We start from the raw sequence: 144,179 nt of genomic DNA, 5'->3' as shown, positions 1-144,179 counted from the left end.
TTGTTTTAAGACAAACGCGAGTCTCTACTGAAGGAGCCGGTTTGAATTCGATAAACTATGTAATTTTTAGATATCAGACTTCTTGCCACGTTCGCAAATATAACAAGAGTAAAACGCCAGACAGACATGTTGTTTGAAAATAAAAAATAAAAATGCCTGCAAACCTACACCACAGCAATGATTTATGACCGATAAACGTTTCCCCAACTACTTGGGGTTGGGAGAGAAATTAAAGTGTGTAACCGTCTTCCCCTGCCAATTCTCTAAAAATTGTTTTTATACTCATTTAAGGATAACGTGCAGTCGTCGGAGGAGAGGGGCCGGATGTGACGCACAGCCTGGCTGCAGATCGGGGAATATCTATGACCTCGACCAAGGTGGAGCCACGAAGCAAAGAGTTGCGGGACGAGGCACCATTCTCAACGTGAAAAGTGAAGGAAACAAGGGCTGTCCAGAAGCCCCGGCATGTTGATGAGCTTGTGCCGAAAGTCCCAGCCCATTGTACCCGATTGATGGGCCCACTTGCTTGAAATTTCTGCCCTCCTTGGTCCGTTTCAGATCTGATCCCACTTCACCCTCTCTTCCCTCGGCCTCCCAAAGCACGCCCCCATAACCCACCCCTTTTTTCATATGGAATTTTTGAACTTGACTCTGAGGACAAACACAGGACTGTGGTCCAAGAGCAAAGAATGGCCACACCCTGCAACGCGAGATCTGAAGTAGAGCCGGACGCGTAGCTCCACCGCCGGTGCTCAACAGCGCCAACGAAATAGGCGCTGTTGAGAGCTTACCAGTGATGGCTCGCTGTAAAAAGACACTGGACAGACGAACCCTTTTTGAACATTGCCACACCTTTACTGTCCCTTGTCAAGTTGAATTTCTCTCCCAACCACTTCGTATTGATTACCACCCAATTGAGTTTTCATAACCTTACATCGGTCACTTTTCAATTGTACAAGGATAACTAAGAAGGCGTTAACTCTATACCTTGATGATTGTAGAACACCAGTTGTGCACATGAACATGCTGTTTAGTTTTGATCCCCATGGAGTCCAGACCTCAAGTGATAATAGCCCTTATTCTGCCGTAACATTTTCTGTATGACATCATGCTTGTATTCGAACGAATTTCCTACATCGTCTAAATAATGTCCCCGTCTCCAAGGTCTAACGTATGACACAGCTAATGTAATTTTATATGCACTGCCTCCTCGCCTATCGCATTGACTATATGTGGTTATGTACGATTCTGTCAGAATTTATAGTAGGATTATTTCCATCTGCCCGTAATGCATATGGGCTACCAAAGACCTCAATAGACAGCCCAGCCACATACTTCCCTTATTAGTATAACTAAATGTCAGCTTGTACATCCTTACCTCAGACATGAACAGAAATGAACTAACTCATGATAAAAACTGGGGACTGTGGAAAATGACTAAAATCGGTATACATAAGCGGCGTTCATTTATGTTCACCATAGCCACTGTTGAGCGTAAAGTGAGAATCATGAAACATTGGCCACACCATCTTGTCCCTTTTAGGCCCCATCGCGAAAGTAGGTGGCAGCCATTTTTGTGTCACGACCTCTCTGCCCACTGCCAATAGCCTGCGTGCCTCTCCCCCTCACACCCCAGCCTCGCAAGCATTCCCCCGTGCCCCAACAGCCCCCGGTTTCTCCTGCTTGGACCATAAGCGCACCTCTAGCGCGACCCTGTCTCCGAGCCACATCCCGTTCTGAACCCCCTCGCTCTTTCATCTCATTCAAACAACAGGCCCCTTTTTGATAACCTCTTCCTCCCTGCCCGATTGTCCAGCTCGATCCCAGGCCATCACCTAGCCCGACAGATGCAGTTTATTGCCCCCTACAGTAGGACCTCGCCTCACATCAAAGGAGCGGTGGTTAATCAATACCCTCACACCTCCTGATCCGACTGATCTCCCACTTTCCCGTTCCCAGCAGAATGTCCAGCTGCGCGACAACCACCACATGCTGAGGTTGAGGTGGGAACTCTACTGTAAATATGTGTGGGAACGGGGGTGAAGCGGGGATTCCGAGGATGTCTTTCCGTACATCAAAGTATTGACAAGAATGTGTTTCATGTAATAAAGCAATAAACCTGTGTATAAGAGGCCAGGCCTCAAGGATGCGTTTAGAGCACCTCGAGAAGATACCCTGTTGTCTGATTTGACGTGTTCTGCTCCGTCGGAATAAACTCCTGTTTCCTGCCTTCTGTCTCCAGTGCCTGCCTCTTTGTTTGGTAATCTCGAATGGTATGAGAGGCGGCTAACGCCGGGCAAATACTGAAGGGTTCTTGGTCGAATTCGGCCCTACCTTTCGACAACAGGACTCTTCAGGTGTAGCCCACATGTCATTTCTCCCTATTTTGCAAAGTTTATTCCGAATAAAAGACAACCAGGGAATCTTCCCCGCCCCCCCCGGATAGACAAAACTGATTTAAGCTTCTCTCTATAATGTTCCAGCTCAGGAGTACGCCATAGCCTACGCCAATATAAAAGCAGGTGAGAAGCTATCAAGTCAGCAATGGGAGCAATGCCCATGTCCATCCTGAGAGGAATTAGCAGGGTACTTTGCGGGGTACCCAGGAGTTGCCTCAAAAAAAACATTTTCAGTTACTGTCAGAGCGTCACTAAGGTGGTGGCCCCAGAGTTCGGCACCATACAACGTCACTCCCCTTGCCTGAACCTTATATATTTCTGCAGGGGGCCAATATCTTTAACAACACAGTTCCTATGCACTTTTAAAATCCCCCAACTTGCCAGGATGAGTTTTAGGTTTACCTTGGTTATCTGTGGGACCCGTTCCATTTTCTCATTGAGAGTAATGCCCAGGTAATCAAAAACCGGGACCCTCTCTAGGGACTTGGAGTCCAATTTTGGGTTCGGGCAGTTGGTTGAATCAGCATGAAACACCATGTACTTAGTTATACAAATATTTTCATTGAGCCCTCAAAGTCCACAAATTTCTTTTTCAAATAAAGTAGTTGCGTTTTTAATCTTGGTATGTTCCAATTTCCATCTTCATTGAAAACATTCTTCAATACTTTCTTCAACATAAGTGCAGCCAACACGTGTTTCGTCCGGTCTATTCTGACCCAAGACTTCCTCAGGGCTGCAACCCAAACAAAGTATATCAACACCATTACATCCTTATTAAGCCTTAAATATGACAAAAAGAGTTCAAATTATTACCTAGTATCAAAGGGACACATCCCTGAAACACCCCTGTGCTCAAAAGTAGAAATAGAGCTCAAAGATTTCTGCTCACCACCAAGTTTATGGCTTGAAACACCCAGTAGAATACTATTATTTTTTAGGTGGGATAAGTAGCCTCCACCTAGTGTAGTAGTTCATTATCCAAAGAGTGTAGTTGCATAATAAGGATTAGTTCTAAGTAAAAAGATGTGGCCAAGCTGCAAGACTTCCTACCTATATTCCTCCACGTTGTTCAATTCAACTTCACATATATCCAATATCTGTATTGCACATAACGTCTGTAATAATATTTTTGATCATTAGTATCCTGCTATGATGAGTATTCTCGATTCGCACTCTATATTCAGTGTAGCTTTGTTAATGTATGCTAACAGTAAGAAGGTTGGCTCTCTTACCTCTGCCTTAAACCGATCTCCCAAAAGTATCGGACTGCAACTTCAGGTTGCCGCTGTCTGTCACCTGGAAAGCCGGGGACTCGTGTTAAAATTCTATTCCTAAATAAATCATAATAGATGCATGGATACTCTCTTGTTATTGTCCTTGTTGTTTACACTATAAATATATTATATTGCTCCATCCAGGTCTGCAACCTCCTCAATAGGATACGAGCAAAAAGCTTTTGTGTTACGTCGATTAGGCTGATAGGCCTGTAATTTGCCAGTTCTAGTGGGGAGCCCTTTTTGAAGATAGGGATGATCTCAGCACCCGCCCAGGTTGGGGGGTGGGGGGGGGTTCAAGCCATGGAGTAATGCATTAAAAAAAACTGTAAGTATGGAGCCCAAACTGCCTTTTCAAATCTAAACAGATCCACTGGGACCCGATCCAATCCGGGAGCCTTATTTGGTAAGACTTTGGACAGGGCCACTGACACCTCAGCTAGCGAACAGGGGGTATATTGGTAAGAGAAACATAAATATGTTCTATACAGTCAATGCCGGGCAGGCGCAACTCAGTGGCCCCTAGTTCGGACCTTGAATATAAAGATTTAAAATGGCTTCGCCACACCTCCTCCCCAAGGTTTAGCTCTATTGCTGACCTGCCCTCTGGTTTTCCTGTTTTCACAAGATTCTAGAATCCTCTTCGGTATTTTTCCTCTAGAGCTTTTTTAATGGCCTGCCATCTATCAATTTCCCATTCAGTTTTAGCGAGTAAAATGATTCTTTTAAAATGTGCCCTTGCTTCCTTGATGCTTGCATTTTCACCCTCCCTTAGTTTAATCAGCAGACCGCCCTTTGCATCTATTACACCAAGGGTTTTTACCTCTTTATTTGTTTCTTTTGGGGGTTGAGGGATTGGAGAAAAAGTCTGCCAGGGTTTCAACCAAATCCAGATGGTTTTTCCCCAACACCTCTATTTAATCAGTATCATCGCTAGTATCCATAATGGATCCTGCCCTTTCCAAAAAAGGGATGATAGATTTATATAGGGAGGCCACTGCCTCTGGTGATTGTGAAAACAACCCCCAGCTAATTCTTTTACCACCATTAATTGCTACTAAATCAAGAGGGGGCAGATTAGTTGAGGCCTGACCAGCTGTCGCTTGGGACCAGTCCAAGGTTGCAACCAACGGGTTATGGTCGCTTTCAGCTCGGGACCGAAAAGTTCACCCTCCTGTGCCATAGATCCACACTTACTAAAATGTAAACTATTGTGGATACCTGACCATTCCTTTCAAAGGTATTCTTCCCTGGATTGTCATCTATATATATCCTGCTTAAGACCTCACATATTACATCACTTATGACATGGTCAGTGACATCAATGATGAAATCACTGATGACATCTCAAATGACATCACTGATGAAACCATGCCGAGAATGTAAGTTTTGCAAGAGTTTATGATTCTTAAACATATATACTAAGGTACTACAAAACTTAAAGTAGTATACTAGGTCACTACTAATAAGTGATTCTACTTTTAATATATATCATGTCAGTGGCTGTGCAACTGTATGCAGTAGCGGCCTGTGGTGGGAGTGTTGCCAGGCACTGACGTGGAAAGGGGGAGAGGCAGGGTGGGAGGTAGTAAACTACGGATTACTGTTAAAATATAATCGACAGACGTAAACATCGCCTGCGCCATCTTGCTTAACAAGAGCCACTGCGTGCGCGTAAGCAGCAACCATTTTAGATATCGCAGCCATTTCACTAACTACTAGTCACCTTTGATTCACCCTGACCTCCCAATAATCCCCAGGACTTGTAGCACTAACAAAGAAGTCTGATTTAATCAATAACACAAACCCTCAGATCTGACCGATCCCACACACTTTTAGATCCTGTCGGAATGTCCGACTGCAAGATAGCAATCATCTGTTAGATTTGGGAGGGGGGACGACAGCTCGTGGGTCTGTGTGGGAACCGGCTGGAGGCAGGAATTCCAAGGATGTTTGACCACCAATAAAATGTCTGTAATACTGTATAAAAGAGAGAGCAGCGGAGAAGTTGTCAGAGCACCTCCCAAAGACATTCTGCGTGTTCGAGTTGACGTGTTCTCCTCTGGAGTAATAAACCTGTTCTTGCCTTCCAGTTTTCCAGCGCCTTTATTTTGGAAACTATTATTGAAGTGAATTAGAGGCATCTTGCACCGGGCAGCTTTGGTATTTACAAGAGAAACGCTGTTTTTCTCCAATTGGCGTCCCAACGTGGCGCCCATCAGTGACACGTGGGTCCGGTGAGAGAGGTCCTAACGACGGAGTGAACATCTGCAACGATCGGGAAAGTGCATCTGCCTGAAAGAGACCCTCGTCTGGGCAGCCGATCATCCGAACTTCACCGGTTCCAAATGGACCTCTCTCAAGTGAACTGCGGTCCTGACTGGGATCCCACAGGAGTGCCGCGGTAAAATTGGAGTAAGAGGACGATCGGGCGCTGGAAGGGGAAGGCAAAGAACTGTCCATACGGTCCGGGTAAGGTCGTGAAAAACGACTGATATTTGATTGTTTGATTGATTGTCTTGGAATTGTTTGGATTGAATACTAGTATTGCGCTCTTTGGTTCTTTGGTTCTTTGGTTATTTGGTTATTTGGTTCTTTGAGACATTCCCTGCTTGCAAACAACGAAGAATAAGAATATTCTCTCTCTTTGCAGACAGCAAAGGGCAGGTAGTGCGGACCTTTGTCCACGACCTATTGAGATATTTATTTTGACAGCTTGTACGTCATGCCTGTCTTCTCAAAATTGTTTGATTGTTTTGGACCGGACCGTTTATTAGAGGTCGGTCATCCGGCTCCACCGGAGGGCACCCCTAATAAAAAGGACATGTATGTGAAATACAGATTAATTGCTGTAGCTTTTAGCAAACTATGGCATAAAACTCAGTAGGAAAAATCGAGAAAATCAGTAGGCCACTGATGGGATCTTTTGACCCCGCTAAAATGGAAGCACTAGGAATAGCCCTTCACAAGAAACATGGAATTAGCATCGTAAATATTGATTGATTGGTAGTTTTGAACATTGGTTACTAATTGCAAATAGTAAAGGACAGGTAATGCAGACTTCTTGTCTGAATTTAGGATTAATTGAGAGCTTTGTTTTGACCGATATCCATCATGCCTGTCTTTTCTGAAGTTATTGGAAAATGGTTGTTTAAGCCTGAATCGTTTGTCGAATAAAAAGTATGGTATTTGTCCCATAATGTATGACTCATTGTGGAATAAATACGCAAAGAAGAAACTCGAATTTAAATGGCCAATTAAATGAAGTAATTAGATTCTAAAAAGTTAAAAAGATACAGTACGCAGAAACAACGTCAAAAGAATAGTCAAGATCTGTCTATTTTGCACTCCTACAACGTAAGCAATTGGTAAAGATCCTGACATTTAGATATATCAATGAAGAGGACAGTAGATCGAAACTCTTTTACTTTGCAGCTCCCCCGGAGGAGCAAAAGCGCGCCATTTTCAAACTAGGAATTTTTGTTTATATTATAGTTGTAAGGTTCCCAAAGAAGTACATTAGCCCGAAATTGGTTAGCTATGAACCCCAAGTGCATTCAGTTTTTAATGCTCCTGAGCCTCACCAAAGGAATGCCATCCAGTCTAACATTAGGCAGAAGTGAGTTATAAACGTATTAGGTAAAAAGGAGAGAAAAATCTTCTCTAAACATATTTACCTGCATGGGCAAAGCCAGGGCTCGAAAAACATCGCAAGAAAGCTCGTTTTTAATATTAGCGTTTGATGTCCTTGCACAAGTTATATGATTAGAATGAACATTTTTAGGAAAGTCCTGCTCTGTTTTAACCTCTTGTAACTTCCTAACGCAGCGGTCATCTGTTTAGATTATATATGAAAAAAAATTCTAGGCACTGTATTTTAGCAGTCGGGCACAAATGCATATTACCGGTTTTTAGAAAGGCACAGTTTATTTTGTGTGCTACAGATTGGTACACAAACATTTCAGGCATGGCCTAGTCCGTGTTTGTGGACCCCATGAACAGGTCTGCCAGCCTTAGCAATTACCAATCTGTGATTTTCTGGCACAACTGTGCTCCCGCGTTATCGAACTAGAACTGCGCTGTGTCCTCCACCCGCCGGCAAAACTGATCTCCATGCAGACATTAGACAAGTCTGTTAGTGGTCTTACCGTGTAGCAAAAATGCATACCATTGAAAGCACAAATGCACCCAGTGAAACTCGCTACCTCCTATAGTTTCCTTGCTCCATGAATAGGAACGGCCCCAGGCCACTGTAGATCGTTTTTCTTCAATGAAAACATTGATCCATCAACCCCCCTCACCTTATACTGAGTACCTCTGGCCTCTGACCCTTTCCTACACACGGTCCGTAATACCTCACTCGAACGATCTATGTAGTGAGCGTCCTACCATTGGTTATCTTTGCCACACTAACAGTTCTTCTGGGCTTCAATGCCGAGATGCCTCCCAAGAGATAAGTCAGATACATGGTAAGTAAAAATATTTTCGTTATAACGCGCGTTGATGTGCTTTGAATGCTGCCCCCTCCCCCTCCCCCTCTTTTCTTTTTCTTTAGGTTACATCGGAGTTTCAGCCGAAAAATGAAGAAGGCCGAAATGCACTGTATTCCACGCGAAAAATAGGCTAGTACTGTAAGATGGTACGTTGTATGCAGAGGCTATCTCTGGGGGTGTGAAAAATTTGTATGGTATGAATGCATGTGTGTCATGATTTGTATAGTATGAATGCGTATGTGTCATGTGCGCCTGGGTCGATAAGAGAATGCTTTTTTTTGTATGACTGAGGTGTTGATCGAGCGGTCAATGGGATGAGAAAAATAGGCCTGAACATGGTGCCAACATGCAAAAGACAAATGGCATTTTTGAAATATAGCACATTCCTTACTTAGAAACGAGTCTCTCTCTGAAGCCAGTGAATGGGAGGGTAGCCTACATCAGGAGCTTGAAGGACTATTGTTGTACAACGTGCTAACTCCAACCGATATCCCAAGTGTGCGACCCTTTTCCAGGAACACTTCTCATCCTGTTTAGACCAAAGTAATGCGCACCAGTGAGTTGATTTATGTACTGACCAAATAGAGAAATGAAGAGTCCCCTGGGATAAAATTCATCCAAATCCTCCTCCACCCAGAAGTTAGAGATATTGTCATGTTTTACATTTACCCCTTCTTCTTCCATCTACATAGAAAGATAAGAACAGTACCGTTGCACGTCTGACTGACATCCCCCCTTTACCTCAGCTTGGACCATCATTGCTAGATGTTGGGGGACCCCACCGTGAGTATCAGTATGACTGGGCTAGTGTCCGACCAATTAAAGGGAATAAGTATTTTCAAAATAGGTCACCTGCTAAAATTATCGACTATTAGGAAGGAGGGAAAGAAATAGCCTGACCCCCGAGTAAATTAAGTAAAATTTTGAGATGCGCGACGTGCATGCAAGAGTCCTTTTTGTCCAAAATAACTTTGTCTTCGGTTTTTGTACTTGATGCATGTACTGTCGCGTCCTATTCGATATTTGTATGTATGTAAACTATGCATTTAGGTTTTTTCTTGGCTTGTGTGTTTAATATGAAAATCGTCCTGTACTGTTCTATGTTGTATGTGTACTGAATGGCCTATTATTGTACATGCGCACACTCTCTCTCTCTATGTTGTACGTGTACTGAATAGCCTATTGTTGTGCACACACTGTCTCTCTCTCTGTGAACTCACTTTTGAATAAATAACGACACTGTACCTCACCGGTACACGTCTAATTGGCTTTACACACGACAGCGTTTGAACAAATTGACAGAGACAAAATACCATATTTTGCCATATTACTACCCCTCCTTTCTGTAAAATGATGGAATTTAATTGGCTGAAAATGAGAGGACGGGTAAGACGACTGATGTCCCCATATCTGGCCCTTAAAAGGGAGCTATATGCCAGTGGCTTTTGTTTCAGTGCCTTAGTGACACAACCTTCATCGTTTATGTTACCACGCACATTGCACATAAATAGAGTGACCAAAATGTCCCCGTTTTACCAGGATGGTCACAGTTTTGTACCAGCTGTCCCAGAAAATTTCAAGAAATGTAGCTCATGTCCCGGGTTTTTAAAGATAAATCAACTAAAATTGGTAGGAGTTAGCAGTTGTTTCAAGAAAAGATTTAATTAACAAACAAGCTACCAGGTTTAAAATTTGCAAATTATGAAGGTACTTACTGACCGTTCTGTAACTCTCTGCTAAGGAACGTACTCGTAGCTTGAAGTAAGATGGCAGTCTTTCTTCCAATTTTATGTAAATGTCCCTGGTTGTTCTTACTTTAAGATTTCGGTCACCCTACATATGAGTTGTATGGACATCACAAGTCCCTCATTAACTAATGAAGTAGCTAGGTTGTAAAGGATAATGCAGAAATAAGAATAATGTTTATAAAAAATTATTCGAACCACAGTGAAAAGAATGTTGTAGTAAGCCCTGCTGAATAAGTACTGAAATCAAAATGTTTAGCTAAAAGTAAGGAACATTGACAGGATGGAACAATGCTTAGCCTGTGTACTTTATGGTAAACAATAGCTAGGAAGGGTACCTGTATGCCCATGATAATAGCACATCACACTTTTTGTAGTTAGCAGACCTTGAAGAAAAATATAGCTCAACAGGATTTAGTTTATAACGACAAGTCTCTGCCGGAGGAGCTGGTTCGAATTTGACAGACTATATGACTGATAGATACTAGATTTCTTGCCGCAATCAAGAACATAAAAGGAATGAACACCGAACATAAAAAATTATGGTGGAAATTCGTAGAAATGCTTGCAGACCTGCACAACAGTAATGGTTCATGAGTAAATAATATGCACAGATGTAAGGATTAAGAGTATCCATGCTATCGTCATTTTTGAGTAACCGATAAATGTTTCCCCGGCTACTTGGGAGAAATTGAACTGTGTAAACGTCTTCCCCTGCCAGTTCTCTAAAATTATTTTATACGTATTTAAAGATATCATGCAGTCGTCGGAGGAGAGGGGCCAGACGTGACGCACAGACTGGCTGCAGATCATGGAATACCTATGACCACGACCAAGGTGGAGCCGCAGAGCAAAGAGATGCCGGACGAGGCACCATTTCCAACATGGAAAATGAAAGAAAGAAGGGCTGTCCAGAAGCCCCCAACCTTTTGATCCACCTGTGCCGGAAGTGCTAGCCTATTGAGCCTAATTGATGGGCCCACTTGCGTGGAATTTCTGCCCCCCTTGGTCCATTTCAGATCTGACCCCACTCCGCCCTCTCTTCCCTCGACCTGCCAAACACCCCCCCCCCCTTTTTTTCATATGGAGTTTTTCGTAATTTACTTGATGAAGAAACACAGCACGAAGATAGAATAGGGTTAGTAGGGATGGACTTCACGGATCAAGAATAGGGTGTGGATACCCTGTCTAAGGTATCTACGATAGATTAGTTAGGGAACAGGGCAAAAAGGACTGTGGTCTGAGAGCAAAGAACGACCTCGCCCTGCAACATGGAATCTGGATCAGAGCCGGAAGCATGGCTCCACCACTGGTGCTCAACAGCGCCAACAAAAGAAGAGAACAATGGGAGCCTACCAGTGATGGCTCGCTGTAAAAGACACTGGAAAGAAGAGCCTTTGAACATTATCACTCCCTGACCATCACTTATATTAGGTTGAATTTCTCTCCCAATCACTTCGTATTGATTATGCCCCAATTGGACAAGAAAAAGATTTTCCTTTGAAACCTTACATCGGTCGCTTTTACTGTGTATAATGATAATTGTAGAACACCAGTTGTCCTCATGAATATCCTTTCTAGCTTGGATCCCCATGGAGTCTAGACCTCAGATAATGCACTTAATGGTCCTTATCCTACCAAAACAATTTGTATGATGACATTTTTGTATTTGAATGAACTTACTGCATCATCTAAGAATTATGCTCATCTCCAGGTCTAAACGTATGGTACGACAAATGTCATTTTGTATGCACTGTCTCTTCGCCTGTTACACTGACTGCATCTCTATGTCTGAACTCTTTGGTGCCCTAAGACTGTAGCAATGTATGACACAGAGATACAAAACATTATGGGGATTGAAATAGACTAGCAAGATGTCTTGGGAATGTTCAAAGGGGCGACTGTTAAAATATAATTGACAGACGTGAACATCGCCGGCGCCATCTTGCTTAACAAGAGCCACTGCGTGCGCGTAAGCAGCAACCATTTTAGATATCGCGGCCATTTCACTCACTACTAGTCACCTTTGATTCACCCTGACCTCGCAATCATCCCCAACACTCTGACCAAGCCTGAACACACGTACTATAGCCTTATAGCCCGCCGTATAGGGCTATACCGGCTATTAAAGGCCCTCTCCAGCGTTAAAGGCCCCGAGCTGAAGGCGAGGGCCTTTAACAAGGGGGAGGGACTTTAATAGCGGTATAGCCCATCTACCAAGGGCTATAAGGCTATTAGAACATTCTGTCTCTAGAGGACAGAATGTTCTAACAAAAAAACCAAAGCCTTTTGGGAGCGTGAGGGGATTGGAATCCCCTCAGGTTCCCTGCAGCCTTTGTTCACAGCCAGAGCTGTGAACAAAGAAGCATTGGAATGTTGGAGCTCCAGGCTTATACCAGCCATTATAAGCCCAGAGCACTCCATTGTTTTCAATGGAGCTCCCAACATTCCAATGTTCTAATATAGCTTTATAGCCCGCCGTAGAGGGCTATACCGGCTATTAAAGGCCCTCTCCAGCGTTAAAGGCCCCGAGCCGAAGGCGAGGGCCTTTAACAAGGGAGAGGGACTTTAATAGCGGTATAGCCCATCTACGAAGGGCTATAAGGCTATTAGAACATTTTGTCACTAGAGGGCAGAATGTTCTAACAAAAAAAACAAAGCCTTTTGGGAGCGTGAGGGGATTGCAATCCCCTCAGGCTCCCTGAAGCCTTTGTTCACAGCCAGAGCTGTGAACAAAGAAGCATTGGAATGTTGGTGCTCCAGGCTAGTACCAGCCATTATAAGCCCAGAGCACTCCATTGTTTTCAATGGAGCTCCCAACATTCCAATGTTCTAATAGGGTCGTAAAACCTTGTCAGCCTGAAAAAACCATGGAGCCACTTCCCACCCTAAAACACATTTGTCCTTTCATCCCCTGCACATGAGCAAGGCCTCCTGATAACCCCGTGATCGCACCTGGCCACCCGATCCGGTCTCAGGCAATAACTGACCCCTGCAGACGTAGTTTATTTCCCCCACACGGCAGGACTTGTAGCACTAACAAAGAAGTTTGATTTAATCAATAACACAAACCCTTAGATCTGACTGATCCCACACACTTTTAGATCCTGTCGGAATGTCCGGCAGCAAGATAGCAATCATCTGTTGGATTTGGGAGGGGGGATGACAGCTGGTAGGTCTGTGTGGGAACCGGCTGGAGGCAGGAATTCCAAGGATGTTTTACCACCAATAAAATGTCTGTAATACTGTATAAAAGAGAGAGCAGCGGAGAAGTTGTCAGAGCACCTCCCAAAGACATTTTGCGTGTCCGAGTTGACGTGTTCTCCTCTGGAGTAATAAACCTGTTCTTGCCTTCCAGTTTTCCCAGCGCCTTTATTTTGGAAACTATTGTTGAAGTGAATTAGAGGCATCTTACACCGGGCAGCTTTGGTATTTACAAGAGAAACGCTGTTTTTCTCCAATTGGCGTCCCAACGTGGCGCCCATCAGTGACACGTGGGTCCGGTGAGAGAGGTCCTAACGACGGAGTGAACATCTGCAACGATCGGGAAAGTGCATCTGCCTGAAAGAGACCCTCGTCTGGGCAGCCGATCATCCGAACTTCACCGGTTCCAAATGGACCTCTCTCAAGTGAACTGCGGTCCTGACTGGGATCCCACAGGAGTGCCGCGGTAAAATTGGAGTAAGAGGACGATCGGGCGCTGGAAGGGGAAGGCAAAGAACTGTCCATACGGTCCGGGTAAGGTCGTGAAAAACGACTGATATTTGATTGTTTGATTGATTGTCTTGGAATTGTTTGGATTGAATACTAGTATTGCGCTCTTTGGTTCTTTGGTTCTTTGGTTATTTGGTTATTTGGTTCTTTGAGACATTCCCTGCTTGCAAACAACGAAGAATAAGAATATTCTCTCTCTGTAATACTGTATAAAAGAGAGAGCAGCGGAGAAGTTGTCAGAGCACCTCCCAAAGACATTTTGCGTGTCCGAGTTGACGTGTTCTCCTCTGGAGTAATAAACCTGTTCTTGCCTTCCAGTTACCAGCGCCTGCCTCTTTATTTTGGTAACTATTATTGAAGTGAATTAGAGGCGTCTTGCGCCGGGCAGCTTTGGTATTTACAAGAGAAACGCTGTTTTTCTACATTACGTCCAATTAGAGGTAAGTAAACATATAAATAAAAAAAACAAATATTGTTGTGCGCGCTGCATCGCCAAATGCGATGCTGCGTGCGCAACCAAATTCGCTTTATTTATTTATTTGTTTACTTACCTCTAATCAGTCCTAATACGTTGTTTACTACAACCCACCCTGCCCCTCCCCCTCCCCACATCAGCGCCCAGCAGTAGTCCCACCACAGGCTGCTACTGACTTTTGTATTCTTGTGCGTATGAGTGATTGAGTGGCTGTATGGGTGTGTGATGTATTCCTATAGGTTCTGTATCGATCCCCCTATTCCTGACCCTATTCTGGTTAACAAGTTAACTAGCAGCCATCCCATGAGGCAGAAAACCCCCATGATGCAGGAACCGTTATCTGATAAAGCCACACTACGGCACAGGAACGTGTTATCTGATTAGGTCATAACGCTTGCCATCTAATTAGACAAGCGATATTTCTCCAGCCCCTGATAAGGCATACGGAGTTCTCAAAACAAATCAAACCTATGACAGACCTGGGAAAAACCCTGCGGCCATTGTTTTGATTTCACCGAGAACTTCAGCAAAAGAATGTGCTAACGACCAGGTCGTATGACATCCTTATTGACGTAACTATGTCCATCCTTACGTCAATCTCGGCACCTTAAAGGTATAAATATTACCGATATTGCCCTATGCAAACACACGCAGTGGTGACGAGATCGGAGCAGCCAGACTTGCCGAAGCCCAGAGCAGAGCAGACCCCGCTGGCGCAGCCCCGCCTTTCCTGACGCGCTGAGAACGAGACGCTGCCTTTCTCCTGCCGAGAAATCCAGCTCCGGCGCTTCCGGGTAGCCCTCGCAGGCAGCCTGGAATATCGAGACCAGAGACAAGAGATACCATCCCTCATTCATCCTAGATTCCAGGTACAGAACTGAATAACCCCTTGCAGAGAATTCTTTAGTCAGTCACTTGGCAAAACAAACTTAACTTAAACTGTAACTTTCTATTCCCGCCCACGTATTAGGCTTAGGTCAGGTACACGGGGTAGGCGTAGTTAGAAACACCAGTTGAGTACGATTAGTCAAATGTATATGTGTATGTATTCATTCTATTCATTTTAAACCTTCATATGGCTTAGAAACCATATCAATGTTTTTACAGTATTATTTTATACTTCTGCTTTTATTGTATGCACTTTACTTAACCATAAGTATTGCAATAATATCGATCCATTTCTCTTGTATGAGAAAAGAGACTGATCAATAAATAACATCTTTTATTGAACACGCCCGTCTCTTCCTTTTCTCTACAATCTGGTGAGACTAAGAATGCACGTACTGACTGAGTAAAATAAGTCGTCTTTTGTTTTCACACGACTCTAGAGATACACTCTTGATTAGGGGAGAGCAAAGTTGTCATGTTCTATGGTTGTCAGAAACTAAATCCCTTCTTGTCTATCCAGGGAGGTTCAACTCCTCCTTGCCTATTCGAGAAAGTGTCTAGTGAACTCTGAGCTAGCTGGCAAAACCCAAAACTTTAAGTCTAATATCGACAGTAGTAGACCTAGTTAACGTCTGGTCTAGGCCTATACTATTGAAGGTATTATTCCAATGCGCAGAGCCTATTGGGATAATAGGAACTACACTACATGGCGCCCAACGAGTTTGGAAGGGCGATAAAACTAACGTAAGACATTTAAAGTAACTCAGTCGTGCTTTTTCACTCAGACCCCTTTTCTCCCATAATACTCCAAAGACGTCTGGAGTGGGTAAAAGGTAATATCCGCCAGACCTCGCAGGAGGAAACTCCTATGTATGGTTCTTGGTTTAGTCAACGTTGAAGGATACACTGTTCCAAAATATTGTGCATCTAATCTTTGTTTCCATAAGAAACCTGATCTGCAAACAAACTAAATAACCTTCCTGTCGGTAAAATGGGAGACAGTGATGAAGAAAGAGAGACAGTTAGGATAGCAACTGAACTCGCAGCAGCTGATAATGCACTGCAAGACACAGACCCGGATATAATACTCATCCCGGTCATCAAGAGGAAATCTATAACTTTAAAACTTATAGAAAATGGACTGACACCTAGAGGTGGCACAGTCATATTCGTGATTGAGGCACACGAATATCGGCAGACAGAGGTATATTATTCATGGATACATTTTCCAGCAGCAAATGCTGTAACAAAGTACTTCCACTATTACAAAACAGAGGACCCTCCTAATGAGTACACTCCTTTCGAGGAGGTGGAAGTACCACTTAAATTTCAAGAGCATCTGCTCTTATTTAATGGCGCCCTAAAACATAATAATCACATCACCAGGCTCGGTCCATTAGGTAGACCAGGAGCGACGTGGCCGGTCCTAGCCGGATACACACCACATCCAGACATCAATGGGATGTCTCAAGCAGAGCTTTTAACACAGCTAAAACAATTAATAAAATTACATAGACAATTAGTCCAATATGTGATGCGGACTTCAACAATTCAACCAGCAATTAAAATTCCACAGCTGACCCCTCACCAGGGGAACACAAATAAAATTACACCACAGAACATACAATCCTGCCTAGGTAAAGTACCAGCTAAACGGGAACAAATACCATTCTGGTTAGCACAAAAAATCACCCAAATAGAGGCGGTGTTTCCAGACACCACCCTGTTAGAAAAACACAGGATTCTGACTATCTGTCTTCCAATGGGAATCGCACCACACGTGGAGGACTGTGACACTTGGGGTACAGTCTTTGCTTCCATCTACACAAAAACGCACGGTGTTCCATCCATTTCGGTAATACCAGATGTGCTAAAACAAATTCAAGATGAATACGGTCCAGAACCCGCTTTAACTCTTGGTATGAAATTACTATAAGACTTCAAGCAGGTCTCGGCTATATTATTAGCCAACATAAAGGGAGAAGCAGCAAACGTGGCGATCCGCCAGAGGTTAAAGGAGCCAGATATAGCAGACCAACCAGCTGAAATTGCCAGAATTATAGAAAAATCCTATGAGGAACTAGGTAGAGATAGTTTAGGTGGAATACCAGTAAAACCGCAACTGATTGAAAGTCCTGAAAAAATATTTTTTAATAATAATTCAACATCACAAAAAAAGAGCTGGGATGGAAACAAACAATCCAATCCTAAAGAAAAGAAATTCCAGTCCAGAGGAAGGTCTCCTCGGCGGAGAGAAAAATCTCCGAACCAGAGACACAGGTCACCCCAAAGTGACCCCTCTGGGAAAAGATATAACCTTAGAAATAGAGATAATATAAAGAAGCCTGATAGATATCAAGACATTGATACACGTCCCTCTCAATCTTTTCAGACTTCCTCGCAGAAATCGGAAAGAAGAGGACGATCAGAACAAAGAGAAGAGCACGCCAAGTCCAAAGACAAGGAACCTGCTCATCTAAAAAAGAAACTACAATTTCCCAAAAAGAAGGTAGCCAGTATCAAGGTAGTTAACAATGCCGAGAATACTGAGGACACAACTGAAAAACGGAGAATTGGCTCAGACAATGCTAGACAGCGCAGCAGAAGTGAGCATAGCTCGCAAAGTCCTTATGAATCATCTGGAGACAGTGGACACGAATGAATATCTTCAAGTGGAAACTGCAGACACCAGAGTTAGCAAACCTCACAAAATATATGAAATAACTTTACGTATAGAAGGGGATAAGACTAGAAAAATAAGGGGACTATTTTGGGATAATCTCTCCAAGGGCTATGACATCCTTCTAGCTGAAAAAGACTGGCCACCAGAGTTTGTCAGGGAGTGCCCTCATGGCGAAGAAATAATTATGCCTGCCTTCTCAAATCATATCCCAATTCATAAAAAATACACACTTGCCAGAAAGTGGGCAGTAGCTCAAGCTCCTGCTTTATATAAAAATCATGTAGGATGGGATGAGGACTCTCCTCCTCACAAAATCCAGTTAAAATCACAACCTACTGCACAAAGGCAGTACCCAATGAAGCAAGAAGCTAAAAAACAGGTAAAAGAAATCCTAGATCAATTAGAATACCAGGGGGTGATTGAAACTTGCACCTCACAAATGAACAACCCTTTGTTTCCGGTCTCCAAACCAGACAATTCATATCGTCTAGTTTTGGATTACCGACACCTTAACTCATGTTGCAAAACTTTTGCAGTACAAAACTCGCACAGTGCTGCACTAATGAATAACATAGTGCGCAAAAAATACAAAACAACATTAGATATCTCTAATGGATTCTTTTGTCAAAACATAGCACCAGAGAGCAGATATTTGTCTGCATTCTCAATAAATGGCACTCAAAAACAATTCTGTCGGTTAGCCCAGGGGTACAAGAATAGCCCAGGGGTATTCTCAGCGAGAGTAACAGAATTACTACAAACATATGATGACGAAGCATTATCTTATGTCGATGACATATACTTAACAGATGATGACTTGGATACTCACTTGAAGAGAGTGAACACCATAATACTTGGGTTCGCAGCAGAGGGTTACAAATTCAACTTTAAAAAATCCAGAATTGCCCATCTAACAGTCCTGTTCTTAGGATACGAATTATCAAGTGAAGGCAAAAGCCTGGCTGACAATTTCCTAGAGAAATGTGCCGTACTCCAAGCACCTAGTACACTAAAAAATCTACAGTCAATTCTAGGCTTCCTAAATTTCGGAAGAACATACATTGCAAATTACGCAGAAAGGGTCAAACCCCTTTATGATCTAATAAAACCAGATTTTAAAAGAACCAATTGGACTCAAATACACACTGAAATGTTGAGATCCTTACAAACAGACATGTTAATTAAAACAAAATTAGAAACACGTGATAACACACGCAATCTTGTGATTCGAGTCATCCCAGGAAGATGCGGATTCACATACCTGACCTCTAATGAGGGAGAAAAGGTACCAATTGCATTCAAATCACACTTGTACACAGAAGCTGAAAAGAAATTCAGCATTAAAGAAAACATTGTTCATGCAGTTCAAACCGCAATAGCTAGAGAAAAAGATCAAGCGGACGGTAGACGTATCACAGTCAGAACAGCAGAATCAGCCTTTGAGGCACTAACAACACCTTGTAATTTACCAACAACAACATTGAATCCGGAATGGATACAATGGGTGAATTCAATTACAACGGACAAAGTATACTACTACTTTGATCCAGAACTAAAGGAATTGAAAAATCTAGAATATGAAAGAACATTCCCTCTGCCTATCGACATTCTGCCCTTACGACAATACGCTTGTGTAATCTATACAGACGGACATGCTCAACCCTCCGTTTGGGGAGAACAAGCATACAACCCCACATGTGAGATTACAAAAGAAGTGTGGCGCGGAGGTAAACTAAGACCTCTATTAACAAAAACACACTCAGTAGAAACTAATTCAGAACAACAGACTGAAATAATAGCATTGAAAATGGCGCTAGATAATGCGGATCGCAAATTCCCGACACTTATAGTGTCCGATTCGTATTACTGCGTCAAATCATATAACAACGATTTGCAGACATGGATTCAAAACGGTTACAAAGATGACACAGATGCAACAATAAAGCAAAAACTGCTTTGGAAACAAATAGCTCTTTTACAAAAAGAACTACCAAAGACTCACGTGACACACTCACTGAGTCATCAGCGTGATGGCGTTCACGTTGCAGGGAATTCATTGGCTGAGACAGCCACAGCGGTAGCAACTAAATCGGCTTCCGTAGCTTGAAAAAAGCGTACAGTGAAGTATATTGACGGTGAAACAGTGCTGGCGGTGAAAACGTCATCAAAAGGCGACTGCTCAGCGCTACCGATCAACTATCCACTCAATTATACATACATAATCGATGCAAACTCCGTCCCTTTTGCTCGAATCCCTGGAGTGGGGGATAGAGTGATTCCAAACATGGACAGGAGAACCTTGTTAATAGCAGACGCACATATGGGCGAGGGTCTCAGACACCTCAAACTAAAAGATTCTCTGGAAGAATTACAATCAAGGTACTGGTGGCCAGGCATGAGCCTGCATCATACCATGTTTGTAAAGAACTGCCCAAACTGTAACAGAAATCGCAGTGGTGAGAGAAACGGTGTAATACCGTGTCGTTTCACTCCAGAAAAGATCAACAGTAAAAAGCAAAGCGTCCGATTAACATATACAGGCTAGTTTCCACTTATAATGTAGATCACCAGCACTCGGCTGACGTCTGGACTGTTATACAAAGATTTGCGAGTCTAAATGGCATATACGCTAGAAGCATGCTACGTTTGACCATTGTTTTCACTCTAGCCCTCCAGCCTGAGGGGAAACATGGCCAAATGAGCATAGCACAGCGGGACTCTTCTCACTTCCTTCCTGAGGGATACGGGATGGTGTAAAGAAAAAACCAAGGCATAAAGCTATCTATAACAGAAAGGATATTAGGTTCGGGAACTGGGTGGGTCAAACATCTAATAAGTGTCCAACGTAGTCTAAATAACTTGCCAAGAAATTCTCTGAAGGGATTCAGTCCGTACGAATTATTATTTGGAACTAGGATGTTAGTCTTAGATCTCGACAGTCAGACTTCAGTGGTGAAGGAAAAATGCTTTGATATCAAAGATCGTTTGGCTGTTTTGCAGGACTTAAACGAAACAAGAAAAGACCTGAGCAACATAAAGTTGAAACAGCAGCCAACAACCACTGAAGAACCACCACCTGTCCCAGCAAGGCCTGTCTGGATTCCAAAAATCGGGGATCTAGTCAGAGAAAAGATCGCGGTAAAGAAGGAATTTGGGCCTTCTTACAGAAAAGCAGTTCCTGTCTTGTCTGTCAACGGGACAAGATCAGTTGTACTACCGCCGCTTGCTGGTAAACAGGAGAACCGAGTTGTATCCATCGACCTGGTAAAACCACAACATGTGGCCGATAACAAATAGTAGGCCAAGTGGACTCCCGAGAAGTAGTAGAACACCAAGATTTGCTACTAACACAGAGGTTCAATCTAAGAGGCTAATCACATTCGAAACGCCTACAGAACTACAACAAGGACTATGCAACAATGCAATGGAACTTAGACCTCTGAAAACCCAAATAAAAACATTTAGCAGAGACACACCAATCTATAATGAAGTAACAAACGACTATGCAAGAAACAGTAATCCTGAAGCAATTGGAACAATAGACAGAACTGCATCCGGCTACTTCATAAACTTCGATGATTCCTCTGAAGGCTTCACTGAATCAAAAACACAGCCATCAACAAAAACCTTTAAAGATAAAGTTAAAGTACTTTTGAAACAACTGAAAGAAACATATCTAATTTCTCCATGGATTGAATTCTGGGTGGGTTTTGGTGCATTTATCCTCATACTTTGGCTCATCATGATACTAACTTTAGGACGCTTCATTGAGGGAAAATATGCTAAAATGGACACAGCAAGTCAGAAAATCAACTTGATCCTCAAACCACACACATCTTCACACGTCGAGAAAAGAGAACTTTCTTCAGTCAACTTCACAGCCAATCCTATACCGGGTGGGGTAGCATGGGACAAAACCGACTACGAAATTTATGGTCCGGTTGAAATCCTGAAATATCCACACCAAATTAAGATCTCGTTGAGTGACTTTGTAAAACCAAGCTCATTTGCTGATGATTGGGACTTTGAAAGTATAAATAATATGATGTCTGACTTAGTAATGTCTGCTAAATTTACCAAACATGACTATTTGCAGAGTTCGACAAATTATGATAGTATGTACTGTTATAACCACTATGGTAACCATTTTCTACATAGATCAGCACAACCTAGAAATGTTTTAAATTATAATCAATGGGAACATTGTGCAACCCCTCCAAAAGGAAGCTCAAGAACCGTTTATGACAAATATTCATACTTTTCAGGTTTCAACACAAGTAATGGTGAAACATTTTATTTCAAATTGTCAAATAAGACAGGGACAAAGACCATGATAACAAACACGAAATTGATATATTCAGACTCATTCTTTGAACAAATGAATACTTTTGGTTTTGATTATTGGGACAAAAATGTTGAAGTAAAAAGTGTTTGGGGTACAAAAGAATGGCAAGTACAGGGTATAGAAGCTTTGTTTAGAGCCTGCATGATCCCAGAACAAATTATATTTTTAAATGACACTGTTCAACAAACTACCTGTCTTGGCTTAGCCAAAATCAAAGACTTAAATAAACCGTCTATTCCAAAACCAACAATGAACAGCAATAGCTCCACAGATGAAGAGATAGACGTAAATTATGTATTAAACCAAAACAGAACACATCCTGATTGGAAACAGTGGTTGATCTGGCCCACAGATACTAATAACTGTCAAAACAGATTCCTGAACAAAACACAGGGGTTCAAAATGACCAGGCCAGACCCTAGATATTCCCAAAGACAACACCCAGGAATAATAACCACCTACAGTGTGGGCAAATTATGCCGTCAATGGCTACAGACTTCCACACTGGCAGAAATTAAGCAACACCTAACTTTACTTACTGATGGTGCTGACTTGCGTGATTTCATTTTGGGACCGCGCAAACAGCGTCAGAAACGTTTCATAGCAGCCTCTGTATATGCAGCATACAACGAGGCCTGGAAGGTGACTCAAATTGAGACAGCAGAAAGAATACGGGAAATTGACCGTATTAATTTGGAAAAATCACTTTCTGTAGTGGACAATGGGTTAATGACTCTGTCCTCCAGAATTTTTTCTCTGGACAGCATTGTGTCTTCAGCAATCGACATAATATCGCAAGACTTACTGTTGTTACAACACGGTCAGTCTCAATTGCGTTCTATTGTACAGCTTGGCTGGACGTTACAAAATCTGCGTTCAGGCTATGTGCCTTGGCGTTTAATCAACACAACGTCACTATTCAATATCTTTAACCTTACTGATAAACAAATCAGTATGGCCCAGAAGGGTGCTGATTATACAATCCTGAGCATTGAGAAACTTGAGAGATTACCAGTGACAATGTCAGAACGACCTGTCAGTGAATGGATAATACATGGGATAATTAATATTCCAATATCAACCTTCAGGTTTCAGTACTGCCAAAAATATATACAGGCTGGCATGTACGAAAAACTGGGAAAGGGGTACATTAAAACAACATGGAACTTGCCCTATTCACATGCATGTGTCAGTAATAAAGGACAGAAAGTGTTTCTTAGTGGCAATAATTGTGCAATGTCACTGAGCGGTACACTTCTGTGTAATGGAATTAGTTTGCATGGAGCCTGTGAAGGGAACTCAAATAACCTTTCATGTCACCAGCTAGGCGCACCTGCAACAGAGATAGAACCATTCTTTCAAAGACTCTATAATGGGAGTTACATTCTAATTGTAGATCGCAGATGCTGTAGTCTTATGCCCGGGACTCCTTATCTCGTAACTACGACTGCGAAGGTCAAGTGCTGTGGACGCTTATTGTTCCCCAGCTCCCTTCCAGACAGGGAGGCAAGGGCATGGCCCAACTTGAAAATTACTTCTATTCGAATAGATACTTTAAGCAGAATGAAAACAGTGCTTCTTCAGACGCCGACCAGACTCACGTCATCAAAAGAAACATATGATCTCCTAGTCGCAAGGACGACTGCAGAGATTCATTCCTTATTATCAACTAATTCCCCCATACATTTCGCAGAAATCCTGAATGAAATCTTAAATATTTCTGATACCAGTGGAGTCTCAAAAGTATTTAAGACAGTATTTTCGATGGCATTAACACCATTCAAAGCCATACTGGGTATTTTTCCAGATTTCGTCCATTCGATTTTTGGCGGACTTCCCCTCATTTTGGGACTAATTGCAGGAATCCTATTCTTAGTCCTGATATTTCGTTATGGCAAACCATGTCACAGACAAAACACCTGCGACAAGGGAAGAAACAATCCTAGCCATTGGATACCGGGACCGGATATCAAAAATCCTGGGACTATCCCGGCTTAGAGACCTGAACATGACTTGGTTCCTTTCATTTCGACCAATGTGGCATCGATGTGTTTTACCTGTATTGCGGTGCTTGCTATGCGGAGAAGAATGCGTGTTAGACACCTGTCTGACTCTACAATCAGATGCGCCAATGGATGCAGAAACATTGTTGAGTCCAATAAAGGCTCATACTTTGTGCTGCCCTCAACGGCTACCAATCCTGATGACGGCATTCGTGGAAGCTTCACCACTACGATTAAGGGGTAGTGAAGTTCAAGATGAAAGCAGCATTGATCAGGTACGACCTTCTGTCAGCGATACTATTCAAAACGTCAATGGAGACAATCATGCGCACGAATGCATGGTTACACCTTTTTCCGAGTTAGTGGAACTCTCCCAGGAAGCTGTTGACAACTTTTTCGAGAGTCTAAATGATATGATGTTCTCACCAGAGCAGAAATAGAGACTTTTGAGCGAGCTCGCACACGGCGTTCCCTGAATTTGGCCTTCAACTAGAATAGCAAAATACCATGAACAATTTTCCCTCCAGTTCACGGACAGCAATTTTTTTCAGCAGCCCCAAAATATTTTTTACATATTTTTTGGGACACTTATCTTCTGCTTAAAGTAAGGACTATTCTTAGAGAACTAACATTTCTATTTTTAGATACTTTATAGACATTAGCTGCCCGCTGGTATGTTCATAATTATTTTATTCTGTGATGGAATGGTCTCGAAACTTTTTTCTGTATTAAGAGCCATTTCATGTGTAAATTCTCATATACAAATTAGTGATAATGTATAGATATGCGTGATTACTTTAGCATTATTCTACAGCTTGAGTGCATATATTACATGTGACAGTTTTTTCCGTATATTTGATAATTTCAAAATGCATTTATGTATTTTGGGGTGGTAAGGTATACACGATACTCTACAGTATGTTTTACTATGCATAGATTCGTAAATATGTCCATAGTTAGCGTGGAGTGGGTGTGATGTATTCCTATAGGTTCTGTATCGATCCCCCTATTCCTGACCCTATTCTGGTTAACAAGTTAACTAGCAGCCATCCCATGAGGCAGAAAACCCCCATGATGCAGGAACCGTTATCTGATAAAGCCACACTACGGCACAGGAACGTGTTATCTGATTAGGTCATAACGCTTGCCATCTAATTAGACAAGCGATATTTCTCCAGCCCCTGATAAGGCATACGGAGTTCTCAAAACAAATCAAACCTATGACAGACCTGGGAAAAACCCTGCGGCCATTGTTTTGATTTCACCGAGAACTTCAGCAAAAGAATGTGCTAACGACCAGGTCGTATGACATCCTTATTGACGTATCTATGTCCATCCTTACGTCAATCTCGGCACCTTAAAGGTATAAATATTACCGATATTGCCCTATGCAAACACACGCGGTGGTGACGAGATCGGAGCAGCCAGACTTGCCGAAGCCCAGAGCAGAGCAGACCCCGCTGGCGCAGCCCCGCCTTTCCTGACGCGCTGAGAACGAGACGCTGCCTTTCTCCTGCCGAGAAATCCAGCTCCGGCGCTTCCGGGTAGCCCTCGCAGGCAGCCTGGAATATCGAGACCAGAGACTAGAGATACCATCCCTCATTCATCCTAGATTCCAGGTACAGAACTGAATAACCCCTTGCAGAGAATTCTTTAGTCAGTCACTTGGCAAAACAAACTTAACTTAAACTGTAACTTTCTATTCCCGCCCACGTATTAGGCTTAGGTCAGGTAGACGGGGTAGGCGTAGTTAGAAACACCAGTTGAGTACGATTAGTCAAATGTATATGTGTATGTATTCATTCTATTCATTTTAAACCTTCATATGGCTTAGAAACCATATCAATGTTTTTACAGTATTATTTTATACTTCTGCTTTTATTGTATGCACTTTACTTAACCATAAGTATTGCAATAATATCGATCCATTTCTCTTGTATGAGAAAAGAGACTGATCAATAAATAACATCTTTTATTGAACACGTCCGTCTCTTCCTTTTCTCTACAATCTGGTGAGACTAAGAATGCACGTACTGACTGAGTAAAATAAGTCGTCTTTTGTTTTCACACGACTCTAGAGATACACTCTTGATTAGGGGAGAGCAAAGTTGTCATGTTCTATGGTTGTCAGAAACTAAATCCCTTCTTGTCTATCCAGGGAGGTTCAACTCCTCCTTGCCTATTCGAGAAAGTTTCTAGTGAACTCTGAGCTAGCTGGCAAAACCCAAAACTTTAAGTCTAATATCGACAGTAGTAGACCTAGTTAACATCTGGTCTAGGCCTATACTATTGAAGGTATTATTCCAATGCGCAAAGCCTATTGGGATAATAGGAACTACACTACAGGTGTATATATGGTTGGAAAGTAGAGGTGTGGGGGATTGAGCTGCAGTGTCAGTGGCTGTATTGGTGAGTGAGTGGGTGTGTCAGAGGATGTATAGGTGGGTGAGTGACGGTGTAAGTGGCTGTGTCAGTGGGTGAGTGGATGTGTAGCGACTGTATGGGTGAGTGAGTGGGTGTCTGAATAGCTGTTTTAGTGAGTGGGTGGCTGTATGGGTGAGTGAGTGGTTGTATTGAACAGTGAGTGTCTGTGTGAATGGCTGTATGAGTGAGTAAAGGAATGTGTCATTGCATGTATGGATGTGTGAATGGGTATGCAAGTGATTGTGTGAGTGAGAGTTTGAGGGCTTCTATGGGTGAGTGAGTGGCTGTGTTGAGAGGCTGAGTGGGTGAGTGAGTGGGTGTGTGACTTTGTAGGTAAATCCTTGTGTGCGAGTAGCTGTATGGGTGAGTGTGTGGTTATGTGGTTGGCTGTATGGATAAGTAACTGGTTGTGTGAGTGGGTGTATGAGTGACTGAATGGATGTGTAAGTGACTCTATGGAGGAGTGAGTGGGTGTGTGACTACTGGTATAGGTCTGTGAATGGGTATGTCAGTGGTCGTACGGGCATACAAGCGGTTGTATGGGGTATGTGAGTAGGTGTATTCATGGTTCTGTGGTTGATGTCATCAGAGATATCATTTGAGATGTCATGAGTGATGTCACTGACCATGTCATGAGTGATGTAATATGTGAGGTCATAAGCAGATCATTGCAGTGGTGTAAGTCATAGTTACCTCAGGTAACTATAACTGCAGAATTTCACTGGTTTTGTATGAGTGAAATCTGACTCTAACTATAATGTCCCTGTAACTGTTGTTTTTTTCAGTGAATTTCTAAGGAATTTTGAAAGCTAATTCCTAACTATACTGTCCCTGTAACCTTTGTTTTTTTCAATGAATTTCTATGGTTTTTCTAACTGGTAATCACGTTTGTAGAGTGGAGGAGAAAGGGAGTTGGGCCTCTGACCCGCTTTCAGGAATCCTGCTGTGTAGGACTTACAAAAGGTACCAGGAGGGCTTCTTGGCCCCCAAGATCCCTTAGGAGTAAAGTGAACCTCATCCCCCAACCAGTAGTGCACCACAAGCCGCGTTTGTAAAGTGGATTCATGAGCTCCCCTCCTCTATTTTTACCATGCCCCTGGGATTTGGTCTCCCGGGGGCTTTAGAGAAAGGACACACTGCAGCCTGTGCATCTTTTATTTGTATTTTGCTATGGAGTTACTGATCGACCCGAGAGTCTGCAACAAAATTTTTAAAAAAGCTTTTAAACCCCAGCAAGTTCCCTGTGGGGACCCCCCCCCCTCCCCACTGCATCTGGGGGCGGGGGGGTCAGTGTATTCCTACCCTGCTACCTTTTCTTTATTTTTTACCAAGTCATGACGGTATACATATAGTTATATATATCACGAGTTGTACGGAGTTCCATCGAGCACTCAGGTCAGAACAAATAACAAGGGGCAATCCATTAAGTCAAAGTAACCTGGTTTATTGTAGTCATAAACCAAACGCGACACGTTTCGCGCTTCCCAGAGCGCTTGTTCACACAATTTGGATAAATAAAGTTACTCCTTATAACAACACTCGCAGTATCGCCATTAACGAACATCGAAAGTGGACTGTTAAACATTTCCGAGCGCCATTATTAACTGTGCAAATTTGTGGAAATACATCTGAGTAATACAAATCGAATTTCATCACAATCTTTCATTGATAATACAGGAAAGAACTCATTATACTTCATAACAGTAATATATCTGCATAAGTAAGAATCATGTCGGTCTAGTGTATATAAAGCGATGCGCGACTGGATGTGCGCTCGATCGTAAAACTCAATGCATGCTGGACCTAATAGTTCGGTATCTGCTCAGTTCACAGGGCATACCTGGTACGTACTGTCAGCGAGAGCGAGTGCAAGTGTACTAAAATGCGGGTGTAATACATGTGCAAGGTACTGTATTGTAGGTAGTTCATATATTTGAGCCTGTATAATTAAACAATATGTGTTTATCGGCTCACTAGCTAGAGATATCAGGATACTCAAATCGAGTATATCCTTGATGGCTGGTTAGTGCCATATCTCTCTGGAAGAGTCAAGTTAATCTTCACGTTACCCGTATGTAGTCACCACAGGTAAGTATAAATGTACCATAACACCATCGCATAACGGAGAACTAAAGTTGCAACCAAAGGTTATGAAAAATACATCAGTGCACACCTTACAGTGAATAAATTATCATGAGTGAATTCACATAATAAAAAACAATAAAAGAAAAAGAAAATGAGGGATGAAAACACGGTGAAAGGATTAGGGTACCAGTGCTGCAGTCCTGAGACATTGCCCTTATGTACAAAGGCATGGCACGGCGATGGGAAGATGCTTTGCGCCCAGTTTTGCGAATTTGTTTATGGGTGCCTGGGAAAATGACATCATGACATGTGGCACTTTCCAATCAGATTTTGCCAAAGTTATCATTTTGCTGCGTTACATTGAGGATAGTTTTGTTGTCTGTGGAGGGACTAAAGAAGAAGCCCTTGACTTCATATCTAGACTGAATGAAAACCAACTTAATATTGTCCTGACTAGTAACATCAGTGGTACAGAGGTAGAATACCTAGATACGAAAGTTCAGATTAAGAACAATACTTTACAGACTGTTCTCTTTCGAAAAAGTACAGCAGGCAATTCTCTGTTACATGGCCTGAGCAGCCATCCCGAGAATCTGAAATGGAGCATTCCATACGGTGAGCTGCTCAGGGCCAAACGTAACTGTAGCAGGGAAGAGGATTTCATTAAAGAGCAAACGATCATGACTCAGAGATTCATGCAAAGAGGTTATCCTAGATGGGTAATAAACAAAGCAGCTGAAAAAGTAAAATCTATAGATCATAAATCTCTGCTCAGCAATACCCAAAACACACAAGAATCCAAGGTTGATACCTCAGTAAGTCGTATTATTCTGAACTATACGAGCAATAGTTATCAGATACGCAAATGTATCAATAGAAATTAGAATGTAGTGAAAGGAGACCCCATAATTGGTCCTGAATTACCTGACCGCCCCAGCATAACATACAGACGGGGCCATAATCTAAGAGATATGCTAGTCCATAACAATATAGGTAATGATGGACAGAACAGAGGGGTAGATCTACCGGGTTTCTACCCATGTGGCCATTGTAAGGCCTGCAATCATAGCTACATGGTCAAAGACTACTGGAATACCAGCACCAATAGTATGAAACCCATAAAACAATTTCTGACATGCACCACTGCGTTTGTGATATACGTTTTAGTCTGCCCATGCAGTCTGATGTATGTGGGCAGTACTACCCATATGGCAAAAAAACAGATTTTAGAACATACAAGAGCCATTAGTAAAAAAGATCAGCAGTATCCGGTAGCCCGGCACTTTGAAGCTTGTCACTTCTCTGATCCCAGCAAACTTTCTTACTTCATTTTAGAACAGGTGTCATTACAACAAAGAGGCGGGAACCGCACTCTGAAGCTCAGACAAAAGGAATCTAGATACATAATTAGCATGTGTACTAGATATCCGAAAGGGCACAACATGGATGAGGAGATGGCCATACATCTACAGAATGATTAGTTGACAAATGTGTCTACCATGTGATATAGCCGTCCGACTTTTCTAGATGTGTTGATTGAAATGTAAACTGTAATGTATGCCGTGTAATTTATAAGCATGAATAAGTAATTGCTAATATAGTTCTTTTCTTTTTCTCTTTCTCTCTTTTTCTACCACAGGATGGAAGGGAGGAGCAAGGTCTCAGGACTGCAGCACTGGTACCCTAATCCTTTCACCGTGTTTTCATCCCTCATTTTCTTTTTCTTTTTCTTTTATTGTTTTTTATTATGTGAATTCACTCACGATAATTTATTCACTGTAAGGTGTGCACTGATGTATTTTTCATAACCTTTGGTTGCAACTTTAGTTCTCCGTTATGCAATGGTGTTATGGTACATTTATACTTACCTGTGGTGACTACATACGGGTAACGTGAAGATTAACTTGACTCTTCCACAGGGATATGGCACTAACCAGCCATCAAGGATGTACTCGATAAGAGTATCCTGATATCTCTAGCTAGTGAGCCGATACACACATATTGTTTAATTATACAGGCTCAAGTATATGAACTACCTACAATACAGTACCCTGCACATGTATTACACTCGCATTTTAGTACACTTACACTCACTCTCGCTGACAGTACGTACCAGTCATGACCTGTGAACAGAGCAGGTACCGAACTATTAGGTCCAGCATGCATTGAGTTTTACGATTGAGCGCACATCCAGTCGCACATCGCTCTATATACACTAGACCGACATGATTCTTACTTATGCTGATATATTACTGTTATGAAGTATAACGAGGTCTTTCCTGTATCATCAATGAATCATTGTGATGAAATGCGATTTGTATTACTCAGATGTATTTCGTCAAATTTGTACAGTTAATAATGGCGCTCGGAAATGTTTAACAGTCCACTTTCGATGTTCATTAATGGCGATACTGTGAGTGTTGTTATAAGGAGTAACTTTATTTATCCAAATTGTGTGAACAAGCGCTCTGGGAAGCACGAAACGCGTCCCGTTTGGTTTATGACTACAATAAACCAGGTTACTTTGACTTAATGGATGGCCCCTTGTGTTTTGTTCTGACCTGAGTGCTCGATGGAACTCTGTGCAACTTGTGATAAATGATACCGGTTGCTCCACCGGCAACGAGCCACCCCTGAAAAGGCGAGGGATCCCCCTTAGGAGCGCCTTGCCTGTGGATATAGATATATATATATATATGTATATATAAAGTAAAGCCTCAATCGCTGTGAGCACAATGTTCTCACAGCAATAGAGGCTTGTTATATTTATAGCATCATGAATTGGTACATGTTATATTATTTGTAACATGTTATATTAATTCACGTACTGCGATGTTTTGCATCAACTATATATTTCCCCACTGGGGCATAATTATGAATAATGTTCTCACTGCAATTGAGACGAGATATATACACACTGTTATCAATTGGTTACATGTTATTTTATTTGCAACATACTACATTATTTTACGTATTCCTAGCCAATTCATTATGGTCAAATGCATTTAGCATTATTAACTATATGCAATATGTTTTACACCATATATTATATTGCAATGTGGCAGGACATAACAACTGTACATTTAGAGTAATGCCCTTTGTACACAGTCTAAAAAGACTGACATATTTACTAGCTTCACTATTGCCTCAGGTGGTAATCTTAGTTACTTTCACATTTTGTTTAAAGTTGTGCCTGCAACATTTATTTCCTACCAGGTGTTGTTAAGTCGGAATGCATGGGGTAAATAATTCATCACCAAGTTTCAAGTTTATTTTTATTTTTTTGATTAATTAAAATCTTACAAAAAAGGCAGCTAAAACTTCACCAATTTTTTATATTATGAAACAATCGGATTTTCAATTAATTTTCAAAGAGTTAAATATATATCGTACACATTTAATAGACTAATAGGCTGTCCTTTATGATTGTTTAAAAAAGCTGTATTGTGTAAAATCCATATTCATATAGTCTGTTCTTTGGTCAAACAAAAACCTCCAATTTCTTCTGTACAGCACAAAGGAATTTAACAAGTGCAGAACTCATTGGCAGATCTTCTGGATTTAGACTTGCGATCAGGGCCTGTCTACATGTCCTTACACCACGCATGTTAAACATTCTTTTAAGCGTAGTTTTTCTTTCGATTTCCAGATCCGGGCAAGGACACAATAAGTGTAAGATGTTTTCTTCTCCTAGCTTACAAAGCCTACATAAGTTATTTCCTTGTAATCTTTTCCATGTGCTAAGTGACATGTGCCTGGAAAGAAGCCAAATCTAGCATTAATAAAAATGTGTTAATTTTTCTTAGACCATGGTGTTTCCAGGTAGGTTTGAACCTTTTTTTCTTAAATCCAGAGACAATTGACCATGCGTGGCTACGTTTGACCAGAATGTCTTTATCCATAATCATGGAGAGGTAATTAGTGAGTTTGTTTATTGTTTTTTTGAAGCTCTCTGACATAATTGTGGTTTTCCAGATTGGTGTTATACCAAATTCTGCAATAGCGCTATTTAAGCAGGAGCTGACATTTGTGTTTGTTTTATTATTGACTTCCTGCCACAATAAACGGGACATTTCGTTATCCTTATCGTTTTTTATTCTGTTCCATACTTTTAGTATGTGCCCTTTCCTTGTGTAGCATTGATTGTTTAGCCCAAACTCAAGTCTCACCTGGGCTTCTGAGGCATTCTTCGGGAGAGAGAATAAAGATCTATATGTTTTAGCTACGGCTATATTAATAATCTCAGCATCTTTACCATTGAGTGCCTCACTACCATAGGTTAGGGCAGGCAATAATTTTGCGGCAATTATTTTTAATAAAGGATGATAAGACAAATCTCCTGTTGATTTCTGAATGATTTTAAATGCCCCTACAAGGGAGTTTGCTTTCCTTATAATATCCGTTTTTTGTGTCTGAAAGTTGCTCTTGTCATTAAAAGTAACTCCCAAGTATTTATAAGCAGCTACTTGCTCCAATTTTTTTCCGTTCAAAAACCATTTATGTTTGGATGTAAGATGCACATTTTTTGAGATGACCATTACCTTGGTCTTAGCTTCATTTATTTGCATACCATTTTTCTGTGAATACCTAAAAACCCCATCGATTAATCGTTGCATGCCAACCATGGTTTGACTTAAAAGTACAACGTCGTCTGTATATAATAGGTTAGATATCAGTTTACTTGCTAACCTTGAGGATGTGCATTGATTTCATTTAGGTCTGTAGAAAGGTCAGCTAAAAATAAATTAAAAAGTAAGGGGGCCAGAACGCACCGTTGTTTCAAACCACTCGATGTAGGGATTATATTGGTTAGTGTTTTTCCCTCACCTAACCTCACCCTTACCCAAGCTTCTGTGTGCAGGAGCCGGATCATTTTTAAGAGATTATGCGGAATTCCTTGATTGTTAAGTTTTTCCCAACGAAGTTCCCTGTCAACACAGTCAAAAGCAGACTTAAGTCTACGAAACACAGGTATAGTGGTTCTTTAGCTGTAATTGCTTTATCTAATAATATTGATAGTATTAAAATGTTAGTGGATGTACCAAGGCCCTTGATAAAGCCTGATTGGTTCGAGGGCAGTACCTGTTTCTCCTTTGCCCATTCCGTTAAATTCTTCAATAGGATTCCAGCAAACAACTTTGCGTCGGTATCCTGCAATGTAATTAGGCGATAGTTTTCCAGTAGTTGCCAATATCCTTTCTTCAGGATTGGTGTTATTAGCGATCCTTTCCATGATTTAGGGATTTGGCCGCTCTCGACTACTTCTCTAAAAACATCTGTAAGATAAATAGACCAGAAATCATGTGCTTCCTTGTATAGTGCATGGGATACCATTGGGACCGGGGGCCCCATCCTTATGTCTTTTAATTAGCCCGGCCACTTGAGTTTTGGTTATTAAGATATCACAGTCGCCTTCTTGGTCAGCTTTTATATACATCGGATTGTTTGAAGGTTTTTGTGTGCTGTGGATTCTGAATCTAGATGTTTTTTAAGGAACGTCACCCATTCTTCTTCAGATAAACTAGACCCTATAGCAGCTTTATTTGGTCTGGCTAGGCCAATAATTAGTCTCCAGAACTCCCGCAAGTTTGTTAAAGTGCTTGCATGGAAGACTTTTGTCAAGAGTTCTTGTTTGTCTTTATTTTTTTCATTCCAGATTAATTTCCTTAAGGTGCAATTTGTAGTTTTTAGTGATGCCAGTATTTCCTCGTTAAGTGGGGTTTTGGTTAGCTGTTTCCTCAGCCTGTTTCTCGTGCTTATAGTTTTCCTTACAGCATATGGGAGAAAGATCTTAGTTTCTCTTGTTTCCATGAATTTGTTCTTTTTCCTTTGTTTACCTATTATTTTTGTATTGTAAGTCACTACTTTCTGTGTAAATTCAGCCCTCTGGTCGAGGGCAGTAGAATTTATTTGTTCATCAAAACATTCCTCAACTAGATTTTTTGCCATTGCAGTAATCTCATCCATATTTTCGGGTTTCCATGTAAGTTTCTTATAATTGATGGTACCGATCTGGCCTTGTAATGTCGAGTACTTTTCAGATTCTGCGCAGAATAACTTTATCTTAATGATTTGCCGTCTGTGATCGCCGTTCAAAACGTTTTTTAGACAGTAGGATGTCACTCTGTTGAAAGTACACAATGATGTAAGTGTGTAATCAATACATGAATTACCATTAGTTGAATAAAAAGAACAAGCCGGTGGACAGTCCGTTGTGAATCTACCATTTAGTACCCTGAGACCAAGCGCTTCCATGTCCTTTACCAAATTACTCCCTGTTCTATTTTGTTTATTAGGTGTTCTAGGTTCCGTTATTGGATCCGGGATTTCCCATTGTTGGTTTTGGGTTTGGACAAAGTCATCCCGCACAAAGGATGTCTACAAGTTTGTATTGAAGTCACCTGTTACGATATAGTCCGCTAACGGCTCTTCCAAGATTAGCTCCAGAAGCAAATTATTTATGGCCGTAGTCATCTCTTTCTTTGATTTCTGTTTCGAAGGTATGTATATGTTGACTAATATCAGAATTTTATATGACCCACTTCTGAGCGTTTTATATCGTAATTTTATTACGAGTAGATTTGGATTATTCGTCTGTATTTGCTTGTGTTTTGCATCTAATACCAATGGAACGTATATTGCTAGGCCTCCGCAGGGGCGGCCAAACTTCTTGTATTTAATTGCTGGTACAAAATATCCCATGTAATTTTTTTAAATAGGTGCGTCTATTGCCCATGTTTCCTGCAATAATATTAATTGGTTTTGGTCCGAGAGACCTTCTATTTTGGCATCATTTAACTTGCTACTAATCCCCTTGATGTTCCATGAGCATATTTTTATCATAGAGGTTGCCATGCTCTGTTCTTGTAGTAGTACTAGTGACGAGTGTTGTCAATGTTCCTTGTTACTATGCAAGGCTGCTGTAATCCATTTTTCGTTTACCTCATTACTGTCGTCTTTCTTTAGGTTATTCGGACATTTTTTATCTTCAATGATTGTTTTGCCAAGAGGGTTTTTTAGAATAGAAAAAACACTCTCGATTCTTTCAGGCTCTGATTTTTTTGTTTGACGTTCTGTGTGTAGGAGTGGAATTGGATAGACCTTTGGAAGTGGCTGGCTGATTAGTATACCCCATTCAAGAAAGGTACCGTGCTCTTTTAGGATTAAGTCCGCTAATGGTCCTGTGGCCACTGTTAGTAACATTAACGGTAGGCTTCCTTCGGGGTTTGGCTGAAAGCCCACACATATAATGTCTTTTGTGGTTATCATTTCAAGTGTTGTTATCGATTTCAACAGTCGTAGGATATTTCCTCTATTTAGAACGTCATGTGGTCCTTTTGATTCATAAAGTGGTTTGAGAACAAGTTGTGTGGACCTATTTTTTTCACCATTGTGTCTCCGTTTCTTCTGTATTCCGTATAAATGATCTGCCTGTTCTGACCTCTTCTTTCAATTACTAAGTTATTTTAGATATTTGGGTATCTCAAATCAACTGTAGGTTCTTTTTCATTTCAAGATTTTGACTGTATTCTCTTATTCCCTGTTTCTTTCCTTGCCTCCAGATCGATTTTTTGGTTACAATTCCTCAGGATGCCAAGCAAAGGTTTTTTGTCTCGTTCTCTTTGCATTAATGGACTTATATGATTTTGTCGGTCATTCTCGTATGGTGAGGATGTTCCGGGTTCTGTTATAGTCCCTGACACCTTTTCTTTGGTCATGCATTTCTTTGGATATCGGAATAAATAGGCTCTTTTATTATACATCCGTTTCCATTATTTTTTTGCTTTACTCCTTCTTCCTGAGCTATGTTTTGATTTTTCTCCTAGGAGTTGTCAGTTAGTGTACTGATGTTAACTTGTACCAGATTATGTTTATTACTGAAAACTATTGGTTTTGAGAAGATCTCATAGTATTTATTATCTCCCTCAATAGTTTTTGACCCTTCTGTTTGGTTTTTCCCGTTGGTGTTACCTTTTGTTTTATTCATTCCATTAGTGTTACCATCTATTGATTTTATTTGTGTATGTTTTTTTCCTACTTCATTCCTAGTTGGCAATGAGTCAGATTTAGTATCTATTGTTGTTCCTCTTTCTTTGTTAGATGTGGCCATTTCAATATTCAATTGAAAAATGTTTTCCTTTATTGCCTTGTTTCTCGCTTTACGCAGATTTTTTCTCTGTCTTTTCGTTGGTTCAAAGGCTACCGTGTCCTCTTCCTTTTCTCCTTCTCTATTCAATTCATATAGTGAGTTCAGCAGTATTTTGTCATCTACAATAGTATTTATTTCTTGGTTGATATTCGATTTTATGATGCCATTTGATATGTTAGCAGTACCCAATATTTGTCGTACTTGCTCCTGTTTTCCTACAGGCGTAATTTCACTAATGTTAGATTGAAGACCGTCCTCCTTACATATGTCCTTTTTTCTTATGCAGACACTTTCTTTGACATCCTCCAGGATTGTTTTCATGACCTCCGGTATAGTTACCAGCTTGTTGATTATTGGGGAACATGAGCACTCGATGTAACTTGGCGCTGATGTCTTTTGTGCTTTTATTATTAGATTATTTAGTTCAGCTAGTTTGTTCTCAATTCCGGCAAATGCGTTGGCCATAAATCCCAAAATATCTATTTGAATGTACATTTTGTTTGATTGTGCTGCTAGTGTCTCAAGAGTTAATACTGAAGTTTGATAGTGTATATCCCATATTGTTCCTGCGTCCAGTTTTTCTTGTTCTTTAGTTTTTTTGTTCCCATTTGTTTCTTTGAGATCCGACGTGTTATGGGTATTTTCGTGATTATTTTCTCTCCCTGGAAGTTCTTTGTCTGAAATTGTTGATACATATTTTGACGGTGAAGCCCTGGTATTATTATTGGGATTTTTAGTTATAGATGCAAAGTCATCTGTAGATGCTAGTAGATCATTACTACCTATTGTGTTGTTAGTGTTAAGGGGTATCTGTAGTTGATTAAAATTCACCTCTTGTAATTGTTCTTTAATTCCAAGGCTTTGTACTATATTGTTTTCTCTGCCAGCTTTTATTTGTGAGGTTATACCATGTTCCAGTTTAATTAGTCCAATGTCTGCTTGTTGTTTACCTTGTACAATCTCAATTTTTTCCTTCTCGCAGTTCTCTCGGTGTCCTGCTGGTAAAGCTGGAAGATATTCATCTGATATATTATCCTGTTGTTTTCTAATGACCATGTTGGCCTCTAAAGGGATTGGAGCCCCTTCGTTAACTATGTTCTTGATGGTATCAAGGTCGTTAGGATCCTTTGATCTTTCATCTGTATATTCATTATATATAGAGAATTGTCCTTCGCTTTGCCCTCTCCCAATGTTTAGTTGTTGGTTTGAAATGTGGTCACTGACCCCAACTTCATCAGATAGGTCCAAGTTCTCTTTAGATATATTTATTGGTTTGATTGGGGACTGTAGCGTATTTAGTTCTGGGTCTAATTGTTGACATAAGTGCCATAGCTGGATCTTTCATAAAGTCAAATTTCTGTGGGATTTTTGTAGACCTTTCAAACATCCTCGCTATAGGTGAAATTAGCATCTGAGTCGCACCCCTCAGATCTGCCTTAGCTCTATATTTCTTTAGTACCTTGGGCGCTTGGTTTTTCCGGATGCGTTTCTTTGGACTACCGACAGATCTTTCTTTGCCTGGTCGCATTTCTGATTGAAACCTCACTTTTTCCAATCGGTGTAACCTGTGTTGTAGAGGTGTTTTGCTGTGCTTACTGTGTGCAGACAGAGTACCCATGAAGGATAGTACTAGTCTCCTGCTTCCTGCTCCCCTCCTTCCTGTTCTCATGCTCTCAATCACCACAACCAACAGATAACGTAGCTTCTTCCCCTCTTCTTAAAACTCTGGGTATTTCAACCTGCCTCTTCAGCCTGGTTGTGTGACACACCAGTACATCTCGCGCATGCTCAGCGTCCCTCCGTGTCTTCGCAATCCCGTATACCCACTGGTGACCGTTCTGCCTCCCCAGCCTGTCTGCTCGCTGCCGTGCACCCCGCCCTCAATCGCCAGAGAAGTACCACCAAGCAGTAGGGGCACTGACAACCTCTCAGCGCAACACAACACAGCTAAGTGGTGGGACGCAATGGCAGTAGGCAGGTACTAACAGGCAGCCAGGAGCAGCAGCCGTCGGGGATAGAGAGTGGTACTAGCAGTGGGTGAGTCAGTAACCCTTAGAAGTGTGGAAAGTCTTCAGTAACAGGGGCACATCTCTTTGGGTGCGGTGATATAAGTGTGTTGGCTGTGGTGTGAAGCTTATTTATTAGGTTTAACTACTACTACTACTTAGTGGCTGTTTGTTTTTTCATTAGGCTTCCAGGTCTAGAGTTCAGGACAACATCGTGACTCCAAAAACAGGGATTAAGGTGATTGTTAGGTGGTTGGTTAAGAATCCCTCAGACTCCCGCAGCAGCACGCCACAGAAGCCGGGTGTTCTCACAGTACAGTACTTGCAGAAAGTGCAACAATTCCTACTCAAACAGTTCCTACAGAGCACCGTACACCCACGTTTTTTGCAGTTTTTTTTTAACCTCGGTGCTCAGTGCTCAGTGCTCAGTGCTCAATGGGGTGTGGCGCTCAATGCAGCAGGTTTGCTTCCCCCTCCACCCGAGGCAGCGGTAGCGGTATCGGGGTGGTGTCGCTTATCAGCCCATCAGCTTATCAGCATGTAAGCATTTTCCCCCGTAGTGCCTCGGGCCGCCTCTCACCTCTTCTTTTCTCCTTTCCGTGCCGTACCGTCTCTAGGCTCTGCCACGGCTCTCCCGGTCCCGCTCCCGCATCCGCTGTGGATCCGCTAAGGTCAGGTGAGGTGCCGCCAACACCGTAGCTTTCCCTCCTTGCTGCTACTCGGAGCCCGGTGGCGTGGCAGCTCCGTGTTTTGGTGTTCGGCGTTCGCAGCTCTCGGCTGCACTCTACTGGTCGTCAGTTGCAAAGCCTCGATCGTCAGTTGCAAAGATGCAGTAAGTCCACAATGCCTACTACGTCTCGTGGCTTCACAGAGTCAGGACGCAAGTCTGCCCTACCCAAGGCGGAAAGACCGGAACCAGGAAGGCTGGGAAGCCTCAGGCTCGGGCGGCACTTTTGATCTCCTGCTGCCGCCGGGAGAGCCGCGGGCCATGGCCTTTCAAGTTCAGGCGGTCCTCGGCTGCCGCTGAGCCTTCTGTGGAGTCAAGATCAGCAAGAGCGGGGGGGCTAGGGGGGCGGTGGCGGCCTCCTGGAGCTCTAGCTCAGCTCGGGTTACACGGCTGGTGCTCTGGCCTTCTGCCGTTTTTGGCGCTCCGATTCTCTGCAAAACCCGGACCGGACTTTCTTCCACAACGTTATATATCTTGCTGAATCATTTTTAATGTGTGTCACGTCTTCTTCAAACACTCGTTCAGTCAGGAATTCATGCACTTAAATCAATAATTCATCCCCAAAAATTTGTCTGCGAGTACTTGTGGAGGCGAGTGCACGATATTGAGAGTATGTGTGTATGTGTGTGTATATATATTCACTGAAAAAACCATAGGTTTCAGGCCTTATATAGTTAGGAATTAGCATTTAAAAAACCTTTGAAATTCACTGAAAAAACCATAGGTTTCAGGCCTTATATAGTTAGGAATTAGCATTTAAAAAACCTTTAAAATTCACTCAAAAACTATACGTTTTAGGGGTGTTATAGTTAGCTGGACATTTCACTCATACAAAACCATTGAAATTGCTTCTATATAGTTAGTTGTACTAACTATATTTCGCGCACCCGCAATCCACTGCTGATGATGTCACATATTACATCATTCATGACATGGTCAGTGACATCACTGATGACATCTCAAACGACATCACTGATGACATCACTGATGACATATTCCAGTGAATGTGGTTTGCTTCGTTATTTAAATATGCATTATACATATAGCAATTTGCATTGAAGAATGAGTGGATATATAAACATAAATATTTGGATAGAGGATTTAGTAGCAGTGTAATTGACTGTTTACTTGACCAATTTATAGTGTCTCACTAAATATAGTGGATAGTGACTAAACTGTTTGAATATCTGTATCACTTTGTCAGTTGTTGTGTAAACTGGTTCTCCAGTTGGTTACTAGCTATGTGAAAGTCTGTATTAGTTATTGATTAGTTAACTGAGTATTTGTATGGGAGAGTGAATGTGTGTGTGGTTCAGTGTGGGGGGTGTGACTGCCCAAAGATGTGTGAATAGTTGATTCACTAGATATATGAAGTTAAAACTACATGTTCTAACAGTTGTTTGGGTGAGTGAATATCTTTATGGGTGTGATGATGAGCAAATATATTTCTCAATGGTACATGTCCAACAAACTAGAAAAATAAAAGGCAGTGTATGTGTCAGTTGTTGTATATTAATAAGTATACATAAGACTCAATGATTGTGTGAGTATGGACTGTATGGATAACTTTATACCTGTAATAATGATTTTATAATTCACTAAGTATGACTTACTATCTAAATGAATAGATGAAGTTGTGTTTGTATAAGTGTGTAGCTAAGTAAATATGTAAGTATGATCCATTGTTTGCATAAGTGAGTAGGATGACTTCATATGTGAATAGGATGTGTGCTGGTGTGTAATGTCGATTTAGGAGTATAAGTATTTTTGATAGTGTTCTATTGTTCATTGACAGCATGTATGAGTGAATCTACAGGTAAGTGATTAGATGTGTGTATACATCTAAAATCACTGAGTGGGTTTTTAGATACTTGTATTGCTGTAACAATGGATTCAAATATGATACTCTGTATTTTACAAAGAGTGATGAAAGATTTTACTAGTGTATGAAAAGGTGTATGTGATTGTCACGTGGATGATGTCATCAGTGATGTCATTTGAGATGTCATCAGTGATGTCACTGACCATGTCATGAATGATGTACTATGTGACATCATCAGCAGTGGATTGCGGGTGCGCGAAATATAGTTAGTACAACTAACTATATAGGAGCAATTTCAATGGTTTTGTATGAGTGAAATGTCCAGCTAACTATAACACCCCTAAAACTTATAGTTTTTTGAGTGAATTTTAAAGGATTTTTAAATGCTAATTCCTAACTATAAAAGGCCTGAAACCTATGTTTTTTACAGTGAATTTCGAAGGTTTTTTAAATGCTAATCCCTAACTATATATGGCCTGAAACCTATGGTTTTTTTCAGTGAATTTGCAAGGTTTTTTAAATGCTAATTCCTAACTATATAAGGCCTGAAACCTATGTTTTTTTCAGTGAATTTCAAAGGTTTTTTTAAATGCTAATTCCTAACTATATAAGACCTGAAAGCCCACCAGGAATCTCCAGTATGCGCCAGGGGACTGCATTGCAGAGAGGTGTAATGAAGCCACGCCCCTTTTTACACCTCTCTGCAACGCAGCCCCCGTGCATGTTTGAAGAGGGGGAACTAATTTCCCTTGCATACTGGGGGCCCTGGGGGCCCACTAGCCCACCTTGAACCTCCAGTATGCGCCAGGGGGCTGCATTGCAGAGGTGTAATGAGGCTATGCCCCTTGTTACACCTCTCTGCAACGCAGCCCCCTGGCACGTTTGCAGATGGGGAACTAATTCCCCTTGCATACTGGGGGTCCCTGGGGGCCAACTAGCCCACTAGGAGCCTCCAGTATGCGCCAGGGGGTTGCATTGCAGAGAGGTGTAATGAGGCAACACCCTTTTTTACACCTCTCTGCAACGCAGCCCCCGTGCATGTTTGAAGAGGGGAAACTAATTCCCCTTGCATACTGGGGGTCCCTGGGGGCCAACTAGCCCACCTGGAACCTCCAGTATGTGCCAGGGGACTGCATTGCACAGAGGTGTAATGATTCTATGCCTCTTTTTACACCTCTCTGCAACGCAGGCCACTGGCGCGTTTGCAGAGGGGGGACTAATTCCCCTTGCATACTGGGGGTCCCTGGGTCATATCTGCCCAAACGCCGAAATTCCGAACGATTGAAAATGACTTTTCTTGAGAAACATTTGGATTTGGATTATCATGTCCTATACTTTGGAATTTTTGAAAGACTGACTTTGAGGATGCTATAAATTACTCAAGTCTGCTCAGAATTGTGTGGGTAAAATTGATACCTAGTCACTTTGAATAAGAATGTACTTATGTCTCGTCTAACATTTGGAAGAAATATCTAATTATATGACAACAGGATACCGACATAACTTGAAGGAAATAAGAACGCCCTGAAGAAGTTCTGTTGTACAGAACGAAACGTGTCAGCTGGCTGTGGTACATAAACTTAAGGAAAATAAAAGCATTTGAATATACACCAAGATTCAGCGCTTCAATAAGGACTCTAAGTGATATGATTTGATTGGACTTATTGTGCAAGTGGTGCTGTGCCAAACTTTGGAATATTCTCCACTACTCTCTACTACTTACTCTCTACTACTCCACTACTCTCTAATACTCACTCTCTACTACTCATTCTCTACTACTCTACTACTCTCTATTACTCTCTCTCTACTACTCACTCCCCACTACTCACTATCTACTACTCTCTACTACTCACTCTCTACTACTCTCTACTCTCTACTACTCACTCTCTACTACTCTCTCTCTACTACTCACTCTTTACTACTCACTATCTACTACTCTCTACTACTCACTATCTACTTCTCACTCTCTACTACTCTCTACTACTCACTCTCTACTACTCTCTCTACTACTCTCTACTACTCACTCTCTACTACTCACTCTCTACTACTCTCTACTACTCACTCTCTACTACTCTCTCTCTACTACTCTCTACTACTCACTCTACTACTCACTCTCTACTACTCTCTACTATTCTCTCTCTGCTACTCACTCTCTACTACTCTCTACTACTCACTCTTTACTACTCTCTACTACTCACTCTCTACTGCTCTCTACTATTCACTCTACTACTTACTCTCTACTACTCTCTACTACTCACTCTCTACTACTCACTCTCTACTACTCTCTACTACTCACTCTACTATTCACTCTACTACTCTCTACTACTCACTCTCTGCTACTCTCTCTACTGCTCTCTACTACTCTCTACTAGTCACTCTCTACGCCATTACTCACTCTCTTCTCTCTACCTCTCTACTTCTTTCTCTACTAGTCTCTACCTCTCTACCTCTACCTCTCTACCTCTACACCTCTACCTCTCTACCTCTCTCTACACGCACACATATACACATATATATATATATGCATATGCATTTATGTATGTGTATATATATATATATATATATACATACATATATAAACATATATAATCTGCATATCTATATAAATACAAATATAAATGCATGCATACATATGCATGTTATTTACTTGAAAGTTTTAAAAACACTAATAAAAGCAAAGCTAAAAAGCCACCTCATTACAAACAGAATGGCTTTAACTTAAACGAGGGCAAGATCTATTGCATTTTCAATGCTTGTTTACTTTGGTTCCATCAAGAAGGCATTCAGATGTGTCACACATTTGCCATAAATTCTGAATGTTAGCACTCTAGTTGCTCATTAGATCACTGTAGTAAAGCTACTGCTCACCAGGGAATTCTGCTGCTAATCATACTTTCTATGGCAAAATGAACCCCCTCATTTTGTTCCTTTTTAAATTAAATGTTTTCAGACTTACCACTTCATTCCAATCAAGATGGCTTCTGGTGTGCCATACTTTTGTCATAAGTAAGACTGTTAGCGCTCTAGTTGTTCTTTACAACACTCTTGGACATTCTGTCATTGGGCTATACTTGGGCTACATCTGGGTGATATTTGGGCTACATTTGGGCTCTTTTGTCTCTGGTGGCCATCTTGGGAGACTGCATGTCAGAATTTTTTAATGAAATAGAAGAGGATTTGGGAAGTCACTCAAAATGTGCCCTAATTTTTCTGTCTGCAGCACTAATCATACTTTCTATGGCAAAATATACCCCCTCATTGGGTTCCTTTTTAAATTAAATGTTTTAAGAGTTACCACTTTATTCCAATCAAGATGGCTTCAGGTGTGCCATACCTTTGTAATAAGTAGGACTGTTAGCACTCTAGTTGTTCTTTAGAACACTCTAGGAGGCTGCAGTAGAACACAAAGGAATCAACTGACAGTCTCTGTCCTTGTTGGATGAACATGTTTTACTGAGAATGTCAGACTTCATTCTCACATGACTGAGAAAGATAATGTGAATTTACAGAAAATATGCTTTCAGATTAGCTTATAGATCCCCTTCTAAACCACTGTGGGAAAAGCATGAGATAATAGTTTTCTTTCAAACATGATTCATGATATCCCAGCAGAAGGCTTTTTCACATGGTAAAATCACCTTAGAACACACCACAATTCCTAAAATGAGTATCGTACCATCAACAAATGATTTATAATGTAACTAAAGTCCTAAAACCCTCTATTAACTACAATGCTTTTTAATGAGGTGCTATCATGTATATTGGTCCCAAGATGGCTGCCAACACTTCTTGGATGAAGTGCTGACAGCCAATCAGATCTCACGATGAGATGTGTGGTTAGGCTCCGCCCAGATTTATATGTGTTTTTGAAGTTAATTTTCATAAAAACCACTGGAGCAATTTTCACCAAATATAGCAAAGGCACTTCTGCATACCAGTCCCTACAATTTTGCCAAGTTTGGTGTAATTTCGTTCAGCGGTTCGGGCTATAGCCTTGTCAGAACATCCTATGGAAATTAACATGGGGAAAACACGTTTTGGGACCCCCTTTTTTCTCAGCCCCCACTTCACAAATCTCCCCAAAACTTTAAGGGAAGGAGCCAAAGTTATTCCCAATAGAATGTTGCGGATTTCCTATGGTAGCTAGGTCCTAACTATATATACCTACTGGCTATCGCCAGTAGGTAATATATATATATATATATATATATATATATATCGTTTCACTCAATGCTCTTTGCGAGGTCCAGGCGCTGCTTCCAACCGTGCGTGGCCCCGCGATTGAGCAAACCGCCGTAATATCCAAAATCCCTTTCTCATCAGAAAGAATTGGGTCACACTCCGTGAATGATTTTGCAAAAGTTCAAAGTAATTTATTTCATAAGTTTCCCAAACATCCAAACTAAAGTTGGATGTTTGGGAAACTTATGAAATAAATTACTTTGAACTTTTGCAAAATCATTCACGGAGTGCGACCCAATTCTTTCTTCTGAGAAAGGGATTTTGTGTATATATATATATATATATATATATATATATATATATACATACATATGATGCCCTGTGTGCCCTGTGACCTAAAAGTTCATTTAGTCCTATTTCTATGTCTGTGCCCTTTCCGGTTTTTCGTACTGAGAATCTGGTCACCCTATCATGGGGAGCTTTCCTTGACACAGGTGGTGCTCCTCTCATTTTCTAGTATCTAGAAAGCACTTTTCACACAACCCACAATAACTCATTGTGCATTCCTGGGCTGAGCTCCCACAAGAGCGCCAGAACAGGAGCTCTTGTCACCAGGACACAGCATTCTCGTCGTGTTACTCTGCAAGTCTTCCAGAGCCAGTGTTGTGGCTGGGTATTTGGTTTCCCCTTTGATCTTGCACAGTGGGAGTTGAGAATCCACCATAAAACTAATGGATGAAGTGTGGGGCACATTCTTCAGAACAATTTAGCTTTTTAGCATGTCCATTGTTTTAAATGACTGAAAATGTCAGTTCATCAGCAATTAAAATTAAAAAATGTTACTTGAATGTATATCCCTGCCCTCGACCCAATTTTATGATTACCCTCAAATAAAAAATACCTTCAAGGCAGCACAATTTGTTTTTAATTTTTACAGAGTGGTTTGGTATATTTAAACCCCTGGTTTCGTATGGGAAACCATGCATAACCCAAATGCATTATGAGGCTCCATGTAATTTCTTAAAGTTAGAGACAGTTCTAGATTTTAGCTGGTAATGCTTTTGAATTCTGGGACTCCCCCTTTCTCATTGTAAGTAAGGGTTTCTAAAAATTCCAGCATGCAAAACTTTGAAGGCAAAAATTTAGAGATTGGCTTGAACATACTCTTATTAGTACATGCTTTATAAATGGTTATTAGTGGCATAACCATTGGACAGATACTTTGGACTTACATACAATGCAGTGGATTTCTTGTATTTAAAGCTTGGTAAGGTCGAAAACCTAGCCCACCCATTACTCCAACCCACACTCCATCCCCCCAGCCCCCCCCCCCAAGTCCGCCGCTCCTTTTGGTGAGTACCTGCATTAATATGTTTTCCATTAAAAGCACTGGACACAGACTTCCTAAAAACCCACACAGAGCGAGTTCAGACGCCTTTACTGTTTTAATGCATGTTATGAGAGTTCAGTTCAGAAAAATAGTCATGTCTGTGGATGACCGCTAGGCTGTATAACTAAAACAGAATGGTTATGCCTCTCCCAGTTACATTAATGTCTAAAAAGGCGGGCAGTGTCGCATTCTTCCTCAGACCAAGCTTTTACATTCACTACATGACTCCCTGCGACTTAGAAATGCTCGAATCCCATTCAGGAAGGTGTATAAAAGTAAGCCCCCGAGGAAACAGCCCCCTCCTTTTCTGACCTCCATTCACTACGCTGCTCATCGCTCTGTCTTGTTTTTACTACCCTATGCACTCGGTGGGATGCCACCCCTGTGGCATGCGGCGCCTTCCAAAAATGAAATAAAATATATTGATGAAGTTACTTTCTGTTACTGTTTATCAAGCATCTGACTCGATGTAAACTGAAACGAATAACATGTGCCCTGTAAGGACGTATTTGTGGGGTATAGAAATTAAATTAATTTATGGAATTACATTCTGTTACAATTTATCGCTCCCCAGACTCTATATAAAATGATTAAAATAAAATGTGCCCTCTCAGAATAAGTATGTGAGTGTGGTCAACTACCACATAACAATGCATCCCAGAATATTAGAGTACCCATGATCTAAATGCCAACTTTTTGAAAAAGAAACCCACGGTGCACAAGCCCGCCATTCTGTCCCATTAAAAATCATAATACTTTTTTCTCCCTAATTTATAAAAGCTGAATGGCTGCCATTGAGTTTCATTCTATTTTTTTTTCCTCCAAAAGGGACCATGAAGAAAAAGTATAAATCACACCATTAAGTAGGCCTGACAGTGTCTGTTCACAGAAAGGGAGGGGGCAGCGAGAGGGGTACCGCCATAATGTAAAATAGTTAAAAGCTTATTACAGCCGTTCAGAGCAGTATGATTTCCACTTTGTTTCAGAACACCCCAAGCCCATCCTTTCATGCTATTGTGTAGGGAGCAATTCAAATCTCCCTTTGTCAGCATGAATGGCCCCTGTTAAAGCTCTTTTATGCCAACATATTCCCTACAGGCATATGTCCTTTAGCTCTATTACTGATTTACCCCAGTATTCAGCCTGTACCTTCTGCTTTTCTTTTTTACTTACTGCAATTGCGAGTGACACGAGCTCGGGGCCCCCTTTTTTTCTGCCCAATGAAATGTGCAGACCCAAAGTGAGAGGCCGCCATATATCTCTCAGCGTTCTGTCCACCAAAGAGGAAAAAAAGACTTTTCAGGCCCTTGGCGGTTTTGTTTCTGCTCGTTCCGGGGCTCTATTTGTTAGCACAAATGATTGAACAAGGGCAGCCGGGCTCTGCTGTCAGAAGGAGACTTGTAGCCCCCTCTATTTTTATTTCAAAGAAAAGTGAAAAAATCCGAGTGGGCCCATTGCTTCTCCTTACTCTAATTAGGTTGGCTTTGAGGAGCTATTCAACTCGTCTGAAAAGGCACCCTCTTTCTGAAAATGCACTGTGCAATGTTTGCTGAGACATTTGCATCTGTTTGCAGCACTAAAAATGCCAGTGGTGGCCTTTGAGAAACCAAAGGCACTGGTGGCTGGGATTTTTTTTGTAAGAATTATTTATTTTTTTTAAAGTAAAAAAAGGGATGCAGGGCTTAGGTATGTGACACTCGAGGACTGAAAGACTTGAACGCTTGGCACGACAGCCTCAAGTTAAACAATTGTGTTGACAATACAATTTTTAGGCATAAAATCTCCTAAATTAGATTAAAAGTGAGGGAGACAGAAATGGGAGACAGGCCTCCCTAATAGGATAAATAGTGTGAAATCCATGCAGCAGTATGAAGAATAGAGCGCGCGCAGTCCATTCTTCCGCGCGCATTTGGACTTGACCATTTGACTTGGGATGCATTGACGGATCAGCTGGAGTCCTTTCGAAACGTGAATGGGCATGGCGCAGAATAGAGAAAAACAAGGCATGTTAAACACTTTTAAATGTCTGGCGAGTCAAGCTGCTCTAAAATCAATATGGATAAACATTTTTGACTGGTTCAGTACACATTCTTTGGAGTTTGCTGCAGCTGCAAATACATCAAGTGGGAAAGAGGTGCCCGCTACTCTTTTAATTTTAGGTCTGGTATAAGGGGGGAGGCAGAAAACAAGACAAACCACAAAATCCCACTCGACCTATGTATCTTTATCAGCAGCTCTAAGTGCACAGTGGACTGACCAAAAATAATTTCATACCATATATGTGTTGCCTTGACATATTATTCTTATTTTTTGATCATTTTTTAACATCGATAAAGGCATACTGTCATACTTTACAGATCCACAATATTATTTTTAACTATTTTAGCCATGCCATCTTTGATTTCTTAAATACTAAAACATTTTTGCAAAGGAATGTATTTTCTATACATTTTCCTAAAAAACTATGTACATATTGGCTAAATGATAGTGTATCTGACTGTTTTCACCTCATATCACAAACCACTCCCTAATTCATTCACAGAAGACACATCCACTCATATATTCCACTCATTTCTGTCACAGCCACGCCTCACATACACTGCGAGTTACAACAGGAAAAGAACTGCAGTTTCCGCCGTTGTTGTGTTGCGGGCAGGATCTCTGATGAAGGTAGTCAATGCACGTTTTGGTGGGAAAGAAATAATAACGATCCACCTTCTTCAGGGCCACACAATATAAAACATAGATTATGGTGGGCCAATGGGGGTTGATGTTATAGCTTTGGGACTCCTGTCATGTGTAACAGTGAGATATTTTCTAGCAAATTGTTATTCAGCCAATGGGGTCCTCCTGTGGACACTAGGTATAACTCCTCCTTATAGTTTCTCTTTCATATTCTGTAGGGTACAGAGCTCTGTTGTTACTGGCTTCTCATAGGTTGCTTAGATGCGGTAGTTATATTTCAATGGGACATTCTGTTGGAAATCTTCTAGGCAGGCGCCTCCAATGATCATGGACTCCAGGTGTGTTTGAAAGAATTGAACTTGGAACCATTTGGCTTCCGATGCATTGATGGATCAGCTGGAGATTTTTTGAACCATGAATGGGCAAAGCACATAGAGACAAAAAAGGCATGCTAAACACTTTTAAATGTCTGGTAAGTCCAGTTGCTCTAAAGTCAATATGGATAAGCATTTTCGCCTGGTTCAGTAACATGCTGCGGAGTTTGGTGCAGTTGCAAATATAACCTGCACTAGGTATATGTGCTCCCATGGAATGCTGTGATTCCGGGAGTAGCTTGCACTGTTTCACTTTACATTGAAGTTTTCTATTCAATTCGGTCATATTTGTTCAAATCTAATTTACTGGTAAGCCTTAAGCCTCAATAAAGAACAAGCATTTACAATGCAATGGTCTCTGCAATATTATAGGTAGAGCTATTGGCATTGCTCATAATTTTTGTATTTTTTTTTTATCCCTAAATAAATGGCATTGTTTTTTCTATGTGAGACCTTTGAACTTTGGGCCCATGATGTGGTGTTTGGGAGGCCAGGCTGGAGTGCTTTACCCAAGGCTAACCCACCTTCTCGGTCGGTTGTCTGCAGCCCACACTCATCTACCTGTCCCCATATGAAGATGATTTCAAGGAGGAGGTCACAACCTGAGGATATGGCTTAACTGCTAGAACTGTTGACTTGGACGCTGGGGAAGCGGTTCGAGTCTTGGCGGCGACGTTCATCATACTCTGATTCTGAGCAAATCGCTTAATCCTCCCCGTACTAAACTTACAATTAATGAGTCCCTCGGTAATGCAACTGATGCTCGTGTAAAGCGCCCTGATGCCTTCGGGCCAAGTTCGCGCTGTATAAAACTTCCCCAAAATAAAGAAGCTATTTTGTAGCAGTCCGATTCTAAGATGGAAATCTACGCACGCACCGGAAGTCAGGCAATGTCGCCTGTGATGGGGGCGGGGCCGCGTCCGGACCGGAAGAGGAGGCAGGCGAGTAAATGTGTATCGCGGCCCGGGGCTCCTGTGAGCGGTGGAGAGCCCCGGGGCCGCCAGCAGGAGGTTACACGAGTGTTGCGGGGCTCCCTTGACCAAGAGGGAGCCCCGTGAAAGGAGCTGGCAAGAGCTGCAGCGGCGGAGTCCCCGGAGATTGGCCCGGTAAGTTAAAAAGGGCTGGGGGGGTCTTGGTGACCTTGTATGTGTGTCTGTGTGCCACGGGGGGGGGTGAGCACTCGTGTGTGTGTGTGTGCGTGCGCGTGTGTATGTGTGGGGGGGCTGTATGTGCGTGCGTGCGTGCATGGGCGCTTGTGTGTGTGTCTGAGAGAATGCGCGACAGCAGCTGCCCACAGCGAGCGCGTTCGCGTGCGCGTGCGCGTTTCAAATCGCCTCCAAGGCGATGCGCGCGGCCAGGATTGTCTCCTGGAAAGGAGACATGGCAACAATAGGTTCTAGGCGAGAACGCGCTTCCGCGCGCTTAGCCGAGACCTAAAAAGCACTAGCCTTTTTATGTAAATTTATGTTTTCAGTTGATTTGTCATCTCAAGGAGGCCAATTTTAAAGGAATTTGTTTTCATTTAGAGATTCATTATATTGCGCAGGTGGCAAATCCAAGTATGTAGTTCCATAATTGATGGCGTCTAAGCTAAATTTGTCTTACACCAAATCAACCCAAGACTCAAACTGTGCAGCCCTAAATCAGACATTTATAGTCCACATCGTTGAGGACCGGATTCGGTCATACTTGTTGTTTTGTGTAAATTCTTAAACGCCATGGACATACAATGGCCTGAAGGCATCAGGAACAAAAATTAGTGAGCCTAGTGTTAAATTATGCTGTCACGTCTTTGGAACATATGATTATTCCCATTTTGTCTAAATGTAAAACATTTTTTCTTCTAATTTACTAAGAGGCAGTTAGTTCTCTGCTCTGAGGCTCATAGACCTAATCCTTTTACAATCTCGTTGATTTCAGGGACTAGGCAGAGGTTTTCTGCGTGGCAAATGTAGGATCACAGTTATGCAGTCTATTGAGACTTCAAACTTACATTTTTCAGCATCTCAAAACCCCTAGTTTTATATCTGATGCTAGATTTCAGAGCTTGGGCTCTAGAAATACAATTCTAACTTCTGAAACTCTAAAGGCAAGGTAGATCCTTCAGTTACGTATGAACAAGCACCGATAAAGTATATGGAAGAAAAAAAACTGACAAAAATATTAAAATAAGGAAGTGGCCCCAGCATTTGATGCACATTAGCCCTGGCCCTGGCACTGTAGTGGACTACTTTTCTGCGGACTGTGCACATATGACAAGAACACTTTTTGCCACTCAGTGCAAAACAGTCAATGGTTGAGGTTGTCTGGCCCACGCTGTAGCTGTGATTGGCAGCAGGGAAATGGGAATGACACTTGTGCAGATCAATCAATGAAGAGGGCTGACCAAAAATCCCTGTATGCTTGTATAGATAGATGTATATAAACAGCTAAGCTGCCTCTAGGCCAGACCTAAAGAAAATATATATCTGCAAAACAGTATAGGAAGTTAGTATAAAACAAAAGTAGCCCATGCCAGAGTTTGTCTGGCAATATGAGAAGATTCAAAGCTCCCAGCTATCAAAATCCTGATTTTCTCTATTTAGAGGTAGAGAGTTAAGTATCACTATTTTATTGAGTTTTTATCGGTGCTGCTAATGATTTTCTTCTTTTAATGTATTTATGTTTGTGATCTGTTTGGCAAACAAAAGAGCCTTCCGAGTGCATTCAAGTATATCTTGAGCCTCTGACACCATGCACCGTGCATTAATTCTATTCACATCTCAATATATTTGTCGCACCGTGCACTCATTTTACTCACATCTCAATATATTTGTCTACTTCTCCCAAGCTTGTTGCCCACTGGCTCTCATATCCCACCTTTTCAGGCCAGTCTTCATGACACCCTCTTCCTCATGGCTGTACAGCAGAAGTACACGACCCTTTTGACTAAATAAACATTATTAGGGGAGATATGCTATTTTCTCAATTTCTTTTGCGATCAACATTCCTCAGTTCTTGTCCTTAAGAACCATTGTGTAGTAATTAATGAAGGGAGGCAAACGTGAAAGTAAGTGTTTATTCAGAAGATCAACACTAACAGATGTCGTCAGCTGTCATTGCTTGTGCCGGGCTGCTATGTCAACATTCCATAGCGAGCGCCGGCTGTCACCAGGGCTGTACCATGTGCCAGGAAGGTAGGAGGGGGTTAACAAGGGATATGGGAAATACCATTTGCAGGTTACAACACATCATCCTCCCTATGAAAACTGACAACCTCAGGATGAAGGAAGCATGAGGAAAGAACAGCAATCCCCGGGGAGGGAAAGGAAAGACAAGAAATAAACAGGATACCTCCCTGTCCTGGCTATGTGGTTACATCAGGGGATGCACCCGGCTGGCGGGCCTGTCCAACAAGTTTCTACCTCATTTGGTAATGCCTATGCCACCGGGGGGTGTTCCTCTGCCTGTCGCTCCTCCTGCCAGGCCCTGCATCTCCCCTGGAGCCCACGCCCTCAGATCTGGCTGGGTGATACCTGGTTTCTTCCCCACCCGCTGGTACTATCCTGTCATCGCTCCACAGTCTGCCATCCTCCATGACCACAGAGTTCTTGTTACGTATCCTAATGGTACTAGGGGCATAATACTTGTCTCCTCCCACTCTCAGTCTCTCTGGTTTCTTTACGCATACTCTTTGTCCTTGTTGGAATCCTCTCTCCTTAACTCCCCACTTCTTATCGTACCACTCCTTGTATTTGAGTTGATTGGTTTCAATTCTTCTTTTGATCTCCTGGGGATTGGTCCCCTCATCCTGTCTACGTCCCATCCAACTTGGTGTAAGTTTTGTGCCGGCCTTTCTTCCCCTCAGTAATTCAAAGGGCGTGCATCCGGTGGTAGACTTGGGCGTGGTATGATATGCCCACAGCATGTCTCTTATCGCTTCCTCCACGTTCTGTCCCGCTTGTTTGGCTAGTTGTATGCACTCCTTCATCATGCGGTTAACTCTCTCCACTTTGCCATTAGCTTTGGGGCAGTACAGAGGAGTGCGAATATGTGAAATTGAGCAGTCCTTGAGAAATTCCTTCATCTCCTCCTAGATTAATTGTACTCCATTATCGGTCACAAGTGTCTCGGGCACCCCTTCGCTAGCGAACACCTCCTTCATGAATTCGATGATTGTCCTGGTGTTCACATTGTGTACGATTTTGCAAGTCACCCAGCTGGAGAAGTAGTCCACCATGACTAAGAGATACCAGTCTTGGGGCCCTTTGCCATGGATGGGTCCAGCTATGTCAAAGCCCAACTTGTTCCACGGGACATCGGGTACTTCTACAGGTGACAGTGGTGCCCTTCTCACGATCTTAGATTTGTCACTTAAACTGCACGCATAGCAGTCGCGCACCTTGTCCTCCATCTCACTATCCATAGTGGGGAACCAGTAGTCAGTTCGAAGTCTAGCCTTGCACAGACTCCTTCCCAAGTGTCCTTCGTGAGCTAGTTCTACTATCTGGTTCCTTAAGGCTTCCGGAGGAATACGTTTTCCAGATTTCAGTATGAAGTCTCCTTCCAATGACAAGTCTTCTCTTACATTCCAGTATGGCTGGATCTCCGTCTCCATGGCCTTGCATTTCTTCGGCCATCCCTTGAGTATATATTCTTTCACTTTCTTGAGTGTTTTGTCTTGCTCCATTTGCGTTTCCCACATGGTTTTCTCCACTGCTGCTAAACGCAATTCCAGGATAGATTCTCCCGGCTGTTCCTCTTCTGTTTCTTCCACTGTTGGAGCTCTTGACAGGAAATCAGCTACCTTGTTTTGTTGACCCGGTATGTAGGTTACTTTGAAATTGTAGGCTTGCAGACCCACTGCCCACTTAGCTATACGCGGTGTCATGCTCTCCATGTCTTTTTTCGTAAACAGTGAGACCAATGGCTTGTGGTCCGTCTGTATTTCAAATGGAGTACCCCAGATGAAGAATTTGTAGTGGCAAATTGCCCAATAGACTGCCAGGGCCTCTTTTTCAATAGTAGAATAATTTTTCTCTGAGGCGGTGAGGGTTCTAGATGCGAAAGCGACCACATTAGTTTTACTCCCTTCTCTTTGCGACAGAGTGGCCCCGATACCTCTATTGCTTGCATCTGTCGAGATGATTGTCACACCATTTGGGTCAAATTTTCCAATATATGGGGCCTCTATTATTGCCTTCTTTATGTCTTTCATGGCCGCCTCTTGCTCGCTGCCCCATTTGAAAACACTGTCCTTCTTGATCAAATCTCTCAAAGGCTGCGATACCATGGCAAAATCCTTTATGAACTTGGCCATATATTCCGCTAGCCCTAGAAAAGACAGAATGTCCTCTTTGTTCATGGGAGTGGGGGCATCTCTTACCGCCCTGACCAAATCATGTTTAGGCTTGATGCCCTCTTCTGATAGCGTATGCCCTAAGTAATCTACCGAATTTACTCCCAGCTTACATTTTGACGGTTTGGTGGTGAATCCTACTTCCCTCAGTTTTTCCAAAACCACCTTCGTTTTCTCATTGTGTTCTTTTTCACCCTCTCCATATATCAGTATGTCATCTTGAAAGCAGAGCGTGTTTTCACAGTCTTTCAATACATGTTGCATGACTCTCTGGAAGGCCGCAGCCGCTGACGCCAACCCAAAAGGCATTCGCAGGAACTTGAAATTTCCAAACGGGGTGGTGAAGGCAGTGAGTAACTGAGACTCCGGATGGAGTTTGATCTGATAATAGGCGGAGGACAAATCCAGTACACTGAAGTACTTCGCTCCCTTGATGGTGCTCAGCATCTCGCCTATCCTGGGAAGTGGAAACCTGTCCACCAGAATGTTCGCGTTGAGGTCTCTCAGGTCCACACATAGCCTTATACTGTTCCCTCCATCTTTTGCCGCGATAACAATTGGAGCCAACCATGCTGAGCTTTCAATCTCCCTGATGACTCCCTGTCTGACCAGTCTCTTGAGTTCCTGCTGAAGAGGTTCTCTCATGCGCAAAGGTATGGATCGGGTTTTGTGCACTACTGGTTCCGCACCCTCCTTGAGAATGATCCGGTGCATATAGTTCTTGAAGACCCCTAAGTTGTCACTAAACACCTCTTTGAACTCCTCCGTGAGACTGCCTGCTATGCCCACGGGGTCAATCAACAGCACCTGTTCTTTGTTGTTTGGGTCTAATGTGATCCCTAATTGCTTCTGGTGCCTCCATCCCAGTAGTGTGGAGCCCCTAGAGGATACATACACCTTCCCAACAGTATGCCTATCCTTGAAGGATATTCTCATAGTCAACATGCCCTCAAGTGGGATTTTTCCCTTGTTGTACCCCCTGGGATTGATGTCGGGGGGCATTAACTTCACGAGATGATTGGCAAATTTTTCTTCAAAGACATTTTTGTCTACCAGGGTGTAAGGGGAGCATGAATCTGCATACATACTAAACATCACACCATCTAGAAACACATCACATTTAGGGTACGTGACCTCTTCATCATTTTCCTCATCTTTAACTTGGAATATGTAAGCTTTCTCTCCTTCTACCCCTTGCGTGGACTCTTCCACAACATGTACAGCTTTGCCTGGAGTTTTACACACTTTGGAATAATGTCCCCATCTGTTGCACTTTCTGCATTGTACATTTCTAGCAGGACACTTCCAATTACTTGCTAAATGGTTAGGACTGCCACATTTAAAACACACCATTGCACCCTCCTTACTGCGAACTGCCTCTTTGTGCTTGTCCCCCAATTTACAAACAGTTTCTTGCTCTGCGCTAGACTTGTTTTCTACCCTCTCTTTGTTTGTTCCCTCGTGAGACTTAATTTCCCTAATGCACCTCGCAGTATGTTCTAGACCCTTGGCTATATTAATGGCCTCCTCCAGATTGGGGTTCTTGGTTAGCAATTCTTCTTGTGTCTTAGTGTCATTGGTGCATCTCACCAATTGGTCCCTGATAAGTGAGTCAGTGAGTTGCCCAAATTCGCATGTGGCAGACAACCCTCTCAGAGCTGCTATGTAATTACTCACTTTCTCCTCCCTTTTCTGCCCCCTCTTGAAGAACTTGTGCCTCTCCATTACTACATTGATTTTTTCCTTGAAGTGAGCCCCCAGTTCCCTCAGAGTGCTCTCATATACATTTACACCTTCCTCTACTTCTTCCACCTCATCCTCCACTAATCTACCTGTTATGTCTTCATATATCTTCCTCCCATGTGTACCTAAGTTGTGGAGAAGTATATGCTGCTTGCGAAGGTTGGTGTAATTGCTCCCTCCAATAGCAATCAGATAAGATTTGAAAATGCCTTCCCACCTCCTCCATGGAATAACTGGTTCTCCTAGCTCATTGAGGAAAGGTGGGGGTTGGCTCATACCAGCTCCCGCCATAGCCATACAGTAACCTTACTTCGCTTAGTATAGGCTAAATCTCAGATCACATAACAAAAAAAATTGTTAAAACATGCAGGAAATACACAGACTTGTGGAATGACCAAATTGTAAAACACTCTTGGGCCCCCTTCCACTGCTTCCAACGTTATGTATGAAGTGAAAGTTTATAATTCGAAGAACTGGCAGTCCCCTTTTTACTTCCTCAGTTCAAGTTTCAACTACCTATGAGTCATTGAGTCTCCTCCTTTAGGCGGGAACTTCCTGTGTAAGCAGTTTCCCCTCACGAACGGTGCAGACCAAAAGCGGCTGCCAGGCACCCTCAGCGCGCCGGCACACAGTCGAACCTGCACACGATGGAGTTTTTTATCAAACAGCTTGCTGTTCCTGACGTGAGGAGAACCGGCGTGAATTTCATCAAAGAGCCCCCAGGTAACGCCTGCAATCACTGCGCGCGCGCCGCCTTCAGCGCGCCCCTTACTCAGACGACAATGTAAGTCGCTCCAGCTTCCCTGCGTGAGGAGATCCAGCGAGGCTGATCACGTCGCGCTCCAAGGAGCTTCCCCCTGGGCAATCCCCGTCTTCGGGTATAACTTAATCTCGCCACCGACTCCCTCACACGTAAACAAGCGCTCACCGCTCTGAGCCTCTGCGCCCTCAGTGCCCGACCAGACACCCGACAAGTACCAGTGCCGCTGGTGTCCACAACAGAGTCTAACCTTTACCAAGCACAAGCGAGGGTGGAATGCCCGGCACGGCACCCGACAGGAGTGAACTCACCCCGACTGTCTTTCTTCTTGTGCAGCGCAGCCCTGTTCTCAAAGCGCTTCTTACTTGGTATATTTTCGCCGCTTCAGTGTAGACTCGTCTGAAGGTTCTATTCCCTCTCTCCTCACCGGCTCCGTTTGAGGTTCCTTTTCATCCTCACAGTAGACAGCAATCAAGTCATACCAGGGAGACGACATCCACTGTCCCTGGCACAGTGCTCCCAGTCCTCGTCGCCAGAAATGTAGTAATTAATGAAGGGAGGCAAACGTGAAAGTAAGTGTTTATTCAGAAGATCAACACTAACAGATGTCGTCAGCTGTCATTGCTTGTGCCGGGCTGCTATGTCAACATTCCATAGCGAGCGCCGGCTGTCACCAGGGCTGTACCATGTGCCAGGAAGGTAGGAGGGGGTTAACAAGGGATATGGGAAATACCATTTGCAGGTTACAACACATTGTCTGCCGCCCTCAGATAGCACAATAGATTAAAAAGTCAGCCTGAAATGAGTGAACAAGTGAGAGAGTTATTGAACCATAACGACATTTAAGCAAATAAAAGCAAGTGTACCACTGTCAAAAGCATACTCCACTCCTAACTTCTGCCTCTTACGTATTACTTCTAGTGCATTCTTTATTTTTAACATTGGACAATGCTTCTCAACATCCTAGCTCCCCTCTTGTGAATCATATGAAACATTTTGGGTTTTGTTGGAATTACTTTCTTTTGTCTTCAGTGGAAAGGTTAATCAAATGAAGAATCGTTTTAGGATTTGCTGTAGCTTTCGAAACTAGTATCAACAAACTAATAAGCCTGGTGCGTGTGTGTTTGTTGACTTTGAGTCAATGGCTGTGAGGCTCAAACCCATGACTTGAACCAATTGAGTGTTCATAAAACCCCTAATGTTACCCTAGGAACAGGGAATCCAACTCAGGGACCCATGCCAGAGGCTGGGGTACACTGCAGTCCAGGAAAGGCGGCAGTAGAAGGCAAGGAAGGGAACAGTGTCAGACAACACCACGAGTGGTGAGGAGGGAAACTGCAATACAAAGGGATAAAAGTTTACTAGGACCACTTGAAGTCTCTTAACCACTAACTCCTAAGTCCCTTCTACATTGTATATTGCACCTAGTAGCCCCAAGGAATGTACCCGAGACGCTGTAACCTGTGGCGCCGCAGGATGGAGGAGAGAACCTCAGATGGAGCAAGTAGAAATCTACTAGAAGGTGGACTTTCCTACATCAATAATTTGAGCAGCAATCCACGAGCAATGAGTTAAGTGGCTGAAGCAATGATACGTGAAATAAGTGGATCCCATTGAAAGTTGTGGAAGGTAAGCACACTTTTAAGAAATCCAGGAAAGAGCAGAGAATATCCCAAACAGACCTGATATCAGTGACGTCCATTCAATTCCAAAATGGATTAGCATGTCTAGAAGGCAGTAAGGACCACCCAAGAAGACTTGATGAATGGGGTCTTTGATGGGAGCAACAGCCCAACAAGGAATGAGATTACTGAAGCAGGAGGATGCCCTGCCAGAATCCTGGTTAACTTATTTTTAAAGCATGTAACGATGTGTTGGAGCATCTTTGTGTTGTGAATGATAGCGTATACAGGTTGAGGACATTAACCCCTTGCATGCTGATGACGGCCCCCATCCGCCATGCACTACGGCGCTCGTGTGCTGATGACGGCTGGGGGCCGTCATGAACCCGCCCACTCGCGATTCTGCCGCACAGGCGCAGAATCGGGGCAGCATGCAAGGGGTTAAGTCAGGCTATTATGTGGAGGTCATGTAGATGGCCATCTGTTGGTCCTACTTCTGCCTACAACCACCGTCCTGTGGTCTATATCGCCCCTGCCCATCCAAGATTGTGTTTACCTGCACATTCTATGAGGCAGCCAAGTCTGAAGTTCATACAATTCTACATTCAGGGAGTAAAATGAGCTGGAGCCCTGACAATGTCTGCGTGTTTGGGTGAATGGGTGATTAAGTACACAGATGAATGAGTAGACGTGAGTGGATTAGCAAATTAATTGGCAGATGAATGGATAAGTTGCTGAAAAGCTGGATGGAAGAATAGGCTGATAAGTGACTGTTTGTAGGGATGTATTGTCAATGGGTGAGTGTTCTTGACGTTTCGTTCCTTCCTCTTGCCACCCCTTACAGTGTGCCTGCGTGTCACAGAATGCCTTGCATTCTCACGCGCCTATGCAAAAGGCCACCAGAAGGTATCCAGCATTCTCAGAACACCTTTTCCTATTCAGCACCACAGTCTGCTCTGTGGTTCCAGCAACCCCTAACTGGTAACTGAGCTCAGAGGCTTGAAAGATATAGGTTAGATATCAATCTGTGATAAGTCTGAGGAATCTCCATTCTGCCATAAGCCTCAAAAGGATATGCTAACCATGTCTTTCTTACATCATCTGAGTGCCAACTCCTTGAATCTCATTGAATGCTGCATCACTGCTGCCCCAAGGCTAACAGTCTTGACACATACCCATTGACCCAGCAGACACTGGGCTATTTCTTGGCAACTTATAGCCTGCTGCACCCACCCCTAAGGCTTAAATGAGGGAGTCCTCCATATTATTCATGAAACTGACCTTCTAATATCATTGTTTCACTTCTTACAAGCTCAGCGGCGGCTGCAGAAGCCCCTGAAAATGCAATTAGGTAAAAAATAACACTCAGATAACACCACTTATGTAGCAAACCCCTTCAATAGATGGCCATAGTAAAAAGAAGTTCAAGAGGTAAACACTATAGCATCTCACTTGTCCAGGCTCTTACATCCAAGTTGTGCTCTCTTTTCTAAGTCCAAAATGCTTAGGAAGGAGAGAGCACTGATCCCATCACTGTTCAACCTCCATGCAGCGGACAAACGCTTCAAGGGTCGCTGATCGACAACAGACAATTATGACGCCTCCTCACTAACTCAACAGTCACTGTGCCACTTCTTGGCAACTCCTAGGCTGCTTCCGGGCTCCTGCTGTGTGCTGCCCCTAACCCGGTTGCAGAGAACATGACATGCTAATGCTGAAACTCATCTTTTAATTTCATGAAGGTGAATCCCAATGCACCTATACCTGCAATCAGACACACACATTCCAAATAAGCACACACACACACATGCACACAAAAGCACACACTTATATATGATTCTAGCCGGCTCTCTCTAACACTATCACTATGCCACCTCCTGGCTCCAAAGGCGGTTTAGTCACATGACTAACATTCCATCTTCTATTCACTGACTCAATATTCAAGTTGCCACTTCTTGGGAAGTCCAATGCTGATGCTGGGCCAAACAGTGCCCACCCCGAAGCTAGACATAGAGAGGCGGACATGCTTCCCCTGACACTGACCTGTCCCCATCACTGTGATAAGATCTGGCTGTACAGAGGCACCTACACGTGCAAGATGCCACATACAATAGCACCACTGTGACACAACACTTATGCAGACATATAAATGAAATCATCCACACCGTACTACAACATAAATACTAAATGCAAACACAAAGCATAGTCTCTCTTTCTTTCTCTTTATTGACAGAGTATCTGTGTAAACTTTGGTTCAATTATATATCGATAAAGGGAAGTAAATTAACCAATGCTGGGACAGGTATTTAAAGTACACTCATAAATCATTTTCAATAAAGGGTCTGAAGTGTAGGTAGAAAAATATGTCCTCTTTCAACGATGAAATCTCATTTCTTATTAAACATCTTATGCCTCTATATATTATATGATGTTTAATTCCACTTTCAATTCAACAAAGTTACTTAACAGCTTGTCTATGTTTCTAAAATGACAACTCTCAATTTACCCAAGTATTGGATATCAGTTGTTGGCATGCATGTAATAGAACATGATCGCATTTGCAATACATTTTATTACATTGTGGATCTTTCTTTACCACGTTTTTTTGTGATTATAACTGATATTATTTATATATGTATTACATAATTTTATTTTGTGAATATGTAACTCTCAAAACCTCTTACTAACTCAAACCCAACCGTGAACCCTCAAAACCTTTACTCTTACCCTTACCCATTCCTGAACCTAAAAAACCATTACATCCCTGCACCCTTACCCATCCATGCAATCTAAATATCGCTTGCTATCCCCTACCCGGCAATGCTGAAATATGTATAAATATATATTTTTCTTGGATAGTTAGATTGATGGATATAATGATGCCCTTAATGCTGTAAACAAAACAGCTCCTGATGATTTTCTGCATTGCGATAGGGATCTCCATTCTCCAATGAAGTTTATGGACACAATTCAGTGATTAATTGTTTAACAGAATGAATGTCCAATGAACTTGAGAAAGGACTAGGAATGATGACGTCAGCTATGGAGATTTTTTCAGATGTAGGGGATTTGAATCATTTCTGTTGGGCCCTTTTTTGGAACCCTTTTCTAAAAATCACTATCTTAGCACAGGGTGCACCCTGAAATTTACAGGATGATAATCCCTTTTTGCACTGTGAGAAAAAGAATGCAGTTGCAATTCCTGTACTACAGGAGACATGATTGTTTATCAGGAATTTAATTCACATGTACCAATCGCAATATTAGAATTAGAATTATGCTCCTCATTAGAGTGGTTAGGACTCCAGTAAACATCAAGATGCATGACCATGTTGGGAAAAGGTATATATATATATATCACAGAACAAGCAAAAAGCCTTTTGCAGTGCTGATTAACTGGAGGGATGAATATTTATATCACCTCAAAACTTGAATCTGAATCATTTTTGCATAGCACAACTTGTTGAAGTGACATCATTTCAATTTGATGTGGGTTCTGTTGGTGGTTCACTGTATAGCATAGTTGAAGAGGTTGCAATGGTTGATATTGCCGGATCAGGTTCACTTGTTGCAGCTAGCACTTACATAGCATGATTTGAAGTATCTGGCACTTAGTTTAAAGCCACAGAGACAGCAGTCTCATCAATCCCTTGATTGAGCTTAAGAATTCACAAGTGGCTGTAATCTCATTGAAGTAGTTCCATCAGAGTAGGGCAAGGATGCATTGGTCTACTCTGGAGGCACCTTGGTGGAGTTCCGCTGAACAGAATCGGCCACATAATTATTTTTGCTGTATCAATCAACAATTCCATGTTTTTCTGCACCAGGAAGCAGTCACAAGGTTACTGGGCAAGTACCTTCTACCTCAAGAACTGGAATAAGTGGTTGCACAATGGTGAACACAATTGCTTGCCAGGGATCTTTTCCTGAACGTGCTCTCCACTTTGGGGAGCCACCCATCAGAATCTTTAGTAGACTTATCCTCAGAGGTGGCCGAGCCAGAGTTCTTCACAATCCACAATTTGGTTATATTCTGGAACACATTGCAATAAATCCAACAGTGAAACAAGATCAAAAGATTACTCCAAAGAGTAATTCATGTGGGCTGAGGTCATCTTACTATGCTATAGGAAAGTTATTTGTTGCTCTCTGAGCCCTATACAGGTTATTATAAAAATGTTGTTCCTGTATCCAATATCCTACCAGTCAAGGGTTGTTTAAATGAACCATTGGATTACTGTACAAAACATTTTGAGCCTGGATCGAACAGGTGAAAATATAGCAGCTCTTTATGGAGGCTTACTCGTAAATCTTGGATTTGGTGCTGTAAAACCCTGGTGCTTTGTCTGTTTGTCCATCTTGTTATGGCTGGAACCTTGATGCCTTTGGGCTAAGTTGCGCCTTATAAGACCCACCTCATTCATTCATTCATTCAGTTATACTCTCAGAGCAGACATACCATCCATAAACGTCTTAGCCACAAACTCAAGTCTTTAATGAAAGTTATAAACTGCTCCCATGGCAATTGGGCATTGCAAATCTTTTATGAGCGCTCGATCAGTGGCAGTCTTTTGTGACCCAACCAAAAAGAATCTAGAGCAGGAATCAATAGGAATCGATATGTACTAATATTGATTGATACTCATTAATGGGCCAATATGTTTGAAGAAAATCACCCCTAACGGTTTGCCAGAAATTGTAAGTTGAGTAGGAGCTGCTCTCACAGTTAAAAGTTTTATTTGTTGATAAACAGTGCATTTCTGTACATTATTTTTGATAGCTTTGGTAAATGTGGCCACCAGTACTATTGCTGTAGTATTGATTCAGTAGCGCTGATGCCAGCATAAGCTATCTCTTCAGGTGCTGCTTTGACTAAGTCTAATGTGGCTCCCTCATTAGTAATGTGCGTATCACCAATCCCCAGTATGGAAACAATATGAATGTCCTCTTTAGTAAGAATATACGAATACTTAAAGGAGAAACCATCCGTACAGTTTTTTTCCTTTCGATGTTGCTTGTATTGCCACTAAGATATCAGTGTAAATCTTAGTTTGAGTTACAGCACTTTCTTTAAAGGATTGCAACTCTGACTTTGCAGCCAAGTCTGCTGCACAGACCAAAAAAGCTTGTCCTCTAGAACATCTACCTCTCCCCAAAGTTGTTTAGTTTTTATTGAATTACACTTTGAATCCATGTAAGCATAAATGTGGTAACTCTGCATTGTATTAATCCAAGAATAGGGTTACTGTTCCCAATGAGACACAAATAGTGTCCCGAAAAAAGGTAAATAAATAAGTAGGTTTCTAGGTTCTTTTTCCTCAACATGAGACAGTCACAAGTTGAGTCTCTTGTTGCCCTCACACATCCCAAGGGATGTCATGCTTCATCATTGGGCTGGCACTGCAATTCCCTAGGGGTCCCCCGAAGTGTATCTTTAGTGGAAAACTTTTTATTTTGCTGTATGATGAGTGAGGGTATGAGTTTTAAGTGGGGTAATGAAGTGTGAGTGTGTGAATAGATATTAAAACTGGGATACCTTGAATATTTGTAATATGTTTTTACTCCTGTCAGGATGAAAAAACCCGTAGGTTGTTGGTACTGGTGGGGTAGTAATGTCCCCAAGTAACTAAAAGTTCAACATATTTCGTGCCTTGTAGCGGTCGAAAAGATCCTTGGCACTTCATCAGGACCAGAAAATTGTTTGTGAGTGAGAGATTTTCAATGAGTTACCCCAATTGAGATAAGTAGTAGAGCCGTCCCTCTTGTGTTTTGTTGAGGGTGGTGCTGGCTCGTGGTAACCACTGTTATTTCGACCTAGAGTACTATTATTCTGATTCAATAGGCTTCATAAGCTATCGCATGGCTGCCCGCACCGTAATGGGGGTTTCTGACGGGTGCGCGAGTCTGCTACACCTACCCTCGACCATGCGTGCCTGAATGTCATTAGGAACAGTAACCCTATTCTTGGATTAATACTATTACATGGAGCACGGCTACTGGACCTTTATCAGCTCCTAGTCCCCCCTTCACTATTTGACAAACTCTACATTGAAACCTGGTACACAGAATGCTGAATCTGACAAAATGAATGTAGAAACTGACAATTCAGCTTTCAGAAGGGCAGGTATTAGGGCATGAATTTCTGCTAGTTGTGCGGTGGAGTCACTTAACTTCTTAATGTGTGTATGTCGCACCTTGAAGTCATCATCTTTCAAAGTTGCTTGCACTGCAGCACAAGCCATGGAGTATTTCTGTTTAGTGCTAACCACAGGCTGTGCAGAACCATCCATACAGAATATACTTTTATGCTCATGAATATTTGGAGTTTGTGGAATGTTCTGTGTCTATGGTAAAAAGTTCTGATCACAAAGTGGACAATAATATTCAAACTTTACACCAGTTGCAGTTAAAGAAGCATCCCGTTGAACCCTACGAAGGTTTGAGATAAATGTTCATGGTGGAATAACAAGGCACTACTACACATTGATTATGTAATTGATCTAAAATAGTTTTTATATTATGCTTAACTTCTGGCTTTTAAGGATGCTGAGCCTGAACCTGGGGCTCATTCCTTAAGGAATCACATATGTAGCACATTCTTTGTCCGCCCTGGGTAGCTTGGTTTAGATACAAATCTTAGTTTCCATACTAAGCTCTATACAAAGCTACAGCATGCTTTAAAGGTCACTTCCTCATATTGTTTCCTGAGCTCTTCAGCTCATAAGGAAAGAAATTCTTGCACTAACACCTCCTCTCCTCGATGCACATCCCTTACTGTCAAGTTCAGGTTAGTTATCCTCTGTTAGGATGATGTCTTAAGCATTCAATAAATGGGACCAGAAAACTACTTGAATTGTCTGCAATATGTCTTCCTCAATCTGTTTTTCTTCATCCTAAACCCTGTCTGAAAGGTTTACATGTCCATTCATTGTTTTCACCTGTTTACGTTCTTTAGTTGGATTCATCAACAGATGCCCTTTGAGAGTCTAGTGAACTATTGTTACTTCAAATACGATGTGCAAAAGTGCTACTGACCAGATTCCATTCTTCAGAAATGTCCATGGCATCAGAGGCATACGTTTTCTCTAAACCAGTTACTTTTTTATCTTAAAATAAGTCTGTCAGAACCTTACTCTTCTTTCTAAACACAACCTTTAATCTCACTCCCTGGTTAACTATTTTGTCTGATGTATTCGTCCTTTCTGCAATTCTCAGTCCATCCACTCCTTTGGTCTTTTCACTGGCCCATAGAAACCTGCAAAGAAAAGGAAGAATGGCTTTCAAAATACTGATACTCATCCAGCTTTCTGATTTTTGCACAGGCCTTTAAATAACATCCACCCCTTCCGGACTGCTGAATTGAAGGAGATACAGTCATGGTTTTGTACTAGGTTTCTGATTTATCTGAGCTACTGATTCTGCTGTCTCTTTGTTGGAGCACTTAACGTCATTTGAGATTTTATTTTGCAGCTCACGAACTTAAAGTATCATGGCCCATAGAGGTGTACATTTCTAAAATAATTTTTGGAAACTTCTGTTCGTGATCTTGAAGAACAGCTGCCAACGTCTAATATAATTCCAAAATGGACACTTCTCCTCAAATATTACTAAGAACTGTTGAGGAAATGGTTTCAAAATTTCTTAGGAAAGTCATCCCTAAATCAAGAGTCACTGTAGCTCCATACTCCTTCTGTGATTGTTTTAACTCCTCCGGTAACACGACTAATGATGGTGTGCCATGTGTAGTAGTGTAGATGCTCACAAAGATTGCTCCCATATTAGTGCACTCTTCTACAGATGGTACAATACCAAGAGGAAATATATAGTTAGCATCCTACGCTTATCTTGGAGTATTGTAGGAGAAAATATGTCTTCTACCTCCTTAATTTTAGAAGCAACATGGATTTTTGTTTCATTTTATGGGCTCTTTGCCCATGATAGCATTAATAATCTGTTTACTAATAGCCTGCATTGCAAGATGCACTTGTTTTGGTGTTCCAGGAACAAGTGCACCCATTACAATTTATTATAAAGCAAACGGCTGAAGACTCCTATAGATGTCTAGTAACTAATATAGTACGTATCCTAATTATATAGATGGACATCGCATCCTGGATGAGCAGCAGCTGCCTGAAGTTCAACTCAGAGAAGACAGAGGTCCCCATCCTTAATACCTCTCCCTCTGCATGGGACAACACATGGTGGCCCACTGCCCTCGGCAGCCCACCCACCCCCACGGATCAGGCCCAAAACCTCAGCATCGTGCTCGAATCCTCCCTCTCCATGACCGGACAAATCAACGCCGTCGCCTCCAGCTGCTTCAACATCCTCCAAAAGACCTTCAAAAGGATCCCCCCGAATCAAGGAAAACCGTCACTCACACCCTCATAACCAGCAGACTGGACTACAGAAACGCCCTCTACACTGGGATCAACAAGTCTCTGCTCCGCAAGCTCTAGACCATAGAGAACACCCCAGCCAGACTCATCCTCAGCATCCCTCGACACAAACACATCACCCAACACCTGCAGAACCTCGATTGGCTCCCGGCCAAGAAGAGAGTTACTTTCAAGATACTCACTCATGCCTAAAAATGCCTCCACAACACTGGAATCCCAATACCTCAACGAGAGAATCTCCTTCCACATACCCAAGAAGAAATCTCCGATCTACCAACCACGCCCTCACTGAAACACCACACAATCGCAGAGACGGAACATGGGGAAGAATCTTCTCCTACATTGCGGCCAAGACCTTGTACGAGCTCCCGATCAACATCAGACATCTTTAGGAAGACGCTCAAGACCTGTTTTTTTTACTGAACGGGGCTGCGTACCTCCCCCCCCCCGTGCCTTGAGTCCCTCACTGGTGAGTTGCAGGCTTACAATTCCCCTGATTGATTGATTGATTGATTTACTGTATCTGGATATGGTGTGTACCTGCAAAAACAGGTCAGGTGGACCCTTCATTTCCTATCGGTATCATTCAAATATATTGAACTACATGAGGTAGTTGTCCATCAAACCATGCGTGGGGGTCTTCTTATTTTAGTGGGATTTCTAAATCATGATTTGTTTCATAATTAGTAGGTATTGGAACAGCTCTATATGCATGAAAGGTCCTTATGTTGGGATCTATTGGGTCTAACTTCAGGCAGGGTGACATTTTTCTCAGGGGTATATAGAATCTTTATTTACAGTAAATGTTACCCCACACTGTGTTAGGAAAATCCCTGAGCCATGAGCTGTTGTATAATTGGTGCCCTAAAATGAACTCCTATTGAAATAGGTTGTGTATCATTAAAACACAGATCCAAAACATGAGGATGGTAACTGAAATTGAAGTGGAAATAATATTTTATTAGTCAAGCATATGACAAAACTAGAGCAGAGAGCGAGCACCTATCTCAACTGAGTGAGGAAACATATATTACAACAGACATTTCTGCTAACAGGAATATTTAGCAAACCCCTGTGTGTTCCATCCAAGAGTACTCAAAGATCGGCACCATTTTCTGCCCCACTGATAGGTTGTATGGACTTCTCTCCATAACACCGCCCAAGACAGGGTTCTCTAGACCCTCTGGAACCAAAGATGTAGTCAGTGGACCAGTGGACCAACATCAGGCAGAGAACCTGGTGGACAGCTACCTCCCTCTTCCCACTAAGCTTTCCATGAGTAAGCTGTGTATTAGGTATGATTATTCTTCTGAAATTCACATAAATGGTTAGTGGCCCCCATACTTATTTTCCTCATGAATTGCACACTCAGAAATTCATATAAGCATTTGTCTTCATGTTTTATTCAAATAACCTATCCTAGTACACACAATATGAATAGTAGTCACTAAAAAGAAACAAGATAGTGGCAACAATATCTGTCAACAAACAGAACAATAGAAAATACTGTTGCATTATAACATAATTTAAGCTTTCTCTGTATTGATTTCCCAAACCTTCCCTTCTCTTGGTTAAGAATGCTAATCTTAGCACACAAAGGGTTTTATTGAGAAGGGGGAACAGCGTTTACAACGCAACTTTTACAACGCAGTACCTTTACCAAGCAACTTTTACAACGCAAGTCGGTACAACGACTTGCGCTGGGGGGCGCTCTAGGATAGGGAATAGTTAATTTACTATCCAAAACCTTCCATACTATCCACAGGGACTGGAGTTGGAATAGTAAATTAAACTATTCACTATCCAGCACCCCCCAACGCAAGTCGTTGTAACGACTTGATTTGTGAAAGTTGCGTAATAAAGGCATGCGTTGTAAAAGCATGAATGGTAATGACATACATCCATTGAGAAGTCTTAGATGGCCTTGCTCAAACCTGCAAACCTTGTTATAACAATAGAAGCAGTGTTTAACATATAGTTGTTCCTCTCTCTGTGCTACAGCAGCAATACTGTCCTCAGGAAGGCAAACCTGTTGAAATACTCAATGCACCCTTTCTGTGAGCTTTAGCAAGGAAAGTTGTTTAGAACGGAAGCTCTCATATAGGTGACCCTCAGCCTGCAATCCCTGGATCAAGGTGCCTCTCTTAACTAGTAATACTTCAATGCACCTTACACACTCTCCCTGAACATTGTTAAATTAAAAAATATTAATAATCAATCTTGAAGACCCTCTAGCCCTTCACCTACTTATGGTCAGTGAAAAATTGTTTACCGTTTAGAAACAATACTGAGAAATTAAGATATTAGATTCTATGAAACCTTGTTGACTATTTAAAAGAAAACAGAAAACAAAGGTATCAGGAAATGCAAAACTAAACATTAAACTTTATATTTGAGCAGGTTGATTAAGCATATTGCACTGAACAAATATTTTAACAACATTGGAAATTGTGCATTTGCATTTAAATTTAAATACATACACTCAAATAAATGAACATATATAATGCAAAAGGGGATAACTAAATGGATAACATACGAAGATTATATCCAATCCAATCCAATCCAAAAATTCTTTATTTCGGTCATCAAGACCATAAAAGATACATAGCAAATACATTTAAACAATTATAAATAAAAAGAAATGCATTTATAATTATAAAAACACCTCATAGAATTGATTGCCAGGATGTTCAAAACATATTAGGAAAAAAGACCGAATCATATTTAGAAAACACAATTCACAATTAGGAAACACAATTGATTACATAATCAGAAAGCACAATCTGTGGTATGGAAACAGTTTTCAGTATTTACAACAGTTGTGCATTTAGCATTTTTTTCTTGATTTGCCACATAGCAAGGATAAATGTTGCCACTGCGAAAACTATGTGGGGCAAGGTGCTAGTTCTCAGTACTCTATACGCCTGCATATGGCTCCTGAATCCCAAATTCCTGCATAGGGGGACCAACCAGTATTTCCTTGGTCTTTGATATGCAGGACAAAAAAAGAAAAGATGTGTTTCGTCTTCATCATGGGAATCACACCCTGGACACATTTTGTCATCAGAGTGAAGCCAAATACAGGTGAAGGTTTTGATTGGCAGAGTGCCAAGCCTCCACTGTATAAACAGCTTCCTGGCTAAAATGGGGTAGATAATATCCATAAAACCTTCAAATTCATATGAATTTTTGGATTGTAGGAAACGCTCGGTTAGAGTGCCGTGCTTAACCGTGGTCAAAAGGAGATCCAAGCTCTTCTCCTTGTGGATCTGTACCAAACGTTTACGGGAAAGCCTTTGACATCCCAATTCAGGTGCCTCCCATAGTTCAGGTAGTTTTAACCGATACAGTTCTTTTTTTTATGTAGGTCAACCAGGGAATTTTATCACGTTGGTTCAATTCCATTACATGAATAAGATCACTCCTGTAATGGGCAAGCTCACTGGTAGACCAGAGCCTATGCCAGAATCTTATTGGCTTAGACTCCAGCTCAGCAGTGATAGATGGTAAACCCATGTCCAGTCTTAAAGGAAACAAGGGTGTGCTCCGGGGGAGGGCTAAAAGACGTCTAAGGAAATTGTTTTCAACACTCGCGAGAACCGAACCTGCTCTGTGCCCCCATAACTCACTGCCATATGAAGCGGCCGCTTTGGCCTGCAATTTATACAGTTCGAGTGCCGGACATATTGGTTTGAAGGTTGACGAATTTGCAACCTTCAAAATCGCACCGGAGAGTTGGGACAGCTTAAGCCGTGATCTTACAATTTGGGGTTCCCAGGATAGGTTCTCGTGTAGTGTTACCCCCAGGTATTGAAAAGTTGTGACCCTTTCTAGAGTGACAGAGCCCAGGGTGGGATTGGGTCTGGTTTTGGTAGATGGATTAAAGATCATGAATTTGGTCTTCTCTGTATTGATCTCTAGACCATGTTGTCTACAGAAAAGATCAAATCCATCTAGAATCCTTTGGATCCCCATGGGGGTTTTGGAGAGCAGGAGGGTGTCGTCAGCAAACATAACAGCTGGCACCCTCCTGCCGGCCAGAAGAGGGCCGTCATTATCTTTAACGTCATCGAGGTAGGATATAACACTGTTAACAAAGAGGCAAAACTGGGTCGGCGCCAAAACGCAACCCTGCCTTACCCCTCTGAGAACAGGAAATCTTGATGACAGCGCACCATCCCTACCACACCTAACCTGCGCGTAGTTGCCCTGATGGAGCCTAATTATGGTGTGCAGCAGATGTGATGGGACGCCCAGCTCCCTGAGGACCTTGTAGAGCTTTTTCCGTGGGACCAAGTCAAAGGCTGACCTCAGATCCACGAACACCATGTATAGTCTCCCCCTCTCAATGCTCACTGTCTTCCAATACAGGAGGATGAGGCGGAAGACCTGATCCATGGTGGACGTGTTTTTCCTGAAGCCAGCCTGGAGGGGACTCAAGATTTCATTTGCCTCCATCCAATCATTGAGGTGGTCCAAGAGGAGGCAAGAGAAAAGTTTTTGGAGGACATCTATGAGGCTGATCGGCCTATAGTTGGCTGGCAGAAGAGGGGAACCCTTTTTGTAAATAGGCACTATCTCTGCTCCCAGCCAAGTACAGGGGATCTCCATACCCCCCAAGATGGCATTAAAAAGAATGAGGAGGTATGGACCCCAGATCTCAGGTTGTTGTCTGAAAAGGTCACCGGGCAATCGGTCTAATCCCGGGGCCTTCCCCATTGCTAGTCTCTCTATTGCACTAGCCACCTTGCCAAGGGTGAACTCTAAGCCATCTCCAATTATGGGTGTGTCACCAAAGGCCACTTCATAGACAGGCTGCTCAATATCTTGATACAGTCTGGCGAAGTGACCTTCCCAGGCGGATGATGCAATGTTGGAATCCACTGCCGCTCTGGCCTCTCCGTTGCCACTATTCACCAGGGTCCAACATTTTTTCGAATCCCTGGATTCTAGAGCCAGGGAGAGGTCATGCCAGTGATTCCAGTCCCACTCCTTTTTCGCCAGGACTATGGTATCCTTATATTGGGTCCTGAGTTTGGCAACTGAGGTTCTATCTGCTCCTGCTTTAATAGCGGCAATTAACTCAGATTTGACCTTCTTACAGGTTGAGTTATACAATGATGGAACACGGGTCTGCTTGCGTCGTGGGGCTGCCATTGGAAAAAAGACCTCCTCAAGGGATCCCACTAGATTTTCATGGATAGTTGCCAGCTTGTTGTTAAAATCTTTGGGTCTGGGCTCTTCAATTAAAACTTCTAATTCTATAAAGTTCGGGAGAGCTAAGTCAAAGATTTTTCTTATATTTTCCTCTGAACTTACAATGTTGCCCCATTTTACCCTTCGCCTATTGGAAGAGAGAGCCAAATTATCTGGATCATCATTAGGTTTAGCATATTGTGACTCGGGCACAGGATCTGTGTGTTCCAAGTCCAATAGGAGAGCATTGTGGTCACTATCCGTTCTAGGGCATACTCTAAAATCATGGACCTTGGACCACAAACCGAGGTCGACAAAGATGTAATCCAACCTCGATTCATGGTCCTTCCTATTGAAGGTACACGACGAGGGACTGTCTGACGGAGTACGACCGTTGCAAGCCCTCAGTGCATAGTTCAAAGTAAGGGTCATGATTTGGACTGCAAGTGGGGACCAGGATTTGGGATGGGGAGATGAACAGGGTGGGACACCCCAAAAGTCATCTTCAGAGGTAAGGGCACCCTCCTTTAAACCTTCCAGAGGTTCGAAATGGCAGTTGAAATCTCCGCCCAGCACTATTTTGTAGTCAGTTGGTAGTGCCCCAGAAAAAACGAAAGATCTTCCAGGGTAGGGGATTCCTTAGCTACACTGACAGGACGGGAATACACATTTACAATAGCCAGTTTGGTTGCATTAGGCCACCTAAGAAGTACACACTGGATGTCATGCGAAAACGTGGGAATGCTTTCTGCAATACATCCGATGTGGCTAGCCACCCAAATTGCTAGGCCCCCCGAAGGTCTCCCCTTGCCACGCCACCTAGCATGAGTTGAAGATTATATCAATATATTACCATCAATTCATTATTACTTGTTGTGTTCATGTATATAATTCTTCCTAACAATCTGAGGAGTCCAAAGTGATGAGTGTCACAGAATAAAACTCGAACAAATACATAAAAAATACATTCTTTAGAAATGTAATATACATTTGCCTAGAAACTGATGCTCACCACATACATGAGCTTTGGGTATGGACTTGCTCTATTTCATGTAATCTTCCTGTGAAAAATTAGGCTGTTGGTTGAGTGGGGTGTTTACCCTGCTCAAGTAACAGCCACAATCCCTGTCAGGGTGAACCACCGAAGTCACAACATTAACTTGTGGTTAACCCTCTATTAGCTTGGCACAAAAGCAGTCAGAAGTCAGCAGTAAAGTATTTATGCAGCACACAAACAGCAATAAAGTGAAAACACAACAAAAGAAAAATCCCACACCAATTTAGAAAAATAGAGTACATTTTAATACATTATTTGAGACAAAAAATGACAAAATGCAATCAATAAACTAGTGTTATGCTTTTATTTTCCAGTTTAAGGTAAAACCTAGCACGTAAAAGATCGTGGCACCAATCATTGACATCTAGTCAAGCAAGACCTGGTCAAAGTCAAAATAATTTGCTGACCACAATGGAGCAGGGGTTAGGTCAAAGAAGTGGATTGGGCCCGGTCGGTGCTTACCTTCTGACTTAGAAGAAATGTTGTGGAAAAAGATCTGAGAAGGTAAAGTTCAGCAGGGCAAGGCTGCAGGAGATGTCTGAGGAGGAGGCGTCCTCATGAGGGAGCCGCTGGAAAAAGTTGCGGTGAAGATTTCCATGTTTGGACTTAGTCTCTTTTTTGAAAGTGGCAATCTTCCAGTGGGGCAAAGCTGCAAGCTGTAGCAGATGAGGACTCCACAAGGCCGGATAACGCTTGTGCTAGGAGCCGCTGAGGAAGATTTGCTGCAGATGAGGAGAATCTAGCGGGAGCTGCCATGAAGTCAGGCTGACAAGCCATGCACCTTGGGCTTATCGACGAGCAGGTAGGTCCCACTCTCCCCTCGGTTCTCTAAGTGCTTTTCAGCCAAAAATGTTTAAAGTCACAAGCATTGGCTTTTGGCTATCTGGGAACCTTTATCACCACTTCCAAAGATCTGGGACTGGAGCGGCACCACTTGGAGAGTTAGGATTCATTCAGGCTTGGTCCAGGTTCGGGTCCAAGATGGTTGGAGCCTTTTCTGTCCCTGAGGCTTCGAACAGGAGGCCAGCCAACTTGCCCTTGGAGTCGCTCGGGTAGTCCTGGGTTCAAATAGTGGAACAGGGCTCAAGCAGAAGGGCAGACCTTTTAGGGTTCAAGGCAGGCTTCAGGCAGCAGAGCAGTCCTTCCAGATGCAGCAAAGCGGTCTTCTGTAGTACACAGCTGGCCACAGCAGCAGGCAGGCCTCCCAGAGTCTTTCAGTAGGTCCAGAAAGTGAACTGCTCCCTCATGTACCTACCCTACCACTCACTTATTACCTACAATTACGCTATGCCCAAATGCCTGTTATGTACTCTCCTGTACTTACCCCTTGCCTTTGTAAAGCGCTCTGATATCTGCAAAGATCTTGTTCGGGCTATATAAAACTTTCAAATAAATAAATAAAATAAACTGAAGGGTGAGTCTGACAGTCCTATTTTTATACCTGGTGCCTTCTTTGAAGTAGTAGTAGTTTCTAGAAATGTCTCTCTGAAATGTTTGGAATTTCCTGCCTCCCCTGTCCAGGCACTAGCCTGACAATAGGCACAATGAGTTAGTGTGAAGTCCTTTCTGGGAAGGTAGGGTGCAGCCTATTGATTTGAAACCGCCAAACTGAGGAGAAATAAAGCATTTCTACTTGATTCGCCTATTCAAGACCAGGTTTTCCCTGGTCTTAATTTTGGCACTGCTTCCTATTAATGCCACCCTTGTAAATTGGGAGCAGCATCAAAATCAATGGGTGTTGCGGTGGAACGCCCACCGCAACACCCATTGCCCTCCCCTTTCACGTTAATTACAGCGTGAAAGGGTGCCTTATTCACAAGCCATTAAGTCATTTTAAGTGGCTTAATGCTGACTTGTAAATATGACGAAGCCCCTATCGCCATCATAACGTCACTGAAAGTGACGTTGTGGTGGCGATATGGGTTTGTAAATATGCCCCTTGGAGTCAAATGTAAAACCTCCTTTGTGACCAGAACATTCTTTTGATCCGTGCCCTATATACTAATCCAGCAACAGTAGTAAGAGGCCAGTCACAACGATTGACTTAAATCCTGCCTTATATTTCTGAGCCAATATCGTCGCTATGATACCCTTCAAATGGCGGTGATTAAAATAATTAAGGCCCTGCTTTATTTATCTCATCTCGTCCTAGCCACTAATGTTTTCTTCCCTCACTTCCATGTCCTTCCCCAATCCCTTGCTCCAATTATGGCTCCCTTAATTTCTTCTCTACATTACATCATGTTGCTATATGTAAATATATAGTGCACAGCTCACCTGGGAGGGTGTCCTGGAACTGTAGTAGCTTCAGCAGCAGCACTGGCTGTGCCAGGGTCAGGCCTAGGTGAATAACCAGGTTTCCAGTTTCTTGTTGAATTCAAGAACTGAGGTGGTGGCTCTGATGTGCAGGGGAAGGTAATTCCAGGCTCTAGTAGTGAGGTAGGAGGAGGTACAACAACTAGATCAGGTTCTGCAGGGGGTCTGTGTGAATAGGAGTCCGGCTGAGGGAGGTGTCTGGTAGGTTTGTGGAAATGTAGGCACTTGTTAAGGTATATGTTGCCGAAGTTGTGTAAGGTTTTACATGTGTGCATGAAGAGTTTGAAAAGTGTGTGTTTGTGGGTTTCGAGACAGTGAAACTCTTTGAGATGTGGAATGTTGTTAGTGCGGGGTGAGCTGGTGAGTGTGAGCGTAAGCCTGACTGCATACAGTATGTTGCCATAGTCCAGCTTGCTGGTGGTGAGGGCTTGGGTGACTGTTCTTCGAGTGCTGGTGAGGAGAAATAGAAAGATCTTCTTAAGCATCTTGAATACATGGAAGCAGCAGACAGAGACTGCATTTACTTGGCCAGTCATGTTAAGTTGGTTGTTCTGAGGTTCTATGTGTGGGTTGCCGGGATGGGTATGGGTCTGTGTTCAATAGGCCATCAGGTTAGTCTTAAAGCAAGGTGCCTTTGCCAAAGATTACTACTTCTGTCATGTCTGTGTTGAAATTGAGGTAGCTGGGTTTCATCCAAAGGGTGAATTCGGTAATGCAGGAGGAGAAACTGGGCAGTTATTTGGCATCTTGTTGGAGAAAGTCTAAGCTGGGTGGCATCAGTGTAGGATATGATGTTTATTTTATGAGCACAGATGATGCAGGAGAGTGGGGTCATGTAAACAGTAAACAGCATAAGGCTAAGTGAGGATTCTTATGGAACTATGCAGATGAGGTTGACGCTGTCCGATGAAGAGTGCCAGGCTGACTGTCTGTGTGTGGTCTGTCAGGAAGGAGCAAATTCAGCAAAGTGGCGACCCTTGTATGAAGGCTTCATGCAGTCATTGGATAAGGATGGGGACAGAAATAGTGTTGAACGCTGCAGAAAGGCCCAGTAAGATGAGTACTCCCGTGTCACTTCTGTCCATGATCATACAGATGTCAACCCTGGTGGCAATGAAGGAGGACTCTGTACTGTGATTGGAACTGAATTCATATTGAGCGGTGTCAAGGAGATGGTTGTCATTGAGGAGGGTAGCTAGGCATTTTGTTATCATCTTTTCCACACATTTTGCCAGTCAGATTAACAAAATAGGCCAGTAGTTGGCTAGCTGGTTTCTTGAGGAGAAGGAGTACTACAGATTGTTTCCAGGCATCCGGGTTAGTGGCTGTAATGATTGAGTCATTCAGGATCAGGGTGAGTGTCGCACAGATGTGGTCCAGCCCTTTGATGAAGACGTGGTGAGGGCAGGATTCTAGAGAGTGCTCCAGGGTGTATGGTTTGCATGGTCATTGTGTGGTGATCGTGGGCCAGGTGGTCAGAATGATCCTCTGGGTGTTGGTTGAGATGGGCAGGTGAGTTGCAAGGGTGTTAAGTGAAGTTCTGGTTAAGATTTGAACTTGTCGTAATTGCTGAAGATCCTGTTACTGAAAAAATAGGGACAGCTGGATGTAGAAGTACTGAGAAGGGGTTATGCTAGTGGAACTTGCTATTGGAGAGGTGAGGTCTTGCCTTGGTTTCTCCTTTTTTATTTACTCCTTTCCTTCTTCATCCTCTACCCCACTTCCCTTCCACAAACCCTTTGATGCTCTCTCTGTTAACTATGCCCTTTCTCTCTTTTTTCCTTTTACCCCTCTCTTTTTCGCTCTCTCTCTATCATTCCTTTCCTATCACTCCTCTTCTCTTCCACTTCCACTGGTTGTCCCCTCCTCAAATGCTTCACTTATCTTAAGCCTTCATTATTCCTTCAACATCTTTCCCCACTCTCCTCTAGACCATGAAATGCTTCACACATACTTACTTGCTCTTTCATCAGTATCCTCTTGGTGCTTCACTCATCAACATTTTACTTCTCTATCCCTACCTCCTCTGTATCCCATTGTTGGTGCTCTTCCACACCCCATAATCTGCTGCCCTCTTATCATGCCTCTCCTTAGCTTCTCCCATCCCATCCTACATTCCATAATCCCCCTCCATCTACATCTCCCAACATTGTACTTCGAGTTGTATATGTTCCAGATCCACTTCTTCTCCCTTTCTACTACACTGTATCACACACCACAGTGTCTCACAACACAAACATTGTGTTGCACCGCACAACAGCATATCACAAATACAACACTTGATTTGTCACAGAGACATATTATAACTATATCATGCAATACACAAACATACAAAACTATGTACCATTTCACTACACCTCAATATGAAATATTTCACATACCACATCATATTCCACAGCACCACACCTCTTGTTTTCTTTACAATTCCTGTTATGCTTTAACATAACCTAGAATAATCCAACATTTGTATTCGTAATTCATCATTAACTGTAGGTATCTTGCTGCTGAATAACAGGTATTTATTGTTATCTAACTGAATGATGCACATTTTTACCACCCCTGGAGAATCAAATTCTTAGTGGACTGGCCAGCATTTGAAGCTGTGACTAAAGGATCAAATACAGATCAATGCAGTAGAATGTTTAATCTGCCAAATCATCAGGCCTGGCTGTCTCCTACACCTCTGCCCCCTCATTCATTTCTCTGCATCCTTTCTAAAATCCCTTCTACTACATCAGAGCCTCATTCTTCACCCCTTCCACTTTACACCCTCACAGCATGGTGCAATTTTGCACCCTACTCATTTGGCATTCTGCATCTCTGCACTCTATCTCTCACCTCAACTTGCTCTCCAACATTTAAATACCACCCAAATCTCTACATTCATTCCTATTTCTTACATACTCTTAACCCATACCCCCTTCATGACCTTCTCCTACATTGCCCCTTCTCAATCCTAAACATCAGATCAGTCTCTGAACTAGACCCCCATTAGTTGACGGACCTTCCCAGGAAAGAAGAACGTTTACCCAATTAAGAGAGATATTCCACAACATCTACCCTACCAATGAAACATTCTTCCATGTGTTCGCATTGCAGCATCTCCCCCTTCAAATGTAAGACTTTCAACCCATGATCTTCATATTTAAACATCCACCTCTAAACCTAATCACTATATTCTGCCCTCCGGACTTGCTTCACCCACCCTCCAACCTCTTTTCCGATCACCACAGTTCAGCACAGCCCAACCATGTCACATTCACCTTGAATTGGCATTTTTTCTATTTTGTATGGGCCACTTTGGACATGTTCAGTCCCGCCTGACTGAATTCAGAAAAGTTGCAGACATTGAGTCACATGCAGGATTTAGAAAGCTGTCAAATTTTGAAGACAGAGCAGTGGAAAATTGGGCTTCTGCAAACATTCGACCATACAACATGGTCACATAGTGAATCCTCACTAACTGGTAACCTTGATCACTCCTGGAGTCTTAGTGGGAAAGACAGTATTTGAGGTCCCATGACCATGGAGCAGATGTTTGGCAATGTGCTGCTTTGTTGATGTGGTTCACTGCTTTGCTGAGTTTGCCCTTTCAGGTTCCCTGTGGTTAGGAGTTCCTTTAGCTCCCTTCATGGTCTATCAGTCCTTTTCTTTCACTACTCCTGTTTTCCTGCCTATAGTTTTGATCTCCCCGCTTGCAATCTGACTGTCTTCTGGTGTCCTAGGGTTTCTGTCTGGTATCCTCATATGATGGGAGCTCATTATAGCACATTCCACCATCATGATGAGTGAGCCTTATTCAATCCATCTGCCAAGAATTTCTGCCCTCCCCCGATCTACAACATTCCATGATTCCAACAGTTGTTTTTAACTTACCCTGCAGCTGGTCCATGATCTTTCAAAGTCCCCAAGGTAACTTGGTAGACGTTCCTAGATGACACCACCAAGTGTGACAAATCTACCTAGAGAGTGATTCTAGCCCTTGTTTTCCCTTACCCTACATTGTTTCCCCCCAACCCTTTTTCCTCCAAAGAGTGTATCAAATCCACAATACCTCTGCACAGGCATTTAGAGAAATCAGTGGTTCTTGGGAGGACTGACTACTTAACATGACACTACCACAGGTTCATTTATTTTCTTGGGCCCAATTGGTTTGGGGCATCTGCTTCATTTCTAGTCCTCATAACTTCCTCTGTATTTTTGTCACTGTGGCCTTCATAGCTCTCATCAATTTATTAAGGTAAAAGCTCATGTCACTTTCTATCTTATCACTCATTGCCTTTCTCTTGTAACACTACAGCTCCCACCATCCCACTTTTGCTTGCTACTGCCTCACTTTGTATGTTGTGGGTTTCATACTATAGAAATGTTTTGGCTTTCCACTTTCCTATGCACATTCCACCTTGCTCTCCTTCTTGCTTCTTTTATACATCTTTCTCTGTATCACCATGCTTTAATTTGGATGTCTAGCTCACTCACATCCTTATCATTGCCCCTCTCTACTTTGTGGCACTCTCCAATCTTCTAATTACCACTTCCTCTGTTTCCTCTACCCTTGCTTCTACCCCTTACTATCTACTGCCCTTCTATTGTAATGTAATGTTGCATTTATACAGCGCAGCTGTCGCTCCAAGGAGCATCTAGGCGCTACTATTGACCTAAAGATCTATACCACGGTCAAATTGCTTATGGTAGTTTGTCCGGCTCTCACACTAGTGCTCTAGCGCGGGTGTCCTGTAAGTTAAAGATCCAAGTTTTCAAAGCCTTTCGGAATTCTACTTCCCGCTCTAGTGCCCGAAGGTGACCCTTCCCATTCCCATGTGACCCTCCTTTGCCCATGACCTGGGATCACTTACCATTTCGATATTTGGACCACCTGCTCATTCCTTCCTACTCTTTCACTCTCCATTTATTCTTGCCATGGACATAGACCCTGTTAAGGATGTGAACATGCCCTTTCACCTGAACCCAGAGGCCTGTTGGTTTACTCAATCCCTGTGACCTCTTCCTAGTTTTGGCCTGGCTTTTTCTATTGTTATGCAGATTTAGGGCCAGATGTACGACAATCGTAAATTGCGAGTCGCAATTTGCACTCGATCGCGAGTCACAAATTGCGGGTCACAATTTACTATGTCTACAGTGTCAGAGACACTGATTGCGATTCCCAATGGGGTCGCAAAATGCGAGGCTCATTAATATTAATGAGGCACTCACATTTTGCGACCCCATTGAGAATGGTTGGCCCTCCCAGGGATGGTGAACTGTCTGGAACTGCTTTTAAACAAAAGCAGTTTTTTTAATGCAGCCCGTTTTCCTTAAAGGAAAACGGGATGCATTTAAAACGGGATGCATTTAAAAAAATAAAAATGAAACGTTTTTGTTTCATTTTTTAAGGGCATGCAGTGGTCACTGGGACCACTACCTGCCCTTAAAAAATATTTTTGCATGCATTTGCAAAGGGGAAGGGGTCCCCTGGGGACCCCTTCCAATTTGCGATTGCATTACAACCTACTTGAAGTAGGTAGTAATTTGTGAGTGTTTTGCAACCGCAATTGCGGTCGCTAAACATTCATACATACCTCATGAGTTGTTATTAGGAAGGGAACACCCCTCGCTAATAGCGAGTCGCAAAACCTATTTTGCAAGTTACTAATTGATTAGCAAGTCGCAAAATAGGTTTCGGACATGGGCCCAAGGATTTTAGCGCGCGCAAACAGGTCTAAAATCCGTTTTAGCGCAAGTCGTACATCTGGCCCCGAAAGAGCTCTTTGACTCCAGTTTGTTCCTTGTCCACTAGTGATTGGGTGGAGTGTTTGTGGAGAGCAGCCTTGTGCTGTCATGTCTGCAGGATGAAGAGTGAAGAGTTCCTTCAAATAAAGAGATCTCTGAAGACAGATGTGTGTGAATTTGCTTTCCATATTTTTGGGAGCAGCACCTTCCTCGAGATGGACCCTCATGCAGCTACTGTGCCACACCTAAGATAGCAGCAATTCTTGGCAGAGTGAGGGGTGGTGTGGCAGGTGCGATTTAGATCAGTTCCAAAAGGCAAGGATAGGCACAGGGGGTCGTATTTGGGGTACACAGGTGGATTTGGGTGGGGAGTTTTGCGTCAGTGGAGAGTGTGACTCACACACCATAGATGATTGAAGAATCTAACCTCCAGTGGAGCCGAGCTGTGGTGTTACTTGTTCACATTTGAACGGAGGGACACCGAACAATCAACGTTTGGTATTTGTGTTTGTATAGTGCATGTACGAACAATCTTATGACATTGTCTGAGAACATAAGAAGCTAAAACTACAAAGAAATTAAATAGACAAGAGAAACCAGCTAAATATGAACATTTGTAACAGGTTTTTTTTAACACCTTTGTGTTTTAAGGCAAGTTGAAAGGAAGAGAGTTCCACAGCTTCTTGGCAAATGTTGAAAAGGGTCTGCCTCTGTAACTGTATGTTAATGCTCCGTAAGAGATTGTTATTGTGAAAGGATGATAGTAATGCGTTGGTAGGATAGCAGCAAATGTACTAGCTTGTCGGGCAGGGCTTCAGCTGTTCTCCCTGTAGATTATTATGAGTGCCTTAAACATGATTCTGGAGCGGATGGCCAACCAGTGGAGAGACCTTAGGACAACAGTGCTATAAAGCCCTCAGGGAGTGTTAGATACTACCCGGGCAGCTGCATTCTGTACCAGGTGGAGCCGCTGAAGACGTTTATCAGGCGCTGCCAAGCAGACTGAGTTTGAATAGTCAAGTCATGCCGGATGCGTGCATTAACCAAAGGAAAGTGCATATTATTAAATATGGGAGCAATCTCCTGAGTATGTGCTGATGGGCAAAGCAGGTGCTGCCGACTTTCAAAATCTGAAGATCCAGAGTCAGCCTGGGATTAATAAGAACATCTCACCAAACCAACCTAGCTGGGCCTACGTATATGGCTTCTTGAGGGTATGTGACGTGGTGAGAGCTGTAGCTGTTAGTGATGAGGCAGAAACTGCCTGCGGAATCCAACCCTAGTGCTCTTGAACGTGAGTTCACCGCCTCCACTTCCCCTCAGAGATGCTGTCTGCATGAACTTCCAACTGACACCAGTTCACAAAGATTTTTCCCAGAGGCACTTCGTGGGAAAGGTTGTAGATCTAAGAGTTGGCCTTGTCTCCTTTCTGACCCAAGGATTAGAGAGATCCTCCTATGTAAATGGCATCAGCAGCTCTCAGAGGGCCTGGCTGAGCTATCCTTGGCACTCAGTATGACATATTTGGAAATAACTTCACCATCAATCGAACTATTCTGTACCACCTCAACACTCTTGTCAGAGATGGGCTGAATTCTGGTAACAAATCAGTCATATGAAGCCAGCACTATGCAGGTGTGAAGGTCGTCCACTTGAGCAAGTGGACGGTGTCGACTCTTCATCTCCATCAGTGGTGCAGTGTCTCCCCAGGAAGTATACTGTGTATATATCAGCGCCATGATGCATCCTGCATGCTGTTGCTGGTAGCAAGTGCAGCTAGTACATCTTCAGTTGGGCTCTGTGGATAAAGGCTGTGTGCGATATCCAACGTAAGGCCAGTGCAGCTGGTGGCAGCCAGGGTCCTTCAACCCATCTGCTTATGTCAATGTCACGTGTATCCATTCCTCTGGCTGGCTGTAGATTCATTTGTAGTATCAGGGTTGGTTCTGACTGAGACATTGGGCCTGCCTCTATACTTGGTCAGCTGGGCCATTGGGGCTGCTCCTGCAGGTGAGATCTGCCAACTAGGCACTGATTTCCCCATGTTAACTGCTTATGGACACCAAGTTACTGTGACTACTATACAGCGCTGCTAAATGACATGTAAGCGCAAAGCAGCTTATCATAGGTGCCCTGGAAGTGCAGTGACTTACCTCAGCACCACTGTCCCTAGAACACTCAAATCAGCATGGCAGTGATGACACAAGACCCCTATACCAAAAAGGATCTGAAAGCATGTCTGGCAGATCTGCAGAAGAGGAGAAGCAATGATTTAAATGTGGTGTAATTATAGTTCACTGAATTATTGCTGAGAATAACTGCAGAATGGTAAGCCTCAGAGGTAGGTCAATTGTAACTTTAGGTGCTGTTGAGTTCTGAATGAATGGCTGGTAATTAAATTTTCACGACAGGGGCAAGCAACGGGTGAGAACGAGGGGATTGTTAAGTAGGTAAACTCTGCTCTAACTGTTGGCGAGGAGCAGACTATTGCCTCTGGGAGGTCTCTGCGGGCATATCTACTGTGAACGTTGAGAGGGGAGTCGTGGCAATGACAACTGAGAGTTACCCTGACAAGTCATTGCATCCACACCATTTTCCAACCATGCTGCATTTTGGAGAGGGGGCAGAGCCATGTGACATGGAACGTCGGAGTCAGTGACAGCCTTGTCATCAGTCTTAACTCACAACAGGGATTGGATTGGTTACATGGCGCCTTTATGCTCCTGCTTATGAGGTGATTTGCTGAAATTCGAAATCTGAAACTGCACTTCTTCTATTATTCCTTTTAGGACATCTCTAAATGCTATCTCTACTTTAGACTGTGCCTGCTTCCACAAATAAGAAGCATGCTATCCAGTGCACCAACTGCTGTCATTGATATCTACGAGTTAGTAGCAACAATGGGAAAAATAACCCTAGTCAGAGGAAGCTTACATTTGAAAAAAAGAGGCATTCAATGAGGTCCTGGGACCCTACCTCAGAAGGGACAGGGTGTATGAAGAATGATCAGAGAGCCCTCTTTTCAGAAATTAAGCAACGCTTGGCAACTCTGCACGGCAAGATAGATCCCCTCATGCTGAGGTTAGACCAGATAACAGAAAGGCTAAAACCAGCATGCTACACACTTAGACATGGTGCAAAGAAAAATATTCAACATGGAAGATCAGGCTGTCATGAAAAAGAAACTTCACAAGATAGGCAAAGCACTTGGAAGCGTAAATGATAAGAATGTAGATTAAGAAGGAGATTCTTTCTGTAATAATGTTCACAAATACAGATCCATGGAAAAATGTGTTGAAATCTTCAACAACCATTACCTGAATGGGAGCTCTGGAATTCACCACAGTACACATGTCATTTTGGTGCATCCACCCCAAAATTGGTGGACCATCCACTGCCACATAGCGGCACTTCATCACGGCTGAAAAAGGTTACGTACATACAATTAAACATAACATAAATTAACAAATATGTATTAAAAAACAATTCAAAAGACCTCTCTGTTCACCTTTTATGGCGCCTTTTCCCCATGATGATTGACAATCATTCACTACAATATTTCATTGGAAAGACACGCAGATTTGTCTTAGCATTTCACTGCCTTCTTCCCTTGGAAGGTCTTACTGATGTCTATTGCAGCTGGATCGAGTATCTCTTCCTAAATAGCATGAATACTGGTGTGATTATATATATATATATTTTTTTAAGTTTGAGTTTATTGAAACCAAGCAGAATATAAAGCAACAGTGAATCAAAAACAATGTGATATAAGACCAGTAATGATAAATACAAATAAAGAATATAGAGCAAAAATGGTTACAATAAACATAATATATATGAATTGAGGAGAAGAGAAGGGCAAAGGGTGGTGGGAAATTATACAGTTGTAATTACAGGAAAAATTGAATATAAATATACTTTGAAAACTATGTTGTATGCAGGTAAGTATCAATAAAGATAAGATACAGAGGGGAACCAAGTATAAGCTTAACAACAACAGTAAGAATTATCAACAATAAAAGACAACAAGTACAATCATGTTGGTTTATGGACTTCGCCGATGTATTTACATTAGTAGCTGTGGATGAATTTGTAGAACCAAGTCTAGATAAGTATGTAGTGAGAGGAGTCCATAATAAATCTCTTTTAATTGCTAAGGAAATAGGAGTAAAATAATTAGTATCAAGTCTGTGATGAAAGCATATAGCATTCCACCAAGCTGTATAAGTAACTTTGGTCGCATCTTTCCAATTGAAGGTTATCAGGTGTAAAGCTGTAGCTAGTAACAAATCTAACAATTTAAAATGTGAAGGGGTTTGAGGCCAAGATGGGGAAAGGGAGCCTAAGAAAATATTAGATAAGGAAAAGGAAACATTAGTCTTAAAAATGATATTTATACGAGTCCATTTTGATTGCCAAAATGTATATATATTAGGAGAGTCAAACAACATATGTTTTAAATCAGCAGTTGGGCAGGGACAGGACCAACATTTAGGTGAGGTTTCTGGGGAAAAAAGATGCTAATCTTGCTGGAGAGTAAAATAAACGTTGTTAAATAAAATAAAGAGTTTGGGTAGTGTTAGCAGCCCGTGAGATTTTATGAATCTTTAACCATAACTTATCCCATGTAGATACCGACCATGACTGTGACAGATTCTGTTCCCATGCCAATTCAGTCTTTGTCTTAAGCCTTACTGAAGGCGATAAGAAACATTTGTAAATATCAGATGCAGAAGGAGAAGTGTTCAATAGGGGAAAACGGTATAACAAGGTATAGGAAGAGTAGGGGAAGATGGAAGTGACTTTAGATACTCTTGAAGAGCGGGGAGCAAGAGATCATATTGCTTTTTAAAAGAATTAGGAAGAAGAAATTTAGACTGAAGGTCCAGAAAGGATAACGTTTATTGTCAAACAAAAGTTGAGAGATCCAGAATAAGCCTTTGGATCTCCATGATTTCGAATAAAAAGTACAGTTTTTGATGCGTAGTAATTTGTTGTACCGTATAGGTTGCTGAGATAGTGAGGTAAGGGAAGGATATGAAGAAGGTAAAAGAGGAATTCAAATTTTACGAGTGTAAGCAATAACAGAGGAGTGTTCAAAAGAAATGTTAGAGGTGAACGCAAGGGTTTCTGGAAAGACAAAGGGAAAAAAAAGTGATTTTTCAATGAATAGCCATATTGTGGGAAGTGTGGGGAGGTCTTTTGTAAGCCAAGTAGAAGCTTGGTTTAGCAAAAAGGCATAGTGATAAAACTTAAGGTCAAGGAACTTAAGTCCTCCATTGATTTTATCCTTCCTAAGACAAGATAAGGCTATTCGAGAAGGTTTGTTTTTCCAGAGAAATTTTAATAAAAGTGAGTCTATTCTTTTCAAATAATAAGCTGGAATACGCACTGGTATCATAGAAAGAGAATATAAGATTAGAGGAGCTAACATCATCTTAATGGAGTCCAGTCTGCCCCACCAAGAGAGAAAGAGGGGGATGCCATCTGGTAATGGAATCATTTAGTTTTTTGATGATATAGTCAAAATTTAATTTTAAGGTTTCTGAGATAGTTGAGGAGAACCATAATCCTAAATATTTCAATTTAGTCGGTTGCCAGGAAAATCCTGACAGACTAAAGTAGTGTTTAAGACATAAAACGTTAAGGGGTAGAACTTCACATTTATCTCTATTCGGGCGGTAGCCTGAGATTTGCGAAAAGATGTCAACTTGATGAAGAAAGGAAGGAAGAGAAGTAACTGGGTTAGAACAATATAAAAGGATATCATCAGCATAAACAAACATTTTAACTTGATTGGGACCAAGATGAAAACCTGTGATTTGATCGCTGTATGTCGGCTACGGCCGAGTGGTTGGGTGCGAACTCGCTACAATTTAATAGCCTAAAAACGGAAGTGGTCCACTGCTCCTTAGATCGTACACCGTGCCCGCTCCCGGACGACTTCTGGCCTGCATCTATTCCTGGCACGGTGGAGGCAGCAAAGTCGGTCCGGAATCTGGGAGTTCTATTTGAACCCAACCTGCAGCTTGATGCGTCGGTGAACAGAACAGTAGCGACTTGCATGGGCCTACTTCGGGCCTTACGCAAGATTTTACCTCTTCTCCCTGAAAATGCTAGAACAGAAGTAGTGCGCAGTTCTATCCTTAGCCGGTTAGATTACTGCAACGCACTACTCCTGGGGCCCCAAAACTTCTAATTTTAAAACTACAGAGGATACAAAATATGGCGGCTAAGCTGGCTCTAGCGCGTCCTCGATCTGCCTCTTCCACGGGAGCACTGGCTGATCTCCATTGGCTACCTGTCCAGCAGAGAATATTGTTCAAGTCAGCTTGTCTTGTTTTCAAGGCCCTGCATGGACAGGGGCCAACGCCGATCCAAAACCTGTTTTCCTGGTGTTGCGCTACTAGATCATTAAGATCTTCCTCGGCGTTCTTAGTGACGGTCCCGAGGATAAATAGAGTGAGGATGGGCGGCCGGGCGTTTGGCTTTACGGCCGCTACACTTTGGAACTCACTCCCGTTGACATTGAGGAGTACACAGGATCTCCCCTCTTTTAAAAAGGACCTGAAAACGTTCTTGTTCCCAAGGAAAATGTAATGATAGACCTGTTGCAGCACGGACGCAGTCTCATCGCCAGGGTACCCTTTGGGTGGCAGTTGCGCTTAATCAAGTAAATAAATACATACATACATACATACATACATTTGAGTATCTTGCCTAATCTTCGTTAAGAAAGGTTTAATGTTATTATAAACAGTAAAGGGGATAAGGGACAGCCATGGCGAACTCCTCTAGATAGAGAAAAGTAATCTGAGACTTTGCCATTGGCAAAAATAGAAGCTTTGGGACCAGAATATAATAAAGAAATCAAGGAAATTCGTTTGGGAGGAAATCCTATCCATTTGAGGGCATGAAACATAAAATCCCAATTAATTCTATCAAATGCTTTTTCAGCATCAAGAGTTATAGCGGCAAGTGGATAATCTTGGGAAGAGGCTTTACTAAGGACATTAAAGAAAACTCTGGAATTGTCTGAGGATAGACAGCCTTTTACAAAGCCAGACTGTTCTGGCCCAATGAGTTTGGGTAGGATGGGGTCAATACGTAAGGCAAGTAGTTTTGCAAACATTTTATAATCCGTATTTACCAGAGAAATGGGACAGTAATTTTTACAAAAGGAGGATCCTTATTTTCTTTACGGATTAAACAAATCATGGTTACCTGAAAGATTCCTTGGGAAGATCTGTTTGCAATAAAGGAGAAGAAGGTTCGGAAAAAGAAGTTTCGAAAAATGTTGATAAAATTCAATGGTGAAACCATTGGGGCCAGGAGTTTTACCACGTCGTAATACTGAAACAGCGTGGGAAATTTCTTTCAAAGTAATATCTGCTTCAAGCGAGTCAAAGTCAATGTGCTGAGAAGGGGGTGAATTAATTGATTGGAAGTAAGAAGGTATATCAGATTGAAGCGGTTGAGTTTCAGGACTATAAAGATTCTTGTAAAAGGATACAAATTCTTGTAAAATATCCTCATCTTTGAATAGAGTAGCACCAGTAGAGAGGCGATTCTAGTTCTATCTCGACGTGTTTTTAAATAATTAGCCAAGAGTTTCCCCATTTTATTCTGGCTTCCATAATATCGGGCACTGCTTTTCAGGAGATAAGAGGCTGCAGCTTCTGTAGATAGTTTGTTAAAGGTGATCTTGGTGGAAATGAGATCCTTTAAAGAGGTTTCTGTGGAGGAATGATAATAGGTATATTCTAATTTTTTTAATTTTAGAGAGTAATTGAGTGGATTGTTTTTCAAAATTCTTTTTCTTCTGGGAAACATAAGTGATTATGAAGCCTCTTGCGGTTGCCTTAAAAGAGTCCCAAATCATAATTGGAGAAGAGTCAGAAAGGTTACTAGTGGGGAAACATTCTAAAGCAAAAGAACTAAATTGGCTAGAGAATTTAGAATCAGTAAGTAGGGAGTTATTGAATCGCCATCTACCAGTGGGAGGGGAAAAAGGAATTCAATCAAAATCAACAAAAACCGGGGCATGATGTGAGATTAAGATAGAACCTATTTCTGAATGGAGAACATGTTGAGCAAGGGATTTACTTAAAAAGAGGTAATCAATGCGAGATTGTGTTTTATGTGAGGGAGAGAAATAACTATATTCTTGAAGATCTGGATGACAAAGTCTCCAAATATCAAGTAAGGATTTCCGATGAATGGTGGAGGTGAAATGCGTGTGCATTTTAGTATTTACAAATTTAACAGGGGAACGTCTATCTAGAATGGGGTAATAAATTTGGTTACAATCACCACCGAAATGTTATATATTAATCATCAAACAAGAGTAACTTATCCAAAATTTGCAACCAAAAAGTATTATCAACAGAGACTGGAGCATAAACATTAAAAAGAACTAATGTTACTTTATCTATTAACAATTTAACAATCACCCCGCGACCATCCAAATCAATTTCTTGATGGGTGACAGAAACATTGAGCTTTTTATGGCATAGAATTAGGACACCACTTTTCTTGCCTAATGCAGGGGAAGAGAATACATTGCCTACCCAGAATTTCTTCAATGTTAAAGCTATAGCATCAGACAAATTAGTCTCTTGCAACATGGCAATATCAGTTTTCAATCTAGCTAAATGGGACAAAATGGGTTGTCTTTTAATAGGATTTTTTAATCCTCTAATATTCCATGTAGTAACCCTGAATTGATCTGTAATGAGGTAACATTATTAAACAAAAAGCATACAATGTAGTAAACAATTTTAAAAGTCAAATTGTTTTGTAAAAAATAATCAATGCATGTTGAAACAAAAAAACAACAGGAAATAATCTGAAAAAGATCAGTAAGATTAAGAGCAAAGGGGGAAAGAACATTTGATGAAAGAGAGAAAGGTTGCAGATAAATAAGAGAAGAAAGAAGAGGAACAAAGAAAAAAGAAAAGGTAGGAGAAGTAGAAGAGAAAAAGAGAAAGGGAGAAGTGAAAGGGTACAGAGGAGAACAGTGAAAAAGACCACATAATAAGAGCCAGAAGGGGATATAAAAATAGAACATACCTACAAAAGGAGAGACAAGGGAGGGGAGGAGCCACACAGAACAGACGGTACAACCGGGATCAACCAAACGGAGGACCGGGGGCAGCACGTCCACAGGATGGAAGAGCTGTGGAGATGAAAAAATAATGAAAAATTATAGAAACATATTAAAAAATAAGAGGGGATGTAGCAACTGAATAGAGTGACAAGAGAGTTATTACAACAGAACAATCCATAAAATCAACCAATATTCGAAGATGAAGAACCTGAAGAATCCATAGTGTCAATTTTATGAGCTTTTATGAAGCTTTGTAAACACAGCGGATCTTCATATGTCGTTGTTTTTGTTATTGTACGTGACTTTAAAGAGGCAGGGATGGATGAGACCATAACAAGCACCCATAGATTGAAGATCAGATCTCATATTAAGAAAAGCCTTTCTTCTATTTGCAGTAGCCTTGGCATAATCCTGCGCGAAAAATAAAGTTGAACCAGAACAGATGATACGTTGAGAAGATTTAACCGCTGATAAAAATTTTAATAGATCTGTATACTCCAAGAAGTAAAAGATAACACCTCCCGGTCTCTGTGAGGATGTGGATGAGGCAGGTGAGGAAAGGCGTCCCAATCGATGCGCTCATTGAATGTTAAGTAAGGTGCTTTCTGGGGATCACTTAAAAAATATCAATGACACAAATATAGAACTACAAGAACATCAAGTAAAAAATATAGAATGCAAAAATATCGAACTCCTATCTCCAAACAGGTAGGTAAGTACAAAAATATCGAATCAAAAAAATCGTAAAAAATATAGTTAGTCAATATATGGAATTTTTTTAATGCTTTAAAGTAATAAAAAATTAATGAAATAATAAATATCATTAACTTAAACATACTTAAAATACTTAAATAACCTTAAAATTAATAAATAATTAATGTAAGTAAAAAAAAATACAAATTGATTTGCTAACACATATATATATATGAACGTAATATTAATAAAACACTTACAATATTTTTACCGTAGGATAGCGGAAAGGGTAAAATGTACTATTACCACTCCAGTGAGTGCAACAGTAGAGAAAGCGTTGGATAGCGCAGGGGTAAAAATTACTATTCCCACTCCAGTGAGTACAACAGTAGGGAAAGCATTGTATAGCGGGAGGGTAAAAATTACTATTCCCACTCCAGGAAGTGAAACAGTACGGAAAGCGTTGGATAGCGTGGGGGTAAAAATTACTATTCCCACTCCAGTGAGTGCAACAGTGGGGAAAGCATTGGATAGCGGGAGGGTAAAAATTACTATTCCCACTCCAGAGAGTGCAACAGTAGGGAAAGCGTTGGATAGCGTAGGGGTAACAATTTCTATTCCCACTCCAGACAGTGCAACAGTAGGGAAAGCGTTGGATAGCATAGGGGTAAAAATTACTATTACCACTCCAAAGAGTGCAACAGTAGGGAAAGCATTGGATAGCGGGAGGGTAAAAATTACTATTCCCACTCCAGAGAGTGCAACAGTAGGGAAAGCGTTGGATAGCGTAGGGGTAAAAATTACTCTTCCCACTCCAGAGAGTGCAACAGTAGGGAAAGCGTTGGATAGCGTAGGGGTAAAAAATACTATTCCCACTCCAGAGAGTGCAACAGTAATGAAAGCGTTGGATAGCAGGAGGGTAAAAATTACTATTCCCACTCCAGTGAGTGCAACAGTAGGGAAAGCATTGGATAGCGTAGGAGTAAAAATTACTATTCCCACTCCAGTGAGTGCAAGAGTAGGGAAAGTAAATACTTCATATAGGGCCATATGTAGGTAAACTATGAATATCGATTCCTTAATACCGAATATTACCGATTCGGTATTAAGGAATCGGAAAAAGTGATGTACGTAAAAAATCGGTAAAATTTACTGATTCGCAAAAAATCAGTAAAAAAAACGAATCGGAAGAAATCGGTAAAAAAAAAAAAACCCCGAAACAGCAATACCGAATCGGAATTACCGAATCCATTACCGAATCGGTAATTCAAAAATTCGTAATTTGACGAATCAGCCAATCCTGTGTCATTCAATTACCTCCCAAACAGGAAGTGGCCAACACAGGCAGCTGCACTGAACCTGGAGGTGACTGTGAGGCAGGCAGGTGAGCTGAGTAGCCAGGAGCTACATATCCTCACAGCTACAGAAAAAAAACAAAAAACCTTTGAAATGGCAAGCCAGGAGGGAGAGAAGGAGGCAACTGAAAGGAACAGGAAGATGAAGTTCAGCGAGAATGAGCTGGAGGTGCTGATTCAGGATGTGAGTCAGGACCATGACAAGCTGTTTGGGAAGCAGTCCCTCCATGTGCCCGAGTCTCAGAAGAGACAGATCTGGAATGGGATACAGAGCAAGATCAATGCAATTGGTGTCACCCAGCGTTCCATTGAGGACATCAAGAAGAGGTGGTACGACCTCAGGAAGACGGCGAAGGCAAGGATGGCTGAGAGGCAGAGGCAGGCTGGCAAAACTGGCGGAGGGAAGAACAAAGCACCTACACCAACACCACTGAAACTGATGGTAGAGTCCACCCTCCAGCCGGAGAGTGTGAGTGGCGTGGGAGATGCAGACAGCTCTGCCAGAGCTGCAAGGAAACAAGGTAAGATGCCTGCCCAGCATGCGGTGCTACCCCCTCCCCAACCCCAATCCCCATAGTGGCATAGGGGCTCCCACTCCACTTCATGTCTTACTCATTACCTGCTATGCATTGTGGGAGATGTAGTCCTAGGGAACTGATGTATAGGACAGTCAGCCTAGCAAAAACAATAGCATGTGAAAGTAATTGGGAAGCTCAGGACAGTCACTGAAATCTTTAGGCATGATGTTTAATGCAATGCAAATGCAGCCAGATAAGTGAGTACATCTACATTCTGTCATTACAGGGGAGACATCTCGCAGTGCTGCAGAGGGGAGCAGAACAAAGACAGCCAGGCCAGAGGGGAGGCAACATGATGAAGAGAGATTGCCTGCAGGGCACACAAGCTCCGCACAACCACCACCACCAACTACTCCTTCACCGACATCACCACAGTGCCAGGGAACGCCGCCATCTCCTCATACGCAATCACCACTGCAACAATCACCACCACCACCACCACAGTTAGGCAGGAGGCATGCCCTGGCCACCCTCCAGCAGATGGAGGAGTCGGAGGAGGAGGGCACAGGGGGGCAACATTCTCCAGTCCATGAGGAGGGCAACATAGTGAGGGCTGGTACTCCATCTGAGGGCGCCCACACTTCATCAAGACACTGCAGGGCAAGGCCAGCCAGTCCTCAAGGCTCCGGACAGGAAGAAAGTGTCTTCGCTGGACTGGAAGGTAACATGCTCAAGGTTCAGCGCCTGCAGTGGGGGGAGATGCGAACATTGAACAGAGAGGTGGCCCACATGAACAAACACATGTGCAGGATTGAAAACTGCATTAGTTTAATGGGCGACAACATGTGTGAGGGAATGATGGGAATTGCAACCTCTGTAGACAACCTATGCAGCTAGTTGGAGCAGGACCGTCATTGTAGGCGCAGGGAGAGCAGAGACTCCAGGCCTATACCAAGGCAGTGAACCGGCTGGCCACTGCTACCTCCCTCATGTGTCGCAGGTCTATCGCCATGCAGGAGGAGATGGCGCATTGTAGCAGGGACGTCGCCAGGGGCATGGTCTCGATGACCTCTGCATTAGAACTGCTGCAGAACGTGAAGGCGGCCACAATGGAAGGGGGGGGCAGTGAGGAGGCTACCAGCCGTGGTAGCATTACGCCCTCTCCCACCGAGGGCAGGAGGTGCAGCGAACGCCACAGCGCTGCCCAGGAACAATCTGACACTACAGACAGTGTGGCCAGGGAACGTGCACATGCAGCGCAGTGAAGGTGCACTGATGTGCACCTCCACTTTTGTGGAGGCAACAGAATCTGCTTTTAAACAGTCCAAAGGTGCGCTCCACCACGTTGTGTGTGCTCTTATGTGCCACATTGTATCTCCTCTCCCTTGGTGTGGTTGGGTTGAGGTATGGTGTGAGTAGGTAGGACTGGAGGGCATATGCGCTGTCACCTAAAAGCAAATGAAAGTGCCATTAATTTGTGACACCAATAGGTTGAGCCAAGGAATACATCAGGGTGTGTGACATTGATTTACCTAGTAGGTATCCTTCTCCAAATTCACCAGCAGCCAGACGTATATGGATACCACTGTTCCTGAATATGTACGAGTCATGGGTACTCCCTGGGAATTTTGCCACAATGTCAGTTATGATGAATTTTGCATCACATATCACCTGCACATTTATGAAGTGAGTGAATTTGAGGTTGCGATAAATGTATTCTGTTGCTGCAGGTGGGCAGATTGGTATGTGGGTCCCATCGTCGCAGACGTGTGGGAACTGCGCCATTTGGTAGAAATCCAGCTTGGTGTTCTGCAGCTCCGTCTGTGTACTGGGGAAGGGTATGTAATGATGCATTTGGTGCATCATGGTGTCTAGGAAGGTGTTGAAAAATCTGGATAGGCAGCTCTGTGACACACCACCTACTGCGGCTATCACACCCTGGTAACTTCCTGAGGCCAGGAGGTGCAGGCAACAGAGCACCTGTACATGGATGGGTATTGCGTGCACCCTTGGTGTCTGATGCTCAAGATATGGTTTCAGCCTGTACCTCTCATGGATTTCTGGTTCAGTCAATTGGAACAATGTGACGCACAGTCTGTACACCGCTCTTCCCGTCTCCAAATCCTCACTCCAGCTGCTCTCAAACCTAGCCGCCTTGCTATGAGGTAGAGGCCCGCCATTGTGTTCACACTGTTGCAATTTGGGGCTGTTTTTAAGCACTGCACCTGATTACCACCTGCTGTGGATCAGTGGTAAATAACGAATCGTTAATACCGAATTTGGTCAAATTCGGTATTACAGATTTTTGCTACATCGCATTTTGGGATTTTTACCGATTGGTTATTTACCGATTCGGTATTGTTTGTTTCGGTGTTCACCAATCGGTAAATAAGGAATCAGTAAATATTTACCGATTCGTTATTACCGATGGCATTCGGTAATACGTACATCGCACAGTGCCAAATACCAGTCGGTAAAGCCGAAATTTACAGCATTTCGGCTTTACCGACCGGTATTTGGCCAACTACATATGACCCAAAATAATTTAAAAAAATATACATTAATACCAATTACAATTTTTTTTAAAATAATTACCAATTTAATATAATATAATAATTAATCAATTAAAAATACAAATAAAAAATATTTATTAGAAATCATTGCCTATTAAAACAAATTAATTACCAATTTACAATTAATTGATTAGTAATTGAAAAATAATTAACAATTAATTAAAAATAAATACCAATAAATAAATTAAAAAATGTAATTACAAATAAATTACTTTCCACCCTATTCCCCTATAAACCCACAACCCGCTACAGTAAATAAATTAATAAAAATTAACATAATTATCAATTAATCAATTAATAAAAATGTTTTACCAATTATAGTTTAAATAATTACCAATTAAAAATTAATTAACAATGAATTCAAGATAAATACCAATAAATAAATTAAAACATTTAATCAATTATAATTAAATTACTTCCCACCCTATTCCCCTATAAACCCACAACCCGCTACATAAAATAAATTAATAAAATTAACATAATTATCAATTCATCAATTAATAAAAATAAATTACCAATTATAATTTAATTAATTACCATTAAAAATTAATTAACAATTAATTCAAGATAAATACCAATAAATAAATGTAAACATTTAATCAATTATAATTAAATTACTTCCCACCCAATTCCCCTATAAACCCACAACCCGCTACAGAATTAAATTACGCAAAAATTAAAAACCATAAAATTCATTACTAACATAAAAAACAATTTAAAAAATTTGATATCATTAAAAAATCGATATATTTAACATCTATATTATATACTTTGATATTTTGACTTTCTATATTTATGTAAATCGATATTAACTTACTTACCTCAAATTCGATATTTTTGTTGCCTATATTCTGTCCATTCGATATTTTGTCCATTACATTCGATATTTTTGTTGTCTATATTCTGTCCATTCGATATTTAGTCCATTCTATATGTTTAACTCGATATTAATGCAATTCTATATTTTTTACTCAATATTTTGACTGTATACCCCCTTTCTGGCTTTTGGAGTATCTTGGGGAGAAAGGATTTAAAAAAAGTAAAATGATCAGACCCTTCCACTTCTTCTGCCAGGCCGTAGATGTGTAAATTGTTACGCCTGTTGCGATTTTCGAGATCCTCTACTTGGCGTTGGAGTACTGAAACTTGAGATTGAAGTGAGGAAACCTTGGCACAGGATTCTGTGACGGAAGACATATTGTGTCCAACTGCGGTGATCTTGTATCCAGTTGTGACCAGTTGCCAGTGAGAATTTGTAATTTTGTGTTGGTCTCCTCCGCAAAGGGACGCAAGGCCCTAATTTCATCCAACAGTATTTCCAGAGAAACAGGTGAGGTTGATTTAGGCGGAGAAGAAGGATTCTGCTTTAGGCGTTTGGAAATGGATTTCCCTGATGCTGCTGTTAAAGGATCTGTAGATGCCATGGTGTCTGGAGATTTAGATAACAAAGAATCCTCTAACTTGGAGAATTCAGTAAAAGAAAATTAATTTTTAATATACATATGTTTCGCAGTTGCCTTCGCAGAAAGAGCACCTCTTATTCTGCCCATAAATCTTTAAAAGAGATACAGCATCCGAATAAAAGATGTGCAATGAAAGGCAAATGAGCATGACACTGAGGCATCAAAAAAGAAGGAAGAGCAGTTGATATAGCCATACAAAATACGAAGAAGACAGAGCTATATATGGAATAAGAACCGCCTGTAAAACAGAAAGAGTCACTTCAAAGAATGGTATGTGAGGCAGTTGACATGTGAAAAGGAACACTCACTTATGGCAGTCTCAATGAAGAAAAAGGAAAATTGGCAATAGATTCTTGTATTAGAACGAGCTGCACAGATAAGGAGGAATCCACAAAATGGCTGCTAAAAATAATTCCTGTCTGAAATTCTCCTAATAGAGTTCCTTCAATATCGCCAGTAAATCCAATCTTTTCATGCAAGGGAGGCGTTAAGATTATACAGGAGAGGAACAAAAAGGCATTTTAAAAAGAAGAAAGTTTCCACAGACCTCCAGGAATCCACCGTGAGAAAGGCTCCTAGGCGCGAGTAGAAACAAAATGGTGGCCGCGATGTAGCGACGCTGCCAAGAAAGCTCACAGTGCCAGAAAGTTCATTATTTCCTCGAAAAGGGAGACCGCGAGGATCCCGTGCTAATCAGCGAATCTTCCGACGCTTCAACCTGATGGTCGCGTCTCCGAAGCACAGCGTGTAAGCCGCTACCGCCCGGACACCCCGGAGATCTTCACCCTGGCGCCGCCATGTCAGTCGGGCGCCAATCCACACCCCCTGGTGTGATTATATTGATAGATAATGGTCTCTGGTACCACGTTCTTTCACTTGTGCTACCATTTTCTATTGCTTTTTTCTTCTACATCATTTAGGAATATCAGCATCTTAAATGAAAAGAAACACTAATTTGCCAAGAAAATATGAGCGATATGCCTGCCATTGAGAACTCTGCGTTCTGAGAAGGTCCTGAAATCTCCGTCTATGTCAAAGCACGGAATATTAACAGAGTATTTTATATTAATGAACCACAATTCCTGCAACACGCTCTATTTAATGCCTCCACAACACATGATGACCTGGCACAAAGATCGAAGAGTGCAAAAGGTTGTAATGAAGCTAGCCCCAAATACTGAGATGTATCAACATATTCCTTCCATCTTGGTCTCTTTGACTGACTTCCTGTGCAACAGAGGAATGAGTATAAATCCCCAAGCATTTTCCATAGGGACCTAGGATTTGTCACACCGAAACCTTACCGTTTATTGCTGGCTGTGAACTGAGGTCAATCAATGCTAGCTAGCCTTGTCAAAGCTTGGTCATTCTTTAGGGTGTGTACACATCTGTTTAGTCCAAGTAGCTCAGCTATGTAACTCCATACTCTTCACATTTGAGACATTAATTAATCACGTGAAACTCAGATGCATATTAAAACAAGCATTTGCAATGCAATAGGTCTCACATTTACGTGAGACCTATTGCATTGCAAACGGTAGTCATCATGGACAACGGTAGGGGGGAGAAGGCATGGACAACGGATTGGCGGGGACAAGAATGCATGGACAACGGGAGGGAGGAGGGAGTAGAGAAGGCAGTAGGAGAGCCTCATTAAAGAAAATAGTGCTCACAGTCTAAATAATATGTACCGTGTAACACTCGAAGTAAAGGGGTCAGTCACCAAAGGAGGTGACAAACGAAGAGGAGGAGGTACTAAAGAGGCACTAACAAACCTATTGATGACTCAGAAGCCAGCATTAAGGAGAGACAATGAAACAAGCCAATGGCAAACATGGGTGGGGTGTGGGCGGGGCTTCTATTCGCTACTCGTCTACAATAAGTCTTACAGAGTAGCGGATGCGCGCTTGCTCAAGCTCGACCTAAATATGGTTGTTTACTCTGTAATCTGATTCTTCTGTTGTTCCCCTATCTTCTCTCTTACTCTGTTCTCTCTCCATGTTGTCCTTTCCCACTCCCTCTCATTATCCTCTTTAACATTCACTTCACCCTCCCACTCATCCATATCTCTTGCCTCTCTCTTTCTCACCTTATCTAATTTTATCCCTCCTCTCATACGTGCTAATCTCCACCTTTTTTTTCCATGAATTCCCTTGCCTTAGCTGTCAACACCTTTCATCTCACTTCCTACTTTCCACTAATACCCTCCCGCCTCCTTCTCTCTTCAATCCTCTCCCTGTTCATGTACTCCCTTGTTTCTCTGATCAACTTCTCTGTTTCATTTCAACTCACTTCCCAGCACTAAGCACCTAACACATGCAATTTGCAGTGCTTGGAAACAGCAAAAAACTAGGATATGAACCCTTACGCAACAAGTTATTATTACTTTTGGCCTCACTTCCCAGCTCTTCTCTCTTCCTTCCCTCAACCTCATCTCCCAGCCCCTCTCTCATTTCTTGCTTTTCACCATCCTCCCTCCCCTGTGCCTCCTTCACTTACCCAACATCATTGCCCTCTTTCCCATTTTCTCAGCTGTTCTCACTACTTCAAATACCAGCTCCTCTGCCTTCTCTATTACGTTTTTGGGTCAATTTTACTGTGCTTTCCTTGCCTCTGAATCTCAAATCATTAGACAATGGCTGATGATTACAGCCATCAGACCAGGTGCTCACCTGCAGTTGATTAGCTCGCAATACCACCGTAGTAAACTATTATGGTATCCCCCTTAACATACACGATAATAACCTGGAGTGTCAGAAGCCTGAATAATATGTCCAAATAATAAAAAAAAATGCTTACCTTAAGCAGCGGGGGCGCATATTGCCCTCCTCCAAGACACACATCTCACTGGACCTGAAAGGGATGCATTGCACAAGAGGTGGAGAGGGAAGTTGTTTGCCTCTATATACTCAGCGTGTAACCAGGGTGTCTTGATCAGGGTCCGTTGGTCCGGGGTTTCATTTAAGAAAACAAGTGAGCTAATGGACTCAAATGGGAGGTTTGCCTGGGTATCAGGCAGATTAGTGGGGCGTGATCTAGTTCTGGTGGGACTTTATGCCTCTAACTTTGGAGCAGGTTAATTCCTTAGAGATATGCAGAAAAATGGCATCACACCTCATAGACACATTATTTTGGGTCGGGATTAAAACTGCATCGCTGAACCTAGAATACATTGCTCTCATCCACCCTTACAGGACTCCCCAGTGATAAGAATGGCATATGCTTTCTGGGACTGTCAGCAGCGCTGGGGCCTCATTGATGCATGGCGCTATATGCACCCAGGAAACAGAGACTACTCTTTTTTCTCAGGGATACATGCTCTCCATGTCCAGTTGGACACCTTGCCCTGCTCCCTTGAAGTACAGGAGTAAAAATATCACTCAGAGTATCTATGTCACACGATATCTGATCATAATCTCATTTTGATTATGGTGGACTGGTACAGAGAAAGACCAGTGATTCCGGACTGGAGTCTCAACGTAGAGACTTTAGAGAATCGAGTATTCCGATAGACAATAGGGGACGTCATATGTGACTATTTTACAGATAACGCCCAGACAACAGCCTCTATCCTGACCGAATGAGATGCCTTCAAGGCGGTCATTCGGTGTTGATGCCTCCCTGAGGTGGTGGGAGTTTAGCGTACTCTGCTGGCAGAGGTGCAAGCCCAGGAAGGCAAGGTGCAAAAATTAGAGAGGGAGCGCCCTGGGTGGGCAGACCTGCAGCATCATCTCCTGGGTTACTGAAAAACTCTGCATGTTTCCACCATAGCAAATAAATTATCTGAGTCCATGCAGAGCGAGACAAAGTGGGGTCCCTGCTGATGTGGTTAGTGAACCCAGTACCCAGGAGCTCACAGATACTAGAAATAGAGTCTGAAAATGGGCATAGACAGTACAGGCAGAGAGATGTCAACATTAGATTTCAGTACTACCACACAACCCTATGTGTTACCCCCAGGCATCATTACCTGGGGCCCTGGTGGGTTTACTGAGCCCCATAGCACTGCAACAACTTGATGCTGAGGGTCTGCAGAGTTGCAATGTTCAAGTGACACTGCAGAAGGTCCGGGAGGCAATCAAGACCATGGCAAGAGACTGAGTACCTGGAACTGATCGATTCCCAGTGGAGTTCTATGAGGTGTATGTGGGAGAACTGTCCCCAAAGCTAGTGGAGCTATATGAGAATGCTGGGAAACTGGTAACTTCTCACCAACAACTAGGGAGGCACTGGTGATTCTGTTGCTGAAACTGAATAGGCCTCCTCAGTATGGGAAATCTTCTCATCAATTGTCAATATTGAATATGTATTATACAATATTAATTCATATTTTAGCAACTCAACTCCTCCCCCACATGCCTTCTCTTATCCACAGAGCTCAGAGCAGGTTCATATTGGGGTGAAAAACAGCTTTAAATATTCACCCACTTTTGCCCATAATGGAGACATTTAGACTTGGAGAGGACACTGTGGCAATTGTCTCCATTGATCTCTAAAAAGCGTTCACTAAACTCAGTTGGGATTACCTCTCTTGTGTGTGAGATAAGATGAGACTGAGAAGAGGCTTCACTCAATGCAAAAAACTTCTCTATATCAACCCAACGGGGTGGGTCCACATGGGCGGAGTGATCTCTCCTTTATGATGGAGAGGGGCACCAGACAGGGTTCCCTCTCTCTCCCCATTACTGTTTGTTATCCCTGTGGAGCCCCTGGCCAATGAAGCATGCAGAGAGATAATTACAGGGGAATAGAGTGACATGGGGTTTCACATAAAATAGCAGTTTACGCAGATGAAATGCTCCTCTTTCTCAACATTGTGATAGAGAACCTGCCGGGGATGACATTGCTGCTGAGGCAGTTTGGAAACAATTCCGGTCTCTCTATCAAATTGCAAAAATCATTAATATTTCCTCTTACTAATGCAATGCTTATTCCTCCTCATTTGTGTGTGTTGACCTGGGAGAGCACATGTATGAAATACCTGGGGGTTAAAATATACAGCAAACCCAAGGAGATGATGGACGGGGCACTGAAACTATTCAGACACTCACCCCCAGTCACAGATCTGGGTTGAATCCATCATCGTTCTTTAGCTCAGTTCACCACCCCAGTTCAGACACAGCTATATGCAAATCAGCCTTGACCCTGTGCCTTATGAGAACAGTCCGGCCCGAACTGCAATACCATGTCCTCCCTGGACCGGTAACAAGCATCATGGGACCGGTTTCGGGCTACCAGCTCTCATTAGCCAGGCTAGCTTGAATCCAGTAGCAAAGTGAGCAAGGGACCCACGTCTGGTCATACCCTGCCAACTTAGAGCAGATAAAGCAAACACACGGAGATGATGGACGGAGCGCTGAAACTTTTCAGACACTCACCCCCAGTCACAGATCTCGATTGAATATCCATCATCGTTCCTTAGCTCACTTCGCCACCCCAGTTCAGACACAGCTAAATGCAAATCAGCCTTGACCCTGTGCCTTATGGGAACAATCCAGCCTAAACTGCAAAGCCATGTCTTCACAGGACCGGTAACAAGCATCCTGGGACTGGTTTCGGGCTAACAGCCCTCATCAGCCAGGCTAGCTTGAATCCAGTGGCAAAGTGAGCAAGGGACCCACGTCTTGGCATACCCTGCCAACTTAGGGTGAACAAAGCAAACACAAGGAGATGATGGACGGTGCGCTGAAACTTTTCAGACACTCACACCCAGTCACAGATCTGGTTTGAATCCATTATCGTTCGTTGTTCTGCATTCTGTTTGTCATTTGTTCTTTTTGCATTTTTTACCCGAGTGGGACGGGTATGCCCAAACGTGGGGCCCATGATCTCCATGCCACTGGAGTCAAGCTATCCTGGCTGATGATGGCTGAAAGCCTGAAACTGGTCCTAGGATGCTTGTTCCCAATCCAGGGAGAACCTGGCCTGGCAGTTCGGGCTGGACTGTTCCCATTGGACGAAGGGTCAAGACTGATTTGCATATGGCTAGGTCCAAACTGGAATGGCATGGTGAGCAAAAAAAACGATGGATTTAAGCCCAGATCTTTGTACTGGGGTGAATGTATGACATTGTTCTGCATTCTGTCCCTCATTTGTTCTTTTTGTATTTCTCACCGCGAGTGGGATGGGTATGCCCAGACGTGGGTCCCATGCTTTCATGCCACTGGAGTCAAGCTATCCTGGCGATGATGGCTGAAAGCCTGAAACTGGTCCTAGGATGCTTGTTCCCAATCCAGGGAGAACTTGGCCTGGCAGTTCGGGCTGGAGTGTTCCCATTGGGCGAAGGGTCAAGACTAATTAGCATATGGCTGGGTCAAAACTGCAATGGCATGGTGAGCAAAAAACGATGGATTTAGCCCCAGATCTTTGTACTGGGGTGAATGTATGACATTGTTCAGCATTCTGTCCATCATTTGTTCTCTTTGCAGTTAAAATATACCACAAAGTGAGTGATATACTTGATGGTAACATCAGAGCAGCAATTAGAGCACTCCGTGCCAGCTTGAACTTGAGGAACCCTTCCTTTGTCAGAGGCCGGGTGGGTCGCAGTTGCGAAAAAGGTGGCGCTACCTCGACTACTTTATTACTTCTCAACATTGTCCCTTATTATTCCCCACAAAATATGGGGAGAGGGATGGCGCAGACTGGTCTTGGCCAAACTGCAATGCCCCACGTCCCATGGAGGACTAGCAGCATCACACATAGAGGCCTACTACCTGGCTGCCCAACTAAAATGGTTCAATAAATAGTTATACAACCGTATGCACCCTGTGCGAGGCAGACAGGTTCCTGCGCACGCCCTACATTTGCTCCATCGGATCCTATTGGCTCCTGGCAGACCTTCGCCGGGGAGCACAGGAGAGCAGAGGGTGGTGAGACATGCCTGGAGGGGTTGCCTTAGATGCACCCAATCCCCCTTGTCTTATACACCAGATTTACCATTACAGTGCTTGACAGCGCTGAGTAATTTGAGAGCATTGGGATGGGTAATTTGCTGGATGGAGCGAGGAGTGACATGTATGGGTGAACTCTTTCAAGATGGCAGCTGATGTCCTTCGAATAATTATCAGACATCTATGACCTACCCCGGGTCAGGTTTTGTTGCACCGGGCAGTGACGGAGATCATTAGGGGGCATTGGTGAACTGGAATGACAGAACGACCTACCCACCAGAGCAGTTGAGTCCTCTGCATGACGACTGTTAGGAGAAGGGCAGTAGCCTTATTGTACCAGACAATAAGGGCAGATATCAATAAGCCATTAGTGGAGTTAAAGCAGCAGTGGGAGGAAGATGTGGCTCCCGCGATTACAGACCTCTCTTGGACTAAGATACTGGCTGCCATATCCAGGATCTCACTAAATGCACGCTTTAAATGAATCAATTTTTACTTCCTCCATAAGGCATATTTAACCCCTGGGGAATTAAGAGGATCTAAGGAGCACAAGACATAGCATGCCAGATGTGGGGAGCAGAGATGATTCACATGGTACGGGCATGCCCAACCTTACTAGATTATTGGGGAGAGAGTAGTGACCTATATAAACAAAGTTACTGATAGAATGATTCCGTACAGCCCCTTGGAGTGCATCGTTGGAGGATTCCCACGCCCATCAAAAAATAAAGAAACAACCAAGTTTGTAGACCAGGCCCTGATGCTCGCTAAGCGCAAAATCACATTGAAGTGGAAAGCCACAAATAGCCCCAGAGTAGACAAATAGAGATATCTGGGTGGGATAAGAAGGGTCCACACTGCTATGGGAGGCCAGACAAGGCACTGCATGCTAGATAAAACAAGAGTGTGGGACACAATAGTAGAAAACCTGACATTGCCAGATACTGAATCCCATGACAGTTCCAAACATATAGATCAGCAGACCAGGGATGCCCACAGTGGTGAGACAAATAGAGAGACCTGATATTCTTCAAGCCAGTGGGCACAATCAAACAAGATACATAACTATAACTGTTATCATACTTTAACAGTACTACAAGGGACAGGGGAGGAAACAGCACGTGAGGCTCAGGGACGGGGGTTTCAATGGAGACATATGGGAAATGGGATGTACAAATCACTATTATGTCATTACAACTGGTACATTGAGCAATCGTGAAATACGTAATGGAAACCAATGTAAGATGAACAAGAGTCCGCTCTGTACCTGTGCCTAAGATGATGTGTGAGCTATCTGCTGCATATATGAATATGCTGTTATAAAACAATCAACATTTTGTTTTGAAAACAGTAGCTAGGACTACATCAGCACACATCCCTTCATGCCATAATCTAGCACAATGTACACACAACATATCCTTCAAAAATGGCTACACATGCTAACCACATTAAGTAAGCACATCATACTACCTGTTTTCCACAAACCACTCAGCTCACATCTATCCATGCATTGGGTGCCACACATAAGCACTGAATCTCAATGCACTGTTAAACACATATACCACCCCATAACACGTTATCACACTATCAATACACACAGCACACCACACCACATCTCCAAAGCTGGTATCAATACACACATACCATACTTCTCACCCCACCTAACCATCCACCAAGAAATATTTGGCAGCACACTCTACCAAGCAATACTAAACAACCAATCACAGTAATCAGCCACATATTACTGATCACATTCGACCTAACCCCTCCACTCGTTACCTTATCACTACATACAACACAACCTGGTCTACATCAAAACACTGGCAACAGCCATCCTGCAACATGCCACCGCAACTAAAAGTATACAGGATAAACTGCATTAACATGGCATTATCACAACTACATGTAATACAAATACAGAGCAATTTCTGTTAACATACTGTCTTCAATGTTATTTACCCTCAGAAAAACCTCTCAACACTATATAACAGATTACAAGCTACAGTAAACCGAAGAAAGAACAAATTGGAAGGCCCATCAAACACATCTATCGAAGGACGGACATGGTAATTTGAAGGCTACTTCAGTGCTCGCTACCATATTTGCAAAAAGATAGGCCACACGGAAACACAAAAGAACATATTAGAGCCAGCACTTATAGAACAATAGAATACCCTGAGGATAAAATGATTGTGAATTGTCATCATATCTCTCCTAACTAAGCATGGGCGTAAAATCGGTTTCGCGGGCGAATTTGCAGATTTTTGACAATTTCACGGTCCGCAAATCGCGCGAATTTGCCCAAAAATCAGCAAATTCGCAAGTTGCGAATTATTTTGCTTGGTCGCACTTGAAAAATACAATATCGCACGCACGGCGTTGACTTACCGTGATTCTGAGTCCGCCGAGTTGTTTTTCTCCCGGTTTGCGTGTGCTGCGCCATTTTAGATCTTGCTGCGTGATCGCGCGTGAGTTTTCCGACCACAATTACGTCATCGCGGTTTGCCATCTTGCACAGTGAGAGTTTGACAACGCGAGTACGTCATAAGGGCCCGCGATCACGCATCGCGGGAGTAAACAATGCCGAACACGTAGATGCGGCGCGCAGCTGACTTCCGGCGGGAGATTTGAACAGCTCGCGTTCCCGAAATTGCAAAAATTGCAATTCTGCACAAGAAATCCACCGCAGGCAGCATAAACCTTCTGAAAATGTTGATTTTGATCAGAATAACTCCTCAGATTGACATTTGGCTGCACTTTTTGGTGCAAGGAGTCCATTTTTGGGGGCGGTGGGAGGAAGGAAGTGCCCCAGAGTCTCCAACTACCTGTTCCTGTCCAGCAGGCTCCTCCCAGTGCTTTGTCCATCTCCTGGTCACTTTTCATTTGGATCTGGATCTGGAAGGATTACTTTTTGTGGCTGCTGCTGGATATTTGTATTTGAGGTCTTTTTGGACTTCACTTTTGGATTTGAGATTTTACAAGTAAGTTGGTGTTGTTTGTTTGGGGCATTGCAGTTGCTGCAACTACAATTTTAAAACGTTTTCACAACTGTAAAAAAACTATATTGTGGCCTGTGGGTAGCCACAGTATCCAGCAGGCCCAGGGTTAGTCATGGGTGCATGATACAACTGTTTCTGTGATTTTTTTAAAACTTAATTCTCATTTATGTCATGGAATTTTAGCTGTTATATGTTGATTTTGTTTTAAATTTTGGGGTGCCTGTAAAGCCACACTAGCCAGTAGGCCCAGGGGTAGTGAGTGGCGCATGGACCAAGTCTTTCTGTGGGGTGTCTTGAATTTAAACATCATTGAGGGCATGGATGGCATTTGATTGTGGTGATTTTTGTGTTTTTGTTGACTTTTTGGGGTGTTGTTGGGGCCTGGCCATGTGGGTGGGGGCCATTTTGAGGCCTGGTCCAGGCAGGGGCTGGCCATGTGGTGGGGGTCAAGTTTCAAGGGGCCATTTTGAAGCCAGGCAGTGTGCTCAGGCCTGTACCCAGTTTGCCTTGCTTTCATCCGTTAGGCCCAGGGGTACTCAGTGGTGCATGGACCTAGTCTTTCTGTGGGGTGTCTTGAATTTAAACACCTTTAGGGAATGGATGGCATTGGATTGTGGTGATTTGTGTGTGCTTTTTGAATTTTTGGGGTGTTGTTGGGGCCTGGCCATGTGGGTGGGGGCCATTTTGAGGCCTGGTCCAGGCAGGGCCGGCCATGTGGTGGGGGTCAAGTCTCAAGGGGCCATTATGAAGCCAGGCTGTGTGCTCAGCCCTGCACCCAGTTTGCCTTGCTTTCATCCATTAGGCCCAGGGGTACTCAGTGGTGCAATGACCAAGTCTTTCTGTGGGGTGTCTTGAATTTAAACATCTTTGAGGGCATGGATGACATTGGATTGTGGTGATTTTTGTGTTTTTTGTCGACTTTTTGGGGTGTTGTTGGGGCCTGTCCATGTGGGTGGGGGCCATTTTCAGGCCTGGTCCAGGCGGTGCCTGGCCATGTGGTGGGGGTCAAGTCTCAAGGGGCCATTTTGAAGCCAGGCAGTGTGCTCAGGCCTGCACCCAGTTTGCCTTGCCATCATCCATTAGGCCCAGGGGTACTCAGTGGTGCATGGACCAAGTCTTTCTGTCTCGATTTTAAACACCATTGAGGGCATGGATGGCATTGGATTGGGGTGATTTTTGTGTGTTTTTCGACTTTTTGGGGTGTTTAACTGATGTTCCTCTGGCTTCCAATGCTTTTAGGTGCACAAGAGAACCACCAGTGCCAGGAAGAAGTCCTGCAGCGGTGTGTGAAGCACAATGTCATGTGACGTCATGTGTGGCCACAGACAAGACAACTCTGCAACTCGTGCAACTGCGGCCTGCTGTTCTGACATCTGAAGAAGATGGCCCCAAAGAAAGTTGGCCGTAGCGCTTCAGCAAAAAAAGTTGCCAGTGCCACTGCCAGTAAGAAGGAGCAGAAGAAGCAAGTGTCACCACCTACCAAGGAGACTGGTGTGCCCACCGACACCTTTTTTGGGAAAAAAAACTACGCCTGCAACAGCAGCGTTGTTTGCCGGGGACCAAGCTGAAAGCAGCACCTCCGCTTCATTGGGCTCAGTGCCATCACGCCAAGTTAGGCCCAAGCCCATGAGGGCCGCAAAGGCAGCCACTTTGGTTGTTCAATCACCATCGACCAGTGATGTTGGCTCATCACAAGAATGTACCATCCAATCAACGCCGGGTGTAACTCAGCTGACGAGTGTTCAACAACCACAGCCGCAACGACAACAAGTGCAACTAGTACAAGCGCAAGTACATGGGCAAGGAGAGGCGCAAGTACATGGGCAAGGAGAGGCGCAAGTACATGCACAAGGAGAGGCGCAAGAAGAGGTGCATGGAGAGGTGCAACTAGAGGTTCATGGAGCGGCACTACTGCCTACAACGCTTGTTCCTCCAGAAGTAGGGGCACATCAGGAAATTGATATTCAAGTGGAGGTATCATCCGAGGAAGCCACTCCTCCTGAGGATGATCCATTGTCTTCCAGATCCCCAGCAAGAAAATGGTCAAGGAGGGGTGCTACTTCTACTACTACAAGTTCTTCTTCAAGCCCCCTTCATTCTGATGACCTTGATCGTGACTGGAACCCAGCAATGCAGTCTGACAGTGAGGCACGCCATGAGCCGACAAAGGTAGCTAAGCCTAAAAAGAAGGTTCCCGCAAGGCTTCGACTTATGGTTGATGACAATGAACAAGAAGTGGTGTCTTCTGCTGCTGATGAACAGTCTGACGATGACCCAGTCATCACAAACGTCACTCCAGCCACAGCGGGCATGCAGCAGACAAACATTTTCACCCTATCCCGAATGGATGCTGAGCGGGATGTGGGCGGTATGGCACTGGTACCACCACCAACGCAGTTAACTACAACACCAAAATGACCTACAGCTTCCGTATTTTCTCGTCAGAAGGGCCGGCAGGGACCTCCATTCAGCTCGACCTCCATTACCTCAAGTAGTGGTGCTGTAAGTGAACAACAGAAACAAATTCAGCCACGCCCATTCTCCACTTCATCTGGCATTGTAAGTCAAAGTAGCACCTCCACCACCAGCAGACATTTCCAGTCCCCAGTTTGGGACTTCTTTACTGTTAGCCAAAAGGCGGAAAACATGGTCATTTGTTCGATTTGTAAAGTATCAGTTAGTCGGGGTAAGCTTGGTACCAACTATGGTACCGGAGGCCAGAGAGGTCACCTCAAAAAACATCACCCTATCCAGTGGTATGAGTACCTAAGTAAGATCCAGGAAGTCCAAAGTAGAACTGATCCAAATGTATCCATTGACATTGCATCTTATGCTGACGAAGGGCTGATTGTGCAGGAGGGAAGTCAAGAACCGACCGACATTTTTTCCGGTACACCCAGTACCCCTGGCAGCAGCACTGCAGTGGTAGCGCCCACACCCTCTACCCCTGCAACATGTATGAGGCACACTAAGAGTCTGGGACAGACAACAATGCAAAAAACTAAATCAATGAGCCTAACTGGTTTGAAGTCTGCATCATCATCATTATCATCACGTAAAATAGTCCAGCCCATCATTAGCAGCGTGTTTTGGTCGGATGCACCATTTGAACGCAACCACCCAACGGTACGTCTGTATAAAGCAAAGCTGGCTAAAATGCTAGCGCTGGACCTTCTCCCTTTCTCTTTCGTGGAAGGGGTGGGTTTTCTTGAATTTGTGGCAACAGTCTGCCCTAAATGGAAGGTTCCTAGGCGGTCCTATTTTGCCAGGGTTGCTGTTCCAGCACTACATCAAGATGTGCTGGAGGTGATTGGTGCAGCTATTCTGAAGAGTGCTGTTCACACTATCCACATGACAACAGACATGTGGACCAGTTGCCAAGCCCTTGATTACATGTGCATCACTGCACACTGGGTCTCTTTTGCAGGGGTCGAACAACAGTTAAAACAAGCAGGTGTTGACACGGAGAAAGTTTTTCAAGCTATTCGCAAACATGCAACAGTAGGCATGTTTGCCATGGAGAAATATCACACTGCCTTTTGGAGGAGTTTAAAAGGAAGGTCAATGAATGGCTGCATCCAAGAAATCGCATAGTTGGTTATGTTTCCACGGATAATGGCAGTAATATAGTTAGGGCCATTACTGATGGTGGATATTTCAGAGTGCCGTGTTTGGCGCACAGTATTAACATCGTGGTGCAAGAATTCTTGAAAAAAGAACAGCCAGTCATCAAATTACTGACCACCTGCTGAAGAATCTGCACACATTTCAGCCATTCTTTTAAGGCCCGGAAGGAGCTGAGGAGCATTCAACATGAACGTAAACTGCCAGTCAAAGGACTAACCCAGGAGGTGGCAACACGTTGGAACTCAACCTTTTACTTGCTTGAGCGTCTGTCTGAGCAGTGGGGGGTAATAAATGAGTATGTCTATAAACTGGGTTCTACTCACAAAGAAATGAGGCTAGAGTTGGAGGAATGGAAGCTAATTGCAAGCCTGACAGACATGCTTCGTCCTTTTGAGGTCTTCACGCGTGAAGTCAGCAGGGAGGACTGTTCTTTGGGCAAAGCTATCCCATTGTTGGTCATGCTAGAGGACCAACTGAAGGAGGTGTCTTCAATGTTCAGAGATCATGCTGAAAATCAAGAAGCATATGGTTTGGCGGAGAAGTTATTAAGGCGCCTATTCGGCAATGAAAGGCTTCAAAACATACATACAGATCAACATTACATTTGTGCCACTATTCTGGATCCACGGTACAAAAAGGCAGTGGCCAGCAAAGCATTAATTCCTTTTGATGAAGCAGATGTTTCAAAGTACAAACATTGGCTCGCTGTGTCAGCCACTCGGTTTGAAAAAGAGCGGATGAAATTGCACGAAGACAGCACAAGTACAACTGAATCAGCAGGCCATCCGGCGTCAAGTTCCACTACTGAATCCGTGGCCGAAGGGAGTCACTTTCCCTCACAGCCGTTAACGACACCAGCAACCATGTCATCATCATCCTCACCTGCACCAGGCCCCAAAAAAATATTGGCGGAAGCGAATTGGCTAACTCGGCATGGGTTTGCTCGGTCCACTGCTGCAAAGGCCACAGATTTTATGCAAAGTGGAGCAACCCTGGAGAACCTTGAGTCGGTGGTGCAGGCCTATCTGGATGACCCAACAGAGGTCTGTCTTAATGAGAACCCATTGGTATATTGGTATAGGAAAAGGTCTGGATGGCGACTGATCAGCAACCTGGCTCTAAATTATTTGTCTTGCCCACTTGCAAGCGTGTCTTCTGAACGTGTTTTCAGTGCTGCTGGTGCAATTGTAACTTCAAAAAGGACCCGCCTCTCGCCCAAAAATGTGGAGAGGTTAACAATAATCAAGATGAATCAGCACTTCATACCACCCGATTACAAAATACATGAATGCACGCAGGAAGAAGAGGACATCGACTTAAGTGACGCCAACGAAAGTTCTTCTCTGTCACCAGACCTACTCCCATCTCAATTCATAGACTTTGAGGACAAGCTCTACTTCCCTGACACCGAGGCCTGAAAATTACTTCCTTTTTTTCCTTATTTATTCACTTTTATTCCTGTGTGTCTTTCTTTGTTTTGCAACTTGTACCTCAACAAAACTATTATCACCTAAACACAAGTCCATCATCAGCACTGTCTTCATCTTATTTTCCTTATTGATTTGAAGGTGCCGCAGTTTGCATTCCTGATGTTCACAAGTTCACAACTCAATCATGCTCCTCTATCCTCCTCCTCCAGACTCTCCCTATCCATTTCCCTCAAGGCAGATGGATGGATTATGGAGAATAAATAAACTTTGTCTTCGTAGACGAGTCCCCTCAAGTGGGACTGAAATTACTGACTGACTACATGCTTTCTGATTGCTGACAGAGTTACTTCTGATATTGACAGGAGAGGCTGCCCTGTGGGTCCTCACTTTCCGAAGAAGATGCGGACAAAAAGTAGAACAGGTAATGAATAATTGAGAAGATGGCATGCAGTGGACAGCAATGGCTGTCTGGCTCTGATGAAACCAAATGCTGTTTGTTTTTGTGCAAGAAATGATGATTCATATGTCTTGTCTTAGTTATTATTTAATCTTTCATACAGTAATTGTAACTCATGTCAACAACTCTGTTTTTTTTACCTTGTTTAATTAAAATTGTACTTCAAATTCAGGGGCCACTAAATTGGGGCTATGTGGCTTGCTGCATACAATTAGATATGCTTTGTCTGTCTGATAAAGCGCCTAGGTATGCTACATCAGGTTGCTTCACTCAGTGGTGCCTGCCTTGACCCTCTGCATGGCACTGCCTCAAGCTTGGGCCAAACATCCGTATGTTTGCAAAATTTGCTGTTTTTCGGTATTTTGCAAATCTCGCAAAAGTACCGAAAAATTGCAAATTCTTGAGTGGAATGGATTTTTGGCACATGCTTGCGGCAGGGCCATGCAGTCGGTCAAGGCAGGCACCACTGATAGAAGCATACTCCTGATGTAGCATACCTATGCTCTTTGACACAGACAGACAAAGCATATCTACGGTTTAGGGTTCAGTGCGATTTACTAGGGTTTTTGGGTTTAAGTTGGTATGGTTCACGCTGATTCTAGGGCTCGGGGCCCGATGCAGGCTCGTTCATAATGATGTGGGCAATGTTTTAGGGGGGTTTGGTGTTCTTTGGTCCAGAACTGGCAGAATTCTGGCCTTTTTGGGTGTTTTGCGGGCGCGTGTGTTTGGGTGAAAACTAAGTGAAAACTAGTCGTAGACCTTCTTCTTCTTCTTCTTCTTCTTCTTCCTCAAAGAGCGAAGTGGTTCGATTTTGTTCTGCCTTGCGGAGATTCTTGTGAATCACTGGATCAAGTGACTGTCCAGGTAAGTTTCAAGAGGATCGAAGTAGTGGAAGTGCTGAAAACAGCAATGTTTTGTGAACAGCGCAATTTGCCTTGTTCTGAATATACCAGTATTGCATGTCTTTGGGGGGCTGTTTGGGGGTGTTCTAGATTTGTGGGGGAGGGTGTGGGGGTCTGGGAGCACTGCTGGGATAGCATAATTTTGATTGGAAGTGATTTGAACAAAATCCATGGTGGGAAAGAGGAGTTAGTGCCTAGCTGCAGAGCGCGTTTGGACCGATGTTGACTGGTTGGCTGAAAATGTTCTAAGCATGAGTTTTTGCATTTTTGCTTTTTGCCTGTTTAGGGGTGTTCTGCTTGTTTGCGGGTGGCTGCAGGGGTCTGGGGGCATAGCTCGGAAGGTCTAATATCGGAATCAAGTGTTTTGGACCAAATCCATGGTGAAAAAGTTTTTCCATTTTTGCTCACTTGCCTGTTTTTGGGGTGCTCTTTGGGGGGCTTCTAGGTTATTGGGGGTGGGTTTTGGGGTCTGGGAGCACTGCTGGCACAGTCTAATTTTGATTGCATTTTTTTCCAGAAAATCCATGGTGGAAAAGGGGAGTTAGCGCCTAGCTGCAGAGCGTATTTGGACTGAATAGAAGGTAGGCCCATTTTTGATTTTTGCCTGTTTGGGGGTGTTCTGCTTTTTGGCAGTGGCTGCAGGAGTCTCGGGGCATAGCTCGGAAGGTCTAATATCGGAATCAAGTGTTTTGGACCAAATCCATGGTGAAAAAGTGTTTCCGTTTTTGCTCACTTGCCTGTTTTTGGGGTGCTCTTTGGGGGGCTTCTAGGTTATTGGGGTGGGTTTTGGGGTCTGGGAGCACTGCTGGCACAGTCTAATTTTGATTGCATTTTTTTTCAGAAAATCCATGCTGGAAAAGGGGAGTTAGGGCCTAGCTGCAGAGCGTATTTGGACTGAATTGAAGGAAGGCCCATTTTTACTTTTTGCCTGTTTGGGGGTGTTCTGCTTTTTGGCGGGTGGCTGCAGGGGTCTGGGGGCATAGCTCGGAAGGTCTAATATCGGAATCAAGTGTTTTGACCAAATCCATGGTGAAAAGGTTTTTCCGTTTTTGCTCACTTGCCTGTTTTTTGGGTGCTCTTTGTGGGGCTTCTAGGTTATTGGGGGTGGGTTTTGGGGTCTAGGAGCACTTCTGGCACAGTCTAATGTTGATTGCATTTGTTTTTTAGGAAATCTATGGTGGAAAAGGGGAGTTAGGGCCTAGCTGCACAGCGCATTTGGACTGAATTCCAGGTAGGCCCGAAATTTGCTGTCTCACTTTTTGCGGTTTTGCTTTTTGGCTGTTTGGGGGTGTTAAACATGTTTTCGCCCTGGTTGACGGGTCTGGGTATATTGCTGGGAAGGTCTAATACCGGATAAAAGTGTTTTGGAGAAATTCCATGGTGAAAAAGTTTTTCACTTTTCAGACATTTCGCTCACTTTAGCGTTTTCGGGGGCCTGCTTTGGGGGGTTCCTGGTGTTTTGGGGGGGTTGGGGGGGTTGGGGAGTCTTGGAGCAACGCTGGGTATGGATACTTTTGATTGCAAGTGGTTTGGAGAAAAGCCATGGTGGCAAAGGGGAGTTAGGGCCTAGCGGCAGAGCGCGCATGGAGTGATTTGGGATTGAGGGCTAAATAATTCTGTCACTTTTTGCGGTTTTGCTTTTTGGCTGTTTGGGGTGTTAAACGTGTTTCCGCCTGGGTTGACGGGTCTGGGGGCATTGCTAGGAAGGTCTAATACCGGATAAAAGTGTTTTGGAGAAAATCCATGGTGAAAAAGTTTTTCACTTTTCAGACATTTCGCTCACTTTAGCGTTTTCGGGGGCCTGCTTGGGGGGGGTTCCTGGTATTTGGGGGGGGGGGTTGGGGAGTCTTGGAGCAACGCTGGGTATGGATACTTTTGATTGCAAGTGGTTTGGAGAAAATCCATGGTGGCAAAGGGGAGTTAGGGCCTAGCTGTAGAGCACGCACGGAGTGATTTGGGATTGAGGGCTAAATAATTCTAAGTGCCACTTTTTGCGGCTTTGCTTTTTGGCTGTTTGGGGGTGTTAAACTTGTTTTCGCCCGGGTTGACGGGTCTGGGGGTATTGCTGGGAAGGTCTAATACCGGATAAAAGTGGTTTGGAGAAAATCGGAGGTGAAAAAGTTTTTCCATTTTCAGGCATTTCGATCACTTTAGCGTTTTCGGGGGCCTGCTTGGGGGGTTCCTGGTGTTTGTGGGGGGTTTTGGGGTATTGGAGCAACGCTGGGTATGGATACTTTTGATTGCAAGAGGTTTGGAGAAAATCCATAGTGGCAAAGGGGAGTTAGGGCCAGACTACAGAGCGCGCATGGAGTGATTTGGGATTGAGGGCTAAATAATTCTAAGTGCCACTTTTTGCGGTTACGCTTTTTGGCTGTTTGGGGATGGTAAATTTGTTTCCGCCTGGGTTGACAGGTCTGCTAGGAAGGTCTAATACCGGATAAAAGTGTTTCGGAGAAAATCCATGGTGAAAAAGTTTTTCACTTTTCAGACATTTCGCTCACTTTAGCGTTTTTGGGGGCCTGCTTGGGGGGGTTCCTGGTGTTTGGGGGGGTTGGGGAGTCTTGGAGCAATGCTGGGTATGGATACTTTTGATTGCAAGTGGTTTTGGAGAAAATCCATGGTGGCAAAGGGGAGTTAGGGCCTAGTTGAAGAAAGAGTTTTACACTATTTTTAACTTAGGGCTCATTAGGGTTAGCAGTATTGCATGTGTTTGGGGGTGTTCGAGATTTTCGCAACTGGGTTCTGGGGTCTACTCTTGGAGCACTTGTCGAGAAATGTCTAATTTTGGTTGCAAGTGGTTTGAAGAAAATCCATAGTGGGAAAGGGGAGATTTGGGCCTACTTTACTTTCAAAGTACGTTTTGTCACCATTTTCCAATAGGCCTCAGACAGGTAGTAGTATCGCACGTTTTTTGGGGTCATTTCATTTTCGCGTATGTGTTGAAGGGTCTGGGAGCACTGCTGGGAAGGTCTAATTTTGTTCTAAAATCGTAGTTTACAGTACACCTAGCTTGAGGGGAAAGATTCGCAAAATTCGCCCATACTTATTTATCCTTCAAAAGGAGACTCAGAGTACGCCCTTTCGAAACTATAGTACTGTCGATTCTGAAACTGAAAGTGTGACTTTTTGCACTACACAGCGTACGTACCTTATATTTTTTTCTCAGTGATGTTTTAATATCACTTCCTGTTTTTCCATCAACATTTACAGGGCGGCTTTCACCCTGTGCAGTGGAAAAAAGGATGAAGTCAGGCTTCACATTAGCGACCCGCAATTCAGCATCCGCCAGGCAGGCAGTGGACAGGGTGTCTTCTGGTCACCAACATTGATCGACAGAGCGTCAGATGGAACGGAGGAGTACCGCAAATAAGAGGAATGGCTCGATGCATGCAACTTCCAAAATTCAACAGACAAGTACAACAACATACAGTAACAGTATCCATGCATTTCTACTTATCTTTTACGTAATGTTATTGCTGTGAACTTCTATGAGTGTGACTCTGCATTTCTTTGCTCTCTGCTTCTAAATTCATCCCTCCAGCCATTGTATAGTTCTACTTTGCTATTTTTCAAACTAATTTAATAAACAAAGTGTTTCTCTGAGTGCAGAGATAGGCAAGTGAAAACGCATAATTACTGCAGCCCTGTACTGTCGCATTGTTTCATTCATTAGAAAGTATTACTTAGTTTAAGTAACCTAACCATCCATTTAGCAATCAACTTCATGCCTGCAGTAGTGCATGCACTTCCTTTATGTCCCTTAAATTATTTATGGATATCTTCGTATCCAAAGATTTGTTTATCTTCATTTGTTGTTTGTCCATGCTGTGTTTTTTTTTTCCTCTCTCAACAAAACTTTCCCAAATAACCCCATTCCCATCCAATTTCCAAACCCTAACCTTCTTCCCCCGGGCTGTGTGGTTTTCATTGATGTGTGAGTAAATGACAGCAATATATTCTTACTCAGCTTGACACAGACCCATGACTATTGGCAAATCAAAGCAGATTTTCATGGGCGCCATCAACTGGATTAATCATGAAGAACATCCTCCTCCTACACGTGGCAAATGATTACGCTGCTGTGTCCTTCACCTTCAGTACTATTTCTTGTAGTAGTAGCCAATGTCAAATTCCACGCAAGTAGTAGTTATACTTTCAATACTTTAGCATTTGTAAGGCTACATTATGGCACTGTTCTAGTGTACTGTCACGTGCTCTAGTATCTATCGTACTGTTCTAATGCTCCGCTCAGGCCAATCAAGGTTTCAATTTCTTTTTTTTCATATGCTGCAACTGCCACTGTGTACCACCACTAGTACCACCGCAATGATGCCCATTTCAACCGCCCAGGATTGCCAACCTTAATCGACATTTGCCATGCAGCCAGCCCTGTGCCTAGCCCTATTTTCAAACATGAATTACAGGTAAGATAAGCGTTTGGGGGAGGAAGAATAATGGAGTAGTAGGAGAGACGAGAGACAGTACGAGTAAAGTCCTAGGATAATTGAATTCACTAACTCTGTGAGAGGCACTTACTTTTGTGAACATTTGGGCAATTACTTACATAATTTGAATCAAGAAGCCACTTAAGTTTCAGGAAAACAAACTTACAGTTAACCCCCCCCCTCCAGCCTCAACTGCAGTAAAAAACACGTATGCTATGTTTAAGTTGAAAGTAATAATTATTTATATCCCTAACAAAAATAAACTATCCCGCAAGACCCGACTCACCCTCCCACCTAACCCCAACGAATGTCCGTGAAATAAAAAGTCCCCAAAGTCCAAAAAAAGCCAACTCCCAATTCCCACCCCCCAAAAGTCTTTAAAAAAGGGGCACGGGACAGTCTCTCCTCCTCTAATGCCGCCGGCGGTGTACTTTTCAGGCCAGGTGGTCATGCTCCTTGCGGAGGTTCTTGAGCAGGATTCTCATTTTCTTCTGCTCCTGCTCAAGGTAGGACACCCTGAGGGTTAGGCGGTGCACGTGTGCCTTGCACCTGCTGTGGGGGGCAGCTGATTTTTTGGCTGCTTGGCAGTGGCAGGTGGCTGCGGTACCACGGCTCCGTACCGCTGGAGGCCTGCGCTGACTGGCTGACTCAGGTAGCGCTGAGGAGGATGCAGCTGTCGCTGTGGATGTTGTGGTGGTCTGCGACTGCGTGTCCTCCTCCTCCTGGGCCACCAGCCGCCGATATTCGGCGACAGTCACCTCCAATTTCCGTTGCCAGGCCCGTCTAGCTAGCTCCTTCCGTGACAGTTTTGAAGGGGCATCTATATGAAGAAAGAAAAACATAGTTTGTAACCAATCTCTTTAAGATTAACACAAAATAATTCAGCAGAAAGTTGTGTCACAGTAGAACTAGCAACTTGCAAGCACAGTACATAACATTTGTGGCCTGTATCTATCTAACCTCCCACTTCTTCAGCCTTGCTCTAACATTAGTGGGAGTTTCAGGAATCAATTCTACGAGCACTATGGACTCACTACATTAGAGTCGACTATGACAGTACACCAGTCTTATTCTTCTTCTTCTCTCTTGTTTAGCGAAATTGGTACGTAAACTTCTGGAAGCCGGCATAATGCCAGCGCAGTCAACTTGCACCCGAGAAAAACAGACACACGCCATGATGACACAGGCTTGCGTTACTGTACCAGTCCAGTACATGCAGGTGGTGAAGCTCTTACTTTTCTATTACGGGTGGTACTGAGAATACTCTGTTACAAGGGCTACTGCTTAATTAATTTAGCTTTCACCCTACAGTGCCAATGACTACTAGAATAGGAAAATGAAGAAGATGAATAATATGATTATCTATCCCGTCACAGGATATGTATTTGATTACATATGGGATGACTTTAGGTGCTTTGTTTTTTATTGAGTGAACACTGATAGGCCACACATGAATGACAGAGTTGTACTAAAATTATTAACGGAGGTAGTAAGTGGCCCCCGTAATCGCCGGATATATGCTGTGCTTGCAATACAAACTACTGCTACTATTCATGGTAGTATTTGGAAAAATTACAACTTCTTTTCCTTGCCTTTCATACACTGGAACGGACGTGCGGGTGCGGTGTTACATGCTCTTCAACGTAACACTTAGTTCATCCAGTGACCATCTACTCTCTCTACATACACATATGCTATCTATGAGTCAGATAGTACCATGATCCAGGCATCCATCCATTCAAAGTAAATGTCAATCATTCTTCTTAATGTCTCAACTGGACAAACCTTACTTTTTCTCACGGGAAAACAACATTTTCATTTTATTTTGGAAACCGCAAGCCATGGATCCGTGCTTGACTTGCATTTGAATTTCAACCAAAGAATATATTGCGCACACATACAGTTTCTGTTTCACCCACCCAGGCAGTCCTCTTCCCTTTCTCCTTCCACCCATCCTTGCTTCATCCTTCAACCGGCCATGCATCATATTCCCAGCCACCTCGGCAGCATTCAAAAACACGTATCATTCTTTGCTAGTCATCATTACTTTTAACTCGCTTGTCCTTCCACACTTACTTACACCCTTCGTTCCCTTTTCGTTCATCCCATCCATTAAGTTCATCTCTGATCTGACTTGTATTCTCGAAAAAACTTTCACAGCTGAGTTGAAGTCAATTTAGAGGTGGCTACTACCTGGTTGATAAAAACTTAGTTCTAAATTTGTAAGTCTTCTTAACAGTATAGTATACTTGTACTGTACAACATATACACCAGTGCAGAGAGCACACTCTGCAGTCTGCATGCAATCTCAATAAGTAAGAAATATATTAGCTTACCACTTTCCGCCACTACTGTGGCATCCCCCACAGCAGCTTCCGCTGGCTGTTGCACCGCCTCAGGAGTGCCCACCTCCGCGCTGGCCCCGGCACCGGTGGATGGTTGTGCCGATGTTCCGCCTAGAAAATAAATTTCAGATTCTTAGATGCCATATACACCACTCCCTAGTATTTTGTCTAGGAATGAAAAAATGTCACTACGACTACACAAACAAATTTAATAATTTGTGACTGTCTAGTCAAAACTAAAAATTGCACTTTTTTCAGGGAAGGGTGTTGTCTTGCTACACTTTTTGACACAACTGATGAATGCTTGCTTTTTAACACGTACCGTTTTTCTCATAACAGACAGAAGTTTCCCTTCTAAGAACAAGAGGAAAATCAGATCATCATCACTAGGACGGAGTCAGCAACGATTCAGCACCACAAAGAAGATTTGAAGTTCCAACAAGGTGAGGGCTCGCCCACAATTATTGTGTGAAATCACTAAGCACTTTTCCATTTTCAATCCACCGTTTATGTTGTATGATGAACTTGATTTTAATAAATGTTTTTACTTTTTAATAAAGCTTTAAAACTTACATAGACTCTGTGGTTTTTAGTCATGAGTGAGTGAGCGAAAGGGTTTGCAATTTGCAAGCATGAGTCCGTGGCTCTGACAGTTCTGGACTCTGATTCCGTAGTCTTATGTCCTGGGTTGGATAATCATCATTGGGGATCAATCATCGATGAATTAGGGAGCTAAATGACTCTGTCACACTAGCTAGTCAGTAAGGAGATTGGGGGTTCAAATTCTGTTATGACTGAGGTATATGGATCACCTAACTGCGCATATTATAATTGATAAACAATGCACTATTTAGTGTCCATAGTTCTGTTTGTGCAGAATTGTCCCTGCAACAATAGTAGTATGGATTGTCCTCCTATCCAATCAAAAAGTAAACTCGTATCTTATTCTTTCTTGGTGGTCATTGACAGTTTATTGTTGGGAATTGTCAAAGCATAAACATGTAAAAGACTTCAAAAGACATTATGGACAACCCAGAGGACTGCACTCAGTGCATAGAGCTATTGCTGAATAGAATGGGAGTTTCGTTTAACACCTTTTGCCAACTGTGCAAGCTTAGTTAGCTACACAGACAGACTAATAATAATAATATAGTAGTACTACAGGGAGTCATAGTAGAGGCAGGATAAGAATTTAGAAACAGTCTACAAGAAGATCAAAGACGATTTAGAAAAAATCGAATGAGGAACATTAGTAAAAAATAGGTACTCTAAAAGATAGGGAAGTATAATTATTAATATTAACATGAAAACTTACTGGGGCCAGCAGAGAAGCCCTCGCCGGACCAATCCTGGCCTTCCTGGTCCTCCTCCTCCGCCGGCGCCGCTACCTCCTCCTCTGTCCCCTTGCCCCTGGGGGAAGCTGATGTACAACATGAAAGAAAGACCCAAACATGGATGATTGTTGTCAAACAAATCAAACATTTCAAAAGAACAATAACAAATTATTTCGGGGAAATAGCAAATAGACAACAATTGCACTACATTTATTTACCTATCTGATGTGGTCTACTAGGATAGTAGTATTGCTGGATTCGCGGACCGTCGACTTGGAAAGTTATGTAACTCACTAAACCAACTACAAAAAGGTTTGACTAGGACTGGCAGGCAGCACTACGCAGCACGCGAAGTGACAGACAAAGTCCATCGTGATTGCAGACCAGTGAGAACACTAAAAAGTAAGTTTCCTACTACATAACCAGTCATTAAAATACTCAAACTATCAATCCATCACCACTATCTCTTCTTAGTGGCAGGTGTACAAAGGAAGGACTGGACTTGAGTCTCTAGGGGCAGATTTACAAGTCCCTTGCGGCACTTTTGCTTCGTCGTTGCGTGACTTTTGTGACGCAGCGGCAGCGCAAAAGAGGCGCCATGGTGCGGGGTATATAACAACGTGACGCATCTGGGAGATGCATCACGTTGTAAAGCCCTGCGCCATCAGGGGGCATTCCGGCGCAAGGGAGGGCGTTCCTGCGCAGGAACGCATCCAAAAAGTGGCTGAGTGAAATCTACAAGATTTCACTCAGTCAAATCAAATCAAATAGGCTTTATTCGGTTTGAAATTAAACCATAAAAGCAGCAGAGAGAAATACATACGTACAAAAATAACTCAACATTTCATTACAAAATTAAAGGAAAAGTAACTATTTAGAACAAGCTAAAATATTATAACAAATCGACTGTTCAAAGTAATAACCCAAATACAGAGAGTGCCCTTTTTCACCGGATATTAAGATTTGGTGCTCGGGGGCCAGGGTAAAAATCATACAGGTCCCAAATACAGATAGGCCCGTCTCCAACTGTGGCCTGGGTAGATCGTAAGTAAGTGGCAATGTTCCTGTGTTTAAATTTTATTAGAATCAGATCCCCCGGAATGTCCTTGGGCAACAGACCTAGCCACCCCACCCTCCTGACGCTCAGGATCCCGCCATCTAGGGCAGATGGTAACGGTCTGTTGTTATTGAGCCAGAAGATGGCTTTATTAAGCAGGTCCTGATGTAATTCACGTTTGCCTGGACTGAGTGCAGGGACCCCAGAGAGGACAGTGACAAATGGGGCAGCTTCAGGGGGTAGATCAATTCGGTGCCTACTTTCTCGCGAAATCCTGGGTGCTCTGTGAGGGGTATGTCCGGGGATAGCAGTAGCATTACGGCTACTTGGTATGAGGGTTTTGGTGGGGGAGACAGAGGTTTGAACATTCCTGGGAGCATTGTTCATCGGCTTGTGATGAGTGTTAGTGACAACAGAGCATTTGGATGTGGTGGTATTTTCAGTTGGTAGGTAGGACCTCGCTACAGTATTTTCAATCCTGATCAGCCTGTCCCCCAACTCATTCATTTTTGCAACCAGGGGTGATAAGACAGCGTTTAGAAATCGCTCGATTTGGGCTAGTAGGGTTGATTGGAGTGGGGATGCAGAATCGTTAGATCGTGTCCCAGCCTTATCCGACGCTAATAGGGTTAGATTGGGGGGGGATAATGAAGGGCTACAGCACATTTGATCAGTGTTAGCTTGAGAAGGAATTGACTCATGAGATGAAAGTACATCCAGGGGCATACAGATTATTTGATCAGTGGCTCTGGTCGCTATGGGGGGGGTTGGTACGTCCGGGGCATAGTTTGTGCCACACAGGGCATTCAGTTCTTCCCAGAAAGACATGTTGGTTTGGAAGCAGAACTCAGACACCCCGGAAACAACAGTAACAGTTCAACAGCAGTTATGAATAAAAAGATTAAAAGTCTCTGTACCTCCTCTATTGATGAAAACAAGTGGGGTGGCCCGGCCCGTCCTCCTCAGGCCTCTGAGGGCCACAGAGGGCCCGCCCTTTGCCCGGGCTTAGCCCCGCACCGCCCGCGCGCGTCCCGCGGGGCGGGAGGTGGTCAGAACACTTATGGCGCCTCCGAGCGCGTTGGAAGCGTCACTGGGCTGCGTCCTCCCCGGCTCTGCTGGGATGTGTAGTCCGTGACTACAGCCGTTACCCTCACGGCGCTGGCTGACTGGGGAAATGATGAGGAGCTGGGCCGTTTCCCTCACGGCATGCTGCAAGCTCCGGTAGGTGCCCCCCAAGAGCGCTCGGCGCTCAGAGCACTTATGGCGCCTCCGGGCGCGTTGGAAGCATCACTGGGCTGCGTCCTCCCCGGGTCTGCTAGGATGTGTAGTCCGTGACTACAGCCGTTACCCTCACGGCGCTGGCTGACTGGGGAAATGATGAGGAGCTGGGCCGTTTCCCTCACGGCACGCTGCAAGCTCCGGTAGGTGCCCCCCAAGAGCGCTCGGCGCTCAGAGCACTTATGGCACCTCCGGGCGCGTTGGAAGCGTCACTGGGCTGCGTCCTCCCCGGGTCTGCTGGGATGTGTAGTCCGTGACTACAGCCGTTACCCTCACGGCGCTGGCTGACTGGGGAAATGATGAGGAGCTGGGCCGTTTCCCTCACGGCACGCTACAAGCTCCGGTAGGTGCCCCCCAAGAGCGCTCGGCGCTCAGAGCACTTATGGCGCCTCCGGGCGCGTTGGAAGCGTCACTGGGCTGCGTCCTCCCCGGGTCTGCTGGGATGTGTAGTCCGTGACTACAGCCGTTACCCTCACGGCGCTGGCTGACTGGGGAAATGATGAGGAGCTGGGCCGTTTCCCTCACGGCACGCTGCAAGCTCCGGTCAGTCACTTTTAGGCCAATGCTGCGTCACTCAAAACCCTGCAGCTGCTTGAAGCAGACGTACGGCTTGATGCAGCATTGGGGAGATAGGGTATCCCAGAGCATTGCTGGAGCTGCGTCGTGGTTGCGACGCAACTCCAGCAATGCGCTGCCTTTAGGGCACAGATGCGTGACGCTTCTGTGTCGTTTTTGCCCCATGGTGCGCCGCATTGTAAATGCGGCGCATCATGGATGGTGGAGGCGTGGCGCACAATTACTGGCGCATCCCTGCTAATTTGCAGGGATGCGCCAGTAATTGTAAATCTGCCCCTTAGTATCTAGCATTACGCAGTTCTGTAAAGTACACTCATACATAATTACTCAGGCCAATGAAATGAGCACAAAAAATCGAAAACAAATAAGCATAGTAGCACCGCCACTGAGCAGGAGAGCAGTGCACCTGAAATGCAATCACAGAACATTTTGAAACATAATTTACCTACAATGTAATCGGCAGCATTATTGCTCTTCGGAAAAAAAAAAATTGCAATATGATAACACATAGAGTAGGAGAAAACAGAGTAGTGATTAAATAGCTACTACTACTCATCAAGCCCGGGGATCTCGACGCCTAGCAGGTCGAGCAGGTCGTGTTCACGGTCCAGGAGGTCGGACCACCGGTGCGTGGCCTGGTTGTAGGTGCGCCGGACCCGAGAATGTTTGTACATGGCCCGGCACATCTTCTCCCACAGCTTCCGACGCTCCCGGAGCCCGTACCCGCTAGCGATCCTGCCACTTGCCGCGAAGGTCTTGGGGAGGCGGCGCTGCACATAGTAAACCAGTGCAGCCACCTCCTCCGCGCTGAAGATCTCCCGGACTGTGACGTTCTCCCCCCGCAATCGCCAGCATGGGAGCTGGGTACGGGGTGCGGGACCCTTCCCCTTCTCCTTCCCGGCTCCCTGTGCCATGGTCCTGTACAGCAGAAAAAAAAAAAAGGAAAGAATAGGGAAAAAGTAAAGTAATTTTTTCTTTTTAAAGTAGCTTTAAAAGTAACGAAAAGTTGAAAAAAACACAAAATATAGATCTAGAAAAAAAGAGGGATAGATATAGAGTAGAAAAGTTTTAAAAAAAAGTCCAAAGAAACAAAGGATTGCACAGATGAAAGGAGCATTAGAAAGCATGCACAGAACCATAGCAATGAATGAAAAACAAGATGGCCGCGCCCATTGAGGACTGCGTGGGTAAGTTCTCGAGATTTTTCCACCGCGAGTACGCAAAAACACGCGCGAACTCGTAATAGCACGCCGCACACAACGCGACATGGAAACGGAAACGGAAATACACAATGCGCACAAGATGGCCGCGCCCATGTATGACCGCATGGGCAACCTCGCGGTCGGTGCGCTGCAAGTGGCCCGCAAATAAGCAAAAAACCACGCGAACACGCAAAAAAAAGAAATTCGCAAATTCGCACGAATTCACGAATTCTGCGGGTCGCGAATTTGCTTTCGTGTGATTTCGCGGACCGCGAATTCGCAAATTTCCCCCATACTTACTCCTAACTGCACTAGCCACAAAGATACACCGAGCATAAACACAACATAAAACATAACTGTTGCACACACTTATTGCAACAGAACATATTTGACAGATCATCACAAACTTTTCAACACAACTCAAGAAAGCCATATAGTTGGTGAGGAAGACAACATCTTTCAAAAACATAGGTTAACAAGGGGGTGTAATGGCCCATTTGGGAACTGGAGGGCAAAGACTCATTACTTGCCAGCCATCAACCTCTCCAGGGATTACTTAGTTATGTTTAAGTCTGGGCGTTGAACTCTAATCCACTCGCAGAGTTTTCTGCACTCTGCATGAAGCACGCAGAGCAGAGTTTTTTTCCCTTGCTCGCATTCATCAACGTCAAGTTGGTGAGCGCAAGCAAGGAAAATCCACCTCCCAGCGAGATTTTTCCTCGTTCACGATCGTCAACATCAAGTTGGGAGTGCGAGCATTGAAAATCAACGTCTCAGCGAGATTTCTCAACGCGAGCGGTCAGATTTCTCATTGCGAGTGGTTGTGTATGCTCACGTTAAGAAACCGTCCATTCACATTTTGAAAGCTGCCGCTCAAGTAAAAATCTATTCGAGCGGCAGAAAGGTAGCAATGATTGCACAGTGCGGACAAGCACCTGGCACTGAAATTCACAGACAATGGCATTTATCTAGAGAAACTCTGCCGATTGTGGAGGTCCACTTAGAGCGGAAGATTTTTTTGCACGTAGCGGAACTCCGTGAACCCCGCCCAGGCTTAGTTGTGTTGAGGGCCTGAACTCTGCCCATTAGCTAGTTAGTGACTCGCATCAACATGTACATGGTACATAGATAGACTGAGCGTGGCCGAACCATTGTCCTCTATTTAGATGCAGCTTGCATAGAAAAAGAAACATCTACAGCTTTGCATAACTGAGTATGGTGTGATCCAAACACCTGTCTCCAGGCAAGAACTTGGGCTGGACAAGTAGAATCAGGTAATCATGCTTCCACCTGCTCCTACAGCTACTTTGTTCCTGAGCTCCCCAGGGACTCAGCAGAGAGGCAAGAATGTGCGCCAGGGCCTTCTGACATAGAATAGGTTGGGGAGGAGAGGAGAACCAGCGTGTGTGCAATACATGTGTGTGTGCGAGAAAGATTGTGTGTGTGTACATATTTGCAGACATGTGAGAGTGAATAAGTGTGTGAATGGATGCAACAGCGTATAATCGTGTGTGTGCAGAGCGAGGGATGCGTTTTGTCAGTTGGTCAGGGGTGATACCTCACTTTACTCTGAAAGTGCTCAAACTACATATCTAACTTAATGTGTGCAGCATTTAGACTGAGTGGCATCAGAGGGCCAACCCTCAACACATCATAGGCACTTAACAACACTGGCCATCCCAAGCTCATTAGGAACATATTTGTGAAATATGTTGGGCATACGTGACATAATCATGTGTACCTGCGACTAATGGTGGCACTAGCACATTGGTGCTCACTCCAGCAATTCTTGAAGCAATTCTGGATATCCTCAGCATAACGCTAGTGAAATCCTTGTCATGTGATAAACATTCCTGGTTTGCTGATAATTACGATGGATGAGCTGAAATGCAGATTTTGCTCTTGTATGAATGATAATCATAAATATGAGTGCATGGAGCAAAATGGTATGTTGCGATTTGTGGACCTCATATGTATTTAATAAAAATAGACTCTAGTTCCCTAGGACAAAGTACGGTTTTTCTTACCTGAAAAAAACATGCTTCTTTCTGCGAAAACTGTGTTTCTACATCCAAATAATTTTTTATTATTTGAAAAAAACATGCTTCTTTCTGCGAAAACTGTGTTTCTACATCCAAAATTATTTTTTTGTATTGTTTAGTAAAATTATCAAATAGGTGGATCAGGTAAAATGTTTCGATTTCAGGAATACATTTAAAAGCGATATTTGAGGAATAATTCAAGCTGAGTTTGGGAGGCTTATTGCGAATATTTTTTCCATAGGGCTGTTACTGCGATGGCTGATATCTCGTGACTTATGTGGAGGCATTTTATCATTCTTATTGATACCTTTATTTGATATTATTACTAATACTTCTTGAGGCCCTCACAAATTATGATCCAGCAAAATCAGAGAGGAGCACATCCAGGATCTTATTAACAGTCTACATTTATTACCACTGCTTTTCCTTTAAACATAAATTCCACTTCTGTTTGGCAACTGTCTTTAACATGGATTCAAATATGTTTTCTCCTTTTTGCATTATATTTTGGGCAAGTTGTATTTCATGTATCATATCTAAATTATTCAGCAAAAGGCTAACATCGATGGCGCTTCCTCTTTCTTAGACACATACCTTATCTTCAAATTCCAGAAAAAACATGCTGCAGATTTAAATCACCTCATTTAAAGGCCACTGCTAGACTTAGCATCCACATTCGGCAGCCCAGTATCCATTCTACCCTATTGTCGGTCTTTCCAGTATGTTTTTTTAGAACCGGTGAAATGGCAAACAGACTTGGTCATGCTTTTTCTGCCAACTAAAATTAACACAATAATGCTGACTTCCCTTTTTAAACTGTAACAAATTGAGAAGGCTCACTGGTGAATTACAAAGGAGATGCTAATTATATGCACATACTGTACGTACATACGTGCATACCAACGCAGCGGGACGTGCCTAATGCGTCTGCAAGGACAACGAAAGAAAGTGACTGGGCTTGACTGGTCACTTTAAGCATTGCTTTATTCGGCCAATTAATACGTACCCGATATCTAACAATGCGCCAATGCAGCAGTGAACCAGCGAGGTCCAGTGAACGATTAACTGCAGACATTAGAAGGGCTCGAAAAATACTATTCCTAAGAAAGCATAGTCTGCCTGACCCACGGAAGTTAAAACTTCCACTCTGCTTCCGCCTTCGCAAGTTTGGGCGCAAAGCATTGTTTAATGGAAAGCAGCCGGAAGCACGCGCTGCTTAACAGCAGGAGGTGAAACGGGGGAGCCAGTCTTCCTTGTTTGCATAATTTTCTATTGTTGAGACGAACTGGGCACGTGGCATCCAACCTAAAGGAGAAGTAGTACCACAGGGACCCTGGCCTGGTGCACAATGGTCGGGCACTTTTTAGCAACAATGAAGCTAGAGAAAAACTGACTTACTCAATGTTGGACTAAACTGAGGAGGAAAGGAGGAGCAGTGACTGAACATTTGATAATATGTTGTGGCATCAATAGCTGTGGAGCATAGTGAATAACATAGGTGACTATTACACAATTTACTGTGATTCATTTTCCTGCCAAGAAAGGATGAAAGGCTGATTCTACCCCGCTGACAGTAGCTTGTAATATACATGTTATACACATACTTCAGAAGTGAGCGAGTAGCACTCATTTCTTGGGTTGATGCTATGATGCTTCTACACTTTTAAATTACAGGTATAAGGAGGTGTGATCAGTGGTCGGAGGGCATTCAAAATGTATGGGAACTGTGATACTGCATGCAATGGGGCAGGTTTAGTGCACATGGGAACGGGGGTCAACGGCATGTCTAAAAAATATATTCGGTAACTTTTATTGGTCTTTCACCTTCAGATAACTACAAATAAAATAATGCACAGCTTAAATGAAAATGAAATGCAAGTTATATTAATCAGTGGGAAATGCTCTATCGTACATTAACCACTGCACCAGAGAGCCACAGTATTAAATCTCGGTTACAGTAGGTCATCAGGAAGCCAATTTTTATAACTTTCTTTCAAATCTAAACACTTCACAGCCTAGCTGGTAACTCCATTACAATTCCTCGCAAAAAGAATAAATGTGTGTCATCAAGAAGCTTTGAGTGATTCCTTTAATTAAAACCAATACCGGCTTCCAAGCAGCCTTTACATTTTCAGATTAACCAATTATGTACATTAACATGTATTTCAGGCAGCAGGCAACCTGGCAAGAAGGCATGTTTTAATGTCTGCCACTCCCTCATTTTCACAGCACAGGAGACCCCCTGCTTTACCCCTGAGTTGAAGCATTTTAACTGTCGGAATAAAACAGAGTGGGCAGTTGTCTTTTCACAAAATGTAGGGAAGCTGATTTTCTGAAAGTATGGGCACGTTTTGCCCCTCAGCTCCCTCCTACTTTGACCACAGGGTGTGATTTTCATATCATATGCAGCTTCCAGGAGAGCATTGAAAGTTGATTGGCAGACTGAAGACGGCAGAAGCAAAATGACAGTGGCAGCACTTAGGGGCCAGGACTCACTTTAGCTGTGGTCAGCAGCATAGTCCAGTCTAGGTCCAGTTGCTACCGATCAGATGGTCACTCCATGAAAAGGATCTCTTGTACTTTATGTCCCTGTAGTCACAGAGGATGTTAGCCAGCTGGCCCTTGAAGTCTATTTCTTAGTCCTGGGTGCAAGTGGGTACAGGTCCAGCCCAAAAGGTTTTCACACAGGTCACAACAGCTGGTCAAGTCCTCTTCTGCTGTTCCGCAGTCCCAGAATGTGTTCTGATGAGCTGTGGGTGCCATGATACTTTTGCAGGATTCAGCTGTCAGTTGTTTGGGGTTACACCTGGACACTCCCTAATCAATGAGAACTTGATTCCAAGGGGCAGTCCTTACCACTTTTGCAGCACATCCTGTTTACCTTACTGCAAAGTATCCCAGAGTGCACTAGTCTGGATACAATCAAACATGGCAGCACCCTTTTGCCCTTGGAGGTGGCTGGTGTCCCAGCCAGTGGTGTGTCTAGGAAAATGAGTAGTCAGCTCCTCCTCAATTACACCAAATTGATTCCGGGAGCCGCTCCCCCTCCCATTGGGTTTGGCCCAGCGAAGAAAGGTTTCTCTTCCCCTGGTGGCCCTTCATACTCACCTATAAATGAACAGGCTTTACCCTGGTCAATTTCAGTTTAATGAAGTTTCTTAACCCTTTCCATATGCTCTTTCTGAGGTGAGAAGATTCACAAACCTCACACATAAGCCAATTTTTATAACTTTCTTTTAAATCCAGACAGTTCACATACCTCACACCCAAGTCTTCCTGCCGAAAGGACTATGCAATTGTTTATTGTCTGGGAGCGGATACCCCACACCTCTTTAAGGGGAAGCACTGATAAGGGCTAGCTGCTAGCAGGCTGATGTTAATCGGCCTACTAAAGGTTCAAACAGGCAAAGTCTAATTTTTTAAAAGTTACTTTTCCTAAATATTTATCAGACATCTGACTGGATTTCAATAAATATTTTCAAAACATGGCTAAATTATGTCTGTAGCTTATTGTAAAGCAGAAATAACACATTTTGGTTTTTTTAAATAATTTTACCTGAACTTAAGGTTTTCTCATAGGAATAGCTGCAGCCCCTTAAAGTGAAATTGTCTTTTAGAGGCTAGGCAATGTAGGAAGACTTAACACTAAATTATTAAATGAACATCTTTTAAAGACTAGGCACTCTATCTTGTGGGCTACAATGCCTAGGCCGGGGTAGCATATTTAATATTTCAAAGTAAGGTTCTCTGTCAAAAAGGGTTACTTAATCAGTTTTGCCAGCAGGGTAGGAGCTGCAGTTGTCAGGCTACACAGGTACATACAATAACAAAAAGGAGCCAAGAGGGATACGGAACGGTATATAAGGGATCGCCCTCCACTCTAAACAATCAATAAACAACAAGATCCCTATACCTGGGGCGATTAATACATTTAATAGACATGAGTACACGTCACTCAGGTTGTATTTTTTCTTAACATACCAGAGTAACCCCCTGCTATCTATCGCAGTGAGGTATGGATCCTCTAATGTCTTATTGTCCCCACTTAATCTACTGTTCCAAAAACGTTACTAAGGTCTCAATTCAAACAGTATCCAGGGTAATGTCCAACAAATGTCTGCCTTCTTTACTGGCAGTACATCTATCCACACTCAACCACATGTGCACAAACCTTAAGAGAAAATGTGTGGTGGAGCGGAAGGCAGATTCAACAGCAAACAGCAAATCAACAGCCACACCCACTCAATTACTTTATTCTTCGTTTTAGTGTGAACTGATGAGTTAAAAAAGAGGTTGGTAGCTTAGTATCGCCTACCAGTACCTGATACCGACATGTTTCACTGCCCCCATAGTTTCGGCAGATTCATCAGGGTATTCAACACTCGGTCACTGCACCAATTTTTAGAACATCCTTTCTGGACACCCAGGCCAGCATGGGCAGCTCATACCGGCTGACCGAATCACACTTCGATTCGTTTAAAAACGATTGAGATATCAATCGTACGGTATGGAACCAGGACCATGTATCATCAGTTCACACTAAAACGAAGAATAAAGTAATTGAGTGGGTGTGGCTGTTGATTTTATGTCACTCTGTCCTTTATGAGTTAATGTTGTAAAACTCTTTATTTAGCACCTTTACACGCATTTCAGTTTATGTGTTGTATCCAGTTTGTTTTCTTTTCGGACTGGAAGGCAACCGATGATGAGAAAGGGGCATTGAGTTGGTAACATCTGCCAACATCCCCGAGGGTTGTTCGCCCGTGAGGTGCCTTCCGCTCCACCACACATTTTCTCTTAAGGTTTGTGCACATGTGGTTGAGTGTGGATAGATGTACTGCCAGTAAAGAAGGCAGACATTTGTTGGACATTACCCTGGATACTGTTTGAATTGAGACCTTAGTAACGTTTTTGGAACAGTAGATTAAGTGGGGACAATAAGACATTAGAGGATCCATACCTCACTGCGATAGATAGCAGGGGGTTACTCTGGTATGTTAAGAAAAAATACAACCTGAGTGACGTGTACTCATGTCTATTAAATGTATTAATCGCCCCAGGTATAGGGATCTTGTTGTTTATTGAAGGCTACACAGGTAGACATGAAGCCAAGTTTCCTTTGTCAGCATGGTGGATGGCACAATGTGTACTGCAGTCCAAAGGTGGCATAGAACTATGATGTAAGTGATATATTTCCCACTCCATATACTGCGGCATTTCTGGAAATGTAAATACGCCAAATAGGTGTTAGCCATTTTAACCATGTTTCAAGGGCCAGAGCACACACACTGGGCATTAGACAGTGGTGCCACAGTGTGAAGAGTTCATAAGTCAGAACTACTACTCGGGAAAAAATGGGGGTGTTCACACAAAAAGAGAGATTTTCTCACATTGTGCACTTATCATAATAGTGTAACTTGTAAAGGAAAGGCAAATAAAACAGTGTGAGAATTTCTGCAGATGATATGGAAAAAAGAGTTGCTCAGTTGATAGACAGGAAAACACAAACTGAAACCAGACTGTACTAGAAAACAAATATTATTTAGAAAGTATTAACTACTTACCGAAAATAAAACTGGCCTATGGCTTTGTAGCACATACATATCCAAAAAGCTCTTCCATACGTTCTGAAAGATTTGAATGGCATTGCAAAACCTAAAAAACATGTTTCCATTTGGGCCACGTCTTTAATGCATGTCTGTATTTAGGGTGGATGTCATTTCCGAGTTTCTAATGTTTGCTCAACGACCATAACATACAAAGCTTTCTGAATTTTCCATGACTGAGTCAACAGAATTAACATTGAAAGATGTCACCTACTTAGTTATGGTATTTTTATTTCAATTGATGTTAAGTGCATTCGTTCAGCAATTTGAACCTGTAAAGAGGATAGTTTGCATTCTTCAAATGTGAAATGCTTCCGGATTCCAACTCTTTGGTAACTGCTTTACCCATTCTCTTTTCTACAGTTCCAAAAACATGTAGAATAGTTTTATATTGCATATATATCCATGTCATCAAGATACTGATTATACAAACATTTGCCAGTGTTTGATTGATATTTTATTGCTTATTTCCCTTTCCCAATCCAGTCTGCAATTGCTTAACTGGCGTAGATTTTTATTAATTATTTGTTCAAAAATAGAGAAGGCTGATGTAGAAGACTGCAGAGATCCTGCCATTAGCCAAATTAATTTAGCATAATATTAAACTCCAAGCAGTTGTGCTTTTATGGAGAGTAGATCATTGATACAAGCTACAAAATGAGGCCATAAACATGAAAACACACAACACACAAAGCTGAAAATACAGTGTCTGCTTGGGCCTTGGTTATTGAAATGCTGAATGTGATGAGATGAAGACCGCATCAGATGTAAGCTGTGACAGTCAGAAATTACCATATGGGAGAAAGTGAAATTAATGACTTTGTGGAACATTATTGTAAAGACATTTCATAGAGTACAGTGTCTTTGTGCATGTGCTAATGAGAAGTTGAGAGGAATGAAAGGATAGATGGTAATTGATACATTCCACAATAAACATGACGTTGATATAGTACAAAGGCAAAATACATTTAGGTGTGATTTGAACATTGATAGTTCAATTTCGTTCACCCGTAACCAAACAAATTGAAATATAAATTATTCGAGCAGTACAATTCTTGACGAGAAATCATTTTTGTTTGTGAGGAAGATTAACAGAATTTAACATATGTCGATGAAGCTCCCTCTGCTGTTAGTGTCAGCGTTGCGTAATACAGGAAGCAGCAGCATTTTGTTTGTTCTTCTGTCTTGAGAAAAACTCCTTTTGTGAGGTACGCGTGGACCATTGATGTATGAAAACCCTCAATAAATGCTGAATCTATTTGCAACTGGTGGCGGACAGGCAATCCTAAGAGCTAGCACTCCATTTGGACACATTTATATTTGTATTTATTTATAGAGATGTACTTGTAAACTGTGAAATGAGTCAAGAGGCAACATTAGCTATACGTAGTATTTACAGCATAGGACGTATTTTATTTACAGTGGGTCAAACACGCACTTGGAGACTTCAGGAGGGTGAAAGAAGTGCACTTGTAATATGAGAACGGTGTTGTTTACTGTAGGCCCCAGCCCCAGGGGACAATGTTCAGTGCACCCTATCAGACAGCAGCTACCCACATTATGAGCTGCAGAGTTGTTGACTTTTCATTCCCAATCCACTAAGAAAAACCATGCACTTATGCTCGCCATTCAGTCGTTCCCTCAGAGTCCAAATTCGAGGTTGGACTAACACAAGTCCCTGCCGCACAGGAGAGGGGGTGGGGAGTGGACCGTTTGGGGTCCCTCAAACCCTTCAGAGGGCCGCTTTCCGGCCAAGGTCAATATTTATCTTTGAGATATGTGAGACTCTGCGGGCCCTTATCACATTCTGCAGGGGGCCCCATCATTTTGCGTTACACCACTGATTGGACTCCCTGCACATTGATATTTTGCACCACGGCACAAAATGGCATTAGTGGTGCAAAGCGATTGGTGTTGGAAATTAAAACACGAAATGTCGTGCAACTATATCTTTGTACACGAGACCATTTTTTCGATTTATAGCAGTGCTGATAAATTTTGATTTGCAAAATTTGACCCAGTATTTACAAAATGATACCCCCCCCCCCCTTAAACCCACAAGCTACTCTTCTTACTCTTATGGAAAGGATTTTGATATGTACAAAATACTAGAAGCTCATTCAAAATGTCGCCTGCTTTGTCAGCACTCTCTGTCATGTTCGACTGAGGTAATATAATAGCAAATACCGTAGGTGCAATGTTATATTCCGTCTATATCTGAGGTAACCGGTATTAAGTTCTACAGCTGCACTGCTCTGTCAGATCTGATAGAGGGAAAGTAACTACAGTGTAAGTAAGGGCTTAAATAAAGACAACAGCCAGAGAGATGCTGTGGGCTGGTTAAAGTGTTGCCCTAAGTTTCCTCAATGGATGCCAGGCTCGAGTAGGTTCTGAAATGCAGAGATTGTTTCATCAATAGCTGATTTGCTTGGATGTTTTCTTCAATGGCTGTAATGCTCTGCTAGCTGTTTTGTTCGCCGAGGGGCTCCAATGGCAGCCATTCATCGGGCTTGTTCGATTGCTGCCATGATAGCACCCAGCCTGCACAATTATATCTCTGCATTCATCAGTGATATCAAATTGAGTGTGGACTCAGGCTGCCGCCAAATGCCTTTCAAACTGCTGCATCTAAAGAAATGCTTTACGGGCGAATAAATGACACGTAGCAAGTTTAAAACAAACATTACAACAAGAACGGATTCATTTGAAAGAGAGAACAATGGCTGGCAACAATTCACCAAAAAAGGAAGGAAAAAAACAGATAGTCTTCCATGCATGTTCATAAACATGCATGTAAATCCAAGTTCATATTTGATGAAATTGTTTAAATGAAGAGCAAATTCATGACAATGTTTGGAGGCAAGTGGTGTAGCAAGGGTGCCATGGACCCTAATGAAAGAAAGGAATATTGGTCCCCTTTGATTTGTTAGAAAAAACATAAACAGTTACAAGTGGGGTGCGGTGGACCCTTTAGACCACCCAGCCCCAGGGCCCCTAAACGTGCTCCAGTATTGATAGCATCTCAATTATAAATGTGTTTCAGCCATTTTTTTAAAAAAACTTTGTCCTTTGCACACTTCTTTTCGTCTTTTCATGCCTGTAGGATCCTTGTCATATGTAAAAGAGTCAGGTATATATTTTCCATAATTATTTGTTAAACACACAACTCGAGCAATAAACCCATAAAACAATTCTTATTGTGCCTGAACTACCTGCACCATCCCTTTTTCTTTGATCTATGTCCTGACAGTGAGAGTAAAGAAAATAATTCTAATCGACATGTGCAACTTACAAACAAATAAAAATTAAAATGCAACTAATTAAATTAAACATTTCCTTCCATTATTAAGATTATTAATATTGTGGTATTATTAAAGTGCAGACCTCAATACATAGGTAGCACAACACTTCATATCAATCAATCAATCAAGAATTTGTAGAGCGCACTACTTACCCATGAGGGTCTCAAGGCGCTGGGGGGAAAAGGGGGCGGGGCGCTACTGGTCGAACATCCAGGTCTTGAGTAGTCTCCTGAAGGTCAGCAGGTCTTGGGTCTGTCGTAGGCTCAGTGGGAGGGTGTTCCAGGTCTTGGCGACGAGGTGGGAGAAGGATCTGCCGCCGGTGGTTGTTCTTCGGATGCGAGGGACGGTGGCGAGGTCGGTGGAATGGAGCTGGCAGTTGGGGATGTAGAAGAAGAGTCATCTGTTGAGGTAGGCTGGGCCGGTCTTGTGGAGTTCCTTGTGTGCGTGGATGAGGAGCTTGAAGGAAATCCTCTTGTTGACGGGGATTCAGTGCAGGTTTCTCAGGTGAGGGTAATGTGGCTGGGGCGTGGTACGTCGAGGATCAGGCGTTCAGAGGCGTTCTGAATGCGTTGCAGTCGTTTGATAAGCTTGGCCGGGTCTCCCTCATAGAGGGCGTTTCCATAGTCGAGTCTGCTACTGACGAGCGCCTGGGTGACTGTCATTCTTGTATCTGTCGGGATCCACCTGTAGATCTTGCGGAGCATGCGGAGGATATTGAAGCAGGAGGAGGAGACTGCATTGACTTGCTTGGTCATGGAGAGTGTTGAGTCGAGAATGACTCCCAGGTTGCGTGCGTGTGTGTTGGGGTGTCATATAAAACAGATTACAAATTACTTGATAACAAATATAGGAACAAAGTATAGATCTATATATCTAAAGAGGAATTTTCATAATTATTTTTTTTGCATTCATAACAATGTTAACATGCAACATGCACAGCGGCGGCAGCTATGTCACCTGTGATTCCCTTGGCTCCTCCAAAGTGGTTAGATGGTAACTCTCAAAAGGCCCAGTTTTTTCCAACCCAATGCTCCCTTCATTTCATTTCCTGTTTCTTAATTTTCCCTAGTGCCCAGTCTTGAGTGGCATTTATTTTATCCTACCTTAGTGGCTATGCCGCCTCTTGGCCAATGCCATTTGTATCCAGAGATACTCCTATCCTATATAACTTTGGAGAATTGTAATAGGAATTACTTAGAATATTTGAAGGAAGAAAAGTCTACCAAATTACAGATAATGAACTATTAAATTGAAGCAAGGTACCAGAGATTTAGTCGCCTACCTAGTGCAGTTCAACAAATTGATTGTGGAAACTGATTTGCCAGAAAATAAGAGAGCAGCCTTGTTTTATTATGGTCTTAAAGATTAGCTGAAGGATGCCTTGGCTCAAATACCTAACAGACCTACCAAAGTCTCCACACAAATAGATCTAGACCAGGAAATTGATTATCAGCAGACCGAAAGAAAAGGTGAAAAGAAGGGGGATTTTCACCCAAGATTTGATCAAGTGAAGAACGAAAATGCCAAGGTTCTAGATAATCCTCTAAGACTAGAACCCATGCAGGTTGGCACTATTTGAGAGCCACTTACCAAACAAGAAAAAAGGAAACAGAAGACAAAACAATCTATGTTTATATTGTGGAGCAACTGGGTATTTTGTAAAAATCTGTCCAAAGAAACCGAAGATATCACAGAAACAAAACATGCAGCACCACCAGTAGGAGGGGTTGGACTGGTGTGTGCTAAAGAGGAGACAACTTCAAAAACCCATCATGTAGCAAATACATTACAATCATTGTCCCCTCATTTAACCCAGTCCATGACACTCATGTTGCCTTACCAGAAATTTCAGTAATCTACGATTCAGGAGTCACTGGAAATATTTGCAATTTAAAACTTGCTGCGAAGATTGGGTTAAAAGCAATACAAAAACTCAAGAGCGAAGCAGTTAGAGCTGTGAATGGAACCAACTTCTCTTTTGGGCCTATTGTCAGTCATACAGAGCCAGTGGAAATGATTTCTCAAGTAAGTCATCAAGAGATCATTCAATTGAATTTAATTGATGCCCCCTAGTTCTTAATTATTTTAGGATTAACTTGGTTGACTGAACATAACACAACAATTGATTGGAGTAAAAGATCCATATTCATGGATTCATATTTTTGTAAAGAAAATAGTTTTAAGAAGTGTGCTCAGTGAACAAGGTCCAGCAACTATGCTTTGCGAAGGAGGAGTTTCAATGTGTGTAATTCACGCCAATGTGGTTTAAACAGAATATGAAGACTTCGAGGATGTATTCAATGAGGTGGAGGCAGAGAAGCTCTCTCCCCATCGCTCGTTTGACTGTAACAAGGCGCTAATTTACCATGAAGTAGGATCTACACATTGACAGAAACAGAAAAGCAGCACTTAAAATATTAAATTCACAAGTATTTGGCTAATGGATTCATCAGACCCTCTCAATCTCCAGTATCTTCATCACTATTTTTCATTCCTGGGAAGGAAGGAGAGCTGAGAACATGTATTGACTGACGAGCCATCAGTCGTATTACTGTGAAGTATCCTTATCCCATACCCTTGGTCTCTGTACTACTAGATTAAGTCAAAGACAAACAGATTTATATGAAACTAGGCTTGAGAGGGGCTTGTCACCTCATCAGGCTCAAGAAAGGTGATGAATGGAAGATTACATTCAGGACAAAATACTGACTTTTCGACTATCAATTCATGCCCTATTGACTTTGTAATGCTCCAGGCACATTTCAATACGTTATCAATGATGTGCTAAGCGAGTTTACTGAAAAATATTCAATAGTATACATCAATGGCATTTTGATTTCCTCAACATCAGAAGAAGAGCATAGAGATCAAGTGAGATGCATCTTGCAGAAAAACAGAGAAAACTGTTTATATGCCAAATTGGAAAAGTGCACTTTCAGTGTCAAGTCGGTGGCTTCTTAAGATTAATTTTGTCTCCAGAAGGTGTGATGATGGATGAGCAGAAAGTAAAAGCAGTTACAGAATGGTCTTCTCCCACTTCAGTGAAAGAGGTTCAGAGTTGCATAGGATGAGTCAATTTCTATCTGATTTATTCTGTATATTATTGTCTGTCTCCTTCCCAATTTTAAACTCTTCATTTATATTGTCAATATTATTTGTATCTGTTTTGTTGATTACTGCAGAGAGTACACCCACTCCCTATATTGTATCCTTTCTCCATGCTCTTTTTGTAATTCCCCATTTTTAATTTAAACAGTGACTCATAACTAAACATGGGCGGATTTTGCGGATCCACGATTCACGGATTTGCGTATTCACGGATCGTGGATCCGCAAAATCCGCGGATTTGCGGATCGGCGGATTTGGGGTGGGGCTTCCATGCCAGGACCATCGTGCCAGAATGAACCCTGCCCTTCATATTTATTCAAGAAGACGCCACCGTTTTGTGCCATACCTCTACTCAACTGGAGTACTTTCTACTGGATAATCAGTAAGTGCTACCTCGTTGGGTAAATGTATAGTGCTTTTACTACACTACAGCTACCTAAAGTGCCAGAGAGTTGTCTACAGCGACCAGGTGTGTGTTACTATGCAATCGCGCTGAAGGGCGCAGGGGTCCCTTGAGTGAGCTATCATAGTGGGTAAATGGCGAGAAGACGGTGCACACCACGAGTGTGTGGGCGGGGCCAAACGGACGGGGCTTCCATGCGAGTGCACATGCCTCTTGTGTGTATAAAAGGTCAGAGACCGATCAGAGCAGCAGATGAAGATACAGAAGCTCCTGGCCACAGGAACAGCACGAGGATTGCGCTCGTGAAAGTCAAGGATGCAAAGGCCTCTGTCCAGCTTCACAGCTGATTTTCGATGGTATATTTGGGAAGAAGGCACATCTGCCCAGCCTTGACAACGCTCACGATTGTTTTTTGGGCCGATGAATGAGTCACTGAATTTAAGCTTCAACTAGGGCACATGCTTAATTGATATCTGTAAGTGCTTCCGGTTGAGGTTTAATTTTTGTGCCAGGACCGTCGTGCCAGAATGAACCCTGCCCTTCATATTTATTCAAGAAGACGCCACCGTTTTGTGCCTGTTGTAACTATTTTACAATGGCGCCGGCAAGCTGCCAGCGCCATCCTAAAATAGTTACTAAATTAGCTTCAACAGGAAGCTCTAATAGATAAAATAAAGCAGGCGCTCGAGCACCTGCTTTATTTGATCTATTAGAGCTTCCTGTTGAAGCTAATTTAGTAACTATTTTAGGATGGCGCTGGCAGCTTGCAGGCGCCATCGTAAAATAGTTACAACAGGCCAGCAAGGCTTGAACTTTTGCCCCCGGAATCCACCACTCGCGGATTTGCGAATTCGCGGTAAATTCGCGGGAGTTCGCGGATCGCGAATTTACCGAAAATTCGCAAAATCCGCGAGCGTAACGGATTTTGCGCTCATACTTACTCATAACAATTACATCCTGGCTCTTCATTTTCTTTTGTTCATTCTTAATTGCTACATGAGCCTAATGATTCAATGATTCAAACTTTACAGGTCTAGGTGGTGATTATCACACACCTAAGACTAATAGTATTCTCCAAAGGAAATTTCAAGTACTTGTCAATATATGTGAACTTATTCCATTCTATTAACCACATACAAGTATGAAGTCCGGAATTGAACATCATCTCATAGGCAGGAGAGTCTTCTAGGAGTACCTTTTTTTCCTTCTTTAATAGGAACTTGAGTTTTTTTTAACAAAGCACCCATTTTCACTCAATCTAACTCTACACAAACCATGGATATAATCAACAGTACAGCTAACGTTAGAATAGCTTGACCTACGGTGACGACTAACAAGTCCAGGTGCTGCTTCGCTATGACCAACTAATTGCAGTTCTGCTCAACATGCTATAATGCCAAACAAATAAAACAAACAGTACAAAATAACAAAATGTCTTGTCCGCTTTACTTAAAGTAAGAAAAGGAAAGTCAATCTCACAAACAGAGAAGAAAATAGTACACATGAGGAACTAGAAATCATCCTAAGGCAGGCTCTTGACAAGCAGTAACCCATTCTTGATCAGCATGTGTACTCCTGTGCACCAAAGAATAAACTGCCAAATAATTAGGGCTGAAATGCATTTAACTAAACTTTTAGCAAATCAACCGTGGTTTGTATGTCGCATCTCAATATACACATCCATTTTGCAGACGAGTTTAACACTTTTTATTTATTTGTTATTTATTTTGAGGGTTTTATATAGCACGGACCAGACTCTCGTGAGTATCAGAGCGCTTTACAAGTCAAGCAGAGGGTAGTAAACAATACAAACAAGGTAGGTAGGTTATACATAGTTCCAAATCTAGAGAAGACAGTGCTAAACTAGCGCCAGCAAAAATAAACAGAGGGACAAATATGAGTGCAAGAAACAGCAACAAAAATATATTGCAGTGAATAGATATAGAGTTCACATGAATTTAGCCATGAGGATAGCTTTCACTTCTCTTTTGAAGGAGGCAGTTGAAGGGTTCATTCTTATTTCACTGGGCAGAGCGTTCCATATCCTTGGAGCTATACCTGAAAAGGAACGGTTATATGTTTTTTTCTTGGCAAATCGTTGAGGTTGAAGGAGAAAAGTCTTGGCACTCCTGGAAGCTCTGTTTCCCGCTGAGAGCACCGGTTTCTGAGCTAGGTATTGTGGGGCGTTATGGTAGAGGGCCTTGTGCATCATACAATCGATTTTTAGATGAATTCTGGCTTCAAACGGTAGCCAGTTCAGGGCTCTCAGGTCTGGGATTATGTGAGCGTTTCTCTTAGAACCTGTGATGAGTCTCTCAGCTGAGTTGATCGTGGCTCTTAGTGGGGCTGTCTATGACCTTGGGAGGCCGCATAAGGTTACTGCTCCATATTCCACGCAGGAGATAACTAGGGCTTGAACTGCTTGTTTGAAATCGTCGGAGGGCATATAGGGTTTCAGTTTTCGCTGGGTCTTTAGGTGGAAGTTGGTTCCTTTTGTTGAGGAGATGATATGTCTCTGCATATTTAGGTTGCAGTCCAGCGTAATCCCAAGAGATTTCGCTGAGTCGACTATGAGTGGTTGTCCATTAAGAGCTGTTAGGAGCTTCATCCAGTCTAGGATAGTGTGAGTTTTGTTGGGGGGAGTGATTAAAAGGAATTCCGTTTTGAGGGAGTTAAGTTTCAGATGGTTTTCGGCCAGCCAAGTTTTTTTTTTTTAAGTGTGGTGTTGAGAGATTTGATGTCCTCTAGTGAATGGATCTTGATGTATTTTTGAGTGTCGTCAGCATATATGTGGAAGTGAATCTTGGAGAGGCTGAGAAGATCAGTAAGAGGTTCCATGAAAAGGTTGAACAGGGTGGGAGAGAGGGAGGAGCGTTGTGGAACTCCTAGTGTGACGGGCGAGGGGATGGACAGGGCTTGGTTGACCTTGAATCTTTGGGATCTGTTTTGGAGGAAAGAGGCAAACCAGTTAAAAACATTTCCCGACATACCCATTCTGTGTTGCAGGGGATCCAGCAGGTTGTCGTGTTTGACGGTGTCAAAGGCTGATGACAGGTCGAGTAGGATTAGCAGACAGGCTTCATTTTGGTCTAGGATTTTTAGAGCGTCAGCTAATACATGTGTCATGGCTGATTCTGTGCTGTGACCTGCTCTGAAACCAGATTGAAATTGGTTCAGCAGGTTGAATCGATCAGCGTGATTGTTCAGTTGTATGTTAACGCATTTTTCCAGGAGTTTGTCTAACATAGGGATGTTAGAGATCGGACTATAGTTATTAGGGTCAGAGGGGTCCGCTGTAGTTTTCTTTAGGATAGGCGAGACCTGCCCCGTCTTCAGGATGTCTGGAATGGATCCTTGGAGCAGGGATGTATTGATGATCTTTGTCCAGAGGGGTAGTAAGAGAGGAATGAAGTCTTTTTTGTAGTTCGCAGGGAGCGG

The sequence above is a fragment of the Lissotriton helveticus genome, chromosome 7 (assembly GCF_964261635.1).
Source record: "Lissotriton helveticus chromosome 7, aLisHel1.1, whole genome shotgun sequence".
Classification (NCBI taxonomy): Eukaryota; Metazoa; Chordata; class Amphibia; order Caudata; family Salamandridae; genus Lissotriton; species Lissotriton helveticus.
This window is presented reverse-complemented; position numbering follows the sequence as displayed.